Raw genomic sequence first — 144,179 nt, 5'->3', positions numbered from 1 at the left:
TGCAATCGCTTTCTCTTAAGGTATTCATGAGTGATTTCCACAAGCGTCTGTACATGTAGAAGAAGGAGAAACACTCTGGATGACTCGCCTTCATATTTCCAGTGGTTTGCTCTGAGTCTGGATCGGTTCGCAGCCGAGTGTGAAGCGACTGGGAGGGGAATCAGCACCTCCAAGTCCGAGACCATGGTTCTCGCCCGGAAAAGGGTGGATGCCATCTCCGGGTTGGGGAGGAGATCTTGCCCCAAGTGGAGGAGTTCAAGTACCTCGGAGTCTTGTTCACGAGTGGATCGTGAGATCGACAGGCGGATCGGTGCGGCGTCTTCAGTAATGCGGACGCTGTATCGATCCGTTGTGGTGAAGAAGGAGCTGAGCCGGAAGGCAAATCTCTCAATTTACCAGTCGATCTACGTTCCCATCCTCACCTATGGTCATGAGCTTTGGGTTATGACCGAAAAGACAAGATCACGGGTCGGGTACAAGCGGCCGAATTTAGCTTCCTCGGCCGGGTGGCGGTGCTCTCCCTTAGAGATAGGGTGAGAAGCTCTGTCATCCGGGAGGAGCTCAAAGTAAAGCCTCTGCTCCTCCACATGGAGAGGAGCCAAATGAGGTGGGTCGGGCATCTGGTCAGGATGCCACCCAAACGCCTCCAGGTGTTTCGGGCACGTCCGACCGGTAGGGGGCCACGGGGAAGACCCAGGACACGTTGGGAAGACTATGTCTCCCGGCTGGCCTGGGAACGCCTCGGGATCCCCCGGGAGGAGCTGGACGAAATGGCTGGGGAGAGGAAAGTCTGGGATTCCCTGCTTAGGCTGCTGCCCCCGCGACCCGACCTCGGATAAGCGGAAGAAGATGGATGGATGCTCCGAGTTACGAAACCGCTTTATTATGAAGCTGGCTGTGGCGCGGTCTTTCTGCCGTCACTTCCTGTGTGGGGCGCAGTCTTTCTGCTGTCACTTCCTCTCCGAACTCAGTTTGTAAACAATCAATGAGTCCATACAAAGCTAAGAGCCGGAGATTCAAGAAATACACGGCGCACTTACCCGTGTAAAAACTTGTCCGAGGAGGGGAACCTTAAACGGTGGTTTAGTGTGGCTGAATAATTATTAGTTTAAGGGGTTAAACGACTTAGTGTAGACATAGCCTATAGACTGATTTTTTTTTTTCCCTTACCTTCCCTCCGTAACGTTTACAGGTTTCTCACCTTTTTTGTAAGGGGCGCCGGAAGTTGGCAGACCCGTCAGCGATCCTGTTCTGTCTCCCTGTAATGTGTGTCTGATCTTGAATGGGATTGTGCTGAAAATCTTAATTTCCCTTTGGGGATTAATAAAGTATTTCTGATTCTGATTCTGATGTCGCAGGCCAGATCTGGCCCCTGGGCCTTGAGTTTCACACCTGTGAGCTAATGTGAGTATTCAACCTAACTGCCTGTTCTTTCCTGCCAGTAGCTAACTAATATCACTCACCTAATTTCATGCATGGTTCATGGTTACTTTTGATGCATGCAGTAGGGAAAGGATTCATTTGGCCCCATTACTGGGTGGATCTCGCATAAGAGGAAGGTGGGGGAGTTAATCGTGTTGCAGTGCAGTCTGCTGAAAAAACATTATTTTTAATCATATTTATAGGTTAACACGAGCTCCTGTTTTTTTTTTTTTTTTTATCAACCCACTTCCTGTTCGTGTAGCTATGCTTTGAAGTATTTCGTGTAACAGTTGGCTGCCCTAGCTTATCTCCCACTGCTTTTTTGAGAGTATTAAACCTTCGCAGGGGGGGAAACGAAGCCGGTGATTGGGATGATTTCCGGGGGGGGAAACGGAAATTTGGTGTACATGCCCAAAGATGTTTTGTGTCCTGAGCTGACACTGGAGCGACAGACGGAAGGAGAGACTTGGAAGTTTATTACATTTAGGAAACTATCATGATGACGTAATGGAGGGCGTGATCGCCATGGCAACCCAGGATGACATATTAGTGGTCTGTGATTATTTTTGGTGTGTTACTTTGTAAAGTCATATTTAGTAACCAATACTGTGAGACATGTAATACTATAAAATACAATATTTTAAGGTTTTCAACCATAGAAGCCCTGAGGTGCCAATCGATGCAGTACCGCTTCTGTCCAACAGGAGGCGGTGTTACTCCGTGAGTAGGAGAGCAAGGGGGCATCTGAGGTAAGTATAGCACTGACACCATCCCGGAGGATCATCTAATCAGCACTTTTCAGAGACTGATGAGCACTGCCTCGCTTTCTAGCTATCTCTCTATCTCTCTTTATTTAAATTCACCTTTAAAGAGCTTACTCATATACATTAATGCAGTAGACTTGACACAAACCCTTACTGACTCACCTGTCTAACCACCGCCAGCGAGCTAGCCGGCTAGCTGGCTGTCACAGGCTAATTAGTTAGCTATTATCTGAATAGATGGCGCTCATTTAGTCATAAATTACATCAAACTTATACGTTTGAAAGTAAATGTAGGGCAAGCTGCTTTCAAAAAAGCAATAATATGCAGTGTATTTCACATTAAATACACTTGAATGATTTGTTAGTACTCAATCCCCACCTTCTACCATCCTAGTCACGTCCGTTGTGTCCTTGGGCAAGACACTTCACCCTTGCTCCTGATGGCTGCTGGTTAGCGCCTTGCATGGCAGCTCCCGCCATCAGTGTGTGAATGGGTGAATGTGGAAATAGTGTCAAAGCGCTTTGAGTACCTTGAAGGTAGAAAAGCGCTATACAAGTATAACCCATTTATCATTTATTTATCATAGTAGTAAACAGGAGGGATAGCCGATACAATGTAAACACGGGGCTGTTGCCGACACTTGCGGTTTTTCATTCTACATTTCTTAAGATCATTTATTTATTTACAGACAGACATAGTTTTATATTTATTTATTTACAGACAGACATTGTTTTTTATTTATTTATTTGTATTTATTTATTTACGGACAGACATAGTTTTGTATTTGTTTATTTATAGACGGATACAGTTTTGTATTTCATTATTATTATTATTTTTGTTAATATCAGTCCGTTCTGCAAAAAGGTCATCCCTAGAAGCGCACAGCTTATGGACAGGGACCCACAGTTAAAATATACATCATCATATAATATATAAAATACAGTACAATACATCCATCCATCCATCCATTTTCAACCGCTTGTCCCTTTTGGGGTCGCGGGGGGTGGGGGGTGCTGGAGCCTATTTCAGCTGCATTCGGGCGGAAGGCGGGGTACACCCTGGACAAGTAGCCACCTCATCCCAGGGCCAACATAGTACAATACAATACATATTTATTTATTTATAGACATACATAGTTTTGTATTTATATATTTATTTACAGACAGACGTAGTTTTGTATTTATTTATTTATAGACAGACATAGTTTTGTATTTCATTATTGTTTTGTTAATATCAGAGTCCGTTCTGCAAAAAGGGGTCATCCCTAGAAGCACACAGCTTATGGACAGGGACCCACAGTTAAAATATTCGTCATCATATAATATACAAAAATACAGTACAATACAATACATTTCAAAATCTACCCACCAAATACCCATTTACAATTTCATTGGTAAATAAAAAAGGAATGCAGAAGACTTGACACAAACCCATATTGACTCACCTGTCTAACCACTAGGGTTGCGAATCTTTGGGTGTCCCATGATTAGATTCAATATCGATTCTTAGGGTCACGATTCAAAACGATTCTCTATTCATTCAATACATAGGATTTCAGTAGGATCTACCCCAGTCTGCTGACATGCAAGCAGAGTAGTAGATTTTTGTTAAAAGCTTTTATAATTGTAAAGGACAATGTTTTATCAACTGATTGCAATAATGTAAATTTGTTTTAACTATTAAATGAACCAAAAACATGACTTATTTTATCTTTGTGAAAATATTGGACACAGTGTGTTGTCAAGTTTATGAGATGCGATGCAAGTGTAAGCCACTGTGACACTATTGTTCTTTTTTTTTATTTTTATAAATGTCTAATGATAATATCAATGAGGGATTTTTAATCACTGCTATGTTGAAATTGTAACTAATATTGATACTGTTGTTGATAATTTTCATTTTTGTTTCATTACTTTTGTTTTGTTCTGTGTCGTGTTTGTGTCTCCCTCAATTGCTCTGTTTATTGCAGTTCTGAGTGTTGCTGGTTTGGTTTTGGAATTGGAATTGGATTGCATTGTTATGGTATTGCTGTGTATTGTTTTTTTGGATTGATTAATTTAAAAAAAATAAAATAAAATAAAAATCGATTTAAAAAAAAAAGAGAATCGATTCTGAATCGCACAACGTGAGAATCGCGATTCGAATTCGAATCGATTTTTTTTCCCACACCCCTAATATAATTTTATATATATATATATATATATATATATATATATATATATATATATATATATATATATATATTTATTTATTTATTAGATATATATATATATATTTATTTATTAGATATATATATATATATATATATATATATATATATATATATATATATATATATATATATATATATATATATTTATATTTATTTATTAGATATATATAGCGCACTTTCTGCGCGTGCGATGATGTCACGTTATCGATGACAAAATGCATTTTTAGACAATATGATTTGCCTGAGCGGCGAGGAGACACCGTGAGTAGCAAGCGGTACAAAGTAGATAAAAAAAGACAGAAAAAATATTATTTTTAAATTTATATTTATTTATTTATTTTAATACTTGGGACTTCACGCGGGCCTGATTTTGGACGCTGAAGGGGCCGGATCCGGCCTGCGGGCCGTAGTTTGGGGACCCCTGATTTAAAGGCTAGTGTATACAAATGAGTTTTAAGATGGGACTTAAATGCTTCTACTGAGCTTCTCATAAACAAAATACAATAAAATACAATACAATACATTTCAAAATCTACCCACCAAATACCCACTTACAATTTCATTTATAAATAAAAATGAATCTTTTAATCCACCAAATCAGTCTCAATATCCTATTGTTTAATCAAATTTGATTAAAAGGTTACATCTTTAAGATCAATCAATCAATCAATGTTTATTTATATAGCCCTAAATCACAAGTGTCTCAAAGGGCTGTACAAGCCACAACGACATCCTCGGTACAGAGCCCACATACGGGCAAGGAAAACTCACCCCAGTGGGACGTCAATGTGAATGACTATGAGAAACCTTGGAGAGGACCGCATATGTGGGTAGCCCCCCCCCCCCACGCCCCCCCCCCCCCCTCTAGGGGATCTGCGATAATCTCATCATACATACATACATCATTGAAATATTTTGTGAATTTGCCTTTATTTCCAGTCAATAATATAATTAGATTATGGGTCAAATACGTTTAAAGAAATTTAACAGCAAATGTATGTATTTTAGTGCTGTCAAACGATTGCATTTTTTAAAATCAGATTAATCACACCTTTGGATTTTGATTCATCACAGTAAATTTATTTGTGTGCATCATTTAAACTGATGTTTAAAAAGACCTCTTTTGACACACATGCCTTTTTTTTTTTTTGACACAAACTAAAAATACACCAGAAGTCCCCAAACTACGGCCCACGGGCCAGATCCGGCCAGCCAGTGTCTACAATCTGGCCCGCAGGACATCCCAAGTAAAAACAACTATATATATATATATATATATATATATATATATATATATATATATATATATATATATATGTATATATGTATATATGTATATATGTATATATATATATATATGTATATATGTATATATGTATATATGTATATATATATATATATATATATATATATATATATATATATATATATATATATGTATATATATATCATCCAGGATGTCTCTGTATATTGCTGCCTTCATCTTTCCCTCTATCCTGACTAGTGTCCAAATTCCTGCCGCTGAAAACCATCCCCACAGCATAATGCCGCCACCACCAATGTTTCACTGTAGAGATGGTATTAGCCTGGTGGTGAGCGGTGCCTGGTTTCCTCCAAACACGACCCCTAGCATTCACCCCAACAAGTTCAATCTTTGTTTCATCAGTCCAGATAATTTTGTTTCTCGTGGTCAGAGTCTTTCAGGTGCATTTTGGCAAACTTTTACATAGTAATGGCTTCCATCTGGCCACTATACCATACAGGCCTGATTGGTGGATTGCTGCAGAGATGTTTGTCTTTCTGGAAGGTTCTCCTCTCTCCACAGTGTAATGCTGTAGCTCTAACAGAGTGACCATCGGGTTTTTGGTCACCTCCCTGACTAGACTAAGATGAATGCAGCAATGTACAGAGACATCCTGGATGAAAACAAGCACTTCCCATCCAACCTGACGGAGCTTGAGGAATGGGCGAAACTGCCTAAAGATAAGTTTGCCTAACTTGTGGCATCATATTCAAAAAGACTTGAGGCTTTAATTGCTGCCAAAGTTGCATCAACAAAGTATTAAGCAAAGGCTGCAAATACTTATATACATGTTTTTAATATATATGCTATATTAAAAAAACCCAACACTTTTCACATTTTCATAATGGGGTATTTTGTGTAGAATTTTGAGGCCCAAACAAACTTATTTCATTTTGGAACAAGGCTGTAACATAACAAAATGTGGAAAAAGTGAAGCGTTGTAAATACATTGTTGCTCTGTTCTCGGGATCTTATATGAACATTTTATATCATGTTTGTCATTATTGTGGAATTGTTGACTGTGCTCAAAAATGACTTAAACACGCTGAAATGTTTTGACCAAGTATTTTTTAAATAACTAAAATAAATAGACACACTGTTAGGAAACCAACTGTTTTGCATGTTCTGTGTTTCTTATGCTTCACTCATAGTGTTTTAGTCTTAGTATTTTATTTTTAATAGGATCAATGTGCACAATTGAATAGCTGAGTTACTGAGACAGCAATATGTTTATATACGTTTAGATTGGGTTATGCCGTTTCTTAATAGGGAAAGAAGTTAATTTCACTTGTTTTCATATTAGCATTTAAGATAGCGAGCCAGTCAGCCTGTGAGTTTATCAAAGTGCAGTTTTCAATCTCGGTTTTTCGATCATTTTATTTCACGTCCTCCCTTCCTTGTCTACATTGTCAAAGATGTTGAACTGTGGAGATATTCTCTCATTTTCTCTCATTTATTAACTCAATATAGGTCATCAAATCTCAGCAACAAGCTGTAATATCTTACTGAGATAATTTAGGACCAAAACCCTTAAAACGAGTAAAACACTCTAACATAAAATCTGCTTAGTGAGAAGAATTATCTTATCAGACAGAAAATAAGCAAATATCACCCTTATTTGAGATATTAAATCTTACTTAGATTTCAGTTTTTGCAGTGCACTAACTTTCTGGGACGCTACAATATACACCCCCGCTACCACCAAACCCCGCCCCCCAACCCCGCCGTGTTTATGCCACGACTGTATATATCAGTATCGGTTGATATCAGAATCGGTAATTAAGAGTTGGACAATATCGGATATCGGCAAAAAAGCCATTATCGGACATCTTTAAACATGATACATCACAATTTCCAGTTTCTCTTTTCAACATGTTCGAAAAGGAGTAGGAAGAAGCTGAGCTTTTTTAATCCTACCCCTTTTCTTTTACATAACAGTTGCTAAAACTTTTGTTCACTTCCTGTTCTCAATTTATTCACAATATACTCCATAATTAATCACAATACAAATAAATAAATAATAATCGGTGAAGTAAGTTATATTTCATATGGTGAGATGAGTAAGATTATTTTAAAAATGAATGGATGGATGAAATAAATTCAGAATGTTTATCATGACTTGAAATTTCTCGCGCAGCTTAGTGACCTCAATTTAAGTACGAGAAGTTCTGTTGACGTAATAAGCTACACTGTATATACTTTTTAAAAATAAAAAATATTGTCTTATTTGTGATTAACTTTTATTCACGATTGTATGTTGGAAAGAGATTAGAGAAATGCATCTGCAGTTATTACACACGTCGTTATAGTTAAGCGTGTTCTATAGTGGTTCTTTTATGTATTGTCACGGTTAATTTATATTTCCACTTTTATGTTCATAAAATGTTCCTTTAAAAGCAGCCAGTGTAATATTCATTTGTAAAAAAGTGCATCAGACAGTAAGAGGAGAGTATTGTTTTTGTGTTTTTTAAGAGATGCTATAATAATACAGATAATGTGTTGCATAATAACAAAGACTTGCAGATTGCTTGTGTTGAACAAAATGTCCAGCATGCTGCTCTAATGACTATCCGGTATGCTCGCCTCCCACATCCAAGCTGTTTTTCTGACTGCGTCCCATTGGGTTCATAGCTCCCTCCCCATATGGTTTCTATGCTACTGCACATGCTCTGAACTTGACCCCTCATATGTCTTTTTTACTGTTCTGTCCTCCATCACAAGGTTTGCACAGACAATAGATTTTTGTTTAGACTTGTTGAAAGGACAGCAGCTATTGATTATTTTGGTAATCACATAATTTATCGATTACTGTAGTTTGTTCGATTAATTGAGTAAAACACACTTTATAGCCTCTTGTGTTTTTAGAGAAAATAGTTGAAATACATTTTTTTTATGATTGCCATAGCCTTTATTATTATTTTTTAAATCAATGCACATCATCAACATTGGAATTGCACCTTTAAGTTGTGTGCATTATTACAAGTAGTATATTACAAAAAATGTACAGTTTGCTGCCAAACAAATCCCACTCACCACCACTGATTTGTGCGATCTATTGCAGTGGCCGTGCAGAAGCAATATTTGTGTATTTAAGGTTCCAGGCATTTCGTGGGGTATGGATTTTATACGTATTTACTCTTAATTTAGGCAACAGAATATAAATCAAAGCATTTTGTCACATTGAAATGGTCAATTTAATCAATCAATCTTTGCAGCCCTACTCATTGATACCATGAAGTCCATGTTTGGTTCTGAAGCTGTGTCTTGACAGTCCTTGCACATATTTACACAGGAAGAACATAGCAAGGACTTGTAATCTCGCGAGAAAGATGTCCAGGCATTGAGTACTTGTCATTGGCCCCCTGCTTGCGAGAGGCAAAACCTGGTTTAAACCAGATGAATTTTACCCGCTTAACGAGGCATCTGCTCCTAACTATACGAATGCATATATTGCCCGTCCCCTTAAAAAGGGTGGAGGGGTCGCACAAATATACAATGAAAACCTTAACCTTACCCCTAACCTAAGTAATAAATATACATCATTTGAGGTGCTTACTAAGAGGTCTGTCACACCGCTATCTCTCTACCTGGCTGTTATCTACCGCCCCCCTGGGCCCTATTCGGATTTTATCAGTGAATTTTCAGAGTTTGTCGCTGATCTAGTGACGCACGCAGATAATATAATTATGAGTGATTTTAATATCCATATGAATACCCCATCAGACCCTACGTGCGTGGCGCTCCAGACTATAATTGATAGCTGTGGTCTTACACAAATAATAAATGAACCCTCGCATCGCAACGGTAATACGATAGATCTAGTCTGTCACCACCTCCAAAGTTATGATACTCCCGTACACTAAAGTAATGTCCGATCATTACCTTATAAAATTCTAAGGTCTGACTTATTGTCAACAAGCTACTAATAACCACTGCTTTAGCAGCCGCAACATTAATGCTGTCACAGCAATGACACTTGCTGGCCTACTGCCTTCAGTAATGGCGCCATTCCAAAATTATGTGGGCTCTATCGATAACCTCACTAACAACTTTAACGATGCCCTGCGTGACGCCATTGATAGTATAGCACCGCTTAAGCTAAAAAAGACCCCTAAAAGGCATACCCCCTGGTTTACAGAAGAAACTAGAGCTCTTAAACTATCATGTAAAAAGCTGGAATGCAAATGGCGTGCGACTAAACTTGAGCTTTTCCGTCAAGCATGGATTGATAGTTTAATAACTTGTAAACGCACGCTTACCTTAGCCGAAACTAATTACTACTCCAATCTCATCTGCCTCAATACAAACTATCGTAAATATTTGTTCAGTACAGTAGCATCGCTAACCCAACAAGGGACTCCTCCCAGTAGCTTCACCCTCTCGGCTGATGACTTCATGAAATTTTTTAATAAGAAAATGTAACTCTTTAGAAAGCAGATTAAAGACAACACGTCCCAGCTACAACTGGGTTCTATTAATACAGATACGAATGTATGTACGACGGATATTGCCCTCCAAAATTATTTGTCTCTCTTTGATTAAATAACATTAGAGGAACTCCTGCGACGTGTAAATGGAACAAAACAAACATGTTTACTTGACCCACTTCCTGGGAAACTTATCAAGGAGCTTTTTGTAATATTAGGACCATCAGTGCTAAATATTATTAACTTATCACTTTCCTCTGGCACTGTTCCCCGAGCATTCAAAAAAGTGATTATTCATCCTCTGCTCAAAAGACCTAGCCTCGATTCCTGACCTCGTGGTAAACTACCGGCCGGTGTCCCACCTTCCCTTTATCTCGAAAATCCTCTAGAAAATTGTTGCACAGCAGTTAAGAACACTTAGCGTCTAACAATCTCTGTGAACCCTTTCAGTCCGGTTTCAGGGCAAATCACTCGACAGAAACAGCCCTCGCAAAAATGACTAATGATCTACAGTATTGCTAACTATGGATGCTGATGCTTCATCCATGTTGCTGCTTCTTGATCTTAGCGCTGCTTTCGATACCGTCGATCATAACATTTTATTAGAACGTATCAAAACACGTATTGGTATGTCAGACTTAGCCTTTTTTTGGTTTAACTCCTATCTTGCTGACAGGATGCAGTGCGTCTCCCATAATAATGTGACATCGGAGTATGTTAAGGCAACGTGCGGAGTTCCACAGGGTTCGGTTCTTGGCCTTGCACTCTTCAGCATCTACATGCTGTCGCTAGGTGACATCATACGCAAATACGGTGTTAGCTTTGACTGTTATGCTGATGACACCCAACTCTACATGCCCCTAAAGCTGACCAACACGCAAGATTGTAGTCAAATAGAGGCGTGTCTAAAATAAATTAAACAATGGTTGTCCACTAACTTTTTGCAACTTAAGATAATGCTGATTATCGGTCCTGCTAGACACCGACACCTATTTAATAATACCACCGTAACATTTGACAACCAAACAATTATCTTTGACCCAACTCTGTCATTTGAGTCACACATTAAGAGTGTTACTAAAGCAGCCTTCTTTAATGTATGTAATATCGCTCAAATCTGTCTAATTTTGTCCACCAACGACGCTGAGATCATTATTCATGCATTCGTTCATCTCGTGTCGATTACTGTAACATATTATTTTCGGGTCTCCTTATGTCTAGCGTTAAAAGATTACGGTTGGTACAAAATACGGCTGCTAGACTTTTGACAAGAACAAGAAAGTTTGATCATATTACGCCTACACTGGCTCACCTGCACTGGCTTCCTGTGCACTTAAGATGAGACTTTAAGGTCTTATTTGCAGGGGCGCCGAAAAGGGGGGGTAAAGGAGACGGATTCTAGGGGCCCATGATGGAGGGGGGCCCATAGAGGCCCCTAATGATGATGAAATTATAATACAGGGGGCCCTGTAAAGATTATTTTCATGGGGCCCAAAATCCCTAGCGGCGCCCCTGCTTATTTGTTGACAGATATTTATCCTAGATTTGTTTTTTACCATGTTGCAAAACTAGGCTTGATGGAGCTCTTCACTCTACTAATTGACATGGTAGCCTAACACTGCATTGAATTTGTAATTTGCCGTGAGGTAAAACTGCATTATTCTGATGTGTCATATTTTGCTAAGGTAACCAACGTATGCAGTATATACTTAAGTATGATGCAGTTCATTTCTACACCACTGCAAATTGTTTGACTGGGAATCTAGAATATTTGATTAAGGCTAATCCAAATAACTGAAAAGGAAAGATGCTCGCACTTACTCTGTCAAATCTAACCCTTGTGTGCTTTAACGCTTTACTGTCTATAAACTTCACCTCCTCCTGGTCAATGAGAACGTGGGTTGATTTGTTGTTGTTTTATTAGGTGCTAAGGGGTGTCATTTTGTTTTATGAACAGCATTTACTGCAGATTGCACTGTGATTCGATGGGGAAGAATTGAAAGCTCATCCAAGTGCAACATCTTTGAGCAAATGTCACATAAACACATTCTTTAGCGTAATTGCTGGAAACCTGGGCAATGTGCCCCAATATTATAAATCACAGTTCAAGTTTCTATGTCAGACATGTTGATGTCTGATGCGTGACTGTGTTTGTTTATACAGTTGAAGGTTGCAAGCAAACATCCCTCTTGTGTGGTGTCATGGTTGATTTAATTCATACATGCATGCATACTTCCCTTAGCATGGAATTGTTGCAGTTTCACACTAAGTCACTTGGGGTTTGTATGGTAAAGTTAAATTTAGGCGAGGTTTGCCTGAATTCCTCATAAAAAAAATTTTTGTCGATGCTTAATGAATGGGATGCTGAAAATACCTGTAACTTGACCGTGTTATTTGAGCCCTTATGCTTAATAAGACCTATTTCAGATTATTACAAACCCCAAAACCAGTGAAGTTGGCACTTGTGTTAATCGTAAATAAAAACAAAATACAATGATTTGCACATCCTTTTAAACCTATATTCAATGGAATAGACTGCAAAGACAAGATACTTAACGTTCGAACTGGAACATTTTGTTATGTTTTGCAAATATTAGCTCATTTGGAATTTGATGCCTGCAACATGTTTCAAAAAAGCTGGCACATGTGGTCACCACTTTGTTAACAAATGCGTGAGCAAATTGTCGAACAGTTTAAGAACAACATTTCTCAACAAGCTATTGCAAGGAAGCTAGGCATTTCACCAACTACGGTCTGTAATATCATCAAAAGGTTCAGAGAATCTGTTATGATCCGCTGCCCGGATCATATTTCTGTTTACGTTTTCTAGTCACTTGTGTTTTTCTGTTAGTCTTGATCTCTTTCTAGTTCCTGTTTATGCACCTCTGAGTTTGGTTACCATAGTAACTGATTACTTTCACCTGCCGCGGGTGTTCCCGACGCGCACCTGTTTTTCATTACTGTCATCATTATATAAGCCTGCCTTTCCATTCAGTCTGTCTTGCATCGTAGTTTGTTTTCTCACTACAGTTGACGACTTTTGTTTCCTGCTCTTTAGCTGCTAGATTCCACACTAGGCTATTTTGGCTTGCTAGCTCCCACGCTAGTCCTTTAGTTTTGTACCTTAAGTGCTATGAGCACGTTTTTCTTTGTTCCTGTCTGATTTATGTTTAAATAAATCGTTCTTTACCTGCAAGCTGTGTCCGAAGCCCGTCTGCATCCCTGGGAGAACGAACACCCGCAACCATGCGACCCGGTCGTCACAGAATCTGGAGAAATCACTGCACATAAGTGATGATATTACGGACTTTCAATCCCTCAGGCTGTACTGCAGCAAAATGCGACATCAGTGTGTAAAGGATATCACCCCATGGGCTCAGGAACACTTTAGAAAACCACTGTCAGTAGCTACAGTTCGTCGCTACATCTGTAAGTGCAAGTTAAAACTCTACTATGCAAAGCGAAAGCCATTTTTCAACAACACCCAGAAACGCTGCCGGCTTCGCTGGGCCCGAGCTCATCTAAGATGGACTGATGCTAAGTGCAAAAGTGTTCTGTGGTCTGACGAGTCCACATTTTAAATTGTATTTGGAAACTGTGGACGTCTTGTTATCAAAAGAGGGAAAGAACCATCCGGATTGTTATATGCGCAAAGTTCAAAAGCCAGCATCTGTGATGGTATGGGAGTGTATTAGTGCCCAAGGCATGGGAAACTTACACATCTGTGAAGGCACCATTAAAGGCCTACTGAAATGATTTTTTTTCATTTAAACGGGAATAGCAGATCCATTCTATGTGTCATACTTGATCATTTCGCGATATTGCCATATTTTTGCTGAAAGGATTTAGTAGAGAAAATTGACGATAAAGTTCGCAACTTTTGCTCGCTGATAAAAAAAAAGCCTTGCCTGTACCGGAAGTAGCGTGACGTCACAGGAGCTAGGATTCCTCACAATTCCCCGTTGTTTACAATGGAGCGAGAGAGATTCGGACCGAGAAAGTGATGATTACCCCATTAATTTGAGCGAGGATGAAAGATTCGTAGATGAGGAACGTTACAGTGAATGACTTGAGAGGCAGCGATGGATGTATCTTTTTTCGCTCTGACCGTAACTTAGGTACAAGCTGGCTCATTGGATTCCACACTCTCCTTTTTCTATTGTAGATCACAGATTTGTATTTTAAACCACCTCGGATACTATATCCTCTTGAAAATGAGAGTCGAGAACGTGAAATGGACATTCAGTGCCTTTTATCTCCACGACAATACATCGGCGAAATGCTTTAGCTATGAGCTAACGTGATAGCATCTTGCTTTAACTGCATATAGAAACAAAAGAAATAAACCCATGACTGGAAGGATAGATAGAAAATCAACAATACTATTAAACCGTGGACATGTAAATACACGGTTAATGCTTTCCAGCCTGGCGAAGGTTAACAATGCTGTGCTAACGACGCCATTGAAGCTAACTTAGCAACCGGACTGCACAGAGCTATGCTAAAAACATTAGCTCTCCACCTACGCCAGCCAGCCCTCATTTGCTCATCAACACCCGTGCTCACCTGCGTTCCAGCGATCGGCAGAAGGACGAAGGACTTCACCCGATGCGTTTGGCGGCCCGGAGACGTAGGAAGTCAAGGTGAGGTCGGCGGCTAGCGCGGCTAGCGCTCCAACAAAGTCCTCCTGGTTGTGTTGCTGTAGTCCGCTGCTAATACACTGATCCCACCTACAACTGTCTTCTTTGCAGCCTTCATTGTTCATTAAAAAAATTGCAAAATATGTCCAGAATGCTGTGGAATTATGAAATGAAAACAGAGATTTTTGTATAGGATTCTACGGGGTACCATAACTTCCGTTACTCTGACTTCGTCACGCGCATACGTCATCATACCGCGACGTTTCAGACGGATATTTCCGGGGAGATTTAAAATGTCACTTCATAAGTTAACCCGGCCGTATTGGCATGTGTTGCAATGTTAAGATTTCATCATTGATATATAAACTATCAGACTGCGTGGTCGGTAGTAGTGGCTTTCAGTAGGCCTTTAATGCTGAAAGGTTTTGGAGCAACATCCAAGCAACGTTATCATGGACGCCCCTGCTTATTTCAGCAAGACAATGACAAGCCACGTGTTACAACAGCGTGGCTTCATAGTAAAAGAGTGTGGGTACTCGACTGGCCTGCCTGTAGTCCAGACCTGTCTCCCATTGAAAATGTGTGGCGCAATATGAAGCATAAAATACCACAACAGAGACCCCGGACTGTTGAACAACTTAAGCTGTACATCAAGCAAGAATGGGAAAAAATTCCACCTGAAAAGCTTCAAAAATTGGTCTCCTCAGTTCCCAAACGTTTACTGAGTGTTGTTAAAAGGAAAGGCCATGTAACACAGTGGTAAAAATGCCTCTGTGCCAACTTTTTTGCAATGTGTTGCTAAGTTAATGATTATTTGCAACAAAAAAAATGTTTCTCATTTCGAACATTAAATATTTTGTCTTTGCAGTCTATTCAATTGAATATAAGTTGAAAAGGATTTGCAATATTGTATTCTGTTTTTATTTACGAATTACACAACGTGCCAACTTCACTGGTTTTGGGTTTTGTCCATTCATGACCTTGTTTTTATGTTACGCTACATTGTTTGTGGACGGAGTCCGACCCACATAAGAGCATAAGTAGCATTTTTCCCTCAACCTCTTTTTTTCTGTTATGTAGTAATTTTTACCCGGTGTTGTATTCCAACAACGCAGAAGAAAAGGAAGGTTAAAAATAGCTTGAACTCAAATGAATTCCTTAATAGAAGACATTAGAAGATGTTGTTCAACATGCACATACTAACACACACGCACACACACACACACACACACGCTAATACTACATGTGCACAGAACTAAGTAAAAAATATCACATGTACATAAGTATTCACAGCCTTTGCTCAATATTTTGTTGATGCCCCTTTGGCAGCAATTACAACCTCAAGTCTTTTTGAATATGATGCCACAAACTTGGCACACCTATCTTTGGGCAGTTTTACCCATTCCTCTTTGCAGCACCTCTAAAGCTCTATCAGGTTGGATGGGAAGTGTTGGTTTTCATCCAGGATGTCTCTGTACATTGCTGCATTCATCTTAGTCTAGTCAGGGAAGTGACCAAGAACCTGATGGTCGCTTTGTCAGAGCTACAGCATTACACTGTGGAGAAAGTAGAACATTTCAGAAAGACAACCATCTCTGCAGCAATCCACCAATCAGGTCTGTATGGTATAGTGGTCAGATAGAAGCCATTTCTTAGTTAAAGTTTGCCAAAATGCACCTGAAAGACTCTCAGACCACGAGAAACAAAATTCTCTGGTCTGATGAGACAAAGATTGAACTCCTTGGCGTGAATGCCAGGCGTCACTCATCACCAGGCCAATCAGGGAAGCATGGTGGTGGCAGCACCATGCTGTGGAGATGTTTTTCAGGCGGTAGAAACTGGGAGACTAGTCAAGATAGAGGGAAAGATGAAAGCAGCAATGTGCAGAGACATCCTGGATGAAGACCAACTCTTCAAACTGATGTAGCTTGAGAGGTGCTGCAAAGAGGAATGGGAAAAACGGCCCAATGATAGTATATTCAAAACGACTTGAGGCTGTAATTGCTTCCAAAGGTGCATCGGCAAAGTATTGAGCATTGGCTATACATGTATTGGCTGTGTTACATGTAATTTTTAGTTTTCATAAATTTGAAAAAAATAAAATACAATTTTTCACATTGTCATTATGAGCTATTGTCTATAGAACATTTGAGGCCCAAAATTAATTCATTCCATTTAGGAATAAGACTGTAACATAAAAAGTAGAAAAATGAGGCGCTGTGAATACTTTCCAGATGCAATGTAAATGTTTGCATTGGAATGGAAAATAAATATCTTAAGTCCTTGATTAGAAATCGAAATGCAGGTGTCCCTCGCCACATCGGGCTTCAAATATTGTGGCTTCACCACACTGCAGGTTTTGTATTAAGCATATTTTATAATTTTATGGTCCTAAATTAAACATGTTCAAGCATAAACATTTCTCAATTACCTACAAATATCAATACTACAGTAGTATTGGCCACGAGAGGTGACCAAACCAATCAGAGTGTGCTGTTTAGTCTCTTGGCCCATTGTGAATCCCTCTTTTTGTTTGTATACTATTCCTTTGTACTGAAATTATGGGGATTTTGCAACAACATTGAGTAACCTGTGTATGTCCTCAGGTGTGTGGTTTCTTTTCGCTTATAGAGTCCTGTCTTTTGTGATGCGTTTATTGACCATGTGCAGGGTGACATCTACGGGGGTTTTGGTGAACAATGAAATGACGTTTCATCTAGTTCCAATTTCATTGTGTTGAGATCCTGTGCGAGTTGTCTTGAATTTTTGCAGTGGTATTCTGTGAGGCCAAGGAGGGGTTTATTATTTCAACGAGCGATTTTGATCAATTATATGTAAAGGAACTTATACTGTCTACTATTGGATGTAGCGGAGTATCTTTTTTGCAAATTTTCTGAGTGGCGTAAATCCTTGGGGTGGTACTTGCTGTGGCTGTTAAAAAATCATATTTATCTTGTGTTATTTTCTTGCTTGCAATGGTTTGAGGAAAGTCTTGAGCAATGTTTTTCTTTTCTTCTGTGGGATGTTTTCTTATTATCTCATATGTGTTGTTATCTTTTAGCATTGTTTCCATTTCCGTTTTTCATATCAATCAATCAATCAATGTTTATTTATATAGCCCTAAATCACAAGTGTCTCAAAGGGCTGTACAAGCCACAACGACATCCTCGGTACAGAGCCCACATACGGGCAAGGAAAAACTCACCCCAGTGGGACGTCGGTGAATGACTATGAGAAACCTTGGAGAGGACCGCATATGTGGGTAACCCCCCCCCCCCCCCTCTAGGGGAGACCGAAAGCAACGGATGTCGAGTGGGTCTGACATAACATTGTGAAAGTCCAGTCCACAGTGGATCCAACACATCAGCGGGAGTCCAGTCCACAGCGGGGCCAACAGGAAACCATCCCGAGCGGAGACGGGTCAGCAGCGCAGAGATGTCCCCAACCGATGCACAGGCTAGTGGTCCACCCGGGGTCCTGGCTCTGGACAGCCAGCACTTCATCCATGGCCACCGGACCTATGCAACTCCCCCTCGCAAGGGACAGGGGAGAAGAGGAGAGAAGAAAAGAAACGGCAGATCAACTGGTCTAAAAAAGGGGGGGTCTATTTAAAGGCTAGATTATACAAATGAGTTTTAAGATGGGACTTAAATGCTTCTACTGAGGTAGCATCTCTAACTGTTACCGGGAGGGCATTCCAGAGTACTGGAGCCCGAATAGAAAACGCTCTATAGCCCGCAGACTTTTTTTTGGCTCTGGGAATCACTAATAAGCCGGAGTTCTTTGAACGCAGATTTCTTGTCGGGACATATGGTACAATACAATCGGCGAGATAGGCTGGAGCTAAACCGTGTAGTATTTTATACATAAGTAGTAAAACCTTAAAGTCGCATCTTAAGTGCACAGGAAGCCAGTGCAAGTGAGCCAGTATAGGCGTAATATGATCAAACTTTCTTGTTTTTGTCAAAAGCCTTGCAGCCGCATTTTGTACCAACTGTAATCTTTTAATGCTAGACATAGGGAGACCCGAAAATAATACGTTACAGTAATCGAGACGAGATGTAACGAACGCATGAATAATGATCTCAGCGTCGCTAGTGGACAAGATGGAACGAATTTTAGCGATATTACGGAGATGAAAGAAGGCCGTTTTAGTAACACTCTTAATGTGTGACTCAAACGAGAGAGTTGGGTCGAAGATAATACTCAGATTCTTTACCGAGTCGCCTTGTTTAATTGTTTGGTTGTCAAATGTTAAGGTGGTATTATTAAATAGATGTTGGTGTCTAGCAGGACCGATAATCAGCATTTCCGTTTTCTTAGCGTTGAGTTGCAAAAAGTTAGCGGACATCCATTGTTTAATTTCATTAAGACACGCCTCCAGCTGACTACAGTCCGGCGTGTTGGTCAGCTTTAGGGGCATGTAGAGTTGGGTGTCATCAGCATAACAGTGAAAGCTAACACCGTACTTGCGTATGATGTCACCCAGCGGCAGCATGTAAATACTAAAGAGTGCAGGGCCAAGAACCGAACCCTGGGGAACTCCGCACGTTACCTTAACATAGTCCGAGGTCACATTGTTATGGGAGACGCACTGCATCCTGTCAGTAAGATAAGAGTTAAACCAAGACAAGGCTAAGTCTGACATCCCAATACGCGTTTTGATACGCTCTAATAAAATATTATGATCGACATGATATGCATCCTTGTCCATTATTACTGTAGTTCTTCCTTTGTCTGCTGGTATGATGGTGATGGTTTCGTCTTTTTTGAGTGTAATGATAGCTTGTCTTTCCTTTTCTGTGATGGTGCTTTGTGGGAGTTTTGCTGCTTTTAATATCCCTGCTATTGCATAGCTCCGCCTTCTGCTCCTGTTCGGTTATTTTCTGACATGCCAGTTCTGTAGCTAAAATGAAATCTTCTGTTGGCACCTTCTTTGGCGTGATGGCAAAGTTTAGACCGCCTCCAAGTACATGAATAAGAGGACATAATGAACCTTTTTGAGCAACTTCAAATTAATGAATAAGGAAAAAATGAATACAATTTTTTTCCAAAAAAGCTCACTTATAAATTATGATAATGCATTAGAGCCCATTTGTTGACATTCAAATATGCCTTTACAACAAAATAGACAACATGCATTAGTAGTGTACTGTGCACATATGGGATTTCGCATTAACAATGCTAAGAACTTTAAAGATTACAACAACGCAGTCAGTGAGTAAGTTGGTTTTCAAGAAAACAAGCCACTGTTGGAGTGCAAAAACTATAACATGTCAACATGTTCTGAGCTCAGACTTGCCCATGACTTTAGTTGCCCAAATAGACTTTTACCTTGTTTCTGCTTATTAGCTCTGTAAATACTAGGGATGTAACAATATAAACATTACATACCATGGCTATTGTGGACAAAATGTACACGATATTGTTGAATATGCCCAAAAAGTACTTATACACACACTAAGTTTATTTGGAAAAAACAGTATATATAATATACTTTCCTTGGCAAAAAAAACCCAATAAATATTGCTCTTACTTCTTAAGAGTGGTATTATTGTTATTTGAGTGTTAACATATTTTCGTCATCTTCCGTTTTGATTTGTAAAGGTTGTTTAGTAGGGCTGTGCATCTATATCTTAAATGCTGATTCAATATGAATCTCGATACAATTATTGCAATCCATAATCTTAAAGAAGAGAAGATGTCAACAACACGCTTTTGGAAAAGCCACCAGGTATTTACTGTTGTTTGCTCAGGTAGCACAATTAAATACAGAGAAATAAAGAAAGCAAGCTGTGCATCAAGTATAGGTGTTATAACACCACAGTAACACAAGTGCAAGATACAATTAAGTGCCAACATTTTAAAATAAACAGCAGCTTTAGTGTAGAAGCTCAAATATTTTATTTATTTGCTATTTCGAATGCATAAAAAAAAAAATACACCCGCCGTCATGTTTTTTATAATGATTGTGAACGATAGGCAACATTCCAAAAAAAGTACAGTTCCCTTTTAAGTGTTTCGTTCACTTGAAACTGTCTAACTTTTGTTAGCGTGCGTGACTTTGAGAGACTTTCGAGGATGAATTATTGTGTTGCAAACTTTTGTGTGGTGTTGCTTCTTATTTGTAGTTATTCCAAGCTGATTTGTTATGTGTATGCAGCGGCAGCTGAACCGAATGTAACAGTGTGTCATAGGAACGACGATCAGCTGGATAAAAAAAAAAATACCGGTAGCATTTGTCCAGAATCTTCACGGTCCAGGTGGACCGACTCAATTTGAAACCGGTACCAGTAGTTGGTGGGATTACCTCGCAAACTTATGGCTAAATTGGGGCTGGAAGTCTTTCAAATCAGTGTCTTTGTCTTGCCAGTTGGTAGCCCTGCTAGCATTAGCATCCCTAGCTCTCTCATCTCTGGCTTGAGTGTCTCGATGCCATGACAACAGGTGGGTGATCAGATTAGTCGTGCTGCCTCTATTTTATTGCTGCTGTATCAATCAATCAATCAAAGTTTATTTGTATAGCCCTTAATAACAAGTGTCTCAAAGGGCTGCAAAAGCCACAACGACATCCTCGGCTCAGATCCCACATCAGGGCAAGAAAAAACTCACTCAACCCAATGGGATACAATGAGAAACCTTGGAGGAGACCGCAGATGTGGGGACCCCCGCGTCACCGGTGCAATGGACGTCGAGTGGATCTAGTTAATAGTGTGAGAGGGGCCAGCAGGAGATCATCTTGAGTAGAGACAAGTCAGCAGCGCAGAGATGTCCCCAACTGATGGACAGATGAGTGGTCCACCCCGGGTCCCGACGTTGAACAGCTCGCTCATCATCTCCGGTCACCTAATAACCTCTCCACGCAGGAGAGGGGGGCAGAGCAGAAAAGAGACGGCAGATCAACTGGTCTTGAAGGGGGGGGGGGTCTATTTAAAAGCTAGCTTATACAAATTAGTTTTAAAGGCCTACTGAAATGATTTTTTTTTATTTAAACGGGAATAGCAGATCCATTCTATGTGTCATACTTGATCATTTCGCGATATTGCCATATTTTTGCTGAAAGGATTTAGTAGAGAAAATCGACGATAAGGTTCGCAACTTTTGCTCGCTGATAAAAAAAAGCCTTGCCTGTACCGGAAGTAGCGTGACGTCACAGGAGCTAGGATTCCTCACAATTCCCCGTTGTTTACAATGGAGCGAGAGAGATTCGGACCGAGAAAGTGATGATTACCCCATTAATTTGAGCGAGGATGAAAGATTCGTAGATGAGGAACGTTACAGTGAATGACTTGAGAGGCAGCGATGGACGTATCTTTTTTCGCTCTGACCGTAACGTATGTACAAGCTGGCTCATTGGATTCCACACTCTCCTTTTTCTATTGTAGATCACAGATTTGTATTTTAAACCACCTTGGATACTATATCCTCTTGAAAATGAGAGTCGAGAACGCGAAATGGACATTCAGTGCCTTTTATCTCCACGACAATACATCGGCGAAATGCTTTAGCTACGAGCTAACGTGATAGCATCTTGCTTTAAAGGCCTACTGAAACCCACTACTACCGACCACGCAGTCTGATAGTTTATATATCAATGATGAAATCTTAACATTATAACACATGCCAATACGGCCGGGTTAACTTATAAAGTGACATTTTAAATTTGCCGCTAAACTTCCGGTTCGAAACGCCTCTGCGGATGACGTATGCGTGTGACGTAGCCCGGCGAACACGGGTATGCCTTCCACATTGAAGCCGATACGAAAAAGCTCTCTTTTCATTTCATAATTCCACAGTATTCTGGACATCTGTGTTCGTGAATCTGTTTCAATCATGTTCATTGCATTATGGAGAAGGAAGCCAAGCAAGCAAAGAAGAAAGTTGTCGGTGCGAAATGGACGTATTTTTCGAACGTAGTCAGCCACAACAGTACACAGCCGGCGCTTCTTTGTTTACATTCCCGGAAGATGCAGTCAAGATGGAAGAACTCGGATAACAGAGACTCTAACCAGGAGGACTTTTGATTTGGATACACAGACGCCTGTAGAGAACTGGGACAACACAGACTCTTACCAGGATTACTTTGATTTGGATGACAAAGACGCAGACGTGCTACTGTGAGTATGCAGCTTTGGCTTTTTTTTGCGTATGTACGTAACTTTTTTAAAATATATAAGCTTTATGAACCTTGGGTTAGGTGAACGGTCTTTTGGGCTGAGTGATTGTGTGTGTTGATCATGTGTTTGAATTGTATTGGCGTGTTCTATGGAGCTAGGAGCTAGCAGAGGAGCTAGGAGCTAGCATAACACGTACCGTACCGTACGTGCGCGTCACGTACTAACTTTTTAAAAATATATAAGCTTTATGAACCTTGGGTTAGGTGAACGGTCTTTTGGGCTGAGTGATTGTGTGTGTTGATCAGGTGTTTGAATTGTATTGGCGTGTTCTATGGAGCTAGGAGCTAGCAGAGGAGCTAGGAGCTAGCATAACAAACACGCAGGTGTTATTATGCAGGATTAATTTGTGGCATATTAAATATAAGCCTGGTTGTGTTGTGGCTAATAGAGTATATATATGTCTTGTGTTTATTTACTGTTGTAGTCATTCCCAGCTGAATATCAGGTACCGTGAGTATGCAGCCTTGGCTGCTAAACATTCGATAACTTGACCGTATGTGCGCGTCACGTACGTAACTTTTTAAAAATATATAAGCTTTATGAACCTTGGGTTAGGTAAACGGTCTTTTGGGCTGAGTGATTGTGTGTGTTGATCAGGTGTTTGAATTGTATTGGCGTGTTCTATGGAGCTAGGAGCTAGCAGAGGAGCTAGGAGCTAGCATAACAAACACGCAGGTGTTTTTATGCAGGATTAATTTGTGGCATATTAAATATAAGCCTGGTTGTGTTGTGGCTAATAGAGTATATATATGTCTTGTGTTTATTTACTGTTGTAGTCATTCCCAGCTGAATATCAGGTCACCCTCGGCTCTCACAGCATCTTCCCTATCTGAATAGCTTCAACTCCCCACTAGTCCTTCACTTGCACTTTACTCATCCACAAATCTTTCATCCTCGCTCAAATTAATGGGGAAATTGTCGCTTTCTCGGTCCGAATCTCTCTCACTTCATGCGGCCATCATTGTAAACAATAGGGAACTTTGCGTATATGTTCAACTGACTACGTCACGCTACTTCCGGTAGGTGCAAGCCTTTTTTTTATCAGATACCAAAAGTTGCAATCTTTATCGTCGTTGTTCTATACTAAATCCTTTCAGCAAAAATATGGCAATATCGCGAAATGATCAAGTATGACACATAGAATAGATCTGCTATCCCCGTTTAAATAAAAAAAATTCATTTCAGTAGGCCTTTAACTGCATATAGAAACAAAAGAAATAAACCCCTGACTGGAAGTATAGATAGAAAATCAACAATACTATTAAACCGTGGACATGTAAATACACGGTTAATGCTTTCCAGGCTGGCGAAGGTTAACAATGCTGTGCTAACGACACCATTGAAGCTAACTTAGCAACCGCACTGCACAGAGCTATGCTAAAAACATTAGCTCTCCACCTACGCCAGCCAGCCCTCATTTGCTCATCAACACCCGTGCTCACCTGCGTTCCAGCGATCGGCAGAAGGACGAAGTACTTCACCCGATGCGTTTGGCGGCCCGGAGATGTTGGAAATCAAGGTGAAGTTGGCGGCTAGCGCGGCTAGCGCGGCTAGCGCGGCTAGCGCGGCTAGCGCTCCAACAAAGTCCTCCTGGTTGTGTTGCTGTAGTCCGCTGCTAATACACTGATCCCACCTACAACTGTCTTCTTTGCAGCCTTCATTGTTCATTAAAAAAATTGCAAAAGATGTCCAGAATATTGTGGAATTATGAAACGAAAACAGAGCTTTTTGTATAGGATTCTACGGGGTACCATAACTTCCGTTAATCGGACTTCGTCACGCGCATACGTCGTCATACCGCGATGTTTCAGCCGGATATTTCCCGGGAATTTTAAAATGTCACTTTATAAGTTAACCCGGCTGTATTGGCATGTGTTGCAATGTTAAGATTTCATCATTGATATATAAACTATCAGACTGCGTGGTCGGTAGTAGTGGCTTTCAGTAGGCCTTTAAGATGGGACTTAAATGCTTCTACTGAGATATCCTCTCTAACCGCTACCGTGAGGGCATTCCATAGTACTGGAGCCCAAATAGAAAACGCTCTATAGCCCGCAGACTTTTTTTGGGCTCTGGGAATCACTAATAAGTTGGAGTTCTTAGAAAGCAGATTTCTTGCCGGGACATATGGTACAATACAATCAGCAAGATAGGATGGAGCTAGACCGTTTAATATTTTATACGTAAGTAATAAAACCTTAAAGACGTATCTTAAGTGCACAGGAAGCCAGTGCAGTACAAACGTTACAAACGGCCATACTTTTATCCAACCGACCATTCGTTTTTCTTTATAATTTCAAAACGTTAATGACAACTTAGATTTAATATTCGTGGGTGCATTGTTTTATAAACTTTCAGTACTGTCTGACATGTTGCTCTGTCGTCAGTTGCAAACGAGAACGGTACTCTCGTATTACGTCATAACAGAAATCTCGCAAGATTTGAGCAGCCATATTTCAGACAACTGATCCATACCATATATACGTCGATCCAGAGCCTCGCCAAACGATGTATTCGTATCTCTAAAGTTAAAATCGGTAATCGATTTGTAACCAAACATTTTTACACCCCTATTGGAAACTGTATTTTTAATGATATAGGTAAAACAAGGGTAGCCCATCAGGATTTTGTAACGTCACACAGGCTCACTCCCTGACACCTCTGTGTATAAATCGACTTTCAACAATACATTTTACTTTAAGGATTAGTTGTTGTCAATTGTTCCATACATGCGAGGCATACAGAATAATGTAGATACCTTTTCTTTCTCACCCTGTACTGGAGCAGATTCTCACGCTCGGGGAGAGAGCGGGCGCTGCGCCGCCAAACAATCCATCACTCTATCCTAAGAGAACGCAGCCTGTATGTTTAATGTGCATAATTGAACAACTTAGTTGCTGATTAAAACAGAGTCACCTTATTCTGCTCACTTAACAGACACAATCCACTTTGCACACATTTAGTAGATCAGCTTTGCGTGTGCTATCAGGTTTGCACATGTTTTAGTACACACAAACCGTCAGTAGATGAAGCCCTAAGCATCATGCAACATTATTGCTAAGTGCTGAACAAGAACTACAAACACAAAATAATAGTCACTTACTGTACAATGTCTGCTCTCACTGGGTTGACAACTAATGGGATGTTTGTATTTTCCCGTCGGGATGAGTAATTAATCATAAGCCTCAGGCAGGTTTAATAAAAAATAAAAAAGTGCCGCAAATGAGCGTCTTTGTGTCTTTCTCCTCATCTCGGGGTATAAGTTGAAAGTCAAAGTTGACCAACTTCTTGGTTTATGGCAACAACCTACTATCCAGGTGAGAGGCATGATTTATCATCTAGAATTAACTTTCACCAATTAATAGGTGATGCATCAGCTCACCGGCTCAAAATGTCCATATATCACCACAAGCTAGTTAGCTCTCTGTGATCTTGGCGCCGCTAAAAATAGCCAGTCTGCGTTAGCGTTTATAACAATATTACTGTGAATGTGAGTGTGAATGGTTTTGTCTATCTTTGTTGGCTCTGTGATGAGGTGGCGACTTGTCCAGGGTGTACCCTGTCTTCCGCCCGAGTGCAGCTGGGATAGGCTATATATTCAGCAGCTGTTACGCATCCAGCAGAAATCCGGGGTAAGATACTAGCTTAATTTGACAGTACAAACATTTCACCACGTTGGCTGTCTTTTTTTAGTTCAAAATGATTGCACAAATGTTGACAGCGTCTGTCATTTTCTTTGGGTCCTTTGCTCTCTTTCCCTCTTATCACTGTTTTTCTTTGAGCCATGTCTCTCCATTGCCACTCGACTGTACCTGCCATACACATAAACACACACTCACACACACATGCATGCATGCATGCACGCACGCTCGCAAACAAACACACACACACACACACACACACACACACAGGCCACGGCACGCATAGGCAGCACCGCTCTCATGTGCGCTCCCTTGCAAGTAGTCGTGTCTGTGTATTTTTAATCATTGAACCCATGAAACAAATCATCCAAGCAAAATGCATCTCTTTATTTGATTATTTGTTGCAGCTCTATTTGGGTTTAAAGTCATAAAAACAAAAACAAAATAAAAACCAAGACGTGCTGGAAAAAGAACAAACAATTTCAACCTTTGGATATTCCAGGATCTTCTGCAGTCTAATAATATAAACAATAGAACAAAAGTTAAGCCTGGATTGTTTATATTGAAGCATTCTAAAATTGCTGTGTTTAATTAATTAACATTACGTCATGAAAAATAAATCGCGTACAGTATCCATGACAATGAGAGCAATGATTCAGTATCAATAAGCATCATGACCTCCACAGACAAAAAACACACTCAAATTCTATCTTGGAAGCTCAGAAGTGATGCCGTTGATTCATCAGCTAACTCCTCTATTGTGTCATTTTGTATTGATTTAACTTCAAAAAGACAATAGACTTGTGAGACATTAATAGCAGGATTCTGATTAGTGTTAATCAGCCAATGACCATCAAGCATCCACATGAGTATACAATCCAAACCCCAACTGTGTGATGTAATGCTGCTCAACAAAACAAAGCCATCAACATCTCTGCAGTGTGAAAATTATTAGTGTTTAGAATGATGATAATACTGAAGCAGACAGAATATTTTCAAACATTTTGGAAAGGATGTTTTTATTGGCGCTTTTTCTAATTAGACACATTTTCCCTCCTGACGCTTCCAGGTAGTTTGCATGCTGCAGTGCACCATCTTTGATAAACCTGGAAAGACTTGAACTCCCCCGAATAGATAACTCATCAGCAGAACCTTGCAAAACGCCTAATATGTTATTTTTTCACAGTATGAGTTGGTTCTCTATTGGCAGGGATATCACATCAACATATGATATTTAGTTGTAGTCCAGGTGCGGATAAAAATGCGGGCCAAAGTCTACATTATATGAGACATTTTGTGTGCACTGACAGAAAGATGCATTGTCGTGCTGCAGAATTCAAATTAAGATCACAGCAGAACGTCTCAGTGCAATGGAGCCATCAGCAGAACAGCGGGGGTATCGGACCGACATTCACTCTAATTATAAATCAGCCTCTTGCTGCTCAGCCTGCTTAGAGCCTGCGCTCTCTCTCTCTCTGTCTCTCTCTCTCTCGCTCCCCCTCTCTCTGTTTCTCTCGGTCTCGCCCACATCTACCCACAGCCAAATACTTCGGTTCATCCAAGGTAAACCTGCACTGGGCAAAAAAATCACCACCGTGGGGGATCTAAGGATTCTGAAAAGTTCCTTGGAATGAGTTGTCTACAGTTTATCAATTGCCACATTGCCTACCATGTAATGTGATAGAAATGTGCCCTTTTGTTATGTGGATGTTGTATTTTGGAGATCTTAAGTCTGATGCACTCAATGACCCCAACGCAAAACTTTCATGTGGCTTCATAAAATGTGACACTCGTTTTGAGAGTAGTGCAAAAGGGAAAAATAGGGACATTTTGGGGGGATATAGCCTGGATTCTAATTATTCAACCAGGGTTTGGTTTGTTCTTTCAGGCATGTTCCATTAAAAGGTAAAGTTTAGTTCGATTTGTTTCAGTTTTGATTACTAAATCCTGGTCAGGATTGCGTCTCTGTAGTAATCATTTTGAAATTGTGGTTTTATTGGTTTAGTACCCAATCGAAAAGCTGTTAGGTTATTATACAAAAACAGTAATGGTCAAATATTTTCTATAGTTTGAGAACTCCGACCTAAGCACCAGCCCTTGTACAAACTAGGCCCTCTCTCACCGGTGAGTTCTGACCTCACAAATAAGACTCCCAGCAAAAATCCTAGAAGAGTACAACACCTGAACACTGGTTATTGTAGTACCTCCTAATAATGCATTCGTCAGTTTCATTTGGCCTGTTCAGGTCGCAGATATGCCTCCATTCACATTCCAATGCTAGTTATGGAACCCCTGAACTAGAGTGTTCTAGGTCTCAAGATGGAACATGCTCTGGAGAGAGGCATCCTAAATAGGTTCAGGAATGGATTTCAGTAAAGTCATTTCCAATGCTGAAACCTGTTGGATTGAAGGTGAAACGTATACATAAATGGATAACTAAGAACAAGTCCAGTTTCCTTGCATTCAATGTATGTGGATTACCGTGACTGTAACACTGAGACAGTTTTCAAACACAAATTAATGTCTGTAGGGTTCAGGACAGAGGTTATGTACGACCCCGGACTAAGTTGCTGGACTGTATGACTACCGTCCTTCTGTTCGTGCCATGTTGATCTGTGCACGGATCAATGTATAATTAAGTTTCCACTTTTCTTCCAGTCTGTATCTACGAGGTAGAGATTTACCATTGATTAATTTCCCTGTCTCATCTACGGTTGCAGCGGTATTAGCGGAGCACCATGTCATGTTCTTGGCATGCATTGACCTTTGAGAGCGCTGAAAGCAGATCATAATACCTCGACAATTTCATGGCAGATGCAGATTTCCGGCCATATCTGTCTAATTGTTTGGAGTACATCTGTGCGCTTGATTACAACAAATGTCACTGTTGCTTATTTTCAAGTGTTTTTTGGAGATGTGTAGCCTTTCAAAATCAGGCAATATCCACATGGACACGGATACTTAATAAATGCATACTTATTTCTGCGTTTAGGCCTCTTGTCCACACGCAAACGCATACCGGTGTCCGTAAAAACGCAGACTTTTGCAAACGCTGACCAAGGTGGAGCGTTCCAAAACTCTCCGCTCAGCGTATGTGTGCACACCGCTCAAACGGAGACTGATGACGCCACGGTCGTGCGTTGTCATTTCCAAAGCTCAACAACACCGCCTTGCTGGCTCTTAACACACTATAAGAGCACTTACTGAATGTTTGAATGTAAACATGCTGCTATTTTCACTCTACGTTGATGAAAGGACGCATCAAAATGAGCTTTGCGCCAATGACAGTCAGCTCTTTTGGATATGATCGCTGTCTAACCTCCAGCTGATGGACCAACTTTGACAAGCAAGACTTTTTGCTCTGTGTCATAGAAAAGATACAACATTAACTCATGTTTTTAATTTTTATTTAACAACAGATCATGAAGTTAACTTAAGTGTCTTGGTTCCAATTGTGTAGATCAGAGCTGGGCAAATATTTTGACTCGGGGGCCACATTAAGAGAAAAATTGTGTCTGGGGGGGGCCGATGTACATGTGTGTATAAATCATATATACACATTTAGCTGTAAAAATCTGCTGTACAGTATGTGTTTTTGGATCCCTTTTTTCAGGAACACTAATACCAAAAGTCATAATGTTCGATAGAATTCTAAAAACAGACCACCTCAAAAAAACCAGAATGGAATTTTACAGCTTTTTTACTGAATGGGACACCCAAAATGTACATTAAACTAAAGAAAGTGGGATTTACAATATTAACTATGAACAATAAAACACTGAATATTAACAACATATGAACATCAGACCAGCTCCTCGATAGACATATTTGACAATCAAGCAAAACACAACAAAAATGTAACAAACAGCAAAATATGAATGCAAAGGGTAATAAACAACTACAATATGATATATTATCACTTTTATGCAGACATTTGTTGCAAAAATGTGCTTCCGCATCTGTTCCTGACAAATGCGTTTGGGGCTGGCTTCTCTGAAAACAAACCCCGCCCACTCTGCTTTGTTCGTCGTCTGAGCTGCTGTGACGTAGATTACCGTAATAACTTGTAAAACACTCAAAAGTGCAGATTTCAACCATTGAAATACTTTCTATAGTTCAAGACTTACGGTCATTTAAAAACTAAAAAAATCATAATGGTGGCGACAGTTTTGATGTTCAAGGTCTAAAAAAATTATGAACTTTGAAATGTAACATCTTAATGGGCCGCATGTGGCCCACGGGCTGTATTTTGCCCAGGTCTGGTGTAGATGGACGTGGGCGCAACGTTGTGCATGCATATAACGCGCCTGATGTATCCTTCCTCATGTTATTGTGTACTGATTAGAGATGCGCGGAGTCGGGCGGATGCATGACGAAAAAAATAGATTTTAAATAGATCCAGGCAGGTACATATACATAGTTAAATGTTGTTACCCACATACGAAAAACGAGCAGCACTCTTTGAAACAGGCAATTATTCATCACACACTGCTGCAGCTGTCACGCCAAATTTCTTCCCCCTAACAAACCCCCCCCCATTTACTTCCGGGGCTGCATCCAATAAAGTCACAAAGTTGCCGGGGGTCCTTAACCGGCACGCGACGGTCCTGTTTCGCGCCTGTACAAAAAAAAACAATAATTGATTTCTTCAGATTCCAGCAGCTGTCAAAGACGGGCAGTCAAAGCCGAAGTGCTATCGATCGCTGTCAATGACGTAAGAGGAAACATGACCACGGAAGTAAATGGGAGGGGGGGGGCTTGTAGGGGGAAGAAATTTGGCGTGACACAGCACACCACAACACAACAGAAGAAGAAGAAAAAAATAAAAAGATAGCAAACGTGGTACGTGACAAACTAAAAAAGGGAATACTAAAGACCAGGGGAAAAAAATAACAATAATAGTCAACACTTTCCTAATGGAAATGACAATAATATTATAATAATGATAAATAATATTATCACGCATTAATACCGTAATTTCCGGACTATAAGCCGCACCTGACTATAAGCCGCACCAGCTAAATTTAGGGGAAAATACAGATTGCTCCATATATAAGCCGCACCCGACTATAAGCCGCAGGGTTTTGATGTGTAATTACCGTAGTATATAGGGGTTCCTGCTACCACGGAGGGGATTGTCGGGACAGAGATGACTGTTTGGGAACGCAAAGCGTCCCATTTATTAACAATAAATCTTTCAATCATTCAATCAAACTTTCACATCTTTGACATGGCAAACAGCATTCATGCAGAGTACAAATAATACAACGGTGCAAAGTAATACAAAGTGCTCGCCTGTACGTTATCAAAATAACCAGCCTACCGGTATATGAAAAGTCAGTCTTTAATCATTGTGTCATCGTCTTCCTCCTGCGTACTAAAACCACCGAAATCCTCTTCGTCGGTGTCGGAGAAGAACAGGCCGTAAATAAGCCGCACCCTTGTATAAGCCGCAGGGACCAGAACGAGGGGAAAAAGTAGCGGATTATAGTCCGGAAATTACGGTAGCTCTTAGCCTCCAATGCGTGGCCAAGAGATATTAACGCGTGGCACGCATTGAATGTCTCTGCTGCATTGGATCAGTCTCCTTTCTCCTTTCTAACCTCACTAATGCCTTGCATCGTCTATATTAGATATATAACAACGGGCGGGCGGCGGGCGGTTGTGGTTTTGATAAAATGTTAGTTCGGGTGGATGGCGGGTGGATGACGACTTTTGTGATGCGGTTGCGGATGAAATAATTGCCTATCCGCGCATCTCTAGTACTGATGTTAAAGACAATGTATACTTTATTGCACATGTAATATATCACTATATTGATGGCTAAATACATTATAATTCCACGAGAGTTTTGCAGCGGCACAGGCACATCCTTACGCTTTAGGTACTTGACTATTCAAGAGGTTTCCTTGGCTACTTGTTACTGCGTGCTGATTTTAGAAATAATTTACACTTCAATGCACAATTAATATATCACCATGTTGCTGATTAAACATGTTGAAACTCCAAGAGTGTTCATCATGTTCTCAGGGCTCTTTGTAAATGCAGGCTGGTTTTAAAGATAATGTACATGGAATTGTATACTGTATATAGTATATCAAAATAAGCATTATAATAACAGAGGTGTACACAAGGCGCCAAGTCAGCTGTGGCTACTTTTCCAGGCTTCTGATTGGACTAAACGTGCATGACAGCAAGTGTATGTGTTTGTGTGTAGACATAGACAGTTTTGAAACTACACTTGTGTCGATGTAGATCGTTTTAACACCAAATAAGCGTTTTTGAAACTATCCGTGTCCGTCTTTACGTGGCCTCACTGTTGGGCAAATTAGTTATAGTTACATTACAAGTAACGTGTATTGGACCCTAAAACCACCACTGGTACACATAATGTTTCATCTCCACTAAAAGGTTTAGCTTTGCAGTAGCATGTGTCGTTGAGAGATATTTCATGAGATTAGTGTGTTATAATGAACTTTGCTCTTGGACATAATGTACACTCCACGTCTATGCCTTTTACTTCCAGACTTCCAGTCTAAAAATATGCCACTTTTCACTCGACAGTTCGTTCGGGACTCGGCATCGTTGCAGCTTATGCTCTTGTGTGGCTAAGGTTTGTAACAACTCCCACCAAAGGATGGGTACTGAAACTCAGTTATCATTATCATAAGAACACTATAAACCAGGGGTGTCCAAACCAGGGGGTGTCCAAACTTTTTCCACTGAGGGCCGCACACGGAAAAATTAAAGCATGCGGCGGCCATTTTGATATTTTTAATTTTCAAACCATAACAAAATATATGTTAAGTTAAAGTTAAAGTTAAAGTACCAATGATTGTCACACACACACTAGGTGTGGTGAAATTTGTCCTCTGCATTTGACCCATCCCCTTGTTCACCCCCTGGGAGGTGAGGGGAGCAGTGGGCAGCAGCGGTGCCGCGCCCGGGAATCATTTTTGGTGATTCAACCCCCAATTCCAACCCTTGTTTGTTTTTTACCATAAAGCAGGGGTGTCAAAGTCAAATGGACGGAGGGCCAAATAAAAAATTTAGCTACAAGCCGAGGGCCGGACTGTTCGAATGTTCATTGAAAAATTTTTAAATGACGCATATAGTCTAGTGAACCTAATTGAACCTACTGAAAACCTAACAAATATATTCCAATATGATCAGATAAATAAAGCAATATTTTCTTATGGCTCTGTCAGTAATCTTTAATTTTCAACAGACACAAAAGACAAATTTCCTTTATATAAAAATCCCCATAACATGAACATTAAATGAAAGAAACCGGTATTCAAGGCACCATCAGTAGCCTATATTTTCTATTTTAGCAAAAGTGGGCTAAATTTACTTCAAAGAAAAAAACAATAATAACAATTTTCTATCATCCACTCAACTGAAATATTTTTAAAATATAATTAAATTGAAATACAATAAAATAAAGTGCAAAAATCTATAAATCAAAAACAACACTTTGTTTAAGGAGAAGTAACATGCAGTGAAAACAAATATTAAACTTTAACTTTTAAACTTGAATTGAGTAAAAACTCTAAATATGTGATTGCACAGTAATGTTCACATTAAACCCCCCTCCTCCCTCCGTGGGAGGGAGGCGAGTTGGGTGCCCGAAACCCCCCGCTGGTTTCGGCCCGCCCCTTGGCGCGCGTGGCACGGCGGGCTCCGCGACCCGATGGCTGGCCCTCGTGGCTTGACGGCGGGCGCGTCCCGACGGGCAGCGCGTAGGGGTCAAACGCAGAAGTCTCAGGGCCTCGTGGTGAGGGGGTGGCCTGCGGGTTTCGGCCCGCTTGACCCCCCCGCTCCGCTTGGCGCGCGCGGCACATGACGGGTTCCGCCACCGACGCTCGGGCTGCAGCCCGACGGTGGTGCGGGCCCGGCGGTGACGCGCGGTTTGGGGAAACAAAGCAGAAGTCTCAGGGCCTCGGGGCCGGGTTTCGGCCCGCCCCCTTGGCGCGCGTGGCACGGCGGGCTCCGCGACTGACGGCCGGGCTGCAGGCCTTCGGCCGGCAGGCGCGTCCCGGCGGGCCGCTCGCCCCCTTTCGGAACCTTGGACCGGCATCCGCTTGGTGCGTGTAAAAGATCTGCGGTCTAAAAAAAAAATAAAAAAAAAAAAAAAAAAAAAAAAGATCTGCGGTCTGCGGGCCGGTTCTAATAATAAATCAAGATCATCCCAAGGGCCGTAAAAAACCTTCTCGCGGGCCGGATATGGCCCGCGGGCCTTGACTCTGACATATGTGCCATAAAGGGTCTAAGTCAGACCTGGGCATTGTACGGCCCGCGGGCCGCATCCGGCCCTTTGCGCATCCCTGTCCGGCCCGCGTGAGGGCAATCATAAATTACAAAATAAATTTCAAAAAGTATTTATGTCGAGTGTGCAATACAACGGTGCTGCTTTTCTTTTGAAACGCGTTATTTGTAGAACTTCCGTGTGGACGTATGCGCGTGTGCGATTGTGAGTGAATTGAACGGCGCAATCACAAATTACAAAATAAAGTTTAAAAAACATCTATGTCGTGCGCGCAATACAACTGTGCTGCTTTTATTTTGAAATGTGTTATTTATGCCGTATGTCCGGGGGGAACCTGTGAGTGAAGGTGCATAGAGACAAGTGATGAGACGCTAAAAAAAGAAAAGTTGATGAGGAATGGCGTGTTTCCAACAAGACATGGACTGCCAAGTATTTCTTTACATAAATTAATGGTAAAGCCGTGTGCTTAATGTGTGGTACACAGGTTGCTGTGTTTAAATATCATTTTAATCGCCACTACACGAAGAAAGACGAGGGAAAATACCGGAATGTGTCTGATGAAGCGCGCGCAAGGGAGGCTGATGCGTTGATGGTAAAACTGCAAACCCAACAAGGACTTTGTGCCATATTTCACACCCCCAGAGATGCAGCCGTCAGGACAAGTTTCGTCATTTCTCACAAAAGCGCCAGAAAAAGTAAGGCGTTTTCTGACGGAGAGTTTATTAAGGAGTGCTTATTGGACTTTGTTGCGCTGATAATGCCCGGAGACATGGACTGTTTTTCGCTAACTTTGGATGAGAGCTCTGATGCAGTCAATTAAAGAGACAACCACAGGTAATGACTTGTTCACAGAGGTAAATGCGTGTTGGGACATGCTGGCAGGTGTGACAATCCAATCCACTTTATTTATATAGCACATTTAAACAACAAAATGTTTCCAAAGTGCTGCACAACAATATTAAAAACAATATTCAAATATTATCCTTAGCTCCACCAATGACTGAATAAAAAGAAAAAACAATTACATATAAAACCAATATAAAAAACAATATAAAATAAATATGATTAAAAACTATTTTTAACAACAGATGGTTGTCCAAATCTGATGGGGAAAAATGTTGGATAATGCAGGATAAAGTGACCATCAAAAGCAATCTGCTTTTGTATAAAGTTAAGTTAGGTTAAATTAAATTATTATTATTATTATCATCATTATTATTTATCTTACGGTATATCAAAAATAATATTGAGCAAAATCTAATTGAAATATTGTCGTGTGGCCCTCCAGCAGTGCTCGGGTTGCTTATGCGGCCCCCGGTGAAAATTAATTGCCCACCCCTGGTCTAAGTCATTAAAATGTTAAAAACAAGTCAAATTATTATTTTTTTTATTTATATGACGCTTACAGTAAATCTGTACAGTATATCAACTTCAGGTTGATATAAAGTTTAAAAAAACAAAAAGGTTTTATGCCTTTTCTGTCAAAGACAACTTAGTTTTTTATAATAAAACTGAAATATGCAGTATTTCCCCCCACTGCCCAAAACATTCAGAAAGCAATGTTTGATGTGAAGTAATTACAGCCTTAAAAATATCAATAATGCAGGACACCATTGATTTTAATTCATTATTATTTTTGAGTAATCACTGGGAAAAGATAAATAAAATCCCATTAAATATATTTGGTATCCAAAAGGTGCCCCACTCAGAAAGTGATACATTTTTATTAGTTTTTTTTTTACTTTCAACACTTAAGTTACGAGCTCACTTCAGATATATCTGTCGATTTTACGTTTGAACTATTATATTGTTTGTTTTATGCTCTTTTGTCAAATAAAATGTTGATGTTTTTGTATGGCAACCACACAATATATGCAATATTTCCCACATAAAACATTTTAAAGTGAAATATTTGAAATAATTGGAGCCTTGAATAGGTCAATAATTCATTATAACATAGATTTTTTTTTTTTTTTTTGGAGCAATGGCAAAAAAAGAAAAAAGAAAGATAGACAAAAGAAAAGAAAAAGCCTGCGTGGTAGCTTTGTGTCAACATTGCAACTTTTTCTAGTTAGATTTCACCTCATTCCACTTTTTTAAATGTTTTTTTAATTTTTGCAATAGCATTTACAGAATGTGTGGCGGGCCGGTAAACAATTAGCTGCGGGCCGCAAATGGCCCCCGGGCCGCACTTTGGACACCCCTGCTATAAACGGTGGCACCAAGACTGGGGGGAAAAAAAGGTAGCAATCAGTGCCTCATTTTAGTGCTAGATAAATGCAGACTCAGCAAACTACAAGCACTTGAAGGTTCTATTGAGCAAGTAACTTCTTGTAAGTAATGTCAAAAGAAGAGCACTATTTTTAAACTTGACTGCCAAACTTTAAAAGGACGTACGATAATTTAATCTACATGTAGAACACTTCTTTGTGGTCTAGATCAGTGATTCTCAAACTTTTTTTTTCCACCAAGTACCACCTCAGAAAACATTTGGCATTTTCCCAGCTGAGAGTTTGACTTAATGTCCAAATAAGTACGTCCACCTTGCAGTGACTTCACAATGTGGCCAGCTGCAAAACCCTGTGAAAAGAGGCATCCAAAACTGCCAAGGCCAAAATGCATAAAGCTTATGATTTGTTGCGTTGGCATTGTTAAACATGAATATCCAACTTTGTAACAACATTTATTAGGGCTGTGAATCTTTGGGCACCACATGGTTCCGATCGATTCTATTCATGGGGGTAACGATTCAATTCAGAAACGATTCTCAAACAATTTTCGATTCAAAATCAATACTTTTTAATAACATTTGGTGCCAGTTCTATGATTTACCACATTCCTCCATAATATAGTAATATAGATAAACAGCTGTGATGCATTTCTATATTACTTAAAAGAAAACTGGTTTTGTTTAGTACAATTCTACTCAAACATGTGATACATTCAAATACAAATAACGCAACTAGAGAAGTATCCAACACTTCTCTTTTCTAAAGTAAATCTGTACAGCCGGTATGGGCAATATACATATATATATATATATATATATATATATATATATATATATATATATATATATATATATATATATATATATATATATATATATATATATATATAATTTTTTAAAATCAAATAATAATCGTTACAAATAAGAATTATGATTCATTTAAAAATCGATTTTTATTTTTTTTTAGAAGTCAGAAAAGACTAAATTCATCCAAATTCATGGTTTTAGCCTAGTTTCGCTGAGACCAATGATGTTAAGATTGTTGTCTCTAATGATCTCATTAACTAATAAAGTTTTGGGAGACAATGGTCTGATGTTTTATGTTGAAGAGGTTCATTTAGCCTACTAATGTGTATTTATAAGTGGTTGATTTATATAGGCTAGTAAGGTAAAGGTAAAGGTAAGGTCTGAGGTTTAAAAAGCCCATATTATTGGTAGTGGGCTGTTTTGAGGAATTTGTGTTAATAATAATAAAAAAATATCAATGGCATATCAAATACAATTTAAATACAAATTGAATGCCTCTTTTCTATTTGCAGCCTTCTGAGGTAAATATTAACATTAACCTTTTCCACAGGCTAATAAATTTGAAAATAAAATAACAATGAATAAACCAACCTTTCAGGACTTTAAACTGCTCAGTTTGCAACACACTGATCTAATCTGATGTGCCCAAGCAGATACCTGCCATCTTTTCTTGGATGTTAGTTCATTAATGTCGGGGATCAGGCTTTGAGCTGAGGCAACCTTCATTATCGAACAAAGGTGTTCATCAGTCATTTTATACCATAGTCCACCCGGACCACTGTCTTGGGGGCGTGCCTTAAAGGCACTGCCATTAACGTCCGCTTTTCGTCCATTCTAACAACGTGCCGGTCCAGTCACAGGGATATGTGCGGCTTCTGTCCGCACACACAAGTTAATGCAACGCATACTTGATCAACAGCGATACAGGTTACACTGAGGCTGCCCGAATAAACAACTTTAACATTGTTAGAAATATACGCCACACTGTGAATCCACACCAAACAAGAATGACTAACACATTTCGGGAGAACATCCGCACCGTAACACAACATAAACACAACAGAACAAATACCCAGAACCCCTTGCACACACACACACACACACACACACACACACACACACACACACACACACACACACACACACACACACACACACACACACACACACACACACACACACACACACACACACACACACACACACACACACACACATTCTTTGTAGCGTCCCGGAAGAGTTAGTGCTGCAAAGGGTTCTGGGTATTTGTTCTGTTGTGTTTATGTTGTGTTACAGTGCGGATGTTCTCCCGAAATGTGTTTGTCATTCTTGTTTGGTGTGGATTCACAGTGTGGCGTATATTTCTAATAGTGTTAAAGTTGTTTATATCGCTACCCTCAATGTAACCTTTATCGCTGTTGATCAAGTATGCGTTGCATTCACTTGTGTGTGCGTGCAGAAGCCGCACATATTTCTGTGACTGGGCCAGCACTCGTTGGACTAGATGAAGACTTTCGGGAGGGGCACTGAAAATTTTGAGTCTCCCGGAAGGGTTGTCAAGTATGAATGTGGTGTTACCGCGGCACCGCCGATTACTGCGGCGGGCCAGCTCTAGTGTTAATTTGATATCGCCTCAAGGGCCAAGTGAAATTACACGGCAGGCCAAATTTGGCCCGCGGGCCAGAGTTTGACACCCGTGGTTTAGTTAGTCAAGCTTGATTCAAATAGTAGTTTATATTTCTGGAAAGAGAGATGGTGCCTTCCCGGTTAGGGTGAAGGCTGTCCCTCATTAGCAAGCCCACTTTCTCATTAAAAAATCCGGAGGCACACCACCAGCAGAAAACGTTAAAAAATGCCTTATTTTGAGTTTGTTGGTGTTTTCCTGTGTGTAGTGCTTTAGTTCTTGTCTTGCGCTGTTATTTTGGTGGCCCTTCCTGTTTTGTTGGTGTTTTCCTGTAGCAGTTTCATGTCTTCCTTTGAGCGCTATTCCGCACACCTGGTTTGTGTTAGCAAGCAAGGCTATTTACATTGTTGCTATCCTTCTTTGTGTGGACATTGTTGATTATCAAGTCAAGAACGGATGTACTTTGTGGACGCTGTAAGTTTTTGCTGTCGTCCAGCATTCTGTTTCTGTTTACTTTGTAGCCAGTTCAGATTTACTTTCGTTTTCCCTAGCCATTGCCTTTCCCTTTCCCTTTCGTACATTTTTGGTTTAAGCATTACATACCTTTTTACCTGCACACTGCCTCCCGATGTGGTCTGCATATTGGGATCACAACAAACCATCCTCGTCTCACCCGACACATTCCGACTTTTACAAAGCAATTAACTACCTGCTGCCACCTACTGACATGGAGTATTACGTGGTTACCCTGCCGAGTTTTACACAGCACAGACACTAAGCAACGGCACATTATTTGCAGATTATAATTATTGATTTGCAAAATATATTTTTTTGGACCAATTAGGTGAAGTTGCATAATTTCCCACGGCACACCAGACAATATCTCACGGCACACTAATGTGCCGCGGCACAGTGGTTGTAAAACACTGGTATAGACCATATAGGCCTACTGATCATTTATTTGTTATTGTTACTGTCGATATTTGTTTTGCTCTGCCTACCTTTGTTTACATTCAAGGGCTCTTGCTTGCCGTTAGCAGTTAGTATATCTTCCTACAGTGTGTAGTCAGCCCCGCACTGAGGGGATTTTGGGGGCCCCCGCAAACCTCAAACCTCAAACCCCCCTTAAAATACCTAGCTGAGCGAGCCATATCAAATAACAGCGGTTTGACATCAGTAGATAATAATAGGGCTCGAAAGGGCACGTGATTTTGCAATGCATTGTGGAGGATGGGTAGCCATTTTTGCTGGAGAAAGTTTTAGTGTACATGGATGTACTTAACCAGCGATATTGTGAGAGAGCAATAAACTGGATTAAAATGGATCGTACATAATTATAAAATATCGGGACAAACTGGACCCTGTTCCAAGCGCTCCCCACCTTAAAAAATAAGTAAAATTGGTGAAATTGATCCATACGAGCACATCCAATAGTCAAGATTGGAGCAAGCTGTGTCCTGTATTTCGGTCGTCAACGGAGTCACTTTATCTACAGGCCAAACATTTCCTAATGCCAAGTCGGTAAAGGCTCACGGACAAACCAACTTTGGGTGTGTGCAAGACCTCTGAAAGAGACGACTATCATCCTTTTAGAGGTCAGTCAACAGGACTTGTCATTGTGTGGTGTCTTCTGGAGAAATTTGTTTTAAACTAAATATATTTCAAGTATGAAATACACTGTGCATTAATGTGGGAAATTTTTTAAGTATTCTCAGTTATTGATCTATGAATAGGGGTAATGCTTTTCCCCCCAAATACGGTACGTTGTTCGGAACCCCGTAGATAGCTTAGTTTAGCAGCTGACGCTAACAGCCTACTAAAAGCAACGTGTGCAACAGAATCAACCAGGCTTTGATTTAAACTGCTGTAAACACCAACAAGTACCATTTGATGGTGTTAAAAGTCATGTTTGATCGTCACACGGTTGTGATCCGGGCTATTCATCGCTTTGCTTCTAGGCTAGGAATGAGACAAACCTCACCAATTCGTTTTATTTTTTCCCCTGAAGCCATTATGACAACCATTGTGGCAGTTAATTATGTCACACGTTCGCGACGTGTTTTGAAAAGAACAGAACTTTAGAACAGAGTCTTGCCTTCAGTCATGTAAACAACGTTGTAACATTCTGATTAGGAAATAAGTGGAAAACAGTAACAGCGTTATTATTGCCGTTTTTAAAAAAAATGCTGTTACTCTCAAGAGCTACTGTATCCAGTTATGTAATTTTCCTGCTACTAAGCATTCTTAGGTGATTGGGTATCCATTATTAACATATCATAATACAGTATCCTGTATTAAAAACTGTTTGTGCTCAAATTTCCTCCAGATAAATTCTACAAAAACGGAAACTCTGATAATTGTTCCCGATAAAAAGATTCCCCTGATGAAGAACTCCCTTGGTGCTCTGGGTGCATCTGTTAAAAGCAGCGTCAGAAACCTTGGGGTCGTGTTTGATCAGTCAATGTATTTGGAGGGCCACTGCCCTCAACTGACCAAAAACTGTTTTTATCATCTCAGAAAAATTTCAAAAGTGAGACATTTGTTGTCAAGATTGGATCTCGAAATTATCATTCACACGTTAATGTTGCCTCGTATTTTCTATTGCAATTCTCTTTTCACTCTTTTCAACGAGTCAACGCTATAGAGACTTCCAACTGTACAAAATGCGGCCGCCAGACTTTTGACCGGTGCACCCAGAACAGCCCATATTACCCCCATTTTATCCAGTCTTCATTGGCTTCCAGTTAAATTCCGCATTGAGTTTAAGATTTTAGTCCTGACATTCCGTGCAATGCATGGTGGGGCCCCTCAGTACATCACTGACTTGCTATGCCCCTACTCTTCAGGGCGCAGCCTCCGGTCTTCAGTCGTGGGTCTTCTAAAGATCCCAAAAACTTGTGGAGACCTGACATTTCAGGCTAAAGCTCCCATACTCTGGAACAATTTGGGAGTAGTAATTGATAGTAAACTATCATGGAAACCTCATGTCAGACACATTAAAACAAAAATCTCCAAAAGCCTCTCAATTATAAACAAAGCAAAACTATACCTCAATGAAAATGCACTCCGTACTCTATACTGTACCTTAGTACTCCCATACCTTACATACTGTGTTGAAGTATGGGGGAATACTTACCACAACACAATTCATCCTCTGATCATATTACAGAAAAGAGCAGTGCGGATCATTCACAACGTTGGTTATTTAGAACATACTCGTAATCTGTTTATGCAATCAAAGTTGCTCAAATTTGATGACCTTGTTAAATATAATACATTAGTAATCTTGTATAAAGCATTTAACAAATTATTGCTGCCTAACCTACAACGTTTTTTTATAAGACGAGTGCAGGCTCATAACTTGAGAGGCTTTGGATATTTCTTACTGCCGAGAGCTCAAACCACTCGTAAACGTTTTTGTGTGTCTGTATGCGGAGTAAAACTATGGAACAAACTGGACTTACAACACAAGCAATGCCAAACTATTAATCGATTTAAACTATCATACAAACATGGGGTCTGGTTCAAATATAGAGATGAGGGTCTTTAATTTGACCTGCTGCTATACTCTGTCTCAAAGTGTTAACATGTGCTCAATGTTTCCTTACCATTATTGCTATGTTGTCTATTACCATTGTTGGTATATTCATTATTCCTACATTGTTGATACAAATTATTGTTAAAGTGTAATAATTATTGTTACCTGTGGTAATGCCACTATGATACAACATCTGTAATATAATCCTTGAACAAAGTAAGAGTGAAACTCATGTGAATAATCACTGAATGGAGAACTGGGGGTGGGATTAAATAAATGATCTTCTTCCCACTCCCTTTCAGGCAAAACTGGACAATCATGCACTACATTAATTTATATTATTATGTGTTGTCAACTTGTACTTCTTTATGTCATTGTCTGAAATAAGTAAATAAATGAAAAAAAAAAGAAATTAATTTGCACCAGTCCCTCCGTGGTCTTGACTGTGTTGACACTTTTAAGAAACATTTGAAAACTTCTCTTTTTAGTAAAGCATTTAGTAAATGAATCTTTTAACTTTCAATTTTAATCCACGTTGTATCCTTCTTATGATGTTGCCCCTGATGTTTTAAATTGAATTGTTGTTTTATTTCACCTATGTTTTGTACAGCACTTTGTGATTTCATCTGTGAAAATAAAATAAAATGTACTTACTTACTTACTATTGTGATCATCTAGTTAGGTTTGCATTTGATGGGGTTTACTTGTTATCAACGTCATCTAATGTCCAAACCCTAATTACAACCTTGTTCTTCAGCCTTCAAATTTTCCAAATAGTCTAATTCACCAAAACAAAATTCTCGAGGGAATTGTGGTTTGCTTTTAATCTGCATTTAGTCTTCTGGGTTATTCAAACCACACCCTGAGGTGAAATGAGTCCAGAGGAGTGTGGAGGCTCCGGCATTGTGGTGGTTGCGCTTAGGAAGGATTTAAACACTACTACTTAACAGCTCTTAACCTCACTGACCCTTCTGGAACTAACACAAATCCTGTTGTGCCCGAGAATTACATTAAGCCCTTGATTTGAAACCCGGCCCCAGGAAGCACACGGACCTGAGTGGTTGCGATTGATTTTTATTTATTTTTATTTTTTTTGCATCTGTCTGCTGCCCAACAAGTTAGCTATAAGCTTAGCGTCCAATGCTGCTGGTTTGGGCTTAATTGATGGAGATGGACTACATTTCAGATGTCATTAGGAAGCTTTTTAGGAGGATAAGAGGGCCCCTAACTAGACATTAAAACTTTATCTTCACAGAAAAGCCCCTCTATAAGAACTTTAGTACTGAGATGCTTCGATAATTGTTTTAAATGACATCACCTGTATGGTAAGGAAACGCGGATATTATTTGGCAGACTTTGCGGAAATTATTCCGACCTTTGCTACATAAATCTCCCAAATCTCATTTGAGTCATGCACTTTAAATGGAGAGTGCAGACCACGGTTAACAAATGAAAGAAAATTCCAACAGCTGTATAGTTATCTGGATCGGCACCAATATGTCACATTCTCCTCTTCCTTGGCTCATGTCCCACGCAACCCGAATAGTTTTAAGGAAAATAATTCAGTCATTTTTCACACAAATAAACAGATGCCTTGATGTATGTATAATTCAACCCATGTTTATGGAAAAACCGCCTACTCCAACTGTCTTTGTAATGTTGTAATACTTTTAGATAATGTGAAAATAATGATTGCAATTGACTTACTGTGGTGACCCATGACAGGGAAAAACTGCAAGTGTAAGGAAAAAAAACAAAAAAAAACACTATTTAAAAGATTAATTACATTTCCATAGTTTTCTATTGGAAAATGTGCTTATAAATCGGTAATGAACCACATTCTAGAATGCATTGTGTTCAGACTTCGAGCTTCCACTGTATCTAAAAAAAACTATGTCTCTATATATAAATATATCTATGAATACATTTTAGATGATGTTGTAATATTTTGCAGAAATGAAAGCCCTATAGTATACCTTCAATAGAAATCAAATACTTCTCCATGCATTCACTAAAAGTCCTCTCTGTTTTAGAAATTGCCATATGTGTGTTGCATAATTAGAATTACCTTAAAAAAACAAGAACCAATTTTGAACAATTCTGCTATAACATTTCTAATAAAAAGGTGTTAATGTACACCAATATGTACGAAACACATCAAAAATGATAACTCAAAGTGCATTTATGTCTGCATTTATTATTGCTTTAACCAATTGCTGAGGCAGTCTCTCCAGGAATATGCGATTGCACCAATTCATGCATATTCAACTAATACCCGCAAATTATGCGCAGCCTTGGTACTTTGCAAGTTTCCCACACATTTTGGCTATCAGCGTCATTTTTACCAATCCAGTTTGTCTCTGAGCGGCGCTGAAATAACAGCAACATGTAACAATATGCCAACTCTTAAGTTCTCAAATGACATAATTGTTACCCTCCCCTGTAGCTATGGTGTTGATACTGTATGTATTAATAATTTTCCATCATCTCATTTACCAACAAAAATTACCGCTCTAGATTCGTTACTAAATGCTCTGCTTTTCGAAGGGGAAAAGCTGCTGGGATATAAATTCATGTTGAGGATGAACAAACACATTTTTTAAACATTAAACATACACAGAGAATGTCTGCAACTTATGAAAAATAGAGCAGACAGCGTAGAATGAGGACACCTTTGGTGGTCTTTATTTCTATAATTATAGTTATTTCTTACTATTTTTGGTTAAAATTAATTCAAACTAGAGATGTCCGATAATGGCTTTTTTGCCGATATCCGATATTCCGATATTGTCCAACTCTTACTTACCGATTCCGATATCAACCGATACCGATATATACAGTCGTGGAATTAACACATTATTATGCCTAATGTTGTTGTGATGCCCCACTGGATGCATTGAACAATGTAACAAGGTTTTCCAGAATAAATCAACTCAAGTTATGGAAAAAAATGCCAACATGGCACTGCCATATTTATTATTGAAGTCACAAAGTGCATTCTTTTTTTTAACATGCCTCAAAACAGCAGCTTGGAATTTGGGACATGCTCTCCCTGAGAGAGCATGAGGAGGTTGAGGTTGGGAGGGCGGGGTATAGAGGTAGCTGTGGGTGTATATTGTAGCGTCCCGAAAGAGTTAGTGCTGCAAGGGGTTCTGGTATTTGTTCTGTTGTGTTTATGTTGTGTTACGGTGCGGATGTTCTCCCGGAATGTGTTTGTCATTCTTGTTTGGTGTGGGTTCACAGTGTGGGCGCTTATTTGTAACAGTGTTAAAGTTGTTTATACGGACACCCTCAGTGTGACCTGTATGGCTGTTGACCAAGTATGCATTGCATTCACTTGTGTGTGTTAAAAGCTGTAGATATTATGTGATTGGGCCGGCACGCAAAGGCAGTGTCTTTAAAGTTTATTGACGCTCTTTACTTCTCCCTACGTCCGTGTACCACTCCGTACAGCGGCGTTTTAAAAAGTCATACATCTCACTTTTTGAAACCGATACCGATAATTTCCGATATTACATTTTAAAGCATTTATTGGCCGATAATATCGGCAGTCCGATATTATCGGACATCTCTAATTAAAACAGTACAGTAATGTGACAATGAGCTCTGAGTATGTGCAATCGAGTGTCTACTTTTAGGTCCTAGTGGTATAAAACAAATACAACATTAATACTGTATTTGTTTCCCAATTTTTGTGAGCGTGTGCTTTTTGAGTTTAAGGTTACAAGGAACACTTCAAACATTGATAATAAATTCATAAAATCACAAGTTAATTCAATGTTATTCTAATTTGTGAAAAAAAAAAAAAAAGCCTCAAGACGTCGAAACGTTTGCCACAACTTTCTGAAAAAGTTGCCTCAAATTCATGTCATTAAAGGCCTACTGAAACCCACTACTACCGACCACGCAGTCTGATAGTTTATATATCAATGATGAAATCTTAACATTGCAACACATGCCAATACGGCCGGGTTAACTTATAAAGTGCAATTTTAAATTTCCTGGGAAACTTCCGGCTGAAAACGTCTATGTATGATGACGTATGCGCGTGACGTCAATGGTTGAAACGGAAGTATTGGGACACATTGTATCACAATACAAACAGCTCTGTTTTCATCGCAAAATTCCACAGTATTCTGGACATCTGTGTTGGTGAATCTTTTGCAATTTGTTTAATGAACAATGGAGACTGCAAAGAAGAAAGCTGTAGGTGGGATCGGTGTATTAGCGGCTGGCTGCAGCAACACAACCAGGAGGACTTTGACTTGGATAGCAGACGCGCTATCCGACGCTAGCCGCCGACCGCATCGATGATCGGGTGAAGTCCTTCATCGTGCCGTCGATCGCTGGAATGCAGGTGAGCACGGGTGTTGATGAGCAGATGAGGGCTGGCTGGCGTAGGTGGAGCGCTAATGTTTTTATCATAGCTCTGACGAGGTCCCGTAGCTAAGTTAGCTTCAATGGCGTCGTTGGGAACAGCATTGCTAGGCTTCGACAGGCGGCACAGCATTAACCGTGTAGTTACAGGTCCAGTGTTTGGTTCGGTGTCTCCTGATAGTAGTATTGTTGATCTTCTGTCTATCCTTCCAGTCAGGGGCTTATTTCTTTTGTTTCTATCTGCATTTAAGCACGATGCTATCACGTTAGCTCCGTAGCTAAAGTGCTTCACCGATGTATTGTCGTGGAGATAAAAGTCACTGTGAATGTCCATTTCGCGTTCTCGACTCTCATTTTCAAGAGGATATAGTATCCGAGGTGGTTTGAAATACAAATCCGTGATCCACAATAGAAACAGGAGAAAGTGTGGAATCCAATGAGCCCTTGTACCTAAGTTACGGTCAGAGCGAAAAAAGATACGTCCTGCACTGCACTCTAGTCCTTCACTCTCACGTTCCTCATCCACGAATCTTTCATCCTCGCTCAAATTAATGGGGTAATTGTTGCTTTCTCGGTCCGAATCACTCTCGCTGCTGGTGTAAACAATGGGGAAATGTGAGGAGCCCTTCAACCTGCGACGTCCCGCTACTTCCGGTACAGGCAAGGCTTTTTTTTATCAGCGACCAAAAGTTGCAAACTTTATGGTCGATGTTCTCTACTAAATCCTTTCAGCAAAAATATGGCAATATCGCGAAATGATCAAGTATGACACATAGAATGGATCTGCTATCCCCGTTTAAATAAAAACATTTTATTTCAGTAGGCCTTTAAGGCTGCAAGAATCACAAAAAGCGACTTGTCCAGGGTGTACCCCGCCTTCCGCCTGAATGCAGCTGAGATAGGCTGCAGCGCCCCCGAAAGGGACAAGCGGTATAAAATGGATGGATGGATGAATCACGAAAAAAAACGAAGGCACTTAAACAAACAAGCTTATTGGCAGGAGTGCTGATTTTTTTTTTGTACAATATGGATTCTTACCTTCCTCTTCTTTCCTCACAATCTTTATCCAGAAGAGGAAGCTCATGTTGTAATCATCTAATAGAATACAAAAGTCTTCTGTAATTATCTTGATGATTCAGTTTGAGCTGGGAACGACAAAAACTGATATCCCTAATGGCAATCAGACTTGAAGGATACACGCCGAATCATCTCCCTTTGTTGGCGCTCCAGAGCAATTTGGGGGGAATGGTAGTAATTGTGAAACAAAATAATTTTGCAAACTCGAAGCATAATGAAGAAATCATAAGCAGCCTTGTGCCCTAAAAAAAGATGTCAAATCAGACCCACTTTAGCCAAAGTGAAGTGAGTCATTAAGCAGTCTAGTGTTCTTCCAGTAAAAGTCCTTCGACTACACACTAATTTCTAGGAAATGCTTCTTTTTTTATAAGTTGAGTTGCTGACTGCTGTAGATCACAAAAACAAAGCCCCCCTACTGCTTCCCACTCTCTCTTTTTTTTTTTTTTTTTTTTTTACAAAACCTCTCTGTCTCTGGGCAGATTTTCCCGCACAGTAAAAGTGATTAGTCATCAATTAACCTTTCGTGTTAAATTTACTGTGTGCCATTGACGAAAACAACAACGCTGACACTAACCTTTGGGTGTCAAGAGCTACTCTGGTTGAATTAGCATCTTTAAACTCTCCTGTCAAGTAGGTCAGTCTATTCTTGGCTTACGTCAGCTGTTGCAAATGAATTAAAATACTTCTTTATTTCTTCTTCCCCTCAATTGATGTTTGATTTGGTGCGAGAGGCTACCGTGGCTTCTCGTTGACAAAACAGCTTTTCAGCTGCTCAGATCAAGAGCGGGGACTTGGGCTGATCTTCAAAAGAAAAAGGGGGGGGGAAAAAAAGCTGTTTTAGGTTAGCAAACCCCCGATTTCCATCAGGATGCCGATACAGTAGGTTATAGGAAGTTTATGGAAACCTCAGGGAATAGTTAATGCAACACACACGGGGGGAACTCAGGGAGGCGACGTTCCGGATTGTCAGCTTGCAACAAACGTCAATGGAACTGACGATAATTTAAATGTTGGTTTTTTTTCGCATCGCTTGTTTGAAATGACTGCAAACAGAAAAAAAATGCTGGAAAAAAAAGCAAGCTAACACCCTCACCCATGCAGAACACGTAGGGCCTCTACATACGTCCAGCTTCTCATGACATGCCCCCTATTGTGTTCGGGGCCATCTCTTCCTTTTAGCCATTTAGGTGTCAACACAATTACCACGGAGATGCTGCCATGTCTCTGATGAACTCCTTCTCTTAGAACGTTTCGTTGCCTCTGATGATCACTCCTTATGTGATCTTCCCTGATCCACCACAACCTTTAAAACGTTTATGGTTTCTACTGTAACCACTGTTGTAGTGCTTAAGATGGGTCTCATGACCGCTTTTGGGCGGTCGCAGAATAAAAATGTATTGTATTTTAACTTGGCTTTGACTCAGACATAGCGGATCCATGATTTATTCTCAAGACCACTCAAGTTTCTGTGGGGGACAGCAGTGCGTATTGTATCATTGGTCTTGAGAGCAAGCACTACCCATCCATGCTTGTTGTGATCTTGGATTTAGGAAAATACTTTGCTCTAGCAGTTTAGATTTCGATTAGATTAGATTTAGATTTATTGCTTCCCGTGGGGAAATTCATTTTCACTGACCGTACATTTAGACAATAAACATTACACATCACGGACAAAAAGACATCATACATGACAGTAACAGCACCAACACATTAGCAGGCGTGTTAGACAGGTCGGAATTTCCCGAGGCGGGCCCTCCGGAATTTGATGGTTCTGTACCTTTGCCCTGATGGTAGTGGGATGATATATTGGTATACTGGGTGAGTGATATCCTGGAATTGTGTTTGCCAGTCGAATGATGGACCTGTGGTTTAGATCTGAGATGTTGGGTGTGGGTAGGCCGATGATTTTAGCTGCTGTGTTTGTAATGCGTGTGAGTTTGGTCCGGTTGGTTACAGAAAGCATAGTGAAGAAACATGCGGAAAAGTACGGAAGGATGGGTTGAACAATGCTTTGGTACAGTAATAACAGGAGGTGAGGTGCAACGTATAGTCCTTTAAGTTTACGGATAGCTGACAGTCTTTGTTGACTTCTTTTTTGAATGTCTGTGGTGTGCTGATCAAAGGTGAGTTTTTGTTTTGTTTTTTCACTATTATGTTATTGTAGGTCTTGTTTTTATCTTGGTCTCAGATTGTCTTGGGTCTTTTATCATCCCTTACTCTGTCTCAACTGACCTTGGTCTTTGAGTTTGAGTTGGTCTCAATTTTTCCAAATGTTTTTCTTGAACTCAAGCTGCCATGTTCTTGTTCTTCACTCATTCTTAACCTTGATCCTGATTCACGTTGGCTTGGTCTTGAGCTAGAACTGGTCTTGGTCTTGTTTCAAATTGTTTTGGTCTTGACTTGGTCTAAGAGCTCTTCAAAGTCCCATTCTAAAACTGTTTTTATTCTGTCTCAATAATATTGTATTAGTCTAAACCTGCCTTGGTCCTGGTATTGACTTAGTCTGATCTATGTCAGCCTTGGTCTTCGCTCTTTTCAAAGTTTTGGTCTTAACTTAATGTAATCTTAACCATAACTGGTTAATTATTTAAAAAATGTTATTGTTACTTAAAAATAGCAACATTTATTTCTGGTGAGTGAGTGACATTGTGCAGTTTTTGATGAGTGAAATTCTCCCTTCTTCATTCCTGTCTGCTGCCTTCCAAAGCAAGCGAGGCAGATCCTGAGGCAGTGAGTGTGCAAGTGTGTCCTCATCTGAACTTCGGCTAGAGATGAAATGTGAAATATGCAGCTGCCTCCTCTCTGTATCTTTCTGCTCAGCATTAGCTTGCTCTGCTCCACTGCCCCTCCCTTCTCCTCTTTGCTTGCTCACAGCATGTCAACAAGTTAGGACCAGTGACATCCATGAGTTGGACTCGAAATGTGTGAGCGGAATTTCATTTGGAATCTACCGCAGAGGCACTCGGGAGTGCAGATACAGCTGCCCCAAAACCATGTTGCACTGAAAGCTGGTCATTTCCTCACTAATGGAAGACGCATTGATGATAGAAATGTAAAAAGGGGGCTTTAGCTCTGTGGCAAACAGTGGGAGTGGAAGGAGCAGGAAACCCAAAAATACCGCATTGCGTCACAGCGATAAATCCCAGTGACTTTGCAAGGACGTGGCTACACCAGATTTTTACACTACTGAATTCAGTCCAAATTGAGGCTGATGGTGATGACACCGACGGTGATCCTTTATAAGCCACAAGCAAAATCAAAGTAATTGCTTCAACACAGGATGTTAACGGTCCCGATGGTCGTGATTTGCTGCTTTTATTTGCCTCGTGATTCTTCAAGGAAAACTGCACTTTTTGGGGGAAATTTTTAACCTGACTCTCGCTAGACTCTTGTAGTTCGCTGAGCTCCACACATGGATCTGGGAGTTCTCAATAGGAGATGTATTTCAGAAGGCAGGGCCTTGTAAAAAAAAAAAAAAAAGGTATTTCATTGGAAAAACCACTTGTCCGTTATCTTGAATGACGTGCTACTTCAACCACTCACATCGAAATCAACCCGTGACGCTGATGAAAGCAACGCTGGGCAATCCAAAACAGAACAGCCGACATATTGGATAACGACAAAGTGAAAAGTTCTCTGTTCATTTTTTAAAGAATAAGCGGTAGAAAATGGATGGAATATTCCATAGATTCGACAAAACAGTTGCAATAGCAGCTAGGGCTGCATGCCACCATTGTTGTTTGAATCAAACAGTCACTTCGGCGCTACGTCACATGTATGAAATCCCGCCCGGCGATCCTGATTGGTTCATTATTTTTTGCTATCTGGAAGGAGTTTGCATTTCCTTCGAGCCCAGATCCTTGTGTGGAGCTCAGCGAACTACAAGGATCTGGCGAGAGTCAGGTTAGGAAATTTTGCCCATAATCCACAATTCTAAAAAGAAGACAAGACAAGACCTCACGTCTTTCCATTTTCTGTGCATTCTAGATATCCGCCTTGCGCTGTAAAGTATTCACTAACAATGCAGGTAAAAGGAATTCATCTATTGAGCCTATAAAGCCCACTAAAAATATCCCCAAACCTCCAACAACCTTGTATTTACATGCCGTAACCAAGTAGTAACAAGCACAGTCATGTATTACTTAAAGTATTTTGATCATTTTAGGCATTATCGGAACTTTTTACCTGTGTACGCATAACAACTACCGCAGAGCGCGCATTGTGTTTGCTATCATAATTGTGGCAGATTTAGCAAGAGCCTTGGAGCGTTATCATGTAAATGGTAAATGGGTTATACTTGTATAGCGCTTTTCTACCTTCAAGGTACTCAAAGCGCTTTGACACTATTTCCATATTCACCCATTCACACACTGATGGCGGGAGCTGCCATGCAAGGCGCCGACCACGACCCATCAGGAGCAAGGGTGAAGTGTCTTGCTCAAGGACAACAACGGACGTGACTTGGTTGGTAGAAGCTGGGGATCGAACCAGTAACTCTCAGGTTGCTGGCACGGCCACTATCCCAACCGCGCCACGCCGTCCCATGTAGCACTCTTACGTTTCAGTAACAAAATAAAAACATAACAAAATAGTCACTTAATTGTCCACTGTCACTAGGACACTGACTGATGCAGTGGCTGTTTCTTTCTGCACAAGACTTATTCTCCCTGTTAATCATATTCCTCAGGTGAAAATGCTAAGAGCAAAACGAGCAGTTTTCTCAGTCTTCCTGGCGAAGTCGTCGGGTCTAAGTGGAGAGTTAGTATCCACTGCTTCAGTTGATGCAGATTTTTAGCGTAACGTGTGGAATTTTCGAAGTTGACTTACCTTCTCGGCTTATTGCCACAACTTTCTACACAAGCATGATTTATAACCTATCATTAACTTTTCTAAATTTAGCATCTCCAGTAGCTAGCATACTTCTTGCTAATGGGCTAAGGCACTGTGAGTGAGGTGCTGTTTACACTACGCCACAGCTCCTCTATGTTAGCTCGTAGAATTACTATTTCACGATTGCTTGGTTAATATGCAGGTCATGGCAGGTAAATGGTGTTTGGATGTTTTTTTAGAAGGATTTATTGGCGGAATAGATTAATCACATTTTTCTGCATTGTTAGTGAAAACTTGCGATCACCGGGTGGCTACAGAAAAGAGAAAGATGTGTGATTTTTGTCTCATGTAAGGATTGGCTGAGATGATGGGCAAAAATCCCCCCAAAAGTGCAGTTTTCCTTTAAAAACATGACTAATTGTGGTGCAGATGTTCTTAATGAGTGACATCTGAGGGCATCGATAATGAGCCTCTACCATCTGCCCATTTTGGCTCCATAAATGCGGTGCCTATTAACAAGTATCAAATGATATACATGGCAAGAAATGACGTCATCTCACATGGAATCTCCACAAGCCATCCAATCAGAAAGAAGGGGTGCTTGTTTTGGCTCGGACGAATATCGGTTGGGACGGATTTCCCGACATGTGACGACGGGACAGATGCCAAGATGAATATCCCAAAGAGGATGCATTTGTATAGTTGATGATGCACCTTTGTTTTTATTTATTTATTTTCGAAACAAATCTCCCTATTAGAACAAAGTAACATTTAAAGGCCTACTGAAATGAATGTTTTTTTATTTAAACGGGGATATCAGATCCATTCTATGTGTCATACTTGATCATTTCGCAATATTGCCATATTTTTGCTGAAAGGATTTAGTAGAGAACATCGACGATAAAGTTCGCAACTTTTGGTCGCTGATAAAAAAAGCCTTGCCTGTACCGGAAGTAGCGTGACATCGCAGGTTGAAAGGCATGCAGCGAGAGCGATTTGGACCGAGAAAGCGACGATTTCCCCATTAATTTGAGCCAGGATGAATGATTCGTGGATGAGGAACGTGAAAGTGAAGGATTAGAGTGCAGTGCAGGACGTATCTTTTTTCGCTCTGACCGTAACTTAGGTACAAGGGCTCATTGGATTCCACACTCTCTCCTTTTTCTATTGTGGATCACAGATTTGTATTTTAAACCACCTCGGATACTATATCCTCTTGAAAATGAGAGTCGAGAACGCGAAATGGACATTCACAGTGACTTTTATCTCCACGTCAATACATCGGTGAAGCACTTTAGCTACGGAGCTAACGTGATAGCATCGGGCTTAACTGCAGATATAAACAAAATAAATAAGCCCCTGACTGGAAGGATAGACAGAAAATCAACAATACTATTAAACCATGGACCTGTAACTACACGGTTAATGCTTTCCAGCCTGGCGAAGCTTAACAATGCTGTTGCTAACGACGCCATTGAAGCTAACTTAGCTACGGGACCTCGTCAGAGCTATGCTAATAACATTAGCTATCCACCTACGCCAGCTCTCATCTGCTCATCACGACCCGTGCTCACCTGCGTTCCAGCGATCGACGGCGCGACGAAGGATTTCTTCACCTGATCATCGATGCGGTCGGTGGCCCGGAAACGGAGGAAGTCAAGGTGAGGACAGCAGTGCGGCGGCGGGCGTTGTAGCTTTCGACGACACCCCGGCCGCCATCAGAGTCGGCAAGAAACATATATTTCCCCAAAGTTACGTACGTGACATGCACATAGCGACACGCACGTACGGGCAAGCGGCAAGCGATCAAAGGTTTGGAAGCCAAAGCTGTAGTCACGGTAGCCCGTCTGCTATCAACTCCAAGTCCTCCTGGTTGTGTTGCTGCAGCCGCCGCTAATACACCGATCCCACCTACAGCTTTCTTCTTTGCAGTCTTCATTGTTCATTAAACAAATTGCAAAAGATTCACCAACACAGATGTCCAGAATACTGTGGAATTTTGCGATGAAAACAGAGCTGTTTGTATTGTGATACAATGGTGTCCGAATACTTCCGTTTCAACCCTCGACGTCACGCGCATACGTCATCATACCTAGACTTTTTCAACCGGAAGTTTCGCGGGAAATTTAAAATTGCACTTTACAAGTTAACCCGGCCGTATTGGCATGTGTTGCAATGTTAAGATTTCATCATTGATTTATAAACTATCAGACTGCGTGGTCGGTAGTAGTGGGTTTCAGTAGGCCTTTAAACACAGGGAGTAAACAAACTCGTAGTAATTACTGAGACATGGCGAAGAAGGCATAGAATTATAAAGTGTTGATTTATGCAAGTGTAAACGTGATGTTCCTAAATGCAGAGGTCCCCAACCTTTTTTGCACTAGGGACCGGTTTAATGTAGACATTATTAATTCACGTGTGGCAGAATAATACAGCAAAAATTTGGTTTTTGTATATGAAAAATACTCAAACAAAAACAATGTAGGTGAACATATGCTAACATTTGAAAATCATTTCTACATCTTAGCTTTGTGTTATAGATAACAAAGCAATAAAATCCATCCATCCATCCATTTTCTACCACTTGTCCCTTTTGGGGCCGCGGGGGATTCTGGAGCTGAGATAGCAATATAATCATTCATGATTATTTTAATAATGATTTCATTTGTATTTATGTAAACTGTGCTCTAAAGTAAGCTTGTATTTACTAATATTGTTATTATACAATCAACTGAAACGTTTTTGAGGGCTTTAGTACACTCAAAAACATATGTCTCACAAGAAATGTGTACACTTTTTCATCATGACATGACACACGGAAATCATCAAAGACCCCATAAAGTAAGACGCTCAGGTTTTTGGCCATTTTGGTTTTCAGCTCCCATTTTTGGAGGATTTGGTGACGTTGAATTTTTCATAGTTTTTGTTCTAATTTGATTGATTGAGTTTTTTGTTGTAATTTGGGACCTGTTTAGTTTGTCTATAGAATGTGTCGGGGGCCAATAAAAATGGCCCCCGGGCCGCACTTTGGACACCCCTGCGTTATACGTCATAAGTCATCCTCAAGGACAGGTGCATATTATAGATGTATAATAAAACTAGATATTCTTGCTATTAGTTCCAATGGATTTCATTTTCTATGGATCTACCGTATATTTATATTGTAAAATTTATTTATTCATATCCTGTGCAATATTTCATGCATAGATACACTTTGAGTGCAGTTCTCACATGTAAACACATCTGTTAATGCTAACTACTTGTGCAATATGGCTATGTGCAATAATAACTGCACTTTAACTTACAAGGCCAAGGGAGATGTGTATTTTCTTTCTTCAGCACACTTATTATAGGCAACAATTTAGCACACTTGCAATTTAGGACTAGAGCACGTCTCCATTTAACTACACTGGTCACTTTATTTTTGATCCGTCCTGAGGTGAGGTCATGCAGCAACCTACTTTTATATGGATCCCCATTTTATTGTATTTTATATCAGAGTCTGTGTATTTTATTGCACCGTTTATGTCTGATGTTGGTGCTGTCTGTCTTAACTCTTTATAGAGCTTGTTGTATATACCATCAACCTGCCGGGGACTGCGGATAGAAATTAGCCTTTGTCTACAATCTGGCACATTAACTTTTTAGATGTTTATTAATGTGCATTGCCCCATGTAACAAAGATATATCAAATATAACAAATGGCGACTTCTTAGCAGGAGTTTTATTATACATCTATGAACAAGCTTATTTATTGGTGTGCCTAGTCAGTGGAACAGGCAAAAGTTTGGTTGGGAAAAATGCATCCGTTTATAAATTATTAAATGTTTCTGTTTGGCTATGTAGCAAATGCGTTACGGACCACTGCCTTAATGTAACTTGTTTGGCATGTTCTAGACCAGGCGTGTCCAAACCTTTTGGCTTGGGGGCTGTATTGGGCTAAAAAACGTTGGTCGGGTGCCGAAAGCAGAATGTGTGTGTGTATATATATATATATATATATATATATATATATATATATATATATATATATATATATATATATATATATATATATATATATATATATATATATCTTTTATATATATATATATATATATATATATATATATATATATATATATATATATATATATATATATATATATATATATATATATATCTTTTATATATATATATATACTGTATATATATTAGGGCTGCAACAACTTATCGATTAAATCGATTAAAATCGATTATAAAAATGGTTTGCGATTAATTTAGTCATCGATTCGTTGGATCTATGCTATGCGCATGCGCAGAGGCAATTTTTATTTTTTGTATTTTATTTTTATTTTTTATTTTTTAATAAACCTTTATTTATAAACTGCAACATGTACAAACAGCTGAGAAACAATAATCAAAATAAGTATGGTGGCAGTATGCTGTTTTTAAAAAAATAAAATACTGGAAAGGATAAAAATGGAGTTTGTCTCTTTTATCTGATTATTAATCGATTAATCAAAGTAATAATCGACAGATTAATCGATTATCAAATCAATCGTTAGTTGCAGCCCTAATATATATATATATATATATATATATATATATATATATATATATATATATATATATATATATATATATATATATATATATATATATATATATATATATATGTATATGTGTGTCAGGCCTGGCCCTAACCAATCTGGCGCCCTAGGCAAGATTTTTAGGTGGCGCTGAATAGCTTTGTCTTTGACCTTTTTTTTACTTAAAGGAAGCAAATTAACATATTATATGAGAATGTTATGTTATGATTATCTTTAACCGAATCACAGCAGTGCTCAAATTAATGATGTAACAAATAATATTTCTATTAAATAGGCTTTACTTTGCATTTTAATTAACGTGGGATTATTTTTTGTATTTACAAATAATAGTACCAACTTTTTTTTTATATATATTTTTTTTTCTCCAACATTTGTGGCACTGGCGTGGCGCCCCCTGATGGACGGCGCCCTTAGCATTTGCCTATACGGCCTATGCCACGGGCCGGCCCTGATGTGTGACTAGTAATAATACAGCAGCAGACCGGAATGAGAAGTGCTGATAGCACCATTTTTATGAGTTGGGAAACCTGACATGACCTTCAGTATTTATATTTTGGCCCAAATATGGAAACATTTTTATGGCTGCTTTAAAAGCAAACGACTTTTTGACGATGTTCCAAATAGGAGAAACAGAGTATTTGGGTTGCATCATGTTACACCAGGTGAGCTCTGGCTCTGATAGATTCCATCTATGCCAGACCGCCCAAACCTCCTCAGTATGTTTGGAAGACCTTAATACATTGACAATGAAGATTTTATAGTTTTATACTGGAATTGTTTTTCATGCAGTCTAAGTATGGGCTTTTAAAGACCTAAAAAGTAGGTTCCTTGTCATTGTAGCATACATAACATACAAAAGACACACACAAAAAACAGGAAAAAAAATGCACTTAAATAAAGTCCAATCCTAAAAATAGTCCAAAAAATCAACAACTACTATGTGCTATTGATTTTGTTGGCCAAGTATTACAATCAACATAAATTATGACATACCAATACTACCTCTCATGGCTTTATTACAACACTGGCAGCAAGTTCACGTTAGTACAGGTAACGAGAATGCAGTGTTGCAATGTTCCATCAATACTGAGAAGAAATGGAAATAACCACAAAACTGCCATTCTACTGTCAACACTTTGACTTGATTATCCCCCCACCACCCCCCCGGAAAAAAAGAAAGAAAAAAAGAGTAATAGTTACAGTTCAAAACTTCTACTTTGCATCTTTCTGTATGGCTGTCTGCCCCAAACCCCCCCCCCCCCCCCCTACTCCCACCCCGCTTGCAGACTGCTCTGACACATTGGCTGGTACGTAGGTAGGCGCTAACTCCATTAAGCAACTCTCACCTCCTCCACATGCACAGAAATATGCAATAGCAAATTGAAAAGAGACTTCTTATGTAACCAAACAGTCAGGATGTGATGATTTGGAAAACAAGAAAAAGTTGAGCTGAGGTTGACAACGAAGTAGTGTTGTCCCGATACCAATATTTTGGTACCGGTACTTGTGCCAAAATTATTTCAATACATTTCGGTTCTTTTCGATACTTTTCTAAATACAGGGGACCACAAAAAATTGCATTATTGGCTTTATTTTAACGAAAAATCCTACACTACATTAAACATATGTTTCTTATTGCAAGTTTGTCCTTAAATAAAATAGTGAACATACAAGACAACTTGTCTTTTAGTAGTAAGTAAACAAACAAAGGCTCCTAATTTAGTCTGCTGACGTATGCAGTAACATTTTCCATTTTATTATTTTGTCAAAATTATTAAGGACAAAAGCCATGGAAAACGACTTCCGGACGGCTTCGAAGCGATTCTGGACCACCATCCGCCGCCTCAAGAAGGGGAAGCAGTGCACTATCAACACCGTGTATGGTGAGGATGGTGTTCTGCTGACCTCGACTGCGGATGTTGTGGATCGGTGGAGGGAATACTTCGAAGACCTCCTCAATCCCACCAACACGTCTTCCTATGAGGAAGCAGTGCCTGGGGAATCTGTGGTGGGCTCTCCTATTTCTGGGGATGAGGTAGTTAAAAAGGTCCTCGGTGGCAAGGCCCCGGGGGTGGATGAGATCCGCCCGGAGTTCCTTAAGGCTCTGGATGCTGTCGGGCTGTCTTGGTTGACAAGACTCTGCAGCATCGCATGGACATCGGGGGCCGTACCTCTGAATTGGCAGACCGGGGTGGTGGTTCCTCTCTTTAAGAAGGGGAACCGGAGGGTGTGTTCTAACTATCGTGGGATCACACTCCTCAGCCTTCCCGGTAAGGTCTATTCAGGTGTGCTGGAGAGGAGGCTACGCCGGATAGTCGAACCTCGGATTCAGGAGGAACAGTGTGGTTTTCGTCCTGGTCGTGGAACTGTGGACCAGCTCTATACTCTCGGCAGGGTCCTTGAGGGTGCATGGGAGTTTGCCCAACCAGTCTACCTGTGTTTTGTGGACTTGGAGAAGGCATTCGACCGTGTCCCTCGGGAAGTCCTGTGGGGAGTGCTCAGAGAGTATGGGGTATCGGACTGTCTGATTGTGGCGGTCCGCTCCCTGTATGATCAGTGCCAGAGTTTGGTCCGCATTGCCGGCAGTAAGTCGGACACGTTTCCAGTGAGGGTTGGACTCTGCCAAGGCTGCCCTTTGTCACCGATTCTGTTCATAACTTTTATGGACAGAATTTGTAGGCGCAGTCAAGGCGTTGAGGGGATCCGGTTTGATGACTGCAGGATTAGGTCTCTGCTTTTTGCAAATTATGTGGTCCTGATGGCTTCATCTGGCCAGGATCTTCAGCTCTCACTGGATCGGTTCGCAGCTGAGTGTGAAGCGACTGGGATGAGAATCAGCACCTCCAAGTCAGAGTCCATGGTTCTCGCCCGGAAAAGGGTGGAGTGCCATCTCCGGGTCGCGGAGGAGACCCTGCCCCAAGTGGAGGAGTTCAAGTACCTCGGAGTCTTGTTCACGAGTGAGGGAAGAGTGGATCGTGAGATCGACAGGCGGATCGGTGCGGCGTCTTCAGTAATGCGGATGCTGTATCGATCCGTTGTGGTGAAGAAGGAGCTGAGCCGGAAGGCAGAGCTCTCAATTTACCGGTCGATCTACGTTCCCATCCTCACCTATGGTCATGAGCTTTGGGTTATGACCGAAAGGACAAGATCACGGGTACAAGCGGCCGAAATGAGTTTCCACCGCCAGGTGGCGGGGCTCTCCCTTAGATATAGGGTGAGAAGCTCTGCCATCAGGGGGGAGCTCAAAGTAAAGCCGCTGTTCCTCCACATCGAGAGGAGCCAGATGAGGTGGTTCGGGCATCTGGTCAGGATGCCACCCGAACGCCCCCCTAGGGAGGTGTTTAGGGCACGTCCGACCGGTAGGAGGCCACGGGGAAGACCCAGGACACGTTGGGAAGACTATGTCTCCCGGCTGGCCTGGGAACGCCTCGGGATCCCCCGGGAGGAGCTGGACGAAGTGGCTGGGGAGAGCAGGGGCGCCGAAAAGGGGGGGTAAAGGAGACATATTCTAGGGGCCCATGATGGAGGGGGGCCCAGAGAGGCCCCTAATGATGATGAAATTATAATGTTGCCGCTGTGTTGGGGGCCCTGTAAAGATTCTTTTCATGGGGCCCAAAATCCCTAGCGGCGCCCCTGGGGGAGAGGGAAGTCTGGGTTTCCCTGCTTAGGCTGCTGCCCCCGCGACCCGACCTCGGATAAGCGGAAGAAGATAGATGGATGTTTGGATGGTATAAAATTAATTATTAATCTACTTGTTCATTTACTGTTAATATCTGCTTACTTTCTCTTTTATCATGTTCTATCTACACTTCTGTTAAAATGTAATAATCACTTATTCTTCTGTTGTTTGGATGCTTTACATTAGTTTTGGATGATACGACAAATTTAGGCATCAATCCGATACCAAGTAGTTACAGGATCATACCTTGGTCATATTCAAAGTCCTCATGTGCCCAGGGACATATTTCCTGAGTTTATAAACATAATATACATTTAAAAAAAACGAAAGAAGATGTGATGCCAAAAAATATTGACGTAATCATAGTAGCATGTGCCTCAAAATACGAAGGTCCTGAGTTCAATCCCGGGCTCAGGATCTTTCTGTGTGGAGTTTGCATGTTCTCCCTGTGACTGCGTGGGTTCCGTCCGGGTACTCTGGCTTCTTCCCACCTCCAAAAACATGCACATTATAAGAGCAAAGAGCTGATGCAACCAGCTGCCACTTAAGCAGCACCATTGCTACATACAGCTACAAAGTAAAACAACAAATTAACTACAAATTGAGCAATAAATAAAACGCCATTTAAAGACAAACAACAAAAAACACAATTTCAACACTCACATACTGTACACTGCGGTGGTCTCTGCAGTGTTTCACACTGCCTGCCGGGATGGGAGGCAGCACTGCCAAAGACCGGAACAGACCCAACAAAGCAAACAATAGTGCTGATTGCGTCCTAGGCTACCCACTAGGCCCTGGCCAATGTTCCGTCTGCGCGGATGAGCGAGAATCCGTCTAGGGAGACCGAAGTGTCCGATATATTCTCATTCAGCTCTGTAAGCTCGTCCATCGCAATGCTCAACGCTCGCTCCGGAACCCCGTCTCTTCCTCCACATCTCCTTTGCTTTCTCTCCTTGGATTCTGTTGTGGCAGACAGCCAGCAGCTGGTCTCCGATGCAAACATGGCCATGGCCAAAAGGCTCCCCCTAGGCAGAGCCCACATTTTCTTTGTTTTATGGCTACGCTACTGAGCATTGTTAGCTTTTTGTGCTCTCCCAAGCTGCACTAGGTTTTGTTTTATTATCTGTTATTGTGTTTGTTTTGTTTATTATCATATTATCTGCACTCTGCATTAGGTCCCTAACCTGACTCTCGCCAGATCCTTTTAGTTTGCTGAGCTCCACACAAGGATCTGGGCTCAAAAGAAATGCAAAATAATGAACCAATCAGGATCGCCGGGCGGGATTTCATAGATGTGATGTAGCGCCGAAGCGACTGTTTGAGTCAAACAACAATGGCGCCACACAGCGAGGAGTCGTGTGCTGACATTGATGTGTTGGATCCACTGTGGACTGGACTTTCACAATATTATGTCAGACCCACTCGACATCCATTGCTTTCGGTCTCCCCTAGAGGGGGGGGGGGGGGGGGGGGGGGTTACCCACATATGCGGTCCTCTCCAAGGTTTCTCATAGTCATTCACCGACGTCCCACTGGGGTGAGTTTTTCCTTGCCCGTATGTGGGCTCTGTACCGAGGATGTCGTTGTGGCTTGTGCAGCCCTTTGAGACACTTGTGATTTAGGGCTATATAAATAAACATTGATTGATTGATTGATTGATTGATTCTGCTATTGCAACTGTTTTGCGACATCGATCGTCTACTGACATTGCTGCGTTGTTCTCTAACTTTTCGCTCTGTCGTTATCCAATATGTCGGCTGTTCTGTTTTGGATTTCCCAGCGTCGCTCTCATCAGCGTCACGGGTTGATTTCCATGTGAGTGGTTGAAGTACCACGTCACTCAAGATAACGGACAAGTGGTTTATCCAATCACATACATTGATTTTTTACAAGTCCCCGCCTTCTGAAATACATCTTCTATTGAGAAGTACCAGATTCGTGTGTGGACCTCAGCGAACTACAAGGATCTGGCGAGAGTCAGGTAATTAGGTCCCTGCATCCTGGGGTCAACAATGCCATACCAGACCGTAACAGATACCCATCCCTTGTAAGCAGCATTAAAACAAATTGTATGACCGGAACAGTAACCAGGTTTCTAAAGACTTTGATGTTGGATATGAATATCTGGAATGCCAAACTCTCAAAACGGTTATGCAAATCCATGACTTCCCATTATCAGACCCAGGTGTCCTGAGCATAGTAACAAAAAAAGCCACTCTGGTCAAATTATTTTTTCTCCCACCTCCTTTCTTGATTTGACAAATGCATAAATATTAATGGCACTTTTTCACCTAACAATTTGAGGCTAGCAATTTTTTGGACTTGGACTAAAGCTTTATCTTATTGTTAGAGAGATACCACAATCTGCTGGTCTGAAGAGTTGTTTCCTTAGAACATACACGCTAGTTGACCTTCAGCTGAAGTCTTAGCAGGATGTGTAAGTGCTACTTTTTGCTCTTAACACAGGCAGCGCTCAGCATTGCAACAGACTGCCTGAGAGGACTCAACAGGTGGTGTGAAGTCGTCCTTGATACTCCAGAACATAGTGTGTATTCAACACTGCTAAACAATATCATCAGGCAATATTTTTAAGGGCTTTGTCATGTTGTTGGCTCCATAGATTCTTCTTTAAGAGCGCTTTGATGTGTTTCTTCTGCGTGCAAGAATCTAAACTTGTTTCCCAGCTACCACTGCTTTCCAAAGCTTTTACTTAACGGTTTTCCTTGTTTATTGCTCTAAAATCCCTCATCCAAAACAACTTAGCCGTAGTCTTATTAGCAGTTGACTTTCACTCAACTGTTGCCAAGCCTCCAATCATAATGTTCTCATTTGTTTTTGGACCCCGACTTAAACAAGTTGAAAAATTTATTCGGGTGTTACCATTTAGTGGTCAATTGTACGGAATATGTACTTCACTGTGCAACCTACTAATAAAAGTCTCAATCAATCAATCAATCAATTTTCTTTAGAATAGATTCTTCCCTGATGATCATGATGGAAAGGACCTCTACACCAGTGTTTTTTAACCTTTTTTGAGCCAAGGCACATTTTTTTCATTGAAAAAATCCGGAGGCACACCACCAGCAGAAATCATTAAAAAATGAAACTCAGTAGACAATAAAAAGTCGTTGTCGCAATTGTTGGATATGAATTTAAACCATAACCAACCATGCATCACTATAGCTCTTGTCTCAAAGTAGGTCTACTGTCACCACCTGTCACATCACGCCGTGACTTATTTTGAGTTTTTTGCTGTTTTACCGTGCGTAGTGTTTTAGTTCTTGTCCTGCGCTCCTATTTTGGTGGCTTTTCCTGTTTTGTTGGTATTTTCCTGTTGCAGTTTCATGTCGTCCTTTGAGCACTATTCCCTGCACCTGCTTTGTTTTAGCAACCAAGACTATTTAAGTTGTTGCTATCTTTTTTTGTGTGGACATTGTTGATTGTCCTGTCATGTACGGATGTACTTTGTGGACGCCGTCTCTACTCCACACGCTGCAAGTCTTTGCTGTCGTCCAGCATTCTGTTTTTGTTTACTTTGTAGCCAGTTCAGTTTTAGTTTCGTTCTGCATAGCCATCCGTAAGTTTCATTGCCCTTTCTTAGGGGAACTCACCTTTTGTTTATTTTTGGTTTAAGCATTAAATAAATTTTTACCTGCACTTTGCCTCCCGCTGTTGTCTGCATATTGTGATCACGACAAACCATCGTCGTCTCACACGACGTGTTCCCGACATCTACAAAGCAATTACCTACCGGCTGCCACCTACTGATATTGAGGAGAATAACATGGTTACTCTGCCGAGCTCTAGACAGCACAGACACTCAACAACAGTGTTATGTTCAAATAACAGACACAACAGCCTCGCTCAACTTCACAACAGCACTCTCCTTTATTTCAGTCACTTCCTCAAAAGGCCCAGCCCAACTACGGTGGCTTCAAGGTATCAAAAGGCACAACGTAAATAGCCTGAGTAAGACAGTAGAACACATTACCAATAGGCATTCAAGTATAAGAACAGTATTTAAGATTAACTTGAATGAACACAACATTTCCCCTCCTCTCTTAAAACTTCAAGTATGGAAGGTGGCCACAAAGTCCTGAAAACGCTCAGGGCGTGCACGGGCCCTAACAGGCCGAGGCTCAGGAGCAAGGGGGACCGGCAGTGGGGCCGGTGCTGGAGCAGGGCACTGCGCGACCGGCACAGCCTGGGCGAGGGGTGCTGCCACTGGATCGGGCACCGGAGGGCGTGGCCCCAATGCGGGAATGTTCGGTGCCACCCCTGTGACGTGAGGCTGGTGAGGAGGGGCAGGTACCTTGCGCAGGCAGCTAGCGTGCCAACGGGATCCATCGGTTAACTGAAATGAAGCTGGGCCCAGCTGGCGGCTGACCTGGTATGGAGCAGACCAGAATGTTGACAGTTTGTTGGCGCGGTGGGGCCGGCGCGGTCTGACCCAGTCCGACACTCTGACAGCTGGCCATTTAGCCCTGTGCTTCTGATCGAACCTTTGCTTCATGGAAGTTTGTTGTCCCTTGACGCGAGACTTGACTGCTGCTGAGCATGGTCGCGGGCTCGCGGCCATCGGTGGGCGGAGTCTCGACAGGGGAAGCACAAACTCTCGACCCACCATGAGGCTGGCAGGAGAGACCCCTGTTGTAGAGTGGACAGTCGCCCTGTAGTGGAGGAGGGTCTGATTCAGTGCAGCCTCCAGCGAGTATCCCTCGGACATGTGAGCACGCAGTCCATTCTTCAGTGATTGGTTGTACCTTTCCACCCCCCCGTTTGCCTGGGGGTGGTAGACGGAGGTTCTGATGTGAGTAACACCCTTGCTGGCAAGGTAGGCGGTGAACTCCGAGGACAGGAACTGAGGACCGTTGTCCGTGGTGATGGCTCGGGGTAAACCCCAACGGGAAAACAGGCGGTCCAGGAAGGCGACGACGGCAGCAGAGGTGACCGTTCCCATGGGAGCCACCTCAGGCCACTTGGAATGCAGGTCGTAGACCACCACAAGAAACCTCTGGTGGTGTGGCACATTATGCAGCTCACCACAGATATCAAGCTGGAGATGGTCCCACGGTTTAGTTGGCCAGTCCAGGGGCTGGAGTGGAGGCGAAGCGGGTGGCCCAGTCTTCCCACTGGTGAGGCACGCTGCACAGGAGCGGATGAGTCCCTCCAGGTCTCGATCGATGGCGGGCCACCACACTGTGTCACGGCACCTTTGCTTGGCTTTGACTATGCCAAGGTGACCCTGGTGTGCCATCTGTAAGACACACCCTCTGAGGGCTACTGGGATAACAGCGCAGTGTCCCCGGGCGATGCAGGCCTCACCCCAGCATGACAGTTCGTTCTTCACACGGGAATACGGCTCTAGCTCAGGTGGGACACGGGAAGGCCAACCGTGTCTGATGTAGTCACGCAGCATGGTGAAGACAGGCTCGGCTGCTGAGGCCGTCTCCAAATCACGAAGGGAGACAGTGTCCTTCAATGGTGAGTGGACCAGGTGGACCACGTCTTCTTCGTCCTCCGGGGAGACAGCGGGGCCCTGGGTGGTGGCAGGACGGGACAGGTAGTCTGCCACCACGTTATTCCTGCCAGGGGTGAATTGTAGCTGAAAGTCATACTGCTGCAGACGGTCTGACCATCTGTGAAGACGGAGGGGCCTGTGCCCCACACCAGAGGTAGACATCAGGGTCGTCAGGGCCTGGTGGTCCGTCCGTAAAGTAAAGGACCTTCCGTATAAGTAGAGATGCCAACGCTCACATGCCCATATACAGGCGAGTGCCTCCCGTTCGCCCACTGAATATTTCTGCTCAGTGGGGCTGAGCGCCCGAGAGGCAAACGCTACCGGTCTCTCTACGCCATCATGGATCTGTGACAGAACGGCACCTAGAGCCACTGCGGAAGCATCACAGGTCACGAATGTGGGGCTGTCCAGTTGGAAGTGCGCCAGGATCGGAGACGTGGTGAGGAGCCGCTTCAACTCGTCGAAACCAACCTGGCACTTGGGAGTCCAAGACCATGGTGTCTCCTGCCTGAGCAGCATCCTGAGCGGGGCCGTAATGGAGGAGTACTGAGGCAGGAACCGCATGTAGTAGGCTGTCATCCCCAAAAATGATGCCACCTGGGAGGCCGTCGCAGGAGTGGGGACGTCGATGATGGCATCCACGTTCGACTGGAGAGGCGAGATGCCGTCGGCGGAGACACGGAACCCAACAAAGTCTATGGCGGGTGCAGCGAAAACACACTTCTCTGTGTTCAGCGTGGCATGGTGGCGCTTGAGTGCGGTGAAAACCTGTTCCAGGCGGGCATCGTGTGTGGCAGCATCTGGCCCATGCACCACAATATCATCCAGATACGCCACAGTCCCAGTGCAGCTAGCGAGGATTGTGGACATGATTTTCTGGAAACAACTCGGCGCTGAATTGAGCCCAAAAGGCATCCTCGTGTAGCGGTACAGGCCAGTGTGGGTGATAAACGCTGTCAAGTCCCTACTCTCCTTATGTAAAGGGACTTGTAAATAGCCCTGGCGCAAGTCCAATTTACTGAAAACTCGGGAGCCGTGGAAGTGTGTAGTGAGTTCCTCCGTCGTAGGAAGAGGATATTTGTCAGGCACCACTGCCTTGTTCACTTGGCGGAGGTCGACGCAGACTCTCAGTCCGCCCGACTTCTTCTTGGCGATGACAATGTTGGACACCCATGGGGAAGCGTCGATGGGCTCTATGATTCCACCAGCCTGGAGGCGTTGAAGCTCCTGCGTAATGCCGTCCCGCAAAGCCAGGGGAACACGGCGAAGGGGCTGGACCACGGGAGGCACGCTGTGGTCCAGGAGTGGCTTGTGTGTAAATGAGCTGAGGCAGCCCAGGCCGTTAAACAGCTCCGGCTGGTCGTGTTGCCTCTGAGACGCTACGTGTAGAATCCGCATACCGCTGTTGTCCTGCAGGGTAAAACCCAGGCTAGTGAAGAGGTCGAGGCCCATGATGTTCTCGCCGCGGCGCGTGATGTGGAACGGGAAACGGTCCACAGCTGTAGAGGTGTAGCGAACCGGGAGGTAGAGAAGGCCGACGACATCGATTTTGCTGCGGCCGTAGCCACAGAGGGCAGTGGACGGGGGCTGTAGCTGTCTGTTCGGGAAGAGCAGGTTGCAGGTGTCGACATTCAGTAGTGACACTTTGGCCCCAGTGTCGAGGAGGAGAGGGACACAGCAGTCATCCATGTAAACAGGGCACCTCGAGAAAGTCGCTGAGTGGGGGCCTACAGTGCGCACAGGCACCGCCGGGTCATGTGACTGTGCATCAGGGTAATCGGCCGGAGCGGACCGGCACCACCTGGCAAAGTGGTTAGGCTTCTGACAACGGCGACAAGTTTGGCCCCTAGCAGGGCAGTCCTGGGCCCTTGTTGCATGGCGGTTGGAGCCACAATTCCCACACCGTCTCTGTTGACGTGTTGGCTGGGGACGCGCTACCTGTATAGCAGCATCAGGGTCTGAGGTTGATAGCTGTTGCACTGACTGTTCAATAACAGGGGTAGGCCTATGAGGCTTATTTTCCGCAATTTTGGCCGCACATTCAGTAGCCGATTCTACTTGTATTGCGATTATTAGTGCGTCATCAAGTGTCAAAGTTGCCTCCTTGAGTAACAACTCCTCCTGCACTCTGGGATTAGACGTTTTCTCAATGAGCTGGTCTCGAATGAGTTCATCAGTGAGGTTGCCGAAATTACAGTTCTGTGATAGGGCTCTTAAATCTGCTACATACTGCCTGGCAGACTCACCCGGGCGCTGACATCTTCGTCTGAACTCCAACCGGCGGAGTAGGATATTCTGTGATTTTACAAAATGTCCGCTCAAAGCTGTTATGACTGCATCATAAGTGTCCAGCGTACCGCTGAGAGAATTGAAAATTCTGTTCCCCTCCGCTCCAAGCAGGTGTAGGAGAATGGCGCGCTTCCTCGCGCTAGTGGCATTGTCCAAACCTGTGGCCAAAAGATACGTCTCAAAAGACGATTTCCACTGATTCCAGGGAATGACAGGATCGCCCGGGAGGGGTAGAAACGGGTCCGGAGGTGGCAGGGAGAATATAGGTGTGTCAGCCATCCTCGTTCGCCAAATGTTATGTTCAAATAACAGACACAACAGCCTCGCTCAACTTCACAACAGCACTCTCCTTTATTTCAGTCACTTCCTCAAAAGGCCCAGCCCAACTACGGTGGCTTCAAGGTATCAAAAGGCACAACGTAAATAGCCTGAGTAAGACAGTAGAACACATTACCAATAGGCATTCAAGTATAAGAACAGTATTTAAGATTAACTTGAATGAACACAACAAACAGCACATTATTTGCAGATTATAATTACTGCTTTGCAAAAAATATTTGTAACCCAAATATGTGAAACTAAATAATCTCCCACGGCACACCAGACTGTATCTCGCGGCACACTGGTGTACCGCGGCCACAGTGGTTGAAAAACACTGCTCTACACATATGGAGTTTGTCAGGAAATTTTCTTTTCTTTCTTACGTGGTTTATGGTGTCAGTCAACAAAAAATACATTCTGCACAATTAACTTCAAAAAAGTTTTTTTATAAATTATGAATTTAGTAAACTCTTAAAGTCTTATTAGTGGTCAATTGTACGGAATATGTACTGAACTGTGCAATCTACTAATAAAAGTTTCAATCAATCAAAAAAAGCCATGTTTAGCACCTGAGATGTACGGAATTTATTGGCTGAGTAGTATCATGTGGGACGGCTTAACTCTCATACAACTGGTCAGTGAATTTCCTAATCTGATCAACCGGTGCCAAAAGCTATATAAAAGCTGTGCCGGTCAAAACCAAAAGTGCTCTGTGAAAACTTAAAATTCTTAAGAAGAGAAGGGATTCATATGGCCCCATTCCTGGTTGGATCTCGAGGAAGAGAGGGTGATATATATTTTGCAATGCAATCTGCAAAAAATTATGGCAACTGACACTGTGGTCAAAGTTGGAATTGCCACAAAACACATTTTAGGATATTTAACACTCTATTGCCATCTGGTGGCTAAAGTGGATAGAGCACCAATTCATCACGTTTCACGTGTCAGGTTAACTGTGACGAATGCGGCCATATTAATCCCTTTCCTACTGTAGATACAGGTCTGTATAGGGCGCCGTCTGTGTTAGGACTCGGACTGTGGTCTGCCAGTCAGTAATCTCTGTCAGGTGATAGTGTACAACCTGATGCTGATACAAAATAGGACTATTTAGCCATCAATCTCAACAAGGCATCCCACTTCGGTCATAGTCTACTGCCATCAGATGAACGGCATACGACAATAATAACAAAAACTCGCAAACTGAACAGCAGTTATTTTTTTTACCACTGTGAACACGTTAAATTTCCGTCATCTTCCACACTACAAAATGTTTCTGTTCCTGCATGTGAAAAATGACTCTGGAAATGACAAATCTATACAGTACTGTAACATGCAATACCTTTCATTGTAAGGGAGTGTGTTCATTCTAGGTATTGTTTTTAGGCATTGGCACTTAATTTCGTTTTTTTATTTTCGAATCTAACAGACCCTCGTGTAACCCACATTTAAAATATCCATTGAAAACATGCATACAGTGCAAAGACTTTTATTGTGGAGGGTTACTTCCTGCCGCTCACTTTCTTTTAAGGAAGTGCTGCTCACTTCACCACCCCCTCTCGTACCTGCTGTGGCTGCAGTGCTGTGAGAAGCGCTTGAGAAGCAACTTGCAATATCTTCTCATTCTCCCACTTTGTATACTTCATAATTAGAGCCACCGTGTTCGATTAACTATCGGGCCGGGCATGGTGTGTTGTTTTTGCCCTCGATTACTCAGGTCAGGTTTTTTTTCCGGGAAGGAATACCCGTTGACCCAAACAACCTGAGCTCCTTATCCACTTTCAAACTCAACTCAACAAATGGCGAGCTAAACAACTACGCGGTAGGACAAGCATTTTTTTCCTCCTCCGTGGCGAACCTTTTGGATTACTTTTGTTTTTGAACTGAACTTTGGACTGACGCGAAAGCGTTTGCGTACTTTTTTGAACTGAACTGTGAACTGGTTCTGAGAAAGCAGCAGGACTGCATCTTGTATTTTTGTTTTGGGCATTTTTTTTTTTTTTTTCCTATTGTGTCATACGTGGCATTTATATTCTTGTTAAATACATTAAATGCAGTCAAAACCAAAATAACTAGTTGTCATCATCTTTCATACCACAGGCTCCTAGACGAACCATCTTCTGTCACACGGTTTACATTCTTAACCCGCCTAGCCCATGCTAGCGTTACAATTGGCGAGCTAGCCAGGAGCCTGTCAGTATGAACGATTTTTGATACGACCTTTTGCATATATATGTATCTTTTTTTTGTTGAGTTGAAAGATGGATTACTTTGTAGAAAGTGGTATGGACATTGCTCATATGGTCATTGTTAGTGGTGCAACAAACACTGAATCAGAGAAAGAAATTATTGATAATTTAAGCGGGTATGGTGATGTTAAGAAAGCGATTATTGTTTACGATAGTCAAAACCCTTATTACAAAAACCTGGCCGTTGAGTTTGTAGACGTTGCGGCATTAGAAAAGCTAAAACCGTTTTTGCCATATACGACGCACACAGCAACCGGTAAAGTTGTTGTTAACTTACCTTTGGTCGAGGGCGCCGTAGCCACAGCGGAGCATCCCCAGTCCCAACACCAATCTGTGGACTATCTCCAAGTTCTGAGATGCCTTTCCCGGGAGAGTGGTCGTCCATTCGAGCATGTTTTAAAAGGAGCTATGGACCAAATTAGCTCTCATCTTGGAGCTCTTGGGGGAGAAGAGGATGAAGGCGATGATGAAGATTTGGAGGCGGATGACACCGAGGTCAGAGTGGCTAGCGGTGACGTGCGCCGTGTTCAATGCCCTTCTAACCCACCGACAGCGCCAAGGATTTCACTGTCTGGTCAGGAGTTGACCCCCCCGAAGTCCAAAGACTTGTAGTCGAGCACATTGTGCGCAGGGATGATGTTAACACTCAGTTACTGTCTCCATTACGGCTGCGCACGTTCTCAGGAAAAGTCCCGAAACCCCCTCATGAAGCAGACTATGAAGCCTGGAAAACACAGATGGAGTTGTTAAGTGTTGATCCTAGTCTTGCTCCTTTGCACATAACCAGACGCCTAATCGAAAGTCTTCTTTCCCCTGCTGCTGATTTAGTCAAACATTTGGAACCAAACGCCCTGCCTGCCACATTCCTGCGGATTCTTGACTCCGCTTACGCTACTGTTGAGGATGGAGAGGAACTATTTGCCAAGTTTTTAAATACGTTCCAAGACCATGGAGAAAGACCATCTTCATATTTGCAGAGACTCCAATTAACAATCAGTGGCGTGATAAAACGAGGTGGCATTCCGGCAGGCAACACAGATAAACACCTTCTGAAGCAGTTTTGCAGGGGCTGCTGGGACAATACTGTGATAAACAAGTTGCAATTGGAACAGAAAAAGGATCAGCCGCCCTCCTTTGCCGATTTACTCTTCATGCTCAGAACTGAAGAAGACAGACAGTACACCAAGGATACTCTCATGAAAAGACACATTCCCTCAGTTAAACATTGTGTCAATCTACAGACTCAGAGCGCTACTCAATGTTCGTGTGGCCATTCTGCAGATGCAAGTGCCATTGATGATTTGACAAAGCAAATGGTTAAGCTTCAAGAGCAGATGTCCGCTCTGTTGTCTAGAAAAACACAGAACACTGACAGAACAGATCACAAACAGAACAAGCAGAATCCAAGAAATAGCAATGCGCCAAAACCTTGGTTTTGTTTCAAATGCGGGCAAGATGGACACATTTCCCCAAACTGTCCAAACAATCCAAACCCCGCTTTAGTGGAGAACAAGAGGAGACAGGTCAAGCTCAAGCAACGGGGAAAGCCGTAAGCCGTTAAACTGCATGCAGCTTCCTCGGGGGGACAAGTGGGAGCTGCCACCGATCGTTGTCCCCACAGCAGGCACTCAACTTTTCAAGCCTCAATACCAAAAGGCTCGGTTGGCACCAGAAGCACTGGAGTGATCAAAATCAGAGAAGCCAAATTCCATTGCCTCTTTGACACAGGATCTCAGGTCACAACAGTTTCACACTGGTTTTACAACACCTACCTCGCAGATCATGAAGTAAAACCTTTGAACAATCTCCTTGAGGTAGAGGGCGCCAACGGACAGAGTGTGCCTTATATTGGATATATAGAGCTTGGCATAACATTCCCGGCAGAGTTTGTCGGTGGGGAGATGGACATTAACACTCTTGCCCTTGTTGTCCCTGACCTGCGATCTTCACAGCCGCCTGTTCTCATTGGCACAAACACTTTGGACACTGTGTATGACCTTCATAGTCATAAACAACCCAAATTCCATCCGGTTCCCTTTGGTTACAGAGCAGTGCTGAAGATTTTGGAAATAAGACACAAGCTGGCATCCGATGACCACCAGGGAGTGTTGAGAATGCATTCCACCGAGCCCCTGACAATCCCTGCTGGGCGAACTGTAGTGCTGGATGCTTTTGCTGTGTGTCCATTCCTGCAAGGCGAGAAAGAAGTTGTGATTCAACACCCAGCTTCGTTTACCCTCCCAGGTGGTCTGATTATACAGTCCTGCCTGGTTGATCTACCTTCTGTCCAACCTGTCAGGTTGCCTGTGGTAGCCACGAACAAATCAGCTCACGACATTGTGATCCCAGTCAGAGCACGCATTGCCGAAATCAGTGCCATCCAGTCTGTTTTCCATAAAGAGCAAAGTGTAGCGCCATCCCAGTTAACATACAATTTTGGTGACTCTCCTCTCTCCCCTGAATGGAAGCTCCGTGTGACAGCTATGCTGAACAGCGTTCCGGAGGTCTTTGCGAAACACGACCTTGATTTCGGTCGAACAGACAAGGTAAAGCATGAAATCAACTTGTCTGATCCAGCCACCTTTAAACAACGGCCTAGGCCGCTTCATCCTCAGGACGTGGATGCTGTTCGCAAGCACCTTCAGGAATTGTTGAAGTCCGGCGTCATACGTGAATCAAGCTCACCTTTCGCTTCCCCGATAGTTGTGGTGAGGAAGAAAAATGGCACAGTAAGACTCTGCATCGACTACAGGAAGTTGAATGCACAAACCATTAAAGATGCCTATGCCCTGCCTAAACTTGAGGACACATTTTCAGCTTTGTCTGGTTCTCGGTGTTGGATTTAAAATCTGGGTATTACCAGATCAAGATGGAGGAGAGGGACAAGGCCAAGACCGCTTTCGTCTGCCCGCTAGGGTTTTACGAATTTAACCGCATGCCCCAAGGTATCACCAATGCGCCGAGCACATTCCAGAGGCTCATGGAGCGTTGCGTGGGGGACTTAAATCTGAAGCAGGCACTAGTCTTCATTGATGACTTGATAGTATTTGCCCCAACGCTAGAAGAACACAAGCAGAGACTCCAGAATGTACTTCAGCGTTTGAAGGAATATGGGTTAAAGCTATCAGTAGAGAAGTGCATGTTCTTTCAGACGTCTGTCCGCTATCTTGGGCATGTGGTTTCCAATAACGGAGTGGAGACGGATCCCAGCAAGATTGCCGCCTTAATAACTTGGCCAGTCCCGAAGAACCTTAAAGAGCTTCGATCATTCCTCGGCTTTGCGGGATATTACCGTAGGTTCGTTCAGGGGTACTCTTCTATCGCAAGACCCCTCAATGAGTTGACTGCCGGTTACCCTCCTAGCCAAAAGTAAACAAAGCAAGCGGTCAAATCCCAACACTATCTCAACCCAAAAGAGAACTTTGGCGGACGTTGGACACCTGCTTGCCAGGACTCTTTCGAGGCCATAATCCAGAAGCTCACCACAGCCCCCGTCCTCGCTTTTGCGGATCCAAGCAAGCCTTACGTCCTGCACACAGACGCTTGTTCAACTGGGCTAGGGGCGGTGTTATATCAGGAGCATGATGGACGCAAAAGAGCTGTTATATTTGCCAGCAGGGGAGTATCACGCAGCGAAGCCCGTTATTCTGCCCACAAACTACAGTTTTTGGCTCTAAAATGGGCAGTGACAGAAAAATTCAGTGACTACCTGTATGGCTCCACCTTCACTGTAGTCACTGACAGCAATCCGCTCACCTACCTGCTGACATCTGCCAAACTGGACGCGACGAGCTACTGGTGGCTCTCGTCGCTCTCCACATACACCTTCAAAATTATTTACAGAGCAGGGAAGCTGAACGCCGATGCGGATGGGCTCTCTCGGCTGCCTCATGTGGAACACCCAGAGGATGCCCGTTCCCAGAAGGAACGAGAGAAAATCCTGAGGTTCGCACAACACCATTTGGACGACCCTTCCTGCATCTCTATTGACGAACACTCAGTGCAGGCAGTATGTGACAGGCACCTTGTGTACAGCTCACCAGACAAACTGCAAGTGGCAGCTCTTGTGCAAGCTCTCTCAATCAGCGTTGACGGCCTACCGGACAGCTTTGTGGATGATCAACATTTCTCTTTTCCAGTCACTTCCTTTTTGTCTGTCACTGAGATTGCAGACAAACAAAGAGCAGATCCGGTTATTCAGCATGTTGTCGCCCAGTTGGAACACGGATGCAGCCCGCCGCCTTCTCTGAGGGAACAGCTTCTGGATCTGCCGCTGCTCCTGCGAGAGTTGCCACGACTGGAGATCTTCAATAACGTCCTCGTTAGGAAAAGAAACATCAATGGTGAGCCCAGCTACCAACTTGTCCTACCAGAGGAGTGTCGAGCAGAGGTCCTCTACCAGTTGCATGACCAGATGGGCCATTTGGAACAGAGAGGACACTTGACCTCATTAGAGCACGCTTCTACTGGCCACGCATTTTCATCGACATTACTAATAAAGTAAAGACCTGTGAGAGGTGCGTTCGTAGGAAAGCGCTGCCAGAGAGAGCTGCACCGTTAGTAAATATCCAAACAGCAAGACCACTCGAACTTGTTTGTATGGACTTTCTTTCAATCGAGCCAGATCGGAGTAGCACGAAGAATGTACTTGTCATCACTGACCATTTTACTAAGTACGCTGTAGCGGTCCCAACCCCGAATCAGAAAGCCACGACAGTAGCCAAAGCCCTGTGGGACAATTTCCTGGTTCATTATGGAATACCCGAAAGGCTCCACAGTGACCAAGGGCCTGATTTTGAATCACACACCATCAAGGAGCTCTGTCAGATTTTGGGAATCCACAAGGTCAGAACCACGCCTTACCATCCTCGTGGCAACCCTGTGGAAAGGTTCAACCGTATGCTCCTGAACATGTTGGGCACCCTGCAAGACCAGGACAAAAGTCATTGGAGGGATTTTGTCAAGCCTCTGGTACATGCTTGCAATTGCACCCGCAATGACGTCACCGGCTACTCCCCCTACGAATTGATGTTTGGTCGACAACCCCGGTTGCCTATCGATTTGGTTTTTGGTCTGCCTGTGTCTGGAAATCCTCAAACATCCCATTCACAGTACGTTGAAAAGCTTAAGTCCCATCTTAAAGACAGCTACCGCATTGCGACTAAGAATGCAGAAAAGGTCATGGGAAGGAACAAGTCTCGATTTGACAAGAGAATTACACCCTCCGAATTACCGGTAGGGGACAGAGTCTTGGTTAGGAATGTCAAGTTGAGAGGCAAGCATAAGATAGCAGATAGGTGGGAGGCGGATGTGTATATTGTCGAGAAGAGAGCCGGCACTCTTCCGGTATATACGTCAAGCCTGAGGGGAAAAATCGACCTGTACGGACCCTTCACCGAGACTTGCTGCTGCCTTGTGGCTATTTGTCAACAACCCCCAAAGCAGACTTGCCAAAGCAACCAATGGCATCAGCCAAAGTGATTCCACCAGTGGACCCAGCAATTCTGGAGCTCTCTGAACCAGAATACTACCCCCCAGATGTGTATTTACCCAACTTACCTGAAACCTGCTCCGCTCCAGCAAAATTCACAAGAGTGATTGACTTACCTGTTCCTATACCTTCAGTTGTCCCAGTTGCAGTGCCCGTAAGTTCGCCTGGCCAGCCCTCACAACGTGCTACAGAAGGGAATCCTGTTGGTGTGGTGCACAGTGTAGAGATGGATCAGGAAACACCTGCCGACCCTGGGCAAGTGGTTGAATTGCAGGACACAGAGTCCGTGCCACAAGTGGATGGTGATGCTTTGGGGCAGCCAGAGGACAGCACTTCCTCTACGTCAGGCTCTCCGCAAGCAGCACCTATCTTGAGTTAGCCTGAGTCACCCACCGGAACCGAAACATTCAGTCCAGAATCTGTATCGCCAGCTCCACGGCCTACTCGAACCCGCAAACCTCCCAGTCGCCTTCAATATTCAAAGCTTGGACATCCAGTTTTGCGCAGTATCCAGACCTTGTTCCAAGGATTGAGTAATGTCTTTGATTCTACACTGCAAGTAGAAGAGTTTGGATCGACAATCACTCCCCAGGAACAAATTGTATGCCGCCAGCCACCTCCATGTACGAGGCCGTACATGAGTATAGGGGGGGAACCTGTAACCCATATTTAAAATATCCATTGAAAACATGCATACAGTGCAAAGACTTTTATTGTGGAGGGTTACTTTCTGCCGCTCACTTTCTTTTAAGGAAGTGCTGCTCACTTCACCACCCCCTCTCGTACCTGCTGTGGCTGCAGTGCTGTGAGAAGCGCTTGAGAAGCAACTTGCAATATCTTCTCATTCTCCCACTTTGTATACTTCATAATTAGAGCCACCGTGTTCGATTAACTATCGGGCCGGGCATGTTGTGTTGTTTTTGCCCTCGATTACTCAGGTCAGGTTTTTTTTCCGGGAAGGAATACCCGTTGACCCAAACAACCTGAGCTCCCTATCCACTTTCAAACTCAACTCAACAAATGGCGAGCTAAACAACTACGCGGTAGGACAAGCATTTTTTTCCTCCTCCGTGGCGAACCTTTTGGATTACTTTTGTTTTTGAACTGAACTTTGGACTGACGCGAAAGCGTTTGCGTACTTTTTTTAACTGAACTGTGAACTGGTTCCGAGAAAGCAGCAGGACTGCATCTTGTATTTTTCTTTTGAGCATTTTTTTTATTTTTTTCCTATTGTGTCATCTGTGGCATTTATATTCTTGTTAAATACATTCAATGCAGTCAAAACCAAAATAACTAGTTGTCGTCATCTTTCATACCACAGGCTCCTAGACGAACCATCTTCTGTCACACGGTTTACATTCTTAACCCGCCTAGCACTTGCTAGCGTTACACTCGTAAATTGAAAAGTTTGGCGCTCGAACAATTAATCCATAAATGGTAATGCAAAATAAGTTCAAAAGCTAAATGAAAATCAAGAACCTGAACTGAAAACGGGCAAAATGTGACTTGACACATTAGCTAGACGTTCGGTAGAAACAAAACTTCTAGTAGTACACCTACTTTTTGCTGGACGTGAGCAAAAACTATGCTGGCCCTAAAGCATGGCTTTTTAACTGCCAGCCCAGGTGCCAAATTCGACCTGGGAATTACACTAGATTTTCCCGTGAGTTGAGTTCCAAAAACTTGGAGCAGCAGCAGATTCCTAAAAATACTAGTGGTGTCATATAGATCAGGAGTTCCTAACCCTTTTCACCTCGGGGCCCAACTTTTCCACTACAGGGGGGGCCTAGCACCCACTTAAATATTAACACTGAATTTGTCATTTTACTCTTGCTTTTAGTCTATTCAATAATTATATCCAAACTACTTACAGTATACAACCTTGTCAAATGTCTTGAAACCTCACAACGATTACTTAACACATAAACCACAGGCTTAGGTCTGAATGATTTGAAAAATAAGTATTCACCAAATATACTGCATGAAAAGGGAATCATAAATAACTGACAAAAAATACACTTACATACAATTATGTTGTACTGAAATAGATAATGACAATGTTTAACTAAACTGGCAATAAAATTCAAGTGCAAATGGAAATACATCCTCACCACGTTCATCATTGTTGCTGTTTAAAGGGACCTATTACGTAAAATCATATTTTCTTACCTATTTCTACCCGTTTTGTGTATTTGGGATCAGCATAAGTTATTATATCTATAATTTTATAAAATAATCTTCCTTCATTCTTACTCCGAACGAGCAGCTCGTAATTTGCCCACTTTGTGATGTTTTTTTTCCAGCAGATACCTCCATGTATGGTAGAAATGTACTCGAAGATCTTTGTGCCAGTCGCCATTGCAATCCAGCGCTGTAGTCAATAAGCTTTTTCTCCATCCTCTTGTGTGGGGCAGACTGGCTCGTACATGCACATGCATCCTCCACTGTGGCTACTTCTAATACAAATTAGCCTATTGTTCAAATGTATCTGTCAGTAGACTCCCTACGGAAGCGCTAAAAAACTACAACATGGCTGACGGACAGAAGACACTGTCGAAGTGGAGGCACGTAAAGAAGAAATCCCACAAAACGGTGCATCCTGAAGAGACGGTCGAATAGTGGCTTAACGACTGTCTGTAAAACATGAACTACGTAAAATGTATGTAGAACACACCTTGTTTTAAATGTAGTCCTAATATAACCCGTTTTGTGACTTTAGCTCCGGACTTTCTCGGTTTGTTTGAGATTGTCATTACTGCCACAGGTGGTGGAAAAGTGTATTACTACTGAGTACAACTTCAGCCCATACGCACCATAACTGGGAAAATATATATTTTTGTTGACCCTGTCGGATCCTGTAAGAAACATTGATATAGATTATCTTTGACTAGCTTTTTAGTTGTAGGTCCTCAAAAAACGCAGATTCTCAGGAATATAAAAATCAAGAATATTAAAGAGAGAAGTCTGGTCTCTTAGTCCTTAGCTCTCTGGAAATGTGGTCCCTAAAACAATTTAGTTCAATAGCCCATACTTGCCAACCTTGAGACCTCCAATATCGGGAGGTGGGGGGTAGGGGAGGGGGGGGCGTGGTTGGGGGCATGGTTATTTACCGCTAGAATTCACCAACTCGAGTATTTCATATATATTTCATATATATATATATATATATATATATATATATATATATATATATATATATATATATATATATATATATATATATATATATATATATATATATATATATATATATATATATATGTATGAAATACTTGACTTTCAGTGAATTCTAGCTATATATATATATATATATATTTATTTTATTTACATAAAAGACATACTTGAATTATCTATCCATTAGATGGCAGTATTGTCCTGTTTAACTTCTCCGTTCATGACTGAGAAATAATTTCGGCCATCGTGTTCAATGGAGAAGTCTGTTCTACATATTTACAGGCAACATACACCTTCCCCTTCGAACTGTCCTGGATGAACTGAAATTCTTGTTTCCATTCGTTTTGGAACTTGCAAGCATATTTATATTGTGGGAAAGCGGACGTGAGAATAGGCTGTCCCCACTCAGTCTCAGGTCCGCATTGAGCTGGAGGGGGCGTGGCCTCCAGCTCCGGCTGAATACCGGGAGTTTGTCGGGAGAAAATCTCTGCCGGGAGGTTGTCGGGAGAGGCGCTGAATAACGGGATTCTCCCGCTAAAAACGGGAGGGTTGGCAAGTATGCAATAGCCCTACCCTCAAGAGTAGTCAAATACTTGACTGGACTGTTGGACTGGGGACAAAATAGCGGCTTAAAGACGGTCTGTAAAACATGAACTACGTAAAATTTATGTAAAACCCACTGTGTTTTAAATGTAGTCATAATATAAGCCTTTTTGTGACTTTAGCTCTGGACTTTCTCGGTTTGTTTGAGATTGTCATTACTGCCACAAGTGGTGGAAAAGTGTATTACAACTGAGTACAACTGCAGCCCATACGGACCATAGCTGGGAAAATATCTATTTTTGTTGACTCTGTAGGACCCTGTAAGAAACATTGATGTAGATTATCTTTGACTAGCTTTTTAGTTGTAGGTCCTCAAAAAACGCAGATTCTCAGAAATATAAAAATCAGGAATAATGAAGAGAGAAGTCTGGCCTCTTAGTCCTTAGCACTCTGGAAATGTGGTCCCCAAAACAATTTAGTTCAATAGCCCTAACCTCAAGAGTCAAATACTGGACTGGACTGATGGACTGGGGACAAAATAGCGGCTTAAAGACGGTCTGTAAAACATGAACTATGTAAAATTTTATATAGAACCCACTATTTTAAATGTAGTCATAATATAAGCCTTTTTGTGACTTCAGCTCCGGACTTTCTCGGTTTGTTTGAGATTGTCATTACTGCCACAAGTGGTGGAAAAGTGTATTACAACTGAGAACAACTGCAGCCCATGCACACCATAGCTGGGAAAATATATATTTTTGTTGACCCTGTCGGACCCTGTAAGAAACATTGATATAGATCAGACCTGGGCAAATTAAGGCCCGGGGGCCACATGTGGCCCGATGAGCTTTTCAATCTGGCCCGCCGGACATTCCCCCAAAATTTTTTTTAGATCTTTAAGATGGAAACTGTAGCCGCCATTATGATGTGCAGTCATGTTTTCTAATGACCGTAAGTCTTCAACTATACAAAGTATTTCAATGGTTGGAATCTGCGCTTATGGATGATATACCAGTTACTATGGTAATCTAATTAGTTACTATGATAATCTAATTAGTTACTATGGTCATCTAAATAGTTACTATGGTAATCTATGTCACAGCAGCTCAGACGAGGCACCAAGCAGTGTGGGTGGGGAGCGTTTCCACAGACACGGAAGGAGATTTTCACAACAAAGTTCTAAAGCTTAGTGATGTATAGAATAGAATAGAATAGAATAGAAAGTACTTTATTGATCCCTGGGGGAAATTCAGCAAATATCAGATATATCAGATTGTTGGTGGGTTTATTTTGTACCCTTTGCGTTCATATTTCACTGTGTGTTGCATTTTTGTTGCGTTTCACTTGATTGTAAAATATGTCGATCGAAAGGGGGTGTGACATTCATATTTTGTCAATATTCAGTGTTTTATCGTTCATAGAATAATGTAAAAATTCCATTACGTTTTTTAAGGCGGTCGGTCATAACGTTTTTAGCATTCAATCAGACGTTATTGTGAGGTTTTGTATTAGTATGAAATGTATAAAATGGCAACCAAGGTAATCAAAAAGGTTAACCAACGAACGAGATTTCTCTACAGAATTTCCTCTCTGGTCAACAAAAGCACCTTGAGGATTCTGGCGGGAACTCTCGTTCAACCCTTTTTCGATTACGCATGCACCTCCTGGTACCCCAGCACCTCCAAAACCCTCAAATCTAAACTCCAAACATCTCAGAACAAGCTAGTCAGGTTACTTCTAGACCTCCACCCCAGATCCCACCTCACTCCTACCCACTTCTCTAAAGTGGGCTGGCTCAAGGTGGAGGACAGGGTTAAACAACTTGCACTGAGCCTAGTCTATAAAATCCGCTACACCTCCCTGATACCGAAGTACATGTCAAACTACTTCCTTAACGTAAATAACCACAACACCAGGGGGAGCTCCACTAACCACGTTAAACCCAGATACCGAACTAACAAAGGTCTTAACTCATTCTCTTTCTATGCCATATCAATGTGGAATGCGCTCCCAACAGGTATAAAAGAAAGGGCATCTCTATCCTCCTTCAAAACCGCAATAAAAGTTCACCTCCAGGCAGCTACAACCCTAAACTAACACCTTCCCCGGATTGCTAATAATCAAATGTAAACAATCAAATGCAGATACTTTTTCTTATGCCTTCTTATCTCTCTCTCTCTCCCTCTCTCTCTCTCTCTCCCTCTCTCTCTCTCTCTCTCTCTCTCTCTCTCTCTCTCTCTCTCTCTCTCTCTCTCTCTCTCTCTTTCTCTCTCTCTATCTCTCTGTCTTTCTCTCTCTCTATGTCCACTACTTGATGTCCATATCCTACCCCCCCACCCCTCCACACCCCTGATTGTAAATAATTCAATGTGATTATCTTGTGTGATGACTGTATTATGATGATAGTATATATGATAGTATATATCTGTATCATGAATCAATTTAAGTGGACCCCGACTTAAACAAGTTGAAAAACTTATTCGGGTGTTACCATTTAGTGGTCAATTGTACGGAATATGTACTTCACTGTGCAACCTACTAATAAAAGTCTCAATCAATCAATCAAAAAAGTGTTACTAAAAATAGATATAACGGGCCCCAGACACATTTTTTTCTCTAAATGTGGCCCACGAGTCAAAATAATTGCCCAGGCCTGATATAGATTATCTTTGACTAGCTTTTTAGTTGTAGGTCCTCAAAAAAACGCAGATTCTCAGAAATATAAAAATCAGGAATTATGAAGAGAGAATTCTGGCCTCTTAGTCCTTAGCTCTCTGGAAATGTGGTCCCCAAAACAAATTAGTTCAATAGCCCCACCCTCAAGAGTCAAATACTGGACTGGATTGATGGACTGGGGACAAAATACTAAACTCATTCCAGGCACTGACATTGAAAGACATGTATTTTTCGCTTTCGTCCCCCAAAATCCTGAAATATTATTAGTTTGTTTTCAATCAAAAAAAATGTTAAGATATGTTTCTCCACTGAAAAGAAACACACAATTGGTTGTCAATTGATAGCGAATATATACAAACACGACCCCTATGCCCTCTCTCCTTCGCGCTGTCACTCAGTAAATTGTCTCTCTGTCACCATCTCATCCTGCCTTTCATGCCCGGAATGACCATCGCACGTTCCCACTGGGGGGGCTGGAGCCGATTCCTTGAGTAGCTACTGCGGAGCTTCGCCTTTCTTGTGGTAATACGTCCAGTCCATGCAGATGAAGGGCAGAACCAAACTGATGGCACAGACTGGTGCTACATTTTAATTCTTTTGAAATGTGAGTGTGATGCCACGTTCACCGGAGGGGAGATGGTGGTGGGGTGGTAGGGGGGACTTGGGGGGAGGGATCTTGACACAGTCAGGGCATGAATAAAGACGAGAGAAAAGTTGGTCCTAAGGAGGCGAACTTAAGGAGAGCTGAAGAGGCGAAAACCTGGCACCAGCCTGGTACTGTGCAGTCTCCAATGAACGCATCACTCTTTTAGTTAAGGAACGTCCCAATTATGCCATGAATACCTCGCCAGTCCACTTCATAACGATTTTGAGATTCTTTCATCCTCTTACTGTTAAATGTGTGTGGCCAACGCAAATGTTTAATGATGCCATGTTTTTAGCAAGTATCTCCGACCGCCAGAACCGTTCACTGTTCCTTGTTCAGAATAACACTGTTTCTGTTTTCAGTCAGGTGTAATCTTTTTTATTAATATTTCTTATGCCTTTCAGTGAAACGTGTCATGTTACTTTCATGGTCAGACTTTGAGGAAGATGCTCTATAATGCCAGTGTTTCCCATAAACTGCCAAGATACCTGTGGTGGTGGGGGCGTGGTGATGGGCGTGGCTATGGGCGTGGTCACCATGACATCATCGAGTAATTTGCATACTTTACTACAATGATTTGATTTTCTCTAAAAAGGCTCAAAAAATACATACTTACTAATTAATAATAACAGTTTTGTTTTAAACGTCCATCCATCCATCCATCCATTTTACAATATAATTACAACACTTTATGTACATATTTATATACAGATTTGAACAATAAGTTATTCACTGAAATATATTTATTAATTGTGGTTCTTACAAAAAATATATCTTATAAAATATAAAAGCTAAAATGTCTCAAAGCTCTGCCCCTTTAATTAGTGCATACTAAATAATTTAACTTTAGCCTACTACTACAACCATATTATTTACCAGCAACATAAAGTGAAACAGAGGCAGAGGTGTCCTGCCACAGTCAGTAACAAATAAACAGAAAACAGTAGTGGTGGTAGATAGACACAGAGCTTCATCAAACATCTGATCCACTGAACAAAGAGCTCCAAAAATCTTGAACTTTAGACTGCCATCAGTTTTACTCCCTACACTTAACCATGTGTTTCCTACTGCCTGCAGACTTTGCACCCTTTGTTATATACACATGTTGTGTTTCTAATATAAATACATTTAATAAAGTCAAATACAAATAAGGCAACAAGAGACGTATCCTACACTTCTCTTTTGTAAAGTAAATCTGAACAGCCGATATGGGCATCTACATCAACTATATGATTTGCCTGAGACGCTGGAGAGGACAAAAAAAAAAAAAAAAAAAAAAAAAATTAAAAAATTTTTTTTTTTTTTTTTTTTTTAATTTGTGGCGGACGTAATTCTTTCGTGGCGGGCCGCCACAAATAAATGAATGTGTGGGAAATCCTGAATGCCTTGTTCACACTATCACAATTGGCGTCGTGGTGAGCGGATTTCATCGCATCTGATCTTGACATGAAGTGTGGCCATTATGTCAATGTAGAAACATTTTGGACGGTCAAAAAAATTTCCGTCGTGCTGATGGCCTCTAGTCGCATCAGAACGTGTCAGAGCGCAGGCAAGTATGGTAACTAACTGTGTAGTTAGATAACATACACTATATTGCCAAAAGTATTTGGCCACCTGCCTTTACTCACATATGAACTTGAAGTGCCATCCCATGGAATTGTCCAAAATGTTTTGGTATCCTGGAGCATTCAAAGTTCCTTTCACTAGAACCAACTCCTGAAAAACAACCCCACACCATAATTCCTCCTCCACCAAATTCCACACTCGGTACAATGCAGTCCGAAATGTAGCGTTCTGCTGGCAACCTCCAAACTCACACTCGTCCATCAGATTGCCAGATTGAAAAGTGTGATTCATCAGTCCTGAGAAGGCGTCTCCACTGCTCTAGAGTCCAGTGGCGACGTGCTTTACACCACTGCATCCCACGCTTTGCATTGGACTTGGTGATGTATGGCTTAGATACAGCTGCTCGGCCATTGAAACCCATTCCATGAAGCTCTCTGCGTACTGTACGTGGGCTAATTGGAAGGCCACATGACGTTTGGAGCTTTGTAGCAACTGACTGTGCAGAAAGTCTTTGCACTATGTGATTCAGCATCCGCTGACCACTCTCTGTCAGTTTATGTGGCCTACCACTTGGTGGCTGACTTGCTGTTGTTCCCAAACTCTTCACCTTTCTTATAATAAAGTTGACTTTGGAATATTTAGGAGCGAGGAAATTTCACGACTGGATTTGTTGCACAGGTGGCATCCTATGACAGTTCCACGCTGGAAATCACTGAGAGCGGCCCATTCTTTCACAAATGTTTGTGGAAACAGTCTCCATGCCTAAGTGCTTGATTTTTATACACCGGGCCAAGTGATTACGACACCTGATTCTCATCATTTGGATGGGTGGCCAAATACTTTTGGCAATATAGTGTATTTGACAACCTGACACTATGACATCTCAATCGCATATTCTTAATGGGGAACTGCACTTTTTTATTTTTTTATTTTGCCTATCGTTCACAATCATTATGAGGTACAAGAACACATCTTTTTTTAAAATTGGATTTTAAAGATGATTAAAAAAAAACTTGGAAGATGGGAGTCACAGTTGTAGCAGAAGGAAGCTGAGAGAGTGAGGTGAAAGCGACTCGAAGCTGCAAAATGTGTAATTTGAAGCCATGGTATTTCGACATAAATGGACTGCTTACCCATGTAAACCAGAAAAAACATCCCCCGGCGAGCTGGACCAAACAGACAACTGTCCGTCGCGTGAGTCACACTTTATATTGATCATGATACACGCAGCACGTCGCTGTGTACAAACAAAACATGAAATGTGGGCTAATACTTTACAGATACTGTAATATGATTGTTCATCTTTAACTGTCAGTACTTATTGGCGTCTCAAATGTGTTTCATGTTGACGTAGAAGCTGTCATGGACCGGGCGCATGCCAATGCGCACTCACGCCCACGGCCGCTCCTCTCCTGCACGCGTCACTCTGGCGGCAGCAAGCAGCTGCAATCAATAAACACTCAGCGCACCTCTCTTTGATGTTCTTCCTGGGCTTCTTAAACCAGTGCAGACCAGCGTTCCGGGCCAGAACGTAATCTTCTGTTCGCGTACATATCGCCTTGGAAATGAGCTGTGCGCCACACTTCCCTGGATCCCCCTCTGGACTCTGACTGCCTCCCTTGATCCTCGATCCCTCGCTTTGGACACGGACCTCAGGACGCCTCTCTCCAGCCTCACAGACCTCCCGCATGGATCACGGATCTATGAGCACGCCCTGCCCCTTTTGGACTTGCCTCTAGCTCAACATTTATGGTAACACTCTATAGTCGCACACAGACACACTTTTGGATTTTGTCACACTACATTCTCTAGTTTATATTGTTATTGTTTCGTTATTATATATATTGTATATGTGTATATATATATATATATATATATATATATATATATATATATATATATATATATATATATATATATATATATATATATATATATATTAGGGGTGTGGGAAAAAATCGATTCGAATTCGAATCGCGATTCTCACGTGGTCCGATTCAGAATCGATTCTCTTTTTTTTTAAATCTTTTTTTTTTTTTTAAATTGATTACATTTTTTTTTTTTTTTAATTAATCAATCTAACAAAACAATACACAGCAATACCATAACAATGCAATCCAATTCCAAAACCAACCCCGACCCAGCAACACTCAGAACTGCAATAAACAGAGCAATTGAGAGGAGACACAAACACGACACAGAACAAACCAAAAGTAGTGAAACAAAAATTAATATTATCAACAACAGTATCAATATTAGTTACAATTTCAACATAGCAGTGACTAAAAATCCCTCATTGACATTATCATTAGACATTAATATATATAAAAAAAAAAGAACAATAGTGTCACAGTGGCTTACACTTGCATCTCATAAACTTGACAACACACTGTGTCCAATATTTTCACAAAGATAAAATAAGTCATATTTTTGGTTCATTTAATAGTTAAAACAAATTTACATTATTGCAATCAGTTGATAAAACATTGTCCTTTACAATTATAAAAGCTTTTTACAAAAATCTACCACTCTGCTTGCATGTCAGCAGACTGGGGTAGATCCTGCTGAAATCCTATGTATTGAATGAATAGAGAATCTTTTTTAATCGGGGAAAAATCGTTTTTGAATCGAGAATCGTGTTGAATTGAAAAAAAAATTGATTTTGAATCGAATCGTGACCCCAAGAATCGATATTGAATCGAATCGTGGGACACCCAAAGATTCACAGCCCTAATATATATATATATGTATATATACATATATATATATATATACATATATATATATATATATATATATATACATATATATATATATATATATATATATATGTATATATATATATGTATATATATATATATATATATATATATGTATATATATATATGTATATATATATATATATATATATATATATATATATATATATATATATATATATATATATATATATATATATATATAGCATAGAGCATATATATAATAAGATCATAGAGCATACGCCCCCTTGAGGTCTGTGCCGTCTACTCATCCTGTACACAACAGAGGCTAGCTTATCTTTCACCGTAGTTAGCTTTTACGGCTAGTACCGTACCTTGCCGATGTGTTACTACGCTCGAAAAAGAGTTCCTCAGTGTTCGCTCTTACAATAACAATGTCGCTACAGTTTGGTTGTTATACAGGTAATGGAACATAAATGAAGTATTGGTGACGGTTTTTGAATGCATTTTTAAAAGTGATTTAGAGATTGGACACGGACCTCAATTTTTTTTTTTTTTTTTTTTTTTTTCCAAGATGGCGGCGCGCACAGACGCAGCGGCTCACGGCTCTCCTTTTCAGTGCTCTTTACTCCTTCTTTTCTTCTTGTTTTTTTTCCTTTTGTGCACCACCTGTACTGCAAACACCCGGTACACCCGCCAGTCACTCTTGGATATCGGGAACTCACACCAGATATCTGTTTCGAGCGACTTTCACCACCAGCACAACATCCCAGACGACATAGCAAGAGCACCGGGCTCTCCGTGGTTTTGTCGGGTCTGGGAGACGGCGCAGACGGAGGAGGGAGAGGAAGCAGAAGCGTGGCCGCAGGTCCGGCGTCTTGCTCAGGCTTAGGAAACAACCCCACAAGCCACCTCTACCGAGCCTGTTCTTCTCCAATGCCAGATCCCTCGTACAGAAGATGGACGACCTGGAGTTACAACTCGCTGGAAACCGCTATGTTCGGGACTGTTGTGCTATGATTATCACCGAAACCTGGCTTCACCCGGAAATACCCGATGCTAGCATGCAGCTAGCCGGGCGCACTCTGCTCCGCCGGGACAGAACTAAGGACTCCGGTAAGAGCAGAGGAGGGGGGCTCTGTATTTACGTGCATGAGAACTGGTGCAACAACGGGACAATCATTGAACAGCACTGTTGCCCGGACGTGGAGTACATGTCTGTTAGATGTCGGCCTTTTTTCTCCCGAGAGAGCTGTCTGTTGTTATCATCACGGCTGTATATATTCCACCGGACGCCAAAGTAAACACAGCGCTCTCTCTTCTGCTGAACACCGTCAACGAACAGCAGCGGGCCCACCCCGACGGTGTTCATATCATAGCAGGGGATTTTAATAAGGCCAATCTAAAGACTGTACTCCCTAAGTTCTACCAGCACGTGAAGTGTTCTACAAGGGGCAAGAACACCCTTGACCACGTGTATACCAACGTGAAGCACGCGTACAGAGCTACACCCCTCCCCCAGCTTGGACAGTCAGACCATCTTTCCCTCCTGCTCTCTCCTACCTACACCCCCATCAGACGCCAGGCCAGGAACATCACAAAGACTGTTATGACCTGGCCTGACGATGCACTCCCCAAACTTCAGGACTGCTTCCAACACACGAATTGGGACCTCTTCCAACAACAGGAGCTGGAGACAGCCACAGGAACGGTGCTGGACTACATACAGTTCTGCATCGGGAATGTGACTGTGGAAAAAACCATCCGGGTTTACCCCAACAAGAAATCCTGGATGACCAGCCAAGTCCGCACACTCCTCAGGGCCCGCGACGCAGCCTTCAGGTCACGGGACAGGGCACTGTACAGTGCTGCTAGAGCCGACCTGAAGAGAGGGATTAAAAAAGCAAAGGCGGACCACAGGAGGTGCATAGAGTCCCATCTGTCCAGCAATAACTCACGGGAGGTGTGGCGGGGCATTCATGACATCACGAACTACAGAGGCTGCAATGTGACAACTGCGGATCAGAGTGCGACACTGGCAGAGGAGCTTAACTGTTTCTTTGCCCGTTTCGATACCCCCCAGCGACACTCATCTGCTCCAGCCCTGCCCCCGCCCCCACCGGGCTCCGGCACCACTCCACTCACTGTACAGGAGCACAGTGTCAGACGAGTGCTCCTGGCTGTGAACCCCAGGAAGGCTGCCGGACCAGACGGAGTACCTGGAAAGTTGCTCAGGGCGTGCGCCCACCAGCTCGCTCCCCCCCTCACCAGGATCTTCAACCTCTCCCTGGCTCAGGCAGTCATCCCATCCTGCCTGAAGTCATCTACAATAATCCCGGTGCCAAAGAAGTCTCCCATCACCAGCCTGAATGATTACCGACCAGTGGCCCTCACTCCGGTAATCATGAAGTGCTTCGAGAGACTGGTTCTCCAGCACATCAAGGACCATATCCCTCCAGACTTTGACCCCCACCAGTTCGCATACCGGGCGAACAGATCCACAGAGGACGCCATCGCTGTTGCTCTCCACTCTGCTCTGAACCACCTGGAGCAGCAGCAGAGCTACGTCCGGATGCTCTCTGTGGATTATAGTTCAGCCTTCAATACAATAATCCCGGACAGACTCTGCAATAAACTGGACACTCTTGGCCTCCCCCCTCTCACAAACGCCTGGATAAGGGACTTCCTAACGGACCGACCCCAGAATGTAAGACTTGGCCCCCACCTCTCATCCACCCGCACGCTGAGCATCGGCTCCCCACAGGGCTGTGTGCTGAGCCCCCTCCTCTACTGCCTCTACACCCATGACTGCAGTCCAGCCCACAGTGACAACCTTATCGTCAAGTTTGCTGACGATACCACAGTGGTCGGGCTCATCTCCAGGGGTGACGAGGCTGCCTACAGGGAGGAGGTCCTGAAGCTGACGGCCTGGTCTTCAGAGAACAACCTCGCTCTCAACACCAGCAAGACCAGAGAGATCATCGTCGACTTCAGGAGGAGCAGCACCGACCCTGCCCCCCTCTACATCAACGGCGAGTGTGTGGAGGGGGTCCACACCTTCAGGTACCTTGGAGTCCACATCTCTAACGACTTTTCCTGGACAGTCAACACCACAGCAATCATCAAGAAGGCTCAGCAGCGGCTACACTTCCTGAGAGTCCTCGGGAAGTACAACCTGGAGCCTGACCTGCTGCTGACCTTCTACTGCTCGTCCATCGAGAGCCTGCTGACCTACTGTATTACAGTATGATACGGCAGCTGCACTGCAGCAGACAGGGAGAGGCTGCAAAGAGTGGTCAAGACGGCTCAAAAGATCATCGGCCGCCCTCTCCCCTCTCTGATGGACATCTACACCTCCCGCTGCCTCAACAGAGCCAGTGCCATCATCAAGGACAGCACCCACCCTGGCTCTGACCTGTTCCACCTGCTGCCCTCTGGGAAGCACTACAGGTGCATTAAAACCAAGACGAACAGGCTAAAAAACAGCTTCTTCCCCAGGGCTATAACCACCCTGAACAGACTTCCCCATTGACCCTCATAACTGCCTTCTCTTCGGTGCAATAACCCATTCCACCAACCACCCTGTTTCATGTAGATATTCATGTACATATTCATTTCACCCTCTGTATAGAGTGTACACTTGTTTTATCGCACTGTATGGAATGGCCTCAATCTCGTTACCCTGCGTAATGACAATAAAGCTGATTCTGATTCTGATTCTGATAGAGGTAGAATTGATTGCTCCCATTAGCTGCATGCTAGCTACCTAGAACGAACCAATTTTTACATATCAGAATGCAAAAAAAACCCCAAAACCTTTTGTCTTCTTGTCTTTCATGATGATTGTGAACGATAGGCAAAATTCCATAAAAACTGCAGTTCCACTTTAAGGCTGGGATATACTCCTGCGTCACGTAACTTGCGTTGGTTGGTTTATAATTCTTCTGTTGGGGCAGACTTGTCAATTGCAATTCTCTTCCAAAACACTAAGGGGTAGTGTCTTCAGAAAGAGCAATCACAGCTGTCGTTGACTAGGTATTTACCTTCTTGTGAAGAATCATGACGACCACAACATTGACATCTTTGTAGACTCAAAGTAATCCCTCAGAAACATCAGTTTACTTTTAATGGAAGTTTTACTCATAAACCAGAGGAAAATGACATTTGTGAAGATTGGCTGTGCAACCAGAGGACGGCCGACGTTGCAAAACTATTGGGCCATTCGGGACAAGGGAGAAGAGAGCTAGTAATTGTAAATTAACAAACGGTTAAATAACTGATGTAACAACCTGCTGGTGGTATTTTTAATGTTCATGTGTTATTGACGTTCAGAGCTCTCAGGTTCGCGAATATACCCGCCGTGCCTGAAAGATATTGACGTAGAATGGGGAAGTGTTGTGCACTAGAAAGAATGTGTAGGAATCGAATCTGTTGTTAGCATAGGATTGGCAATAAAATTAAAAAAGTGTCGTTTCTGGGACTAGTGTACCGTATTTTTCGGACCATAGGGCGCACTGGATTATAAGGCACACTGCTGATGAGCGGGTCTATTCAGGTCTTTTTTCATACAAAAGGGGCACCGGATTATAAGGCGCCCTAAAATTAAAACACTATCTTGTGGTCTACATAATATGTAATGGTGGTTCTTTGGTCAAAATGTTGCATAGATTATGTTTTACAGATCATTTTCAAGTAGCTTTCTGAGCGTCTCTTCAGTATGCTCCATTTTGTAGGCGGTCTTATTTACGTGGTTCACCTTCGACAGCGGCTTCTCCCCGTCATCTTTGTTGTAGCGGTGTAGCGTGCAAGGACGGGAGTGGAAGAAGTGTCAAAAGATGGAGCTAAGTGTTTAAATGACATTCAGACTTTACTTAAATCAATAACGGAGCATCATCTCCTCATCCGTGGCTCAATAATGCAACATCAAAACCGTCCGACCGGAACCCTCTAATAACTAAAGTTCCGTGGGTGAATTATGTAAACCCACTACAGTTTTTAGCTCTTTGATAGCGAGTCTACTGACAGATATAAGTAAGAACTTTACGCTACTTTATATTAGGAATGGCAACAGCGGAAGATGAATGCCACATAAGAAGGTAGAGAAAAAGAAGGAGCTTATCAGCACAGACTACAATTGCGGACGCACGCACATTTTCAGGACTTATGCAGATCCCAAATACATATCAGCAGATACCAGAAGGTAAGACAAGTTTCTTTTGCATAATATTGCGAAACAAAACGCCAGGTAATATGTCTGCTAATAGTTGCCATTTTGCGGTACACACACCATAATAATTGTCATGTCTGTGTTGATCTTGTTTTTGTTTTGCTTGGTTTTTGGACACTTTTTAGTTCTTGTCTTCACTCCCTTGCTTTGTCACCATAGCAACCATTAGTTTCACCTGGTTCACATTGTCATGTCACGCACCTGTTCACGGTTAGTCACGCACCTGTTTTCACTTATCATGTCACTATATAAGCTTTTCTGTTTCTGTTGTTGTCCTGGCGACATCACACCTTCTCCACACAAATTTATGCTCTGCACCTGTTTACCATAGTTCTTGTTTCATCTCATGCCAAGTAAGTTTTGATTTAATGTTTATAGTTTTTATGCCCAAGTGCATGTCTTTTGTTTCATAGCCAAGTTTGTTACCTCCTCGGTGAGCGCCTTTTGTTTATTCCTTTTTATTGTCCTTATATTAAATAATGTACTCACCTCCAAGCCGTGTCCAGTCAAGTTGCTTTGCACCTCGGAAAAACCATCCACGCCAAGGACCAAGTCGTGACAATAATTAGAGATGTCCGATAATATCGGACTGCCGATACTATCGGACGATAAATGCTTTAAAATGTAATATCGGAAATGATCAATATCGGTTTCAAAATTATAGGCATCGGTTTCAAAAAGTAAAATTTATGACTTTTTAAAACGCCGCTGTGTACACGGACGTAGGGAGAAGTACAGAGCGCCAATAAAGGCACTGCGTTTGCGTGCCGGCCCAGTCACATAATATCTACGGCTTTTCACACACACAAGTGAATGCAACGCATACTTGGTCAACAGCCATACAGGTCACACTGAGGGTAGCCGTATAAACAACTTTAACACTGTTACAAATATGCGCCACACTGTGAACCCACACCAAACAAGAATGACAAACACATTTCGGGAGAACATCCGCACCGTAACACAACATAAACACAACAGAACAAATACCCAGAACCCATTGCAGCACTAACTCTTCCGGGACGCTACAATATACACCCCCCACTACCCCCTACCCAAAAACCCCGCCCTCCCCCAACCCCGCCCACCTCAACCTCCTCAGTGAGAGCATGTTCCAAATTCCAAGCTGCTGTTTTGAGGCATGTTAAAAAAAAGAATGCACTTTGTGACTTCAATAATAAATATGGCAGTGCCATGTTGGCATTTTTTTCCATAACTTGAGTTGATTTATTTTGGAAAACCTTGTTCCATTGTTTAATGCATCCAGCGGGGCATCCCAACAAAATTAGGCATAATAATGTGTTAATTCCACGACTGTATATATCGGTATCGGTTGATATCGGAATCGGTAATTAAGAGTTCGACAATATGGGAATATCGGATATCGGCAAAAAAGCCATTATCGGGACATCTCTAATAATAATACTTGTATGTTTAATGCGCCGACAATCCATCAAGCGGTGCGGCTTCATAGCTTACCGAAGTCGTACTAAAAACATTCTGACAGGATTTTGAGCGCCATGTGTAATGTTCTATATTCTGTATGTTGTTTACTGCCATCATACTGCAGTCCACACGTATCTCTTATGTATGACTGCCATCTACTGGTCACACCTATCATTACACCACGTACCAAATACATTTGCTTGGTGGTCGGTAAGCACAACCGGAATTATGCCGTACATTAGGCGCACCGGGTTATAAGGCGCACTGTCGATTTATAAGAAACTGATTTTTAAGTGCGCCTTATAGTCCAAAAAATACAGTAGTTATTTTAATAGCGCACCAACATATTAAGTACACAATTTCATTCTGCATTCAAATGTTCAATCACTGTTGCTTTATTTCATACAAATTGCTGTGCATTTCAAGCACAACGTCTGTTCTCTTGTGCTCGGGGAGCCTTCTCTTCAAAATCTGACTAATCACTGCTGTGCGGTCTGTGTCCCCGCCGACGCAAAGCTAAACATTTTTGAGGTGCACTCAAGGCTTGCGGGAAGGTACTCAGGGGGAGGGGGCAAGACGGCGTCGCTTACACAAGTTACGTGACGCGAGAGTATAAACCAGGCTTTAGATGCGCTCTCAACTACCTCACCCGTCTTTCCAGCCGGTCAAGTGGCTGCTCCTCTTCTTGCTAAACGTGATGTCGCTCCTTCCTTGGTTGAATGTCTTCGACAAAATGAGCATCAGCCTTTTTTACATACCAGCTCTCCAATCGGCACCCAAAATACTTTATTACAAACCCCGTTTCCATATGAGTTAGGAAATTGTGTTAGATGTAAATACAAACGGAATACAATGATTTGCAAATCCTTTTCAACCCGTATTCAATTGAATGCACTACAAAAACAAGATATTTGATAAACTTTTTTTTTTTTTTGCAAATAATATTTAACTTAGAATTTCATGGCTGCAACACGTGCCAAAGTAGTTGGGAAAGGGCATGTTCACCACTGTGTTACATGGCCTTTCCTTTTAACAACACTCAGTAAACGTTTGGGAACTGAGGAGACACATTTTTTAAGCTTCTCAGGTGGAATTCTTTCCCATTCTTGCTTGATGTACAGCTTAAGTTGTTCAACAGTCCGGGGGTCTCCGTTGTGGTATTTTAGGCTTCATAATGCGCCACACATTTTCAATGGGAGACAGGTCTGGACTACAGGCAGGCCAGTCTAGTACCCACACTCTTTTACTATGAAGTTGATGTAACACGTGGCTTGGCATTGTCTTGCTGAAATAAGCAGGGGCGTCCATGGTAACGTTGCTTGGATGGCAACATATGTTGCTCCAAAACCTGTATGTACCTTTCAGCATTAATGGCGCCTTCACAGATGTGTAAGTTACCCATGTCTTGGGCACTAATACACCCCCATACCATCACAGATGCTGGCTTTTCAACTTTGCGCCTACAACAATCCGGATGGTTCTTTTCCTCTTTGGTCCGGAGGACACAACGTCCACAGTTTCCAAAAACAATTTGAAATGTGGACTCGTCAGACCACAGAACACTTTTCCACTTTGTATCAGTCCATCTTAGATGAGCTCAGGCCCAGCGAAGCCGACGGCGTTTCTGGGTGTTGTTGATAAACGGTTTTCGCCTTGCATAGGAGAGTTTTAACTTGCACTTACAGATGTAGCGACCAACTGTAGTTACTGACAATGGGTTTCTGAAGTGTTCCTGAGCCCATGTGGTGATATCCTTTACACACTGATGTCGCTTGTTGATGCAGTACAGCCTGAGGGATCAAAGGTCACAGGCTTAGCTGCTTACGTGCAGTGATTTCTCCAGATTCTCTGAACCCTTTGATGATATTACGGACCGTAGATGGTGAAATTCCTAAATTCCTTGCAATAGCTGGTTGAGAAAGGTTATTCTTAAACTGTTCAACAATTTGCTCACGCATTTGTTGACAAAGTGGTGACCCTCGCCCCATCCTTGTTTGTGAATGACTGAGGATTTCATGGAATCTACTTTTATACCCAATCATGGCACCCACCTGTTCCCAATTTGCCTGTTCACCTGTGGGATGTTCCAAATAAGTGTTTGATGAGCATTCCTCAACTTTATCAGTATTTATTGCCACCTTTCCCAACTTCTTTGTCACGTGTTGCTGGCATCAAATTCTAAAGTTAATGATTATTTGCAAAAAAAAAAAAAGTTTATCAGTTTGAACATCAAATATGTTGTCTTTGTAGCATATTCAACTGAATATGGGTTGAAAATGATTTGCAAATCATTGTATTCCGTTTAAATTTACATCCAACACAATTTCCCAACTCATATGGAAACGGGGTTTGTGATAGCGAAGGAGCGTAATTGGTGTATGAGAATCTACGCTCCAAATCTCATCTGAACGTGTCATCCATTGCATTGCTATCACCTCCGGATCTTATCAGAACTTATCAGGTCGTCTTCTGAGGTGATATTCGACCACAAATACCACAGCAGGCTACGAGTAGGCAAATGTGGAGATCCCACGACAGTGTGAACGGGGGCCTAAAAGGGCAAACAACAGTCATCACTACAATCGTAGAAAGGTGGACGTCGCATTGGAAAAGGCAGGAAGAAATTACTCAACATAGTAATCTAACGCTCAGTTTTATAAAGGGGTAATATTATGGAGTTTGTTTTTAAAATTTCAAACATCCTTGTGGTCTGCATACAGGGTTCGTACGGCTGCTTAAAAACCTTGAAAATGCTTGGATTTTAATGTTGTGTTTTCAAGGTTTGAAAAATGCTTGAATTTGGGGTGAAGTGCTTGTAAATGCTTGGAAATGTTCATCATATTTCTCAGCAGTCTCACTCAATAGGCTAATTATAAAATGGAAAAAAAATAAAATAAGTTTCCTTAAAAATGAAAGCGACACGCTTGACCTGTTGGCTTTGCACGAACCCTTACATTAGGTTGTTGTCATGCCAGAGCCGTATATATACGGCTCTGGCAGTGGTGCATCGGTCCATCATGCCGGGAGGTTGTCGTTTTAATGAACATGATGTATGCATTATGATACAAACAAACTAGTAAACAATAATAATTCATGTTATTTCTGGTAAGGAATGATGTGTACATGAATGATGATGATACAAACAAACAAGTAAACAATGTTTGCAAACACCAACGACATTGAATAGTCTACAGAAACACTGCTTAATTTTCTATGACCCATTCAGTTAATGATAACTGCTGGTTCAATGTTAGGCTTAGGTTTTAGCAGATTTTCCGTATTTTTCCTACAGACACCATTTGGTCACCTCAAACAACAAGGCTATGGATTGATTCAAACTGGTTTTCGCCTTTTGAAGGGTACTGGAAAAACTGGAAAATTGATCTTGAAAGTGTCATGTCTGTTGATCATGTTTTTGTTTGGCCATGTGCTGTTTGTTTTTTAGACTCTTTTTAGTTCCTGGTTGTGCACTCTTGTTTGTTTTGTCACCATAGCGACCATTAGTTTCACCTGTTTCACGTTTTGCACTCGCGCACCTGTTGTCAATCATGTCTGTATTATTTAAGCCCATAGTTGCCAGGAAGTCAGCCTGGCGACATTAACTCTGTTATCCCTGTTACTCCATTGATTACATGTTCCATGCCATAGATTCCTGCTCTGCCAAGTAAGTTTTTGTTATTAATGCCACAGTTAGTGACTTTAGTTTCATGTTTATAGTTTTTGCCTTTGTGCTAGTTTTTGTTTTCTTAGCCAAGTTTATGAGCGCGCCTTTCGTTTGTACCCCTTTTTGTAGTTTGTTAGTGTTAAAATAAATATATATCTACCTTCATGCCGTGTCCGGTCCAGCTTTTCTTGCATCTCGGGAAAACAAACAACCCATAGTCCACGTACTGACAGAAAGTCCTTAAAAAGTGCTTGAATTTGGCCATTTAAAGATGTACGAAGCCTGTACATAACATGTAACGGTGGTTCTTTGGTCCACATTTTCAAGCCGCTTTCTGACCGGCTCTTCAGGATGCGCCGTTTTGTGGGCGGTCTTATTTACGTGGCTCCACTTCGACAGTGTCTTCTCCCTGTCATCCATGTTGTAGTTTTTATGTCATGAACCCGCATGGCTTCGATGGTTGTGACCCCAAGATGCAGGAAACAGGAGGTTGACGAGCAGGTAAGAGTTTTTATTATACTTAAACAAGGAGGGAGCAGTCGTGCATGTAATGCAGGGGTGCCCATTACGTCGATCGGGAGCTACCGGTCGATCGCGGAGGGTGTGTCAGTCGATCGCCAGCCAGGCATTAAAAAAATAGTCCTAAAAATGAGCGATCATAAATCTTCACTATGACGTCACTTTCGTCACTTGATTGACATTCATGGCACTCGAGGGTCTTCTGAGATGACGCTGGCTGCTGCCAGCTCATTATTAAGAAAAAATTACCGACAGGAAGGCGAGAAACACTTTATTTCAACAGACTCTGGCGCCGTACCTGTCGTCAAAACTCCAAAGACCGACTGCACAGTTGCACAATAAAAGCGCTGCTTCATCCTGCCTGCTCTAACAAAATAAGAGTCTCAGAAAGCTGGCGTGCACAAGCTAGCAAGCTACGGAGTTTGCCGCCAATGTATTTCTTGTAAAGTGTATACAAAGGAGTACGGAAGCTGGACAAATAAGATGCCAAAAACCAACCACTTTCATGTGGTATTGGACAGAAAGGAGGACTTTTTTTCTCCTCCATTTGAAAATGCGGACGTTATCAGCACTACTGTCTGATTCCTATCAATGCAAGTCATCAGAATCAGGTAATACACCAACTTATATTCTTGTCTTCATGAAAGAAAGGAATCCATATGTGTTAAACATGCTTGTATTATCTTTAAACACCTTTAACTTGTTAACAATATTAACTATATGTGTTAAACATGCTTGTATTATCTTTAAACACCTTTAACTTGTTAACAATATTAACTATATGTGTTAAACATGCTTGCATTATCTTTAAACACCTTTAACTTGTTAACAATATTAACTATATGTGTTAAACATGCTTGTATTATCTTTAAACACCTTTAACTTATTAACAATATTAACTATAAGTGTTAAACATGCTTGTATTATCTTTAAACACCTTTAACTTGTTAACAATATTAACTATGTGTTAAACATGCTTGCATTATCTTTAAACACCTTTAACTTATTAACAATATTAACTATAAGTGTTAAACATGCTTGTATTATCTTTAAACACCTTTAACTTGTTAACAATATTAACTATATGTGTTAAACATGCTTGCATTATCTTTAAACACCTTTAACTTGTTAACAATATTAACTATATGTGTTAAACATGCTTGTATTATCTTTAAACACCTTTGACTTGTTAACAATATTAACTATATGTGTTAAACATGCTTGCCTTATCATTAAACACCTTTAACTTGTTAACAAAAACATATATTTCATAAATAAATAAATATAAATTATATATATGAATGAGGTAGATCCCCACGACTTGATCAATTGAAAAGTAGCTCGCCTGCAGAAAAAGCGTGGGCACCCCTGATGTAATGGTTCCCAACATAATCAATCCTCGAATTTTGAAAATTGGTGCTGTCTGATTGTGCGTGGATAGGTACTCGGTAGTACCGACGGAATTTGGTCGGTACCTATAAAAGTACCGAATTTAGTACCCATCCGAAAGCACCATTGTTCTGAAGCAGCGCAACTTGGTAACTATCACCTTCATGGTCTTCTTCCATAGCAAGGCACTTATTATCTTGGAGAGTTGTTTGGGCTTGTTACGCTGTTGGACAACTGCCATGCGACCCTGTTTTCCATGGGAAGTTTCACAGTTTCACAGTACATGTTACAATCCATGTTTCCCTTAATGAATGGCAGCTGCTTACTGCTGCCAGCACTCCTGCATTCTGAGACCATGACATGCTTGACTGTGAGCATGACACAATTACCTTTTGACTCACTTATGTGGCCGATACCGAGACACTAATAGCTGTGTGTTGAGTCATGTTCAGTGCATGCTAAATCTAAACAGCTCTACAAGCCATACACTGACTACTTTTAAGTATGTCTAAGCTTTCATTTCTTTAATATTGTTCGCTGAAATTAGACATAGCATACATTTGATCACGTATGGCTTAAGAAGGATATTTTTTACGGTATGTCTAATAACCGTTGTTTGTGCGTCATTTCTATGAAAACAGTTGTCAATGGCGCTGGAAAGAAAATACAGTAATGTGGCAAATAAGGTTGTCAATTCAAGAACATTACCGGGAAATAACGAGGTTGTTTTCAATAGATGTATTACCACACACTCATTTTAGGGATTCCTCACCATTTTGACCTCGGGGGCCCAACTTTTCCACTACAGAGGGGCCCCACTCAAATATTAACACTGAATTAGGAATAGAGATGTCCGATAATGTCGGTCGATAAATGTTTTAAAATGTAATATCGGAAATTATCGGTATCATTTTTTTTTTTATAATCGGTATCGTTTTTTTTTGGTTTTTGTTTTTTTTAATTAAATCAACCTAAAAAACACAAGATACACTTACAATTAGTGCACCAACCCAAAAAACCTCCCTCCCCCATTTACACTCATTCACACTCATTCACACAAAAGGGTTGTTTCTTTCTGTTATTAATATTCTGGTTCCTACATTATATATCAATATAGTCTGCAAGGGATACAGTCCGTAAGCACACATGATAGTGCGTGCTGCTGGTCCACTAATAGTACTAACCTTTAACAGTTAATTTTACTCATTTTCATTAATTACTAGTTTCTATGTAACTGTTTTTATATTGTTTTACTTTATTTTTTATTGAAGAAAATGTTTTTAATTTATTTATCTTATTTTATTTCATTATTTTTTTAAAAATAGGACCTTATCTTCACCATACCTGGTTGTCCAAATTAGGCATAATAATGTGTTAATTCCACGACTGTATATATCGGTTGATATCGGCATCGGTAATTAAAGAGTTGGACAATATCGGAATATTGGATATCGGCAAAAAGCCATTATCGGACATCACTAATTATTATCAAGGCTTACATCAGGCTGATTACAAATTAATACAAATGCAATATACTGCTAAAGAAGGCACTAAAATAGATTTAAAATGAACAATACATACAATTACAAAATGTTGAATAAATTCCAACTAAATTAATAATAAGTACAAATAATATATACGTTTCTTTAAAAATTGTCAATAAAATAAAGTGCTAAATAAAATAAATCTTCACCCCTTAAGACAGTGGTTCTCAAACTTTTTTTGTCATCCCCCACTTTGGACAAGGGGGAGTTTTCAAGCCCCACCTGCCCCCATCGCCCCAATAAAACGCTAATGCCAAGCTTAACATTTTCTAATTTATTGAACATCAAGTAACATCAAGTTGTATACATTCAAACTCAATAACATAAAATAACATCAAGTTCAATAATAAATAAAATAACTGTGCAGCTGTGGTATAACTTGCATCAAGTTCAATAATAAATAAAATAACTTGCATCAAGTTCAATAATAAATAAAACAATAGTGTTATAACTTGCATCAAGTTCAATTAAAAATCAAAAAAAGTGTTATAACTTGCATCAAGTTCAATAATAAATCAAATAAAAGTGTTATAACTTGCATCAAGTTCAATAATAAATCAAATAAAAGTGTTTTAACTTGCATCAAGTTCAATAATAAATCAAATAAAAGTGTTATAACTTGCATCAAGTTCAATAATAAATCAAATAAAAGTGTTATAACTTGCATCAAGTTCAATAATAAATCAAATAAAAGTGTTATAACTTGCATCAAGTTCAATAATAAATCAAATAACTTGCATCAAGTTTAATAATAAATAAAATAAAAGTGCCACTTTGCAATCTTTGCAAAAAAAAAAAAGGAGGAGCTATGCATTTGGCAAGACAGGACAAGTGAACATGAGTTTTACAGTACTCCAGCATTAGTGGCTGCAATGAGCCTGTTTTGCACTAACTAATTGTAATATGATCAAACTTTCTTGTTTTTGTCAAAAGTATTGCAGCCGCATTTTGTACCAACTGTAATCTTTTAATGCTAGACATAGGGAGACCCGAAAATAATACGTTACAGTAATCGAGACGAGACGTAACGAACGCATGAATAATGATCTCAGCGTCGCTAGTGGACAAGATGGAACAATTTTAGCGATATTACGGAGATGAAAGAAGGCCGTTTTAGTAACACTCTTAATGTGTGACTCAAACGAGAGAGTTGGGTCGAAGATAATACCCAGATTCTTTACCGAGTCGCCTTGTGTAATTGTTTGGTTGTCAAATGTTAAGGTGGTATTATTAAATAGATGTCGGTGTCTAGCAGGACCGATAATCAGCATTTCCGTTTTCTTAGCGTTGAGTTGCAAAAAGTTAGCGGACATCCATTGTTTAATTTCATTAAGACACGCCTCCAGCTGACTACAATCCGGCGTGTTGGTCAGCTTTAGGGGCATGTAGAGTTGAGTGTCATCAGCATAACAGTGAAAGCTAACACCGTATTAGCGTATGATGTCACCTAGTGGCAGCATGTAAATACTAAAGAGTGCAGGGCCAAGAACCATACCCTGGGGAACTCCGCACGTTACCTTGACATAGTCCGAGGTCACATTGTTATGGGAGACACACTGCATCCTGTCAGTAAGATAAGAGTTAAACCAAGACAAGGCTAAGTCTGACATCCCAAGACGCGTTTTGATACGCTCTAATAAAATATTATGATCTACGGTATCGAAAGCGGCGCTAAGATCAAGAAGCAGCAACATAGATGACGCATCAGAATCCATCGTTAGCAATAGATCATTAGTCATTTTTGCGAGGGCTGTCTCCGTAGAGTGATTTGCCCTGAAACCGGATTGAAAAGGTTCACAGAGATTGTTAGTCACTAAGTGTTCATTTAGCTGCTGTGCAACAATTTTTTCGAGAATTTTGGAAATAAACGGAAGGTGGGAGACCGGTCGGTAGTTTACCATGAGGTCAGGATCGAGGTTAGGTCTTTTGAGCAGAGGATGAATAACCGCTTTTTTGAATGCTAGGGAAACAGTGCCGGAGGAAAGTGATAAGTTTATAATATTTAACACTGATGGACCTAATAATACAAACAGTTCCTTGATAAGTTTCCCAGGAAGTGGGTCAAGTAAACATGTTGTTTGTTTTATCCCACTTACACGCTGTAATAATTCCTCTAATGTTATTTCATCAAATATAGAGAGACTATTTTGGAGGGCAGTGTCCGTCGTATATACAGTCATATTTGTGTTAATAGAACCCAGTTGTAGCTGGGATGCGTTGTCTTTAATCTCCTTTCTAATGAGTTCAATTTTCTTATTAAAGAAATTCATAAAATCATCTGCCGAGTGGGTGGAGCTACTGGGAGGAGTCCCTTGTTGGGTTAGCGATGCTACTGTACTAAACATAAATTTAGGATCGTTTTTGTTGAGGCGGATGAGATTTGAGTAGTATTTAGCTTTAGCTAAGGTAAGCATGCGTTTATAAGTTATTAAACTATCACTCCATGCTTGATGGAAAACCTCAAGTTTAGTCGCGCGCCATTTGCGTTCCAGCTTTCTACATGATAATTTATGAGCTCTAATTTCTTCTGTAAACCATGGGGTGCGCCTTTTAGGGGCCCTTTTTTGCTTTAGCGGTGCTATACTATCAATAATTTCGCGCAAGGCATCGTCAAAGTTGTTAGTGAGGTTATCAATAGAGCCGACATAATTTGGGAATGGTGCCATTACCGAAGGCAGTAGGTCAGCAAGAGTCATCGTTGTGGCAGCATTAATATTGCGGCCGCTATAGCAATTATTATGATTATTAGCTTGTTGACAATGAGTCAAAACTTCAAATTTTATAAGGTAATGATCGGACATTACTTTAGTATATGGAAGTATCATAACTTTGGAGGTGGTGACACCCCTGACAAGCACTAGATCTATTGTATTACCGTTGCGATGCGTGGGTTCATGTATTATTTGTGTAAGACCACAGCTATCAATTATGGTTTGGAGCGCCACGCACTGAGGGTCCGATGGGGTATTCATATGGATGTTAAAGTCCCCCATTATGATTATATTGTCGGCGTGCGTCACTAGATCAGCAACGAACTCTGAGAATTCACTGATAAAGTCCGAATAGGGCCCAGGGGGACGGTAGATAACAGCCAGGTCGAGAGGTAGCGGTGTGACAGACCTCATAGTAAGCACCTCAAACGATTTATATTTATTATTTAGGTTAGGGGTAAGGTTGGAATTTTCATTGTATATTAGTGCGACACCCCCTCCCCTTTTAAGAGGACGGGCAACATGCACATTCGTATAGTTAGGAGGAGATGCCTCATTTAGCGCAAAAAATTTGTCTGGTTTGAGCCGGGTTTCGCTAAGACCAATGACGTTAAGATTGTTGTCTCTAATGACCTCATTAACTAATAACGCCTTGGGAGACAATGATCTTATGTTTAAAAAGCCCATATTATAGGTATTGGGCTGTTATACTATTAGTGGACCAGCAGCACGCACAATCATGTGAGCTTACGGACTGTATCCCTTGCAGACTGTATTGATATATATTGATATGTAATGTAGGAACCAGAATATTAATAACAGAAAGAAACAACCCTTTTGTATGAATGAGTGTAAATGGGGGAGGGAGGTTTTTTGGGTTGGTGCACTAATTGTAAGTGTATCTTGTGTTTTTTATGTAGATTTAATAAAAAAAAAACAACAACAAAAAAAACGTTACCGATAATACAAAAAAACGATACCGATAATTTCCGATATTACATTTTAAAGCATTTATCTGTAATTACAACTATACAGACCACAGCTGAAAAAAACTATATTACCTAACACTGTGCTACATAATTTTTAAATGTTTCAAATATGTTCTTATGAGGCCCTTGGCTTGCATTCTTTAAGCATGAGATAGATTATAAAAGACAAAAAAAACCAGTGTAGCGACTTAATGGATATGTTCTTGCTTTTTACAACTTATATGTCAAATACATGTCTGTTTTACTTGACTAGTAATCAAATAATTTGTCTTCATAAACTTCCATTAAGAAGATAAATGAGTATGAGTAAAATAATATCCACACACATTGGGGTTCTATACATTGTGGTAAAGATTGTCTGTAAGTGCTGTTTTTGGCATATGGAATCTGCAAACTGTATCAAGTCTGATGATTGACGCTAGCCAGAAGTTCCTGCGTGAGCGGAATTTATCACAGGGATAATTAAGGACGTCAGAACCAGTCAGGAAGCCAGTACATGAAGTTCACCAGCCGCCATAAGTATTCACATGCTAGCACACAACAGGCGTGGCCCACCGACTTAAAAAGGACAGACAAGCATTCAATACTGCATGACGCACTAGATGCTGGCTCTGGCTAAGAGGCATCTGTCCAAAGTGTGGCCATTTGCAGCCCGCTACTAGAGTTTATTTTGGCCTGCAGCATATTGTGCAAATAAAATAAAAAATAAAAAAAATGGAAGAAAAAAGTGCAAAAAGACTGAAATGTTGATACTAATTACTAGGGTTGTCCAGATCCAACATTGAAATCAGTTATCAGTCCGATATCCACAAAAAACAAACATTAGATTATATCTTTTTGCATCTACAAAACCCAAAACCAGTGAAGTTGGCACGTTGTGTAAACCGTAAATACAAACAGAATACAATGATTTACAAATCCTTTTCAACCTATATTCAATTGAATTGACTGCAAAGACAAGATACTTAACGTTCGAACCGGAAAACTTTGTTATATTTTGCAAATGTTAGCTCATTTGGAATTTGATGCCTGCAACATGTTTCAAAAAAGCTGGCACAAGTGGCAAAGAAGACTGAGAAAGTTGAGGAATGCTCATCAAACACTTATTCGGAACATCCTGCTGGTCTGTATTTTGGGATGTGCATAAGTCCTGAAAATGTGCGCGGATCCGCCTCTGTAGTCCGTGCCGACAAATATGACGGGGAGAAGACGCTGCAGAGGGTGAGCCACTTAAATAAGACCGCCCACAAAATGGTGTGTCAAAAAGTCTGGATTATTTTCTAAATGTAAAAATATCTGGGTTTTTTTCTAAGTGTCAAAAAAATCTGGATTTTTTTTTTGTCAAAAAGTTGGGATTTTTTCTAAGTGTCAAAAAGTCTGGATTTTGCTGTCAAAAAGTCTGTTTTTTTGTAAGTGTCAAAAAGTCTGGATTTCTTTTGTCCAAAAGTCAGGATTTTTTCTAAGTGTCAAAAAGTTGGAAATTTTTCCCAAATGTCAAAAAGTAGGAAATTTTTCTAAGTGTCAAAAAGTCTGGATTTTTCTGTCAAAAAGTCAGTTTTTTTTCTAAGTGTTAAAAAGTCGGGATTTTTTTGGTCGAAAAGGCAGGATTTTTGTAAGTGTCAAAAAATCCGGATTTTTTGTAAGTGTCAAAAAATCTGGATTTTTTGTAAGTGTCAAAAAATCTGGATTTTTTGTAAGTGTCAAAAAATCTGGATTCTTTCTAAGTGTCAAAAAATCGGGATTTTTTTCTCAGTGTCAAAAACTCTGGATTTTTTCTGTCAAAAAGTCAGAATTTCTTTTGTCAAAAAATCTGGATTTATTTTGTCAAAAAGTCTGGATTTTTTCTCAGTGTCAAAAAGTCTGGATTTTTTCTGTCAAAAAGTCGGAATTTCTTTTGTCAAAAAATCTGGATTTCTTTCGTCAAAAAGTCGGGATTTTTTCCAAGTGTCAAAAAGTCTGGATTTTTTCGACGCTGCCGAGGGTGAGCTACGTAAATAAGACCGCCCACAAAACGGCGCATCCTGAAGCGACTGTCAGAAAGCGTCTTGAAGATGATCTGTAAAACATAATATATGCAACATTTTGACCAAAGAACCACCATTACATGTTATGTAGACCACAAGGAAGTGTTTTACATTTAGGAAAAAATATATATAATATGACCCCTTTAATGCGCCCTATAATCCGGTGCGCCTTTTGTATGAAAATAGTCCTGACTAGACCCGCTCATCGGCAGTGCGCCTCGTAATCCGGTGCACCCTATTGTCCGGAAAATACGGTAAACAAGTATTAAACATTATGAAATACAAAGTCTCCAAAGCAGAAGCGTATTACAAAGTATTCGATAACAAACGTGTCCGCATCATTCATGAGCTTAGCTTAGCTTTGAGTTGAGTTTGAGTTTATTTTTAACATGCAAACAAACATACAACATGATAAATCACAATTTCCAGTTTCTCTTTTCAACATGTTCGAAAAGGAGTAGAAAGAAGCAGAGCTTATTTAGAGAGCTTAACTAGGTGTCACCAAAAAAAAACTATTATCACTCTACTTTAACTTAATAACAGCATAAATCCGTCCCGATCAGTTGATAATATGCCTGTTAGTGTTTTCCATACTTACCATTAGTCTCTGTTTGCTAACATTCCACACTGCAAAATATTAAAAGTGTGTTTAATTTTACACATACATGTATAAGTATGTATATATATATATATATATATATATATATATATATATATATATATATATATATATATATATATATATATATATATATATATATATATATATATATATATATATATATATATATATATATATATATATGTCCATCCATCCATCCATTTTCTACCGCTTGTCCCTTTTGGGGTCGCGGGGGGTTGCTGGAGCCTATCTCAGCTGCATTCGGGCGGAAGGCGGGGTACACCCTGGACAAGTCGCCACCTCATCATATATGTATATGTATATATATGTATGTATATATGTGTATATGTGTATGTATATGTATGTATGTGTATATATGTATATGTATGTATGTGTATATATGTATACTGTATGTATGTGTATATGTATATATATGCATATGTATGGATATGTGCATGTGTGTGGATATATACATTTAAATAGATGTATACAGTATCTTCTTTTTTATAATTTTTACTATTTTTATTACTATATTATTGTGTATGCACCTTAGGGGATCTGCTCCAATTTTGTTGTTCTTTGAACCTGTTCGCTGTAATAATGACAATAAAACTCTATTCTATTCTATTCTAATTTGCATTGGCTCAATATCGGCATCGGACAATACTCAAGGATATTGTATATAACGAATAAAGTCACCTATAACAGGTGATATACACACTCTTCATGTGAAAATGAACCAGACTACATGAGGTAATGGAAGACACCATTTTTTCAACCTACGATCAAATTCCAAGCATCTGCGCTATCTCCCTCTCGGCCTTTCTCCTCGCCTGACTGGCTCAGACGTTTGGGTTTTTTGATTTACCCTAACCGTCTCGTCTAGCATCCCGAACACTGCCAGTTGACGTTTGGACCAGTGCTTTAGCAGTACCCCGCAGAGACAACTCAAGGCAGTAAAACACATCCTATTAAACACTGTTGAGTGCACAATGACCTCATGAGGACAGCTCCACTTTGAATCCTCCCTCTTGGGGGATTTGCTTTTTTTTGGTAAACAAGCAAACCTCATTTTAATTAAACGTTTGCATTCTTCAAAAGAGCACACAGACCTGCTCTAAACTACATGCACTCTGGGCACTTCTTTTAAATACTGAGGAATTTGGAGAAATCCATTGACTTTACAAGGTTAATGATTTCTTTGTTTCAATTATAATGATATAGCAACAACACAATAATGCTAACAGTTTTTTGCAGTATCGTTATCCTCACCTGCTGATATAATGAATACAATATCAAATGATTTTAGGCAAGGAAACTATTTCTGTAGCCCATTTTGTAGTTATTATTGTATTAATATTTCCACCACAAAATATTTGTTTTTTTAAACATTAAAGGTCACCTTGTACACTTTTAAAATATTACGAAAAACATGACTGTAAACAAACAAAACAAAAAAGGCTATATTATGTATTGTAAATAAACTTTTATAACATACATGACTGGGCGCAATTAATTATTCAAAACTATTACAACAACAGTTTTTTCCCCAAAAGCAGTGGTCCCCAAACTACGGCCCCCCAGCGTCCAAAATCCGGCCGGCGGGAAGTCCCAAGTTAAAAAAAAATATATATATATTTTTTTATTATTATTTTTTTTTTAATTTGTCCTTACTAGTCCATTTTCTACCGTCTCCTAGCCACTCAGGCAAATCATATTGTCTAAAAATGCATTTTACCATCGATAACGTGACATGCAGCAAGTGCGCTCTTTAAGTCAATTAGTGCGTGAGGAATATATATGTATGAATACATATATATATAAATATATATATACATGGACATATACATATATACACACACATATATACACATTTACATATACATATACATATATACACACACACACACACACACATTTACATAATATATATATATATATATATATACACACAAATGTACATATATATATATATACATACATATACATATATATATATATATATATATATATATATATATATATATATATATATATATATATATATATATATATATATATATATATATATATATATATATATATACACACATATACATATATACACAAATATACATACATATATATATATATATACATATATATACACACATATACATATATATACACACATATACATATATATATACACATATACATACATATATATACACACATATACATATATATATACACATATACATACATATATATACACACATATACATATATATATACACACATATACATATATATATATATATACACACACAGACATACATATATATATACATATATACATACATACATACATACATACATACATACATACATACATACATACATACATACATACATACATACATACATACATACATACATATATATATATATATATATATATATATATATATATATATATATATATATATATATATATATATATATATATATATATATATATATATATATATATAGTGCGGCCCCCAGCCAAATTGTTTTACCCCAATGCGGCCCCGGAGTCAAAAAGTTTGGGGACCTGCCCTAAAGCCATAACCACGGTGAACTCTTATAGGCACTGATTTTATAGTTTAGCACCTCTCTGTGTTCAATGTTTACTTTCCACCCACCGTCTGAATGCTTCTGTATATATGTATATAGTTTAATATTTAAACAACACATTCAGAACATTCGCTCTCAGGACTGGACTGTGCACCTTACCTCCTTTTGCACTATTTTTCTTCTCTTTCCTTCCTATGTTTTGCATATTTATAGACTGTCGCACTGATACTGGAGTTGCTTTTAATCTCAATATACATGTGTATAATGACAATAAAACACATCCTATTCTATTCAATTCTATTCTATTCTATTCTATTCTAAAAACCTGACTTAATATTTTGATGCCACACAATTATGTATTTATAGTGCTTTAAGATTATTTGTTTTTAAAATCAGATGAATCGCATTAGGAATTTGAATTAATCATGATTAACCGCAGGTTAATACTTACTTGCGTAATTTAAATTAACTCAAACTATATTTTGATTATGTAGAGTCAAAATAAATTGCGTGGTTATTCTGCTAATATACTTTATTGCAAAACATTAATTACGTGAGTTGTTATTTTTGACAGCCTTATTGTTTTGGTTCATCACAAAAATATGAATGTATTGCTCGTATTTGTGAGTGCCTAACTAACAAAATAGAATAGTGTGGATACAAATAAGTAATATTCATGATAATTAGTGTTTGCAGTACACAGCACATCATACATAAAATGAAAAAATAATGACAATAAAGATGATAAACACAATTTAAGTTAATAAATATGCTTCCATGATTGCTAAATCTACACACGGGTAAATGTATACAAATAAGTGAGATTGTTGATTAAAAAAGGTTTGAGTTTGTACAATAGCTAAAACGTGGTGTTGTGTGGGCGTGTGTGGGCGTGCGTGTGCGAGCGTGTGTGCGCTCTCACTCACCCTCTTTTGCCACCATCTGTCCCCAGGACTGGCATCAATGAGTGTACAGACGGGCACTCACTAATAAGCTCAAACAGGCCGCAGTGGGGAGAGGCCACATGAGGACACCCTGCGACAGACGCACCATCACCATGACTTGAGGAGTTCAAGTAAGGCCAAAGACTACTTGAGACACATTAACTTGTGTGAGGAGGACTCTGCTTGCCAGTAACCCTGAGAGACAGGAGACAATGGGGCTCAGAAACGGAGGATTTGGGGAGGAAAAGAGTTTGAATATGGGATGATTAAATGCTGACAGTAAGAACGTAGTTACGCTGCTGAAGTTAGATACCTCAACTATGTCAGGTCAGCAATCCCATCAATACAAGTGCTGCTTTCAGAAAGTAATTACTAAAAATCGGTACAAGAAAATGGGCTAAAGAAAAACTACTAAAGTTAAAGTCGGGATTTTTTCTAAGTGTCAAAAAGTCAGGATTATTTTCTAAATGTAAAAATATCTGGATTTTATTTCTAAGTGTCAAAAAAATCTGGATTTTTTTTTGGTCAAAAAGTTTTTTCTAAGTGTCAAAAAGTTGGGATTTTTTTCTAAGTGTCAAAAAGTCTGGATTTTGCTGTCAAAAAGTCTGTTTTTTTCTAAGTGTCAAAAAGTCTGGATTTCTTTTGTCAAAAAGTCAGGATTTTTTCTAAGTGTCAAAAAGTTGGAAATTTTTCTAAGTGTCAAAAAGTTGGAAATTTTTCTACGTGTCAAAAAATTGGGATTTTTTTCCAAATATCAAAAAGTAGGACATTTTTCTGTCAAAAAGTCAGGTTTTTTTTAAGTGTTAAAAAGTCAGGATTTTTTTGGTCAAAAAGGCAGAATTTTTTTGTAAGTGTCAAAAAATCTGGATTTTTTCTAAATTTCAGAAAGTCTGGATTTTTTCTCAGTGTCAAAAAGTCTGGATTTTTTCTGTCAAAAAGTCAGAATTTCTTTTGTCAAAAAGTCTGGATTTTTTCTAAGTGTCAAAAAGTCTGGATTTTTCTGTCAAAAAGTCAGGTTTTTTTCTAAGTGTTAAAAAGTCGGGATTTTTTTGGTCAAAAAGGCAGGATTTTTTGTAAGTGTCAAAAAATCTGGATTTTTTCTAATTGTCAAAAAGTCAGGATTTTTTCAGTCAAAAAGTCGGAATTTCTTTTGTCAAAAAATCGGGATTTCTTTTGTCAAAAAGTCTGGATTTTTTCTGTCAAAAAGTCTGAAGATTTCTGTCAAAAAGTCGGAATTTCTTTTGTCAAAAAATCTGGATTTCTTCTGTCAAAAAGTCTGGATTTTTTCTCAGTGGCCTAGAGTGTCTGCCTTGAGATCGGTAGGTTGTGAGTTCAAACCCCGGCCGAGTCATACCAAAGACTATAAAAATGGGATTACGCATTACCTCCCTGCTTGGCAGGGAGGTAATGCGTAATGCGTATTTTTTTTGTCAAAAAGTCGGGATTTCTTTTGTCAAAAAGTCGGGATTTTTTCTAAGTGTCAAAAAGTCGGGATTTTTTCTGTCAAAAAATCAGGATTTTTCTGTCAAAAAATCGGGATTTTCTGTCAAAAAATCTGGATTTTTTGTAAGTGTCAAAAAGTCGGGTTTTATTGTAAGTGTCTAAATGTCGGGATTTTTCTGTGTAAAAGTCGGGATTTATGTAAGTGTCAAAAAGTCGGGATTTGATAATAATTAATGGGAGCTATTCACTTGGTGACAGAGTAAAGCCACCCCCAAATGTGACACTTTTGATAGTGCTATTGCTTGTATTCCGTCACATGACTCCTTCACGGAAGTGAAAACCAGTGGTGGTCATTCAAGCCAAGTACAGCAAGTACAGCAAGCAGCGTGTGAACTATGGGAGTACAAAAGAGGCTTAGATCTTCCTGCAAAATGCAGATACCAGCAAAAAAAAAGAATGTTGCCTATAATTCACAATCCGTATGTAAGACAAGCACACATGTTTTCTTTTTTCATGCATTCTAACTAGTAAATACATGCGATCAAAAGTCTGCTTACAATGGAGCCTATGGAAGTCGCTATATCCTGCCCACAAAACCCTAAACACCTCCATTAAGGTTTTATATACATGATGCAAGTATATATGTAATGTAGTAACAGACTCATTCATAATAACATGTAATATTTACATATTTTGGTCATTTTAAGCATACGGCAGCACATTAATTTTCCCAAACACATCACTACGTTTGCTTTTTCCTTCAACAACATCACTGATTATTACTCACTGCAGACTTCCTGAGAGCCAACAAACATAATAAAATGTCACTCACTGTACAATGTCTGCTGTCATTAGGATGCCGACTGATAGGAAGTTGACATATTCTTGTTTGGATGAAAAACGACTCATAATCCTCGCGAAGAGAAAACGGGGGTCTGTTTGTGTCTCTCGCCATTACCGGGTCTAAATTGGATGCCAAAGTTGAACTACTATCAAGAAGAGAGGCATTATTTATGACCTACAGTGAACTTTCACGAGCTCCGAGACGAGAAGATATCTCACCGCTAAAAATAGTTTGTAATTAAAGTTATCATTGTTGTTGCATTTGAAACAATTGTATTGTTGATAATAGAGGTAATTATTGTTTCTATTCATTGTCAATAGTGCTATTTATATTGGTAATTGTATTGCTCCATTTGTAGTATAATAATGTTTATTGTCATTTATGTGTTATTAATATTTACTTCATTCACTAACTGCTTCTTTGCTATCACTTCATCTCATATTTGTACATATCCTACTTGCTGATGTTGTCCTGTTGTGTGATTTTTATTGTCGTTGTTGTGGTTGTCTCTCTCTTTTATCCCCCTCTTGTCCCGGCAATTTCCCCCTCTGTCTTCCTTTTTTTTCTTCTTTCTATCCAAACATTAATATAAATCCGTTTAATAAAAATACAAATAAGGTAACAAGAAAAGTATCCCACACTTTTTTTTTGTAAAGTAAATCTGAACAGCAAGTATGGGCATCTACATCAACAATATATGATTTGCCTGAGAAGCTGGACAGGACAAAAAATAAAAATAAAAACCTTGTCTGCGTTAGCGCTTAAAATAACAATATCACTAATACTTGGTTAATATTCATGTCACAAAATGTAAATGGAGTATTGTTGGTGCTCATTGGGTGGTTGTTTATTTGTTTTTATGGGTGGAATAGAGGACCTCCTGTTATGAATTGGTCAAGGGGGGAGACCCCGGGATGCAGAGACGGGAGGCAAGTTTGAAAATACAAAAAGTCATGAATTTAATAAGTCCAAACGGTACAACAAAAGGCGATGGCGCAGAAGTGCACACCATGAATATTAACAAAACAGGTTCCTCGGTGGTTGGCAGGAGGGGCAACCAGGGTGCACCAAGCACTGCAATAAGTCTTTGCTGCCTCAGGGAGGCTAGGGAACAAACACAATAATTTAGCAATAACAGGACAGGGAAAGCAACATACCATGAGGCGAAGTGGGCACATGCACGTGCGCAGTACAGGAAACAATGACCAGCAAGGTCAAGCTGTGGGTGACGAGACTAAATACTGGCGGGCTAATTGTGAGCAGGTGTGTCACCAGGTCCGCCCCTCGTCGAGGACGTATCACTAAAACAGGTGCAGACAAAAAAAAGAAGGTAGGAACACACTAAAAACACAACACCTCCTATTGACTCTATTGTAAGCTGACTTTTATTTATGTTTATTTATGAGTTAGAATGCATTATAAAAAGTCTTCTTGTCTCACATAATGATTGTGAATGATTGGCAAATTTCCCCCCAAAGAGTGCAGTTCCCCTTTAAATTGCGTTCAAAAATGTGACTTACAAGCATCCCCGCCGCCAGATGGTGTAGCGAATGCCACAGCGAACCCCTTAAGATCTACCCAAAACATCTGGTCTTCATCGCTAGCATTAGCTTATAGCTACAGATGGACATCATTTTACTTTTTTTAACCATTGAAACAAAGAAGCGTGTGTGTGAAGGACAGTGCTGAAAAGACTGAGCGAATGGTATTCATTAAATAAATAAAAAAAATCATTACAAATACGATTGAGCAGCAGTTGGAACCTAGTCTGCACCATACTGAAGCAGAAGGAGAAAATAACATTAACAATTTGTTTTTCAAATATCTAAATTGGCCCACATTTATCAATAAAATTTGGAGACGCTGCTGATGGTGTGTTTGACTGAGAAGCAGCTAAAATTAGATACCTTACAAGTCCACTTTCCAAGGTGAATAATGGACATTATTATGACATTATTTAATAAAACTACTGTATTTGTTAGTAGTACAATATATCGTATTGTTTTTTATACATTATTAATTATCTAAACCAGGGGTGTCAAACGTACGGCCCGTGGGCCGGATCAGGCCCGCGGACAGGATTTATCCGGCCCGCGGGATGAGTTTGCTAAGTATAAAAATGAACCAAAATTTTTGAATGAAAGAAACTGCTGTTCTAAATGTGTCCACTAGATGTCACAATAGCAATTATTTGCGTCTTTGTAGATTATGCTACATATGTAAAAAAATAAAATAAACCACATGATGTTAGTGCACCAGTTAAGGAAAATGAGCAAACTTACATGAATGACATCCTGTAATTTGATTTTGATATAATTTTTTTAATCGTAATAGATTGAAAATTAACACCAATGAGTTGACTGATGAACATTATCACATAATGTATTCAGAAAATATAAATAACGACAAATAAAGATAGAATACTATTAACCGCAACATGTAAGTGTAAAAAAAAACAACAACAACAACATTATGATTTGTACATTTTCAGAATTTTCTTGTTTCTTGTTGTTTCTTGCAAATCTATTTTTAAACAAAGAAAACAATCTGAATTTGTCTTTATTTTTAAGTTATCGTGCCGTGATTTTACCTGTCCGGCCCACCTGGGAGTAGATTTTTCTCCATGTGGCCCCCGATCTAAAATGAGTTTGACACCCCTGATCTAAACGCTATTTATTTGGGTTTTTTTTTAAAGGCATGTTACTTGTTAAAATTATTGTGTTTTTGAGGGGCAAAAAATGATTAAGTTGATTTTTTTTTGTGTGTGTTTTTTTTGTCCTGTCCAGCTTCTCAGGCAAATCATATTGTTGATGTAGATGCCCATATTCTCTATAAAAGAGAAGTGTAGGATACTTCTCTTGTTGCCTTATTTGTATTTGAGTTTATTAAATGGATTTATATTAATGTTTGGTGCAGCCGGGCCGGAGCAGGAGGGGATAGAAAGAGAAATAAAGGCAGACAGAGGGGGAAATTGTGGGGACAAGAGGGGACAAGACAAAGAAACAACAACAACAGAACAACATCAGCAAATAGGATATGTACAAATATGATGGTAAAAGTGATTACAAAGAAGCAGTTAGTGAAATAAATATTGATAACACAGAAATTGCAATGAGCATTATTACACTACAAATGGAGCAATACAAATACCAATAGAAATATCACTATTGATAATGAATAATAACAATAATTACCTCTCTTATCAACAATACAATTGTTTCAAATGCAACAATACATATATGTAATGATAACTTGAAAAACAAAAGAAAGCAGATACATGGAGGGGAAGAAAGAGAAGTGAACTGTATTATCCTTGTAGATTGTTATAGTCACAAGTTGATTAAGTTGATTTCAACTCATTTCAATGGGCAATGTTGATTTGAGATACGAGTGTTTTGAGTTACAAGCTCTGTAATGGAAACACATTGAACTACTAAATTGAGGTATTAGGTTTGAAGCTATTATATTATTATATATACCGTATTTTTCGGAGTATAAGTCGCTCCGGAGTATAAGTCGCACCGGCCGAAAATGCATAATAAAGAAGGAAAAAAACATATATAAATCACACTGGAGTATAAGTCGCATTTTTGGGGGAAATTTATTTAATAAAACCCAACACCAAGAATAGACATTTGAAAGGCAATTTAAAATAAATAAAGAATAGTGAACAACAGGCTGAATAAGTGTACGTTATATGACGCATAAATAACCAACTGAGAACGTGCTTGGTATGTTAACGTAACATATTATGGTAAGAGTCATTCAAATAACTATAACATATAGAACATGCTATACGTTTACCAAACAATCTGTCACTCCTGATCGCTAAATCCCATGAAATCTTATACGTCTAGTCTCTTACGTGAATGAGCTAAATGATATTATTTGATATTTTACGGTAATGTGTTCATAATTTCACACATAAGTCGCTCCTGAGTATAAGTCGCACCCCCGGCCAAACCATGAAAAAAACTGTGACTTATAGTCTGAAAAATACGGTAGACACAACACTTACGATAAACATGTGACTAATATAATGGTATACTAGTTTAGAAACAAAACATTTCAAGGTTTGTAAAGTTATATCTGAACATTCTCGATAGTCACCAGTGCAGTTTTATAGGGGGGGAAAGGTGATGACTATTCTAAGGGCCCACACAGCTAGGCCCCAGTAGCCTTTACTACAAAATGATTATGCATACACTGAACTAAAATATAGTCATACGAATGAATCCGAACTAAAACAAATCCACAAGTCATACACTATTTTAATTTTAAATAATGTAAATAACCCCCTTTGCCCCTACTTAACAAATGGTTTGGTCCACACCGCTGTTTCCTCTAAGGTGTGCGCCTGCGCATACAGACAATCTAAGCAGCGCACAACCATTCAAATCCAACCTAAACTCCAAAAAATTAAATTAAATAAATTACAATGAATTCTGTACCATTTTCCACAAGTGGTCACACCAGATAAAACAATGACGTAGTCAGCCGTTTATTAAGGAGGCGATCCAAAGAGGTGGTCCGCATCAACAATCATTTTATTGAGCAAAACGGATTACTGTCGGCCGTAACCACATCAAAACAACGTCAGCAACAAAACTACAATGTAGCAAACATGGACACTTTCTGCCGTGATCACACCAAAACAAACAAACCAGCCGATCTCTTTCATTTGCGCTAAAAAGACGCACACACTCTGCTCAGCCAGTGATGCGTTCACAGCCACAAACACAGTCGGACAACTCCAACACCTCACGTAAACTCTCACTGTCAGGTCGTTGCAATGTGATACGGTTCACATGCAGCCGATCACTGTCATTAACATCGTGTTATGTGTACGTGTTGCTCTGTTTCAGGTTAGCTTATAACGGAAAAATCAGTTAAAAGAGTTAAATGCTGCATGCTAACTCTTATTTTGACCAAATGAACAAGCACTGTATTGTACATCCAAACTCCACACACACATGTGTGCTTATTCTAGTGTCATGTATTAAAACATTTTATTTTTTACATGCTGTTCCTAGATTAAATACATGCTAATTAAAAAAGAAAAACTGCATATTTTACTGACAAAAAGTTGTACAATTTAGCCCATGTTTTTATTTTCATTGTCAGTGGGCCAAATCATTTATATTATAAAATAATATAATAACCGGTATATTTGATTATTATATTCATATTCAAGTGAATGAGAAGTTGTATTATCTTTTAAATGTATATTATGGCCACTTTATATTGAATTTGTTGTGACTATTGTGTAAAAAAAATAAAAAATAAAATAAAGAAATATAATTCTCAAAACAAAACCAAATTATTGATGGTGTTTTTCTAGATATGTTAATCCCATTTTTAGAAAGTCAAAACCCTAATCAAGTTTTTTACATGTGTTAAAAATAAAGCTGCTTTCAACCAAATCCATGCAATAATTAGTTTTAGTGTATGTAAACGTACCAAGTGTGAGTGTGTTGCGGTGTTAATGCCACACAATTATGTCATGTTATTGTTTGTGCTGTCAAATGGTACATTTTCAAAATCAGATTAGTCACACTTTTGAATTTGGATTAATCGTGATTAATCCCAGGCTATTTCGCAGTTGCTTTTAAATAATAAAAAACAATTACAAAAATTATATATATATATATATATATATATATATTTATATATATATATATATATATATATATATATATATATATATATATATATATATATATATATATATATATATATATATATATATATATATATATATATATATATATAAATATATATATATATATATATATATATATATATATATATATATATATATTAGCATGTACAGTATAGTCAAAATAAATTGTGTGAATTGTGTGAATAATTAAATACATGATTGATGCGATATTTTTTTTTAGATTAATCATGAATTAACTTGTTTTTATAATATTTTATTTTTCATTGTCATTCTATTTTGATTAACTTAGTTACATGATCTTTTAAATCTATAGTATGGCCACTTTATATTGAATTTGTTGTGACTATTGTGTAAAAAACAAAAAAAACAATAAACCTTTTTTTTCTCAAAACAAAACCAAATTATTGATGGTGTTTTTCTAGATATGTTAATCCCATTTTTAGAAAGTCAAAACCCTAATCAAGTTGTTTACATGTGTTAAAAATGAAGCTGCTTTCAACCAAATCCATGCAATAATTAGTTTTAGTGCACGCAAACCTACCAACTGTGAGTGTGTTGGGGTGTTAATGCCACACAATTATGTCATGTTATTTTTTGTGCTGTCAAATGGTATATTTTCTAAATCAGATTAGTCACACTTTTGAATTTGGATTAATCGTGATTAATCACAGGTTATTACTCACTTGCTTAAAAAAAACAAGAAAAAAACATATATATATATATATATATATATATATATATATATATATATATATATATATATATATATATATATATATATATATATATATATATATATATATATATATATATATATATATATATATATATATATATATATATATATATATATATATATATATATATATATCAGCATGTACAGCATGCCTTATCTTCAACAGACCAGGTTGTCAATGAAATTAGATTTGTTTAAAGGGTTTTTTAAACCAGGCCCAGTCCAGATAATGTCCAAGTCGGACTCAGCAACACACACCTTCATTCATGTACACAGAAAAAAATTAGGGAACACAACAGATTGCATATAATTTATAAACAAAACACTTTGCATTCCATTCGAAAGGACGTTCCCTTTAGATTTCCGATCCTTAACATTTTACATTTATCATAATTAAGCTTAAGGCCAGATTGCTGTGAAAATATGTCCAAAAGATTAAGAAGGTTCCGCAAACAATGAGGAAAAATCTTATCTTTGTGAATCAGCCTTTTCTGACATGAACTTCATCAAGAACAAACACAGAACACGCCTCACTGATGCACATCTGCAAGACTCACTCAGAGTTGCAGTGTCAAGTTACACACCAGAGTACAACACACTAGTTAACAGCATGCAATGCCAGGCTTCCCACTAACTGACAAAGAAACAGATAACAGATTTGGTGTCCAGTTCAAAGTGTGACATGATTTAAAAATTTGAGAGTTGACTTTTGTATTTTACATGAGTTATTATTTGTACAAACATGGTGCAAAGTAATTCATGATTTGTTAAAAAATGTTAGTGGCTAGCTAGTTAAAATGGGATATTGTGATTTCACAAGACTGTCTTAGAAGTGATCATTTGAAAATGTTCAATTTGAAAAATGTGCACTTAGAGAAAATGTAAAAATAAAGTGTTGCATATTGATATTTATCTGTTTCTATATATATTTATTGTGAGAAATCATTAAGATGATCAGTGTTTCCACAAAGATAAATATCATTAATTATTAATAATAACAGAGTTAAAGGTAAATTGAGCAAATTGGCTACTTCTGGCAATTTATTTAAGTGTGTATCTAACTGGTAGCCCTTCGCATTAATCAGTACCCAAGAAGTAGCCCTTGGTTTCAAAAAGGTTGGTGACCCCTGCTCTAGTCCTTCACTCTCACGTTCCTCAACCACAAATCTTTCATCCTCGCTCAAATTAATGGGGTAATCGTCACTTTCTCGGTCCGAATCGCTCTGGCTGCATTGTAAACATGTGAGGAGCCTTTCAACCTGTGACGTCACGCTACTTCCGGTACAGGCAAGGCTTTTTTTTTATCAGCGACCAAAAGTTGCGAACTTTATCGTCGATGTTCTATACTAAATCCTTTCAGCAAAAATATGGCAATATCGCGAAATGATCAAGTATGACACATAGAATGGATCTGCTATCCCCGTTTAAATAAAAAAAAATCATTTCAGTAGGCCTTTAAAGAATACAATTTATTGATATGATAAAAACAGTTTTTTCAAATAGCGCAAGACCATTCACGCCGTATTTTTGGCTGTTTATGTGAGACGTTGAGGTTTTGTTTTTTTGTCAGTCAAAAAAAAACATTACAAGACGCCTTTCTGAATCATCGTAGGAACAAGGCGATTCGCAAGATGTAACAGATTATTATAGCATGCTAGCCTGTTGCCGATTGGCTGGCAACAGCAGTTCATACAAGTTGAGCGCTGTTTGATTTAGATCAGGTCGTGGAAGGTGAAGCCGAGAATTGGCAAGAGGCAGATTTTTTTTTTTTATCCCCTATTCTTTTTCCTTCAAGGTGGGAGACTTGAAAGGGACGGGAGGCAGTCAGCTTTAAAACTTGTTATACATCTGTTTTGCCGGCTAGTCCTCGAAGATATTTCATCAGTTGTGGTTTCTGGAACCCTGCCACGTCAAAAAGTAAGCAGCCGAAAAGGAGGGATGGGGGAGCGGGGGGTTGGGGGGGGCTGTTTTCCCAGATCCGCATTGTCCTCGCATGAACCCGGAGTCGCTGCCAAGAACTCCAGCAAAGTTGAAAGGAGGTAAAAGTAGGAATACGTCTCCGTGTGTTCGCAGTCGTGGCAACAAAAGAGTAATTCCTCACAGCAGATTTGGTAACAGCAGGTGGGAATGTTTTTTGTTGTGTTTTTTTTTTTTTCCTTCATATTTCGGTTTTCTTCTGAGAACGGCAAAAAAAAAAAAGAAGAAGTACAGATGATACAGAGGCATTGATGCAGGGCCGGAGAGGTGGAGGGTGGGGGCGGGGATGGATACAAAGTGAAAGAACGTAAATGTCCGTCTGATAATGAAACGGGCTTAAAAGTATGAGGAGGAACATTCCGGTTAGCTGCTAAGGTCATTACAGTTCACCTGAGGGGTTTTCTCCTGCCAATATTTTGCAATTCTTTTATATTGCATTTCATTGATATAAGTAAACATTATATTACTTGATTTAAACTAAAAGTTATTTGGGTTTCCTATTTACAGTGCATCTGTAAAGTATTTATAGCATTTTTTGATTGATTGATTGAGACTTTTATTAGTAGATTGCACAGTGAAGTACATATTCCGTACAATTGACCAATAAATGGTAACACCCGAATAAGTTTTTCAACTTGTTTAAGTCGGTGTCCACTTAAATTGATTCATGATACAGATATATATACTATCATATATACTATCATCATAATACAGTCATCACACAAGATAATCACATTGAATTATTTACATTTTACAACATTTACAACATATTTACAACATTTTTCCTGATTTTGTTATGTTACAGCCTTATTCCAAAATGGGAATGAATTCATTTGTGTCTTTAAAATTCTACAGACAATATCCCCATAATGAAAATGTGAAAAAGTTTTTTTTTAATTGTAATATTAGAAACAAAAAAGTAAGACATCACATGTACAAACCCCAAAACCAGTGAAGTTGGCACATTGTGTATGTGGAGGGGGCGTGGCCTGAAAGCCTTCCACGGAACGGGGCGTGCAAGGACCGGCCTCGAAGACAGCGACAGGTGAGTAGATGGCCCAGGTGGGCCTTGTTATCTAATCACCTGTCGCCTTTATTAGCAGCAGCAGGACGAGACACGGGGTGGGAGTTGGAGCCCGAGAAAGACACACGGACTCAGACACGCTGGACTGAAAAGTCTGCAAATATATTGCTGGAAAGCAACCCCTGAATGAAAATAAAAGACTGTTACCTCAGACTGCCGGGCTCACGAGAATAATCTTTGTGTCAGGAGAACTCACAGGAGGGCAACGTCCACAGTGTAATTCGTAAAGAAAAACAGAATACAATGATTTGCAAATCCTTTTCAACTTATATTCAATTGAATAGACTGCAAAGACAAGATATTTAATGTTCGAACTGAGAAACTTAATATTTCTTTGCAAATAATCATTAACTTAGAATGTAATGGCAGCAACACATTGCAAAAAAGTTGGCACTGGGGCATTTGTACCACTGTGTTACATGACCTTTCCTTTAAACAACACTCAGTAAACGTTTGGGAACTGAGGAGACCAATTTTTTAAGCTTTTCAGGTGGAATTCTTTTCAACAGTCCGGGGTCTCAGTTTCTTCGTATTTCACACATTTTCAATGGGAGACAGGTCTGGACTACAGGCAGGCCAGTCTGGTACACACACTTTTTTTTACTATGAAGCCATGCTGTTGTAACTCGTGGCTTGGCATTGTCTTGCTGAAATAAGCAGGGGCGTCCATGATAACGTTGTTTGGATGGCAACATATGTTGCTCCAAAACCTGTATGTACCTTTCAGCATTAATGGCACCTTCACAGATGTGTAAGTTACCCATGCCTTGGGCACTAATACACCCCCATACCATCACAGATGCTGGCTTTTCAACTTTGCGCCTATAACAAACCAGATGGTTCCTTTCCTCTTTGATCCGGAGGACACGACGTCCACAGTTTCCAAAAACAATTTGAAATGTGGACTCGTCAGACCACAGAACACTTTTCCACTTTGTATCAGTCCATCTTAGATGAGCCCGAGCTCATCTAAGATGGACTGATGCAAAGCGAAGCTGGCGGCGTTTCTGGGTGTTGTTGATAAATGGCTTTCGCCTTGCATAGTTTTAACTTGCACTTGCAGATGAAGTGACAAACTGTTACTGACAGTGGTTTTCTGAAGTGTTCCTGAGTCCATGTGGTGATATCCTTTACACACTGATGTCGCTTTTTGATGCAGTACCTCCTGAGGGATCGAAGGTCCGTAATATCATCGTTTACGTGCAGTGATTTCTCCAGATTCTCTGAACCTTTTGATAATATTACGGACCGTAGATGGTGAAACCCCTAAATTCCTACCAATATCTCGTTGAGAAATGTTGTTCTTAAACTGTTCGTCAATTTGCTCACGCATTTGTTCACAAAGTGGTGACCCTCGCCCCATCCTTGTTTGTAAATGACTGAGCATTTCATGGAAGCTGCTTTTATACCCAATCATGGCACCCACCTGTTCCCAATTAGCCTGTTCACCTGTGGGATGTTCCAAATAAGTGTTTGATGAGCATTCCTCAACTTTCTCAGTCTTTTTTGCCACTTGTACCAGCTTTTTTGAAACATGTTGCAGGCATGAAATTCCAAATGAGCTAATATTTACAAAATATAACTGTAGCGGCCCACTTGGATTAATGACACAAGATGCAGAGAGCTACGACTGGTGCAACTTTAATTCTCTCCTCCTTTTCTCCTCACAATTTTGACACTGTGAAAACTATGAAGATGGACAGAAAATACAAATGCCATCATACCATATTTCCACAAACAAAACATAAATCATGTTTACATTTTTAAACTTATAAACAAATCTTTTTAGTAAACTTAAATAATGAATGTTCACATGAATTAACCTTAATTACAAGTTACAGCTCTTATTTAAATAAAAATAATGACATTTTCCCGTTTGTTTTAAATGAAATGAACCACTTGTTTTACAATACATAAACCATTAGTCTCCTCCTACCTCCTTCCGCTTCCAAGGGCGCTAAGTTAGCTCAGCTAGTTAGCCTAGCTTCCACACACAACTCGTAGTGACTCTCCTTACAATGTGACGTATAAACAACACAAACACGAGGCACAATAAAATAACCTCTCACAAATGTTCACACAGAATATGAGAAACATATATTTGTCAGCATGTTTTACCAGTCCTGGAGTAACGTGAGTATGCTGTTGTCAGACGGAACGGCGGCAGGAAGTCAAGCATCAGCATTAAAGGAAGTAACAGAATAAGAGTGGGCTCTTCAAAATAAAGGCACAAAAAAAACCGTAACATGACAGAACTGCATTTTTCTCATGAATAAAATTTGCTGCCATTTACAATAACAACGTTTTCCAGTTCGAACATTAAGCATCTTGTCTTTGCAGTCTATTCAATTGAATATAAGTTGAAAAGGATTTGCAAATCATTGTGTTGTCTTTTTATTTACGATTTACACAATGTGCCAACTTCACTGGTTTTGGGGTTTGTACATAAATATTCAGACCCTTTGCTCAATACTTTGTTGATGCACCTTTGGCAGCAATTACAGCCTCAAGTCTTTTTGATTATGATGCCACAGCCTTTGGCACACCTATCTTTGGGCAGTTTTACCCATTCCTCTTTGCAGCACCTCTCACGCTCCATCAGGTTGGATGGGAAGTGTTGGTTTTTATCCAAAAAACAGAACAGGAGAGCAAAATCGCCAGCAGAAGGCACAGCAGGGCAGACAATTAACAATTTTTTAAACTGTTTCGAATAACATTTTTCCCAAATTCTACGAATATTTCTAGTTACTGTCGCATGAATACAAAATTAAGTCACAAGATGTCTGCCAATTTAGATATTATTTTAACGTCCTTGATTGGCGTCTTTGGCTTACTCTGTTTCAGTGTTTCCCAGGCAAGCTGTGCTATGCTCTACATTAGGGGTGTCAAACGTAAGGCCCGAGGGCCGGATCAGGCCCACGAACAGGTGTTATCCGGCCCGCGGGATGAGTTTGTTAAGTATAAAAATGAACCTGAAATTTTTGAATGAAAGAAGCAGCTGTTCTAAATGTGTCCACTGGATGTCACAATAGCAATTCTTTGTATCTTTGTAAATGATGCTACATATGTACAAAATAAACCACATGATGTTAGTGCACCAGTCGAGAAAAATGATCAAACTACATAAATAACATTCTGTAATTTGATTTCGATATACTTTTTTTTATCTTGATAGACTGAAAATGAACACCAATGACTTGACTGATGAACATTATCACATCATTTATCTAGAAAGTATAAATAACGACGAATAAAGATAGAATACTTTTAACCGCAATATGTAAGTGTAAAAAAACAACAACAACATTATGATTTGTACAATTTCAGAATGTGCTAGTTCTATTTTTAAACAAAGAAAACAATATGAAGCTGTCTTTATTTTTAAGTTATCGTGCCGTGATTTTACCAGTCCGGCCCACTTGGGAGTAGATTTTTCTCCATGTGGCCCCCGATATAAAATTAGTTTGACACCTCTGCTCTACACACTCGGTCTTGTTTTTGATGATTAATTTCTCTGATTCAATGAATATAATCTGCTTCGTCTTGCAGTCGAACATAATCTTATCCCAAAATGGAATTCTGAAACAAACTTTTGAACACAGTTCGAGACTGGAACAAAGTCATTTTCTTGACATTGTGAAAATAATTAATTTGTTCCAGGCTCAAAGTGTTGCCATCAATCCTTTACTAATTGTGCAGGCAGCTGTGTAGGTACCATTTTTAGAGGTTGAATTAAACTGGAATAAAATAAAACTACTAAACCTTTAAAGATGCCTGACAAACATGATGGTTAGTGAAAATTTGCCGTCTACCCCGGGACTCCTCTCCAGTAGCATCACACACACACACACACGCACACACACACACACACACACACACACACACACACACACACACACACACACACACACACACACACACACACACACACACACACACACACACACACACACACACACAATCAATGTCAACATGCTATTTAATCTAGCTGTATGTACATATTGCATCATTATGCCCCATTGATAGGTATATTTGAGCTAATTTAATATCCTTTACTTTTATCCTCTTTGTATATAATTTAGTTTTGCATGTCTCATCAAGCATAATCTGTATGTAATATTGGCTGCATTTCAGATAGTCGTGTGTGTGCCATGTTGTTCCAGACCACAGCAAACGTTACCTAGCTTGCCAAAGATTGTAATGAATCCATTAGAAGAAGACAGCCTGCCGTTTCCTTTAACTTGGACACACACATCTTTACCTTTGGCCATTCTAAGCCAGTAATTTCCAGGAGTTATCTCACCCTCTGAAAATCCTCCGTTTTACTAATGTTTTCCAACGTTGTAAAAATGTGTAGAATAAATATTACATTTCAACATTTCTGTCAACGAAGATTTGCTTCAGCCTGCGACACATAGTCATTTTGATAGTAGGCTATTATAGCAAATATAGACATGTCATGTGTTGCCTTCATTATTAGACTTATATATGACTTTTAAAGTCATTTTGATAGTAGGCTAATATAACTAATATAGACACTTACATCAGGTGTTGCCTTCATTATAAGACTTATATACGGCTTTTCATTTTTTGCGGCTCCAGACAGATTAGTTTTTTGTATTTTTGGTCCAATATGGCTCTTTCAATGTTTTGGGTGGCCGACCCCTGATTTATGCTCTTGTCTTCAAATGTGACCATCAGATATTCTAACCAAAAAAAAAAGCCTGCTACTAGCAAAAATGACTAAAAACAAAAGTCTATGGAGAGCTTTTTTGCAAAGGGAAAAAGGCCAGGGGCTCCCACTAATTTTATTTTATTTTTATTTTTATTAAGGATCCCCATTAGCTGGTTGCCTCAACAACCCACTAGTCTTCCTGGGGTCCACAATTCAATACAATTACAAGTAAAAGCATATAATTATAACTACACAATACAGAAAAAAATAAAAGCATCAATAAAAAACAAGCAAACAATTTACAGTCACAGAATAATAATTACCATATAAATATAACTACACAATATAAAACCAAACAAATCATCAACTAGCAAACTAATTTAAAAACTCAGATAAAATATTACTCTCTTTTTAAAAACCTGTTTACTTTCAATGCTGGTGAGAATTCGAGGCAGGTTATTCCAATTAAACATTATGGTGAGTTTTTTCATGCATTCTTTTTTCATGCACTTGTTTGTGCTTTATTTATCTGCCACACGTGGAAGGCCGGACCATGAAAAACATTGCCTACATTAATCCCCCCCCCGCCCCCCCTGTTGTCATGTCATGTCATTGCTGGTTTACGAGTAGAGTAGCATGTTCTGCAGCGCACAGTCACAGAGTACTTACAAGCAGACACAGTGTGTAGGCGGAAAAAGGAGAATTGACGCATTTTGGCTTAGAAACTAACGATAAAGGTGAAGTTATAACACTGAAACGCCCTCAGGAGGAGGTGCTTTAAGACATGGCTAGCTAGCTAGCGGCTAAAGTCCAGCCCCAGTCTGCAGTGTTTTAGCTACTTCTAAATCACTAATCCTCGTCTCCATGGCGACAAATAAAGTATGTTTCTTACAAGTATCATCCCTGCAGGATGAGGAATAGCTAAACATGCTTCACTACACACCGTAGCTCACCGGCGTCAAAATGTAAACACCTGACATCCACTGTAATGATACCAAGTACAGGAGCGTTTGTAGTCGATACTACTATGATTACATCTAATTTTTTGGCATCACAACATCTTCTTTCGTGTTTATAAAGTCAGGAAATATGTCCCTGGACACATGAGGACTTTAAATATGACCAATGTATGATCCTGTTACGACTTGGTATGGGATTGATACCCAAATGTGTGGTATCATCCAAAACTAATGTAAAGCATCCAAACAACAGAAGAATAAGTGATTATTACATTTTAACAGAAGTGTAGATAGAACATGTTTAAAGAGAAAGTAAGCAGATATTAACAGTAAATGAACAAGTAGATTAATCATTCATTTTCTACCACTTGTCCTTAACAATTTTGACAAAAAAAATAGAATGGAAAATGACACAATATGTTACTGCATATGTCAGCAGACTAAATTAGTAGCCTTTGTTTGCTTACTTACTAATAAAAGACAAGTTGTCTTGTATGTTCAGTATTTATTTAAGGACAAACTTGCAATAAGAAACATAAGATTTTTGGTTCTAATAAAGCCAATAATGCCATTTTTTGTGGTCCCCTTTATTTAGAAAAGTATCGAAAAGTACCGAAAACTATCGAAAATTTTTTGGTACCAGTACCGGTACCAAAATATTGGTATCGGGACAACTCTAGTTATTGCGGATAAATGCCGCCTCTGACACACGTCTGGAAACCTCAGCAATTAAGCACACTACCACCACCCGCAGGATATGTGCGCGCCGGACGCTTTCCTACGACGTACGTATGCTTTATATTGTCCGAGTGGGGTGGCACATGAGATTTAAGGCCACCCCCTTAAACACGCCAGTGCTGATATTACATCTAGAAAACTAATTCTTGGCTAACATTTCTTATTGTTGCCGTTTACACATAATAAAGGTGGGAAAATGCTCTCCTGAAAAAGACTCCTGTTGTTTTTGGACAATCCAGAACACATAGATTCATATTCTGGCACATTTTTAATAGGTTCCTAGAATGAGACAACATTTGACAAATATATCAACTGGCTGTTGGACTCCACCGTCTGCTGTCTGAGTCATGGAGCTAAGGAGTTTCATCTCCCCTGCATGTGTGTCTCACTCCCCACAGTCAAGTATGACATGGATTTACTGTAACCAGAGATTACGACTTAACCAATCTACCATGTGCTGCCTCTACCAGGATTCTTTTATTTTCTTTCTTTTTTTCCTTTTTTTTTTTTTTAAAGCCCATCGGCCCAGTGATTGGCCTTAATCCAGTTACTAAAAGAAGCCATTTTTGTAGAAATTGTGTGTGAATGCTCCAATGCTGAAACCTAACTGAAATGATGATACAATATAGAATGAAGGTAAAGAAAAAATAGTTTGAAATGGTTTAAATGTTGAAGTGCTGAAACCGAGTTGGGATGATAATGGAATGTAGGATGAATGTATAAATGGTTTGCACAGGGGCGCCGCTAGGGATTTTGGGCCCCATGAAAAGAATCTTTACAGGGCCCCCTGTATTATAATTTCATCATCATTAGGGGCCTCTCTGGGCCACCCTCATCATGGGCCCCTAGAATCCGTCTCCTTTACCCCCTTTTCGGCGTCACTGGGTTTGCAGGTTGAAATAGATTGAATGTGGAAATGGTTTGAAGGCTGAATAGTAAAAGGTGTACTGAAATTAATCTTGAAATGCTAAACGATGGTAGAGTTGGAAAAATGTACATACATTCAAAAAGGTTCCAAGTAGTGTTGTCACGATACCAATATTTTGGTACTGGTAGCGGTACCAAAATTATTTTGATACTTTTCGGTACCTTTCGATTAGGGGTGTGGGAAAAAATCGATTCGAATTCGTATTGTGATTCTCACGTTGTGCAATTCAGAATCGATTCTCTTTTTTTTTTTTTAATAGATTTTTATTTATTTATTTATTTATTTATTTATTTATTTATTTATTTATTTATTTATTTTTTATTTTTTATTTTTTTATTTTTTTAATTAATCAATCCAACAAAACAATACACAGCAATACCATAACAATGCAATCCAATTCCAAAAGTAGTGAAACAAAAATGAATATTATCAACAACAGTATCAATATTAGTTACAATTTCAACATAGCAGTGATTAAAAATCCCTCATTGACATTATCTTTAGACATTTATAAAAATAAAAATAAAAGAACAATAGTGTCACAGTGGCTTACACTTGCATCGCATCTCATAAGCTTGACAACACACTGTGTCCAATATTTTCACAAAAATAAAATAAGTCATATTTTTGGTTCATTTAATAGTTAAAACAAATTTACATTATTGCAATCAGTTGATAAAACATTGTCTTTTACAATTATAAAAGCTTTTTACAAAAATCTACTCCTCTGCTTGCAAGTCAGCAGACTGGGGTAGATCCTGCTGAAATCCTATGTATTGAATGCATAGAGAATCCTTTTGAATCGGGAAAATATCGTTTTTGAATCGAGAATCGTGTTGAATTGAAAAAAAAAATCGATTTTGAATCTAATCGTGACCCCAAGAATCAATATTGAATCGAATCGTGGGACACCCAAAGATTCACAGCCCTACTTTCGATACTTTTCTAAATAAAGGGGACCACAAAAAATGGCATTATTGGCTTTATTTTAACAAAAGATCTTAGGGTACATTAGACATATATTTCTTATTGCAAGTTTTCCCTTAAATAAAATAGTGAACATACAATACAACTTGTCTTTTATCAGTAAGTAAACAAGCAAAAGCTCCTAATTTAGTCTGCTGACATATGCAGTAACATATTGTGTCATTTTCCATTCTATTATTTTGTGAAAATTATTAAGGACAAGTGGTAGAAAATGAATTATTAATCTACTTGTTCATTTACTGTTAATATCTGCTTACTTTCTCTTTTAACATGTTCTATCTACACTTCTTTTCAAATGTAATAATCACTTATTCTTCTGTCGTTTGATACTTTTCATTAGTTTTGGATGATACCACAAATATGGGTATCAATCTGATACGAAGTAGTTACAGGATCATACATTGGTCATATTCAAAGTCGTCATGTGTCCAGGGACATATTTCCTGAGTTTATAAACGGACCGGTACTTTTCAGAGGCGGTATAGTACCGAATATGATTCATTAGTATCGCGGTACTAATACCTAGTCCCAAGTAACAGCATTCATGATTTTTAGCTCTAAAATTTCAAAATTAGCTAAAATTCTAGCATGACCATTTTGCATGCTTACAGGGAAACATCTAACATACTTATTTGTTTTGTCTTTTTTTTTGTCTTGTCCAGCTTCTCAGGCAAATCATATAGTTGATGTATTAAATATTATAAACTTATCACTTTCCTCTGGCACTGTTCCCCTAGCATTCAAAAAAGCGGTTATTCATCCTCTACTCAAAAGACCTAACCTCGATCCTGATCTCCTGGTAAATTACCGGCCGGTGTCCCACCTTCCGTTTATCTCGAAAATCCTCGAAAAAATTGTAGCACAGCAGCTAAATGAACACTTAGCGTCTAACAATCTCTGTGAACCTTTTCAATCCGGTTTCAGGGCAAATCACTCTACGGAGACAGCCCTCGCAAAAATGACTAATGATCTATTGCTAACGATGGATTCTGATGCTTCATCTATGTTGCTGCTTCTTGATCTTAGCGCCGCTTTCGATACTGTTGATCATAATATTCTATTAGAGCGTATCAAAACGCGTCTTGGGATGACAGAGTTAGCCTTGTCTTGGTTTAACTCTTATCTTACTGACAGGATGCAGTGTGTCTCCCATAACAATGTGACCTCGGACTATGTTAAGGTAACGTGCGGAGTTCCCCAGGGTTCGGTTCTTGGCCCTGCACTCTTTAGTATTTACATGCTGCCGCTAGGTGACATCATCGCAAATACGGTGTTAGCTTTCACTGTTATGCTGATGACACTCCAACTCTACATGCCCCTAAAGCTGACCAACACGCCGGATTGTAGTCAGCTGGAGGCGTGTCTTAATGAAATTAAACAATGGATGTCCGCTAACTTTTTGCAACTCAACGCTAAGAAAACGGAAATGCTGATTATCGGTCCTGCTCAACACCGACAATCTATTTAATAATATCACCTTAACATTTGACAACCAAACAATTAAACAAGGTGACTCGGTAAAGAATCTGGGTATTATCTTCGACCCAACTCTCTCGTTTGAGTCGCACATTAAAAGTGTTACTGAAACGGCCTTCTTTCATCTCCGCAATATTGCTACAATTCGTCCCATTTTGTCCACAAGCGATGCTGAGATCATTATCCATGCGTTCGTTACATCTCGTCTCGATTACTGTAACGTTTTATTTTCGGGCCTCCCTATGTCTAGCATTAAAAGATTACAGTTGGTACAAAATGCGGCTGCTAGACTTTTGACAAAAAGAAGAAAGTTTGATCATATTACGCCTATACTGGCTCACTTGCACTGGCTTCCTGTGCACCTAAGATGCGACTTTAAGGTTTTACTACTTACGTATAAAATACTACACGGTCAAGCTCCTGCCTATCTTGACGATTATATTGTACCATATGTCCCGGCAAGAAATCTTGCGTTCAAAGAACTCCGGCTTATTAGTGATTCCCAGAGCCAAAAAAAGTCTGCGGCCTATAGAGCGTTTTCTATTCGGGCTCCAATACTATGGAATGCCCTCCCGGTAAAAGTTAGAGATGCTACCTCAGTAGAAGCATTTAAGTCCCATCTTAAAACTCATTTGTATACTCTAGCCTTTAAATAGACTCCCTGTTTAGACCAGTTGATCTGCCGTTTCTTTTCATTTCTTTTCTACTCTGCTCCAAACCCGGGGTGGACCGCTAGCCTGTTCATCAGATGGGGACATCTCTACGCTGCTGACCCGTCTCCACTTGGATGGTTCCTGCTGGCCCCCACTATGGACTGGGACTCTCGCTGATGTGTTGGACTTTCACAATATTATGTCAGACCCACTCGACATCCATTGCTTTCGGTCTCCCCTAGAGGGGGGGGGGGTTACCCACATATGCGGTCCTCTCCAAGGTTTCTCATAGTCATCCACATTGACGTCCCACTGGGGTGAGTTTTCCTTGCCCATATGTGGGCTCTGTACCGAGGATGTCGTTGTGGCTTGTACAGCCCTTTGAGACACTTGTGATTTAGGGCTATATAAATAAACATTGATTGATTGATTGATTGATTGATTGATTGATGTAGATGCCCGTATCGACTGTACAAATTTACTTTAGAAAAGAGAAGTGTGGGATACTTCTCTTGTGGCCTTATTTGTACTTGACTTTATTAAATGGATTTATATTCATGTTTGGTGCAGCCGGGCTGGAGGAGGAGGGGATAGAAATAGGAAAAAAAGGAAGACAGAGGGGGAAATGGCAGGGACAAGAGTGGGATTAGACAGAGAGACAACAACAACAGCAAACACAACAATAACAACAACAATAACAGAACAACATAATCTAACACAGTGGTCCCCAACCACCGGGCCGCGGCCGGTACCGGTCCCTGGATCGGTTGGTACCGGGCCGCATAAGAAATTTAAAAAAAAAAATGTAAAGAAAAAAAATATATATATTTTTTTTTTAAATTGAATCAACAGAAAGAACACAAGATACACTTACAATTAGTGCACCAACCCAAAAAACTCCTCCCCCATTTACACTCATTCACACTCATTCGCACAAAAGGGTTGTTTCTTTCTGTTATTAATATTTTTGGTTCCTACATTATCTGTCAATATAGATCAATACAGTCAGCAGGGATACAGTCCGTAAGCACACATGATTGTATTTTTTATTTATTTTTTATTTTTTTATGACAAAAATAAAAAATAAATACCATATCCCAACTCCCCAAAAAACTGAATTTTGTGGGGAACTTAGGGAAGTGTTGGCTTGAATGTTCAGGACATGTGGAATGTGTTGATGAGTTAATGGTTTGAATCAGTTGCAATATGTGGGAATTGTGGAACTTGAACTAAATGTCTCCAGTGTGTCTTTAGTGTTGGAAAGGTTCTCCATCCATTTGAATGGGAATTTCCTGGAAATGTGGGATTTTCAGAAAAACTTGGAATTAAAAAAAGAAAAGAAAAAAAAGAAATCACCAATGCCCTTGAAGAGATGAATGGGCTAGTGTTTGAATTTTTTAAATAGGTCAAAAAATGTTGTAGTTGTAAGTAGTGGTGTGGGAACAATTATTCTCACATTGTGCGATTCAGAATCGATTCTCATTTTTAAAAAATCTATTTATTTTTTATTTTTGTATTTTTATTTTTTATTATTATTTTTTTTAATTAATCAATCCAACAAAACAATACACAGCAATACCATAATAATGCAATCTAATTCCAAAACCAAACCCGACCCAGCAACACTCAGAACTGCAATAACAGAGCAATTGAGAGGAGACACAAACACGACAAAGAACAAACCAAAAGTAGTGAAACAAAAATTAGTATTATCAACAACAGTATCAATATCAGTTACAATTTCAACATAGCAGTGATTAAAAATCCGTCATTGACATTATCATTAGACATTTATAAAAATAAAAATAAATGAACAATTGTCAGGGTTGTCCCTGACAGTTTGATCAAGTTTTAGTTTTCCTCTGCATTTGTCTTAGTTTCCTGTCTTTAGTTCCTGTCAGTGCTTTTATTTTGTCTTCATTTCCTGATTGTCTCCCTAAGTGCTTTGTCCCCTCAGCTGTGGCTGATTGGCACGTGGCCACACCTGGTGCCAGTCAGCCAGCTGCCTATTTAAACCCGTCCTGCCCTCCAGTCACTGCTGGATCATTGTCATTGCAGTATCTACCTGAATGTCACTTGTCACTTGTACCTATAGCTTCTACCTATTTGTCGTTGTAGCTCTGTCTACTTTTGTCCACTCCGCTTTAGTCATAGTTCCTTCGTGTCACAGTAAGTGTTTTTGTTTATTGTCCACAGTTAGCCTTTGTGCTATTTTAGTTTATAGCCTAGTTTGTTCTCCGCCTTTGGGACAACCAAAGATTCGCAGCCCTAGTGGTAAGGCTTTTTAATTGAGAATATGTGTTACAGAATTCCTGGAATCCCAGGAAAACCAGATTTTTTGGTAACCTTGGGAAAAGTTCAGAGATGAGTGTAATGTGTTGATTGTAGAATGGTCTGAATTGGTTGAGAAATGTGGGAATTCTGGAAATTCGAAAGGTTCTACATTCATTTGAATGGGAATTTCCTGGAAATTTGGATTTTCAGAAAAACCTGGAATTTAAAAAAACATAGAATCACAATTGCCTTTGAAGAGATGAGTAGGTTGGTGTTGGAATTTTTTGTAATCGGTCGAGAAATGTTGAAGCAGTTGAAAATTGGTACTTTGGAATTCCTAGAATTTCGGGAAAAAACACATTTTTTGGAAAAACAAAATGATGTCCTGAGTATGTGGAATGTTTTGATGGTGGAAGGGTTTAAGTTGGTTGAAAATTGTGGACGGTTATACCGAAAGAACAAAGTGTGAAAATAGGGCTTTGGAAAACCGAGAAATCTGGGAATTTCTGTGAATTGAATTTCCAGGATGGTGGAATGTGTTTAAAGTAGAATTTTTTGCATCAGTTGAAAAAATGTGGAAATGGTGGAAGTTTGAAAACAAATTTACTAAAAAAAGAAAAAATTCCCGGAAAATTGGGAATTATGGAAATCCGGGAAATTTTTGAGAATTGTTGATGGCGAAGCACATCTGTCCTAAATGAGCCGACCATTTCGAAGTTGAAACTGTAAATGGGATGAACAGGGGTGAAGTTCTGACAGGCTGAAAAGTGGCGGAATAAAAACAATAACAAAGAAAAAGAGTTGATGAAAAATGTTGTATATGTGTGAATGCTTGGAGCATTCACACAATGACTAATGTACACGTCCAGATGTGAAAATGCAGACACAGAGCAGACTATCTCTGCTTGACCTAAATGGATAAGGTCATCTTCCAGTATACAGCATGTTTTCACTGTGTCAACACCATCACTAAAGCATGTTTCGAGAAAGTCTGTTTTTCTGTCCGACACAAAATATTCTAACAGAGCTGAACATTATTTATGATGTTCGGTTCAGGCAGGAAAAAAGATTGGTTCCTGGAAAAGATTGTGGTCTGGGTACAAAGTTGGTTAAAGGGCTTTAAAAAATACCTTTCCCCTGTTGCAGTTGATAATAGAAAACAAAGTTGGAATCAGTTAAGGTCGATGGTCCTTGAACTGCCTGAATTACGTCGAAAGCAGACATGGCTTGCACAATAACATGTGGCTTTAGTCAGAGAATACGGAGAATTAGTGATAAAGGATCTTTGAATCTACGGCAGTTTGTTGACATTTTTTTCCTCCGTTTGTTTTTATTTTTATTTTCATTCATGTCATATTCTTATATAACAGATCCGATGCAGCAATCTGACAATGACAAAAAAGCATATGTGCACATCTTTCTTTCGGTGACTTAACAATTTCAAAAAAAATATTAAATTTAGTTATTTACTGTGGTAAAATCCAGGTTATTACTGCCATGCTTTTATTTTGAAAGTAACTGCAATAAACAGGGAGTCACTGCGCATGTTTATGTTATGCTGCTGTTGTCATTTCACACTGCTTATCTCTTTTAATGTTTGTCTATATATATATATATATATATATATATATATATATATATATATATATATATATATATATATATATATATAGGTGTATATATATATACTGTATGTGTGTATGTATATACAGTATATGTATGAATATATATATATATATATAATATATATATATATATATATATATATATATATATATATAGGTGTATATATATATACACTGTATGTGTGTATGTATATACAGTATATGTATGAATATATATATATATATATATATATATATATATATATATATATATATATATATATATATATATGTATAGGGACGGCGTGGCGAAGTTGGTAGAGTGGCTGTGCCAGCAATCGGAGTGTTGCTGGTTACTGGGGTTCAATTCCCACCTTCTAACTTCCTAGTCACGTCCGTTGTGTCCTTGGGCAAGACACTTCACCCTTTGCCTCTGATGGCTGATGGTTAGCGCCTTGCATGGCAGCTCCCGCCATCAATCAATCAATCAATCAATGTTACAGTATATGTATGAAAATATGTATATATTATATGTATGAATATATGTATATATGTGAATGTATGTATATATGTGTATATGTATGTATATATGTATGTATATGTATATGTGTGTACATATACATATATAATATATATACACATATATAAATATAGACACACATATATATAAACACACACACATGTGTGTATATATATACACACACATATATATGTATATAAATATACACACATACAAATGTGTATATATATATATATATATATATATATATATATATATATATATATATATATATATATACACACATATATATGTATATACTGTAAATATACACACACAAAAATGTGTGTATATATATATGTATACACATATATATATATATATATATATATATATATATATATATATATATATATATATATATATATATATATATATATATATATATATATATACACACATATATATGTATACACATATATATGTATGTGTAGTGTAGAGCACTAAACATATAAATTTTAATTTTTTATTATTATTTGACAAGAACAAGAGTCAACAAAAAACGGCCTGTTTGTTCAACCCGCATAATCTCTTAGTTATTGTGGCGGCGACCCATATGCTGCCTGTGGTCCCTCTTGTGCAGCTGACCCAGGCGGCTCTTCGTGGCGTGGGGTACTCAGCACACTCTCATTATTTTGTGGTGCAGGTAATACCCTGTGGTCCACCACTGCAGGGTCCTGAACTACCCCGGTATGGCGCTAGCCGGTCTCGTCCTGGTAGCTTTACCCAGTGCACTCCCTCCCCTACTAGTTTCAGAAGTAGGCAAGGTCCTGCCTAAGGGCTGTCCAGTTTGGGGCACTGCCCCTTCTCACACCTGCTCCACTGGCTGACAGTGTCTCCCTCGACCTTACACATCCTAGTTCCGTTTCTATCTCAGACCTACTCTCTGCTGCTGCTGACGGGCAAACTTGTGTGATGTCTCAAGACGGTGCTGAAGTTTCCTGGCATACTCCGAAGCCGAGACAGGATCCGCATCATCAGGAGGTTGGCCAAAGTACGGCTCTGCTGGCGTGCGCAACTCCTTTCCTAACATGAGCAAGGCTGTGGCGCAGGCCATGGACTCCTGAACGGATGAATGGCTTGAGCACTGGGGGTAGGTGATCATTGTGGATCAACGTGGACCGCGACTTACCGTGAATTAATTAACGTGGACCCCGACTTAAACAAGTTGAAAAACTTATTCGGGTGTTACCATTTAGTGGTCAATTGTACGGAATATGTACTGTACTGTGCAGTAGACCATAGACTGTATGTAAAAGGGAGTACACGCAAAAGACCGTATCCGTTTCTCCTACGATCCGCGGTAGCTAGCAAAACAGGAAAATAGAATCTCCTCAAACCAAAAATAAAAAGGAATCACCTATATTCTGTACACCATTGTCCATGTTACATTATATTGTCATCTTCCTCTTACAAAGTTTGGACACACCTTCTTTTCAATGATTTTTCTTTATTTTCATGACTATTTACATTGTAGATTGTCACTGAAGGCATCAAAACTATGAATGAACACATGTGGAATTATGTACTTAACAAAAAAAGGTGAAATAAATGAAAACATGTTTTATATTCTAGTTTCTTCTAAATAGCCACCCTTTGCTCTGATTACTGCTTTGCACACTCTTGGCATTCTCTCGATGAACCTGAAATGGTTTTCACTTCCACAGGTGTCATAGTTTTGATGCCTTCAGTGACAATCTACAATAAAGAAAACGCATTGAAATGAGAAGATGTGTCTAAACTTTTGGCCTGTACTGTGTATATATATATATATATATATATATATATATATATATATATATATATATATATATATATATATATATATATATATATATATATATATATATATATATATATATATACACACTACCGTTCAAAAGTTTGGGGTCAAATTGAAATGTCCTTATTTTTGAAGGAAAAGCACTGTACTTTTCAATGAAGATAACTTTAAACTAGTCTTAACTTTAAAGAAATACACTCTATACATTGCTAATGTGGTAAATGACTATTCTAGCTGCAAATGTCTGGTTTTTGGTGCAAAATCTACATGGGTGTATAGAGGCCCATTTCCAGCAACTATCACTCCAGTGTTCTAATGGTACACTGTGTTTGCTCATTGGCTCAGAAGGCTAATTGATGATTAGAAAACCCTTGTGCAATCATGTTCACACATCTGAAAACAGTTTAGCTCGTTACAGAAGCTACACAACGGACCTTCCTTTGAGCAGATTGAGTTCCTGGAGCATCACATTTGTGGGGTCAATTAAACGCTCAAAATGGCCAGAAAAAGAGAACTTTCATCTGAAACTCGACAGTCTACTCTTGTTCTTAGAAATGAAGACTATTCCACAAAATTGTTTGAGGTGGAGTCTGGTTGCGAAGCAGGCACCATCACTAATACAGAGCATAACCTATTTCAAAAATAAAATAATGTTACTTCTTTCCTTGTCTGTCACAAATATTGCAAAATAGCACATTTGTGTTTTTAGAACCCTTTTAGGTCAGATTTGTTTCTTTGGTGATTTTCTTCTGCCATCCCCCAGACTACCTTGATGAGCTCAAGCAAATTGCAGATCGCAGCGGAAAACGATTTGAAGAGGTCCTCAAAATAGTAATGGACCAAAGTAGTCAACATTTGAAGGTAGAAGGAGCAAATGATGAGGATGCCGATGAAGAGGAAGCAGAGGAAACTACAGGGGACATACTTGCCACTGCACAAGCAGGGCCGTATTCGCAGGTTTTGCTTCCTGCATCTCAAGGTGTTGCACCTTCCTCCAGTAAATCTTCCATTGACCAGCAGGAACCGCAATCTCTGCACAGTCATTCAACAGGACTAAATCCAAGAGTGTCGCGCTCAAAAAACGACATGAATCCTTCTCAAGTACAGAGGGTTGTTGTTGAACACATCTGAAATGTAGATTTAACTGTTCCACCCTCGCTTCGGCTCCGTGTATTATCAGGCAGGATTCCTAAATCGAAGAACGAGGCGGATTGTGTTATTCTCAAACGTCTCAAATTGAGTTATTGCTTTCTGAGCCCAGTTTGTCGGCAATGCAAGTCACTAGACGTATTCTCGAGAGCTTGCTGTCACCTGCTGCTGACTTGGTCAAAGGTCTGAGAGCAAATGCATTGCCTTCAGTCCTGTGGTGGATGGTCCGAATCTTAAACAGCAACAAAAGTGCATTTAGTACAAAAGTTTTATTTACCCATAATCAAAAGTACAAAGTTGGATTGAAATGCCCACGCAAACAGACAACGTCCTCCGGAGTAGTTGGATGAGTCGGGAATCATGCGAATCACACATAGGCTTGGTCACTTGGCCATTTATCTGTTTTCCTCATGTGTCAAGCTCCCGTTGTTTTGAACCAGCTCATTCTGCAAACTCATTGAATCCTTTAGCCATAACAAACAATCAAAACATTTTGTAGAATGGTCAAACCGACCACTCGTTCAACTATAACCCACATATGGTCCTTCAATGGTTCAGAATAGAAAAAAAGAAACGAGCAGACATTCTTAAGGCTTTTCGACAGACTGTCTTTTCGGACTTCGACAGACACAAAATATGGTTCAAAAGGTCAGAAATTCCACTACAGTCCTTCTCTAAATGCTTGATTCAGCTTTTGCCACAGTACAAGATGGTAAGGTATGCCCAGTACCTAACCATTTTTCAGAACCCTGGAGAGCCACCTTCTTCTTACCTCCAACGGTTACACCCCACACTCAGCACAGTGATTAAGCGAGGTGGAATTCCAGCAACTAAAAAGGACAGACATCTGCTAAAGCAATTTTGCAGAGGATGCTGGGACAACACCGTGACAAATAAATTACGACTGAAACAGCAGAAATCCCATCCACAAACATTTTCTGATCTTTTACCGCTGCTTCGGACAGAAGAGGACCAACAAGAGGCCAAGGATTTACAGATTGAAAAAGCACATTGGCTTTTCCAAACACAGTCAACATTCAATCTCAGACCACCTGTTCCTGTGGTCACACAACTCCAGCAGAGATGACAAAATAAAAGAGCCAAGAAAGCAAGTCCAGCATCTACAGCGCCAATCGTCTGCCCTTCTATTCCTAAAAAATCCGGCAGATTCCAAGCCAAGGCCAGAACAGGTTTTTTTAGTGCAAGTGAACATAGAAAGTATAAGGGGTGGCGATGTTGGGTTTAGGGTGGAATGGGGGGCCCTCTAGGACTCTTGTGTATGGGGGCCCATATGCCCCTGGTGGCGTGCTGGTTAATACAAGCAATAATAGAGCATTTTAGCTTGTGAGTCTCACAGTGGACATTTTTTTGTTTAGATTAAAAACGCACTACGAATAATAAAAATGTCGGACTCGCACAAGCGTCAGACAGAAATCATTTACAATGTTTGGTGATATCCGCTGACAAAACAAGTTGACATATGTATAAAGTAGGGCTGTCAAAGTTAAAGCGACAATAATGCGTTAACTATAAATTTCTTTAACGGCACAAATTGTTAACAGGTTTATTCAAACCTTTGATGAGTGTGGGGAGGTGTATGCTACTCTAAGCGTGTGGTGCCAGACGATGTGTAGAATTAATAATGTAAAAGTCACCAGGGGTTGTTGTAAGTGCGTGTTGGATGTATCCTTCGTCAGTCCAGAGGGGCGAGGCAAAGAGGTAGTCCGTGGGCAGGCAAGTGATCTGTATCCAAGCAGGGGTCGAGGATCGAGGGAGGCAATCCAGAATCTAGACAGAAGTCGAGATACACAACTAGATCACGGGGAACAGGAAGGACACTGTGGAGAACACAAAGGACATGAGACACGGGACAAAGAGGTAACAAGGAGAGAACAAGTATGTGGGAGGGGAAGCCAGAGACGGGATGCTTACTGCCAAGAGAAACTACGTTCCGGTGTAGGCTCCATGGGTCCACTGGTCTTTATGCTGCTTGTCTTGATTACCTGCAGCTTCGCCGTTGCGTGTGCGGGACACATTTTTTTAATGCACACGCATCTTTTTTGACCCTCGGGTCGTGCCGTAGCGGAGGGAACTTGGTTGCAGTTCACTTGCTTCTGATGAGCCGCAGAAATGGGCAAAGG

At 40.1% G+C, this 144,179-nt stretch overlaps 1 long non-coding RNA gene across 1 annotated transcript; it reads right to left on the bottom strand.

Annotated features, from left to right (window-relative positions):
- Positions 1–24,812: 24,812 nt before the first annotated feature.
- On the bottom strand, positions 24,813–126,409 carry LOC133645612 (uncharacterized). Its single transcript, XR_009825156.1, has 3 exons — positions 126,372–126,409; positions 112,469–112,681; positions 24,813–25,791 (listed from the first exon to the last, which is right to left on the bottom strand). It is a non-coding gene; the product is annotated as an uncharacterized LOC133645612 (long non-coding RNA).
- Positions 126,410–144,179: the final 17,770 nt, after the last annotated feature.

Source organism: Entelurus aequoreus, linkage group LG03, assembly GCF_033978785.1.
Source record: "Entelurus aequoreus isolate RoL-2023_Sb linkage group LG03, RoL_Eaeq_v1.1, whole genome shotgun sequence".
NCBI lineage: Eukaryota > Metazoa > Chordata > Actinopteri > Syngnathiformes > Syngnathidae > Entelurus > Entelurus aequoreus.
Note: the sequence above shows the minus strand (reverse complement) of the source record. Positions and strands in the feature narration are given on the sequence as shown.